At 43.4% G+C, this 144,179-nt stretch overlaps 2 protein-coding genes, 1 long non-coding RNA gene and 1 pseudogene across 4 annotated transcripts; 1 reads left to right on the forward strand and 3 right to left on the reverse strand.

Moving 5' to 3' along the window:
• Positions 1–3,441: 3,441 nt before the first annotated feature.
• On the reverse strand, positions 3,442–71,979 carry LOC149449346 (aldo-keto reductase family 1 member C1-like; annotated as a pseudogene). The gene is made up of 9 exons (XR_016315421.1): positions 71,843–71,979; positions 40,304–40,471; positions 31,990–32,106; positions 29,149–29,226; positions 28,581–28,703; positions 26,110–26,217; positions 25,286–25,451; positions 21,200–21,282; positions 3,442–3,982 (listed from the first exon to the last, which is right to left on the reverse strand). The product of XR_016315421.1 is annotated as an aldo-keto reductase family 1 member C1-like (transcript).
• A 3,937-nt stretch (positions 71,980–75,916) lies between these two features.
• On the reverse strand, positions 75,917–113,945 carry LOC149449347 (aldo-keto reductase family 1 member C1-like). Its single transcript, XM_089693377.1, has 9 exons — positions 113,789–113,945; positions 101,236–101,403; positions 90,540–90,656; positions 89,173–89,250; positions 88,639–88,761; positions 87,632–87,741; positions 84,863–85,028; positions 80,432–80,514; positions 75,917–76,193 (listed from the first exon to the last, which is right to left on the reverse strand). The coding sequence occupies exons 1-9, from the start codon at positions 113,873–113,875 to the stop codon at positions 76,151–76,153; spliced, it is 975 nt and encodes a 324-aa protein (XP_089549503.1). The 5' UTR covers positions 113,876–113,945; the 3' UTR covers positions 75,917–76,150.
• LOC149449348 (uncharacterized) lies at positions 88,453–89,135 on the forward strand. The gene is made up of 2 exons (XR_016315422.1): positions 88,453–88,536; positions 88,912–89,135. It is a non-coding gene; the product is annotated as an uncharacterized LOC149449348 (long non-coding RNA).
• Positions 113,946–122,564: 8,619 nt separating the features above from the next.
• LOC149449349 (estradiol 17 beta-dehydrogenase 5-like) lies at positions 122,565–144,050 on the reverse strand. Its single transcript, XM_089693380.1, has 8 exons — positions 143,889–144,050; positions 142,674–142,790; positions 140,499–140,576; positions 139,392–139,514; positions 133,983–134,095; positions 132,854–133,019; positions 127,769–127,851; positions 122,565–123,610 (listed from the first exon to the last, which is right to left on the reverse strand). The coding sequence occupies exons 1-8, from the start codon at positions 144,042–144,044 to the stop codon at positions 123,568–123,570; spliced, it is 879 nt and encodes a 292-aa protein (XP_089549506.1). The 5' UTR covers positions 144,045–144,050; the 3' UTR covers positions 122,565–123,567.
• Positions 144,051–144,179: the final 129 nt, after the last annotated feature.

Raw genomic sequence — 144,179 nt, forward strand, 5'->3', positions numbered from 1 at the left:
AGAGTCTAGCTGGACTGGTGGAATGGAACACAAGCTCAGTGGTGTTGCCTTCAAAATGTTGCACCCTGAGCAGGTACATGTATCATGGGACTGGGAGGTACCTGTACACAGCAAAGAGAGCAAAAGGTCCCATGGAGAGTTGACCCCTGGGAGTGAGGGCAAAGCTGCACAGTTAGGAGGGTGGACAAGGGGGTCAGTCTTCACCCACCACCCAAACATTGGGGAGAGTCGTGGGCAACTATATCTTACCTGGAAGGTCAGTTTAGATCAGGGGTTAGTTCAGCTGCTCACCATGGCCATACATGAGACAGCCTGCCACCTGCCAACATGCTCTCCAGCCTAGCTTTGATGTCACCTCACTCCCAGTGACACACTGGAGACTTTTCATTAGTATTGAGCACAAACTTCCTGCAATTCTGTACTTCTGAGGATTTTCACTCTTCCCCGTGACATACAGACTTGATACATAGGATTTCCATTCTGCAATTCCAGTCCCAGGTATGGGACCCCAGTCGCTAGGGAGGGACTGCGCTTAGAAACCCCCTTGCTACTAGAGCAATCTGTCATCCCTGCCAAGTCACCATGCACACCTGTTGGCTAACAGCTTTAGCACCAACACTCCCCTGGTTTTCCATGACAATGGCAATAAGATCTTTCACTTGCTGCATTTACTAACTGTTAACCCTTGTTAGTGCTCATCCCCTGTTGTATGCCCTGTTCTTTTATACACCTTACATGCACCCCTTTGTAGGAACTTCAGACCAGGCATCTTATAACTTTGAGAACATTTACTTGAACTTCTTACCATTACAGAATTATATAACCCATTCTCACACAAATTCTAGCTCAGGCTGCCCAGTTCATACCTTTCAGATTGAATGAAGGTCCATGCTCTGACACCCCGAACCCCAACTGGGTACACCAATAGAGAAGCCACATGCTCAGAACAGTGCTACAACCTGCAGCATTCCTTCCTCTCTGTTCCCATTGGAAGGCCCGCCTCTTTAATAGGCTGCCTCCACTTGTATTTATAGCCCACCACAAGGGGCAGAGCCATGAACATCTGGGAATTAGCAGACTTAACACTTTCCTAACCCCTGGGCAGCCTGCTACCTCACTAACACATACTGTACAGAGCATAGTGAAATAGGCATTCAAATAATAGCAGCAGGGTTACCAGTAACATATTACACATACACCTAAAATGGCAATATCAATATCACATACATCAACAAAAAAAAAACCTTTTTTACATAACAACTCCTGTAGGCAGGTGCAGTATGTTTTCTCCACTGCAGGTGGCACTCGACTAGGGTTGTCACCTCATCCCTTTAACCATTTCAAGTCCGGACACAGATAAAATTTTATTTTGGTGGTATTTATTCACCACTGGGATTTAAAAAAATTTTTTTGCTATATAAATGAAAAAGTCCAAAAATTAAAAAAAAAAAAAAAGGTTTTTCTTATACAATTTTGCAAATAAATAATCCTTCTTCATAAATCTTGGCCAAAATGTATTCAGTTATCTTTTTAGTAAAGAAAAATAACCCAAATTAGTTTATAACCAAAATTTCTTTTACATTTTTCTTTTATTTTTTTATATTATTAATTATGTTTTTTTAAAAAACATACCATCACCCTAGCAGTACAGTGTCACCATAGTGACACTGTACTATTTGTGGGGGGTGATGAAGATTTTTTTTTTTTTTTTTACACTGATTGCTTTTGCACCCATGAAGGTTGTAAAAGCAATCATTTCTCCTTCTATCTGGCTGCATTCTTGCAGCCATTGAGAAATATTGTGTGAGCTGTGATTGGTCACAGCTTGTCACATGGTATAAGGCTGTTGTGAATAGCCCTGTACCATGTGATCTCTGTGATCATTCACATATTTCACACGTAGTAAGCAATGATGTCAGAAGTGACATCTTGCTTACTACTCTTTGTGTGATCACTGATTGGCCAATCTGTGATCACATGATTGGGACCTCACACTCAAATGATCGGGACCTCACACAAGCAAACCTCCTTCCATCAGCAAGGGCATTGAAGAGGAAAGTGGCTGGGTCTTCCAACATGACAATAATCCCAAACATACCGCCCGGGCAACAAAGGAGTGGCTTCGTAAGAAGCATTTCAAGGTCCTGGAGTGGCCTAGCCAGTCTCCAGATCTCAACCCCATAGAAAACCTTTGGAGGGAGTTGAAAGTCCGTGTTGCCCAGCGACAACCCCAAAACATCACTGCTCTAGAGGAGATCTGCATGGAGGAATGGGCCAACATACCAGCAACAGTGTGTGCCAACCTTGTGAAGACTTACAGGAAACGTTTGACCTCTGTCATTGCCAACAAAGGATATATAACAAAGTATTGAGATGAACTTTTGATATTGACCAAATACTTATTTTCCACCATAATTTGCAAATAAATTCTTTCCAAATTAGCCAATGTGATTGTCTGGATTTTTTTTCTCATTTTGTCTCTCATAGTTGAGGTCTACCTATGATGCCAATTACAGGCCTCTCTCATCTTTTTAAGTGGGAGAACTTGCACAATTGGTGGCTGACTAAATACTTTTTTGCCCCACTGTATATATGTTATTTTGCATTTCCGGGTAGGGGGCGCGCGCCCTACCCACGCCGCTATTCGTGGCCTCGGCTGTCAATCAAAAGGTTCCGGCAGGTGATTACTCACCGGCACCCGGTGATCGCAGAGTAATACCGACGTGGGGGGGGACTGTATGCAGAGCCATACAAAGCAGTGTGCTTACAGTTCAAAGCACAGACACAGCTTACTGTAAAACAGCACACAGTTAACCATTTGATCACCCCACATGTTGACCCCTTCCTGCCCAGTGCCATTAGTACAGTGTCAGTGCTTTTTATTAGCACTGATCACTGTATTGGAGTCACTGGGGATGTCAGTGACACCAAGTCAGTTCCCCCCAGTGTCAGAATGCCCACCGCAGTCCCGCTATAAGCCACCGCCATTACTAGTGAAAAAAAAAATTCCAGTATCTATACTGCCATTTGTGAACACTATAACTTTCATGTAAACCAATTAATTTACATGTATTAGGATTTTTGTTTAGCAAAGACATATAACAGAATACATTTTGGCCTAAATTTATGCTGAAATTTGATTTTTGAAATTTTTATACTGAACATGTTTAATAGCAAAAAGTCAAAAATATTGCTTTTTTCCTAAAACCGTCGGCCTTATTTTTTATAGCGCAAAAAAATTAAAACGCACAGGTGACCAAATACCACAAAAAGAAAGCTCTATTCATAGGGAAAAAAGGACGGAAATTTAATTTGGGTGCAGTATTGCATGACCACGGAATTGTCAGTTAACGCAGTGCTGTAACACAAAAAATGGCCTGGTCAGGAAGGGGGGGGGGGGGTAAATCCTCTGGAAGGCAAATCACAGAAGACAGGCAGAAGTAAGTCTTGCAAAAGCTTTATTTCAATGCTAAAACTCCAATACCATTCACTTAAACAGTTCAAATTTATAAGACAATCAATTCAACTTTCTCATTAAAGCCTAACTCTAGGTTTCATTTCACTTTAAATACTTTGTTTGTGCCAAGCTGGTCCAAACTTTTTTTGCTAATATACTGTATACAGTAGCTGTCACTGCTGTTTAAACTGTATATAACATTAGTTGCATACAGTATACAATGCTGCATTTCTGCAGTAGTATGGTGGACTTCCCATCCCATTCCTGGGACAAAATCAAGCCTGCTTGAGCTTGGTCCAAACTGACCATTTAAAGTTCATTGAAACTTGGAGTTAGGAGTTATTTTTTGTAATGTAACCATCATTTTGAACAGTGTGACATAACAGCACTTTTGTGTCGTCATTTTACATGAGATGACACACCCGACCAACATCAAACAAGACCTCTGGGCATTGTGGTGTCAGGCTGGGAAACCCGATGATTTAAAACTCTTTTTCAAAGGGAAATTTAGGAGATTCCTTCCACCTAAAGGAAAAGTGAAAAATATATGTTAATCAATACTGCATCTGAGATCTCATCTGCAAAACATTATTAAATCTCTAATTAAAGTTACAAGCATGACTCCCAAAGGCAGAGGCATGATGGGACTTGTAGTTTTGCAACAGCTGGAGGGCTGCCAGGTTGACACCTCTGCTCTAAGCATTTAAGGGTCAGGCCACCTGCAACTAATATTCTGTGTTTGATAGATGCTGAAGAGTTGAGCATTCTTAAGTGGGGTACACACTATGAGAAAATCGAAAGAATGATTCTTTCGAAAGCATGATGGTTCGATTTTCGTATAGTGTGTACACAACATTCGACACCTGATTTAGGCTTTCCAAATGAACATTTCTAACAGGACAAACTCCAAAGCCTTTCTTGTACGAGAACAGAACTAACGATTTTTGTTTACTATTATTTTTTTGTAAGGTTTCCATACAAGAAACATCGGATACGAAAGACTGCGCATGATTAGAAAAAATAAAAAACAAAAAGCCTTTGTCATAAGAGAATTTCCATACAATTAGTACCCTCTTTAGTTTGGACCTGATGTGAAACATCGAGGAAAACCGGATGACCGGTCGTCCAATTTTCTTATAGTGTATACTGGGCTTTACAGTCTCATACCTTTTGGGGATTCTAGTCGAGCTGCATTTCTGGTTCTATGCACCTGCTGTGCCCATAAGGAGGCCCTGCACTGAGTTCCTAGATCTGTACACCTGCTGTACCCATTATGAATGCAACTGGTGGAGCTAGAACACAAATAGGTGGACAGGGACACCCAAAACTCCGAGGTGTACAGGAACAGAGTTGGGAATTATGGCAGGGTGATCTCACTGTTTCACAGCATTAAACAATGGATGTATCCATCAAGACAATGTATAGTTTACCCACTCAGCTATTCCCAACTTCCAAACCTTGCATGAAGAAATTTATGAGCTGCACACCACTTTACTATGCCACATAAAGATTTATTTATTGAGAATCAATGCACAACCAGTTTGTGCTTCTCCTTCTGATGAGCTTCACTCTCTAACAGAGCTATGACCAGTAAAAGGTTTGAATGAAATGAGACCAAATAGGTTGTGCATCAACTATTCATCAATTAAGTTTTATAGATGCTCACAATCTAGTGAGCATCTATGGCACTTCAAAAGCTACAGCTATCAACTGTCTTGACATCTTAATTAGAGATGAGCGAAGAAATGAAAAATTCGATTCGACTGATTCGGCGAATTCGTGGACAATATTCGATTCGAGTCGAATAAATTCGCTGTGAATTTAACTTAAAAAAGGGTGTTTCTAGGCTTCAGAGAGACTTAATATTAGTGCAGAACACTGTACCTTTAATTTAAATGCCCTTGGAGTCTGCTGGGGAAGAGAAATAATACTGTCAGTCAGTATGACATGCAGATGAGTGCCGTCGATCTTAGAATCACCGCACACTTCACTCATTTGGGCAGTCACGGGGCCAAAACCAGAGTGTGGAGCCACAGTGTGGCGGTGGAGGCAGCAGCAATGGGAGGCCATACAGCACCCTATGACAAAAATGGAAACCACCAGCAGTGTGAGGAGACCTGAAAGTGGCACATGGCAGAGTGTGGCGATAGAGACAGCAGCAATGGGAGGCCGTACAGGGACCCATGACACACTCTGGACCTGGCAGCAGCATGAGGAGGCGGTACAGGGGCCCATGACAGATTACGGGCCTGGCAGCAGCATGAGGAGTCGGTACAGGGGCCCATGGCAGATTACGGGCCTGGCAGCAGCAATGGGAGGCCGTACAGGGACCCATGACACACTCTGGACCTGGCAGCAGCATGGGGAGGCGGTACAGGGGCCCATGACAGATTACGGGCCTGGCAGCAGCATGAGGAGTCGGTACGGGGGCCCATGACACACTCTGGACCTGGCAGCAGCATGAGGAGGCGGTACAGGGGCGCATGACAGATTACGAGCCTGGCAGCAGCAACTTGGACAGGAGGACGTTCAGCTTCTGCACCGTCGGGTGCGTGCTCGCAAACTGTTGTCTCTTGGAAACGGATTCCAAGAAAGACTGCTGACGGAATCCGTGAAGAGGAGTAGCAGGAGAAGGAGCATCTGAACGAGCGGAATATGCCAACAAGCGACAACAGTGGCCCATGACAGATTACGGGCCTGGCAGCAGCATGAGGAGTCGGTACGGGGGCCCATGGCAGATTACGGGCCTGGCAGCAGCTATGGGAGGCCCGTAATCTGCCAGCACCCTATGACAAAAAATGGAACCCACCAGCAGTGTGAGGAGACCTGAAAGTGGCACATGGCAGAGTGTGGCGATGGAGACAGCAGCAATGGGAGGCCGTACAGGGACCCATGAGAGACTCTGGACCTGGCAGCAGCATGAGGAGGCGGTATAGGGGCCCATGGCAGATTAGGGGCCTGGCAGCAGCTATGGGAGGCCCGTAATCTGCCAGCACCCTATGACAAAAAATGGAACACACCAGCAGTGTGAGGAGACCTGAAAGTGGCACATGGCAGAGTGTGGCGATGGAGGCAGCAGCAATGGGAGGCCGTACAGGGACCCATGAGAGACTCTGGACTTGGCAGCAGCATGAGGAGGCGGTATAGGGGCCCATGGCAGATTAGGGGCCTGGCAGCAGCTATGGGAGGCCCGTAATCTGCCAGCACCCTATGACAAAAAATGGAACACACCAGCAGTGTGAGGAGACCTGAAAGTGGCACATGTTTGGGGCATGATTCATGGCGGATTTAGTCAGTTGTGTCAGGAACTGGTGGTTTGAAATCCAGACTAATCCACGCCTGATTCATTTTCACAAACGTGAGTCTCTCCACACTTTGGGTGGACAGTCGTGTCCTCCGCGGAGTTGCAATACCTCCTGCCGCACTAAACACGCGCTCCGATGCCACGCTACTGGCCGGGCATGACAGCCTTTCAAGGGCAAATTCAGCTAGTTGGGGCCAAAGGTCAAGTTTCGTTGCCCAGTAGTCAAGGGGATTGTCTACCTCGGTTGGCAGGGTGCTGTCCAAGTAGGCCTAAGCCTGTTGTTTGAGGTCCTGCTCCAGGTCCACCTGATGCTGCTGCTGCTGCTGCGGCTGGTTAGTAGTTTCCTCACTGCGCTGGTGAAGAAAGCTACTCATCATCGACTGCAGACTGAGGCAGCCGCTGCTGGTGGAGCTGCCACTGCTCCTACCACCCCACCCCTCCCCTGCTGCCATGGCAGCGGAACACGAGCGCACAGGGCCCACAGTGTCTGAGGATGGACGTTGGCGCAGACAGGCAGAGACCAGCTGACTACATAGGTGTTTTTTATAGTACGTTATTTTGGCCTCCCTCTCAGCAGGTGTGAAAAAGGCCACCATTTTTGAACGGTAGCGAGGGTCCAACAAGGTGGACAGCCAAAAGTCATCCCTCTGTCTGATGGTTATTATTCGGCTGTCGCTACGCAAGCAACCGAGCATGCTATGGGCCATTTGTGCCAAGGAATGCGAGGGACTCCCTGCCTCCATCTCCACAGCATACTGCCACGGTGCGTCTAGGTCCTCTGTCTCCTCTTCCTCCTCCTCTACCAGATGCTCCTGCTCCTCCACTCCTGTCCGCTGAGTGGAAAAACCACCCATTTCACTCAATAATTCCTGAGCACCAATGTCCTCCTCTACCTCCTCCTCTTCTTCCAGTCCTGCCCCCACAGGGGCCATGTGGCGTTGAGATCTGTGCGCCACGTCTACCGCACCCTGACCAGCCATTGTTAACAGCATTTGTTCCAGGACGTGCAACAGAGGAATGACGTCGTTCATCCCATAGTCCTGCCGACTCACGAATAGCGTGGCCTCCTCAAAGGGCCTGAGCAAGCGCAGGTGTCACGCATGAGCTGCCAATGGCTGACATCTAAGTTACACAGGGAGTACCTTTATCTGCTTTTAACATCAGGAAATCTGTGATGGCCTTTTGCTGTTCGTAAAGGCGGTCTAACATATGTAGGGTTGAATTCCACCTTGTTGCAACGTCACAGCATGAGGAGTCGGTATAGGGGCCCATGGCAGATTAGGGGCCTGGCAGCAGTTATGGGAGGCCCATAATCTGCCAGCACCCTATGACAAAAAATGGAACACACCAGCAGTGTGAGGAGACCTGAAAGTGGCACATGGCAGAGTGTGGCGATGGAGACAGCAGCAATGGGAGGCCGTACAGGGACCCATGAGAGACTCTGGACCTGGCAGCAGCATGAGGAGGCGGTATATAGGGGCCTACGGCAGATTAGGGGCCTGGCAGCAGCTATAGGAGGCCCGTAATCTGCCAGCACCCTATGTCAAAAAATTCAACACACCAGCAGTGTGTGAGGAGACCTGAAAGTGGCACATGGCAGAGTGTGGCGATGGAGACAGCAGCAATGGGAGGCCGTACAGGGACCCATGACAGACTCTGGACTTGGCAGCAGCATGAGGAGGCGGTATATAGGGGCTTATGGCAGATTAGGGGCCTGGCAGCAGCTATAGGAGGCCCGTAATCTGCCAGCACCCTATGTCAAAAAATTCAACACACCAGCAGTGTGAGGAGACCTGAAAGTGGCACATGGCAGAGTGTGGCGATGGAGACAGCAGCAATGGGAGGCCGTACAGGGACCCATGACAGACTCTGAACTTGGCAGCAGCATGAGGAGGCGGTATATAGGGGCCCATGGCAGATTAGGGGCCTGGCAGCAGCTATAGGAGGCCCGTAATCTGCCAGCACCCTATGTCAAAAAATTCAACACACCAGCAGTGTGAGGAGACCTGAAAGTGGCACATGGCAGAGTGTGGCGATGGAGACAGCAGCAATGGGAGGCCGTACAGGGACCCATGACAGACTCTGGACTTGGCAGCAGCATGAGGAGGCGGTATATAGGGGCCCATGGCAGATTAGGGGCCTGGCAGCAGCTATGGGAGGCCCGTAATCTGCCAGCACCCTATGTCAAAAAATTCTACACACCAGCAGTGTGTGAGGAGACCTGAAAGTGGCACATGGCAGAGTGTGGCGATGGAGACAGCAGCAATGGGAGGCCGTACAGGGACCCATGACAGACTCTGGACTTGGCAGCAGCATGAGGAGGCGGTATATAGGGGCCCATGGCAGATTAGGGGCCTGGCAGCAGCTATGGGAGGCCCGTAATCTGCCAGCACCCTATGTCAAAAAATTCAACACACCAGCAGTGTGTGAGGAGACCTGAAAGTGGCACATGGCAGAGTGTGGCGATGGAGAAAGCAGCAATGGGAGGCCGTACAGGGACCCATGAGAGACTCTGGACCTGGCAGCAGCATGAGGAGGCGGTATATAGGGGCCTATGGCAGATTAGGGGCCTGGCAGCAGCTATGTGAGGCCCGTAATCTGCCTGCACCCTATGTCAAAAAATTAAACACACCAGCAGTGTGAAGAGACCTGAAAGTGGCACATGGCAGCAGAGTGTGGCGATGGAGACAGCAGCAATGGGAGGCCGTACAGGGACCATGACAGACTCTGGACTTGGCAGCAGCATGAGGAGGCGGTATATAGGGGCCCATGGCAGATTAGGGGCCTGGCAGCAGCTATGTGAGGCCCGTAATCTGCCTGCACCCTATGTCAAAAAATTTAACACACCAGCAGTGTGAAGAGACCTGAAAGTGGCACATGGCAGCAGAGTGTGGCGATGGAGACAGCAGCAATGGGAGGCCGTACAGGGACCCATGAGAGACTCTAGACTTGGCAGCAGCATGAGGAGGCGGTATATAGGGGCCCATGGCAGATTAGGGGCCTGGCAGCAGCTATGTGAGGCCCGTAATCTGCCTGCACCCTATGTCAAAAAATTAAACACACCAGCAGTGTGAAGAGACCTGAAAGTGGCACATGGCAGCAGAGTGTGGCGATGGAGACAGCAGCAATGGGAGGCCGTACAGGGACCCATGAGAGACTCTAGACTTGGCAGCAGCATGAGGAGGCGGTATATAGGGGCCCATGGCAGATTAGGGGCCTGGCAGCAGCTATGTGAGGCCCGTAATCTGCCTGCACCCTATGTCAAAAAATTAAACACACCAGCAGTGTGAAGAGACCTGAAAGTGGCACATGGCAGCAGAGTGTGGCGATGGAGACAGCAGCAATGGGAGGCCGTACAGGGACCATGACAGACTCTGGACTTGGCAGCAGCATGAGGAGGCGGTATATAGGGGCCCATGGCAGATTAGGGGCCTGGCAGCAGCTATGTGAGGCCCGTAATCTGCCTGCACCCTATGTCAAAAAATTTAACACACCAGCAGTGTGAAGAGACCTGAAAGTGGCACATGGCAGCAGAGTGTGGCGATGGAGACAGCAGCAATGGGAGGCCGTACAGGGACCATGACAGACTCTGGACTTGGCAGCAGCATGAGGAGGCGGTATATAGGGGCCCATGGCAGATTAGGGGCCTGGCAGCAGCTATGTGAGGCCCGTAATCTGCCTGCAACCTATGTCAAAAAATTTAACACACCAGCAGTGTGAAGAGACCTGAAAGTGGCACATGGCAGCAGAGTGTGGCGATGGAGACAGCAGCAATGGGAGGCCGTACAGGGACCATGACAGACTCTGGACTTGGCAGCAGCATGAGGAGGCGGTATATAGGGGCCCATGGCAGATTAGGGGCCTGGCAGCAGCTATGTGAGGCCCGTAATCTGCCTGCACCCTATGTCAAAAAATTTAACACACCAGCAGTGTGAAGAGACCTGAAAGTGGCACATGGCAGCAGAGTGTGGCGATGGAGACAGCAGCAATGGGAGGCCGTACAGGGACCCATGAGAGACTCTAGACTTGGCAGCAGCATGAGGAGGCGGTATATAGGGGCCCATGGCAGATTAGGGGCCTGGCAGCAGCTATGTGAGGCCCGTAATCTGCCTGCACCCTATGTCAAAAAATTAAACACACCAGCAGTGTGAAGAGACCTGAAAGTGGCACATGGCAGCAGAGTGTGGCGATGGAGACAGCAGCAATGGGAGGCCGTACAGGGACCCATGAGAGACTCTAGACTTGGCAGCAGCATGAGGAGGCGGTATATAGGGGCCCATGGCAGATTAGGGGCCTGGCAGCAGCTATGTGAGGCCCGTAATCTGCCTGCACCCTATGTCAAAAAATTAAACACACCAGCAGTGTGAAGAGACCTGAAAGTGGCACATGGCAGCAGAGTGTGGCGATGGAGACAGCAGCAATGGGAGGCCGTACAGGGACCATGACAGACTCTGGACTTGGCAGCAGCATGAGGAGGCGGTATATAGGGGCCCATGGCAGATTAGGGGCCTGGCAGCAGCTATGTGAGGCCCGTAATCTGCCTGCACCCTATGTCAAAAAATTTAACACACCAGCAGTGTGAAGAGACCTGAAAGTGGCACATGGCAGCAGAGTGTGGCGATGGAGACAGCAGCAATGGGAGGCCGTACAGGGACCCATGAGAGACTCTAGACTTGGCAGCAGCATGAGGAGGCGGTATATAGGGGCCCATGGCAGATTAGGGGCCTGGCAGCAGCTATGTGAGGCCCGTAATCTGCCTGCACCCTATGTCAAAAAATTAAACACACCAGCAGTGTGAAGAGACCTGAAAGTGGCACATGGCAGCAGAGTGTGGCGATGGAGACAGCAGCAATGGGAGGCCGTACAGGGACCCATGAGAGACTCTAGACTTGGCAGCAGCATGAGGAGGCGGTATATAGGGGCCCATGGCAGATTAGGGGCCTGGCAGCAGCTATGTGAGGCCCGTAATCTGCCTGCACCCTATGTCAAAAAATTAAACACACCAGCAGTGTGAAGAGACCTGAAAGTGGCACATGGCAGCAGAGTGTGGCGATGGAGACAGCAGCAATGGGAGGCCGTACAGGGACCATGACAGACTCTGGACTTGGCAGCAGCATGAGGAGGCGGTATATAGGGGCCCATGGCAGATTAGGGGCCTGGCAGCAGCTATGTGAGGCCCGTAATCTGCCTGCACCCTATGTCAAAAAATTTAACACACCAGCAGTGTGAAGAGACCTGAAAGTGGCACATGGCAGCAGAGTGTGGCGATGGAGACAGCAGCAATGGGAGGCCGTACAGGGACCATGACAGACTCTGGACTTGGCAGCAGCATGAGGAGGCGGTATATAGGGGCCCATGGCAGATTAGGGGCCTGGCAGCAGCTATGTGAGGCCCGTAATCTGCCTGCAACCTATGTCAAAAAATTTAACACACCAGCAGTGTGAAGAGACCTGAAAGTGGCACATGGCAGCAGAGTGTGGCGATGGAGACAGCAGCAATGGGAGGCCGTACAGGGACCATGACAGACTCTGGACTTGGCAGCAGCATGAGGAGGCGGTATATAGGGGCCCATGGCAGATTAGGGGCCTGGCAGCAGCTATGTGAGGCCCGTAATCTGCCTGCACCCTATGTCAAAAAATTTAACACACCAGCAGTGTGAAGAGACCTGAAAGTGGCACATGGCAGCAGAGTGTGGCGATGGAGACAGCAGCAATGGGAGGCCGTACAGGGACCCATGAGAGACTCTAGACTTGGCAGCAGCATGAGGAGGCGGTATATAGGGGCCCATGGCAGATTAGGGGCCTGGCAGCAGCTATGTGAGGCCCGTAATCTGCCTGCACCCTATGTCAAAAAATTAAACACACCAGCAGTGTGAAGAGACCTGAAAGTGGCACATGGCAGCAGAGTGTGGCGATGGAGACAGCAGCAATGGGAGGCCGTACAGGGACCCATGAGAGACTCTAGACTTGGCAGCAGCATGAGGAGGCGGTATATAGGGGCCCATGGCAGATTAGGGGCCTGGCAGCAGCTATGTGAGGCCCGTAATCTGCCTGCACCCTATGTCAAAAAATTAAACACACCAGCAGTGTGAAGAGACCTGAAAGTGGCACATGGCAGCAGAGTGTGGCGATGGAGACAGCAGCAATGGGAGGCCGTACAGGGACCATGACAGACTCTGGACTTGGCAGCAGCATGAGGAGGCGGTATATAGGGGCCCATGGCAGATTAGGGGCCTGGCAGCAGCTATGTGAGGCCCGTAATCTGCCTGCACCCTATGTCAAAAAATTTAACACACCAGCAGTGTGAAGAGACCTGAAAGTGGCACATGGCAGCAGAGTGTGGCGATGGAGACAGCAGCAATGGGAGGCCGTACAGGGACCCATGAGAGACTCTAGACTTGGCAGCAGCATGAGGAGGCGGTATATAGGGGCCCATGGCAGATTAGGGGCCTGGCAGCAGCTATGTGAGGCCCGTAATCTGCCTGCACCCTATGTCAAAAAATTAAACACACCAGCAGTGTGAAGAGACCTGAAAGTGGCACATGGCAGCAGAGTGTGGCGATGGAGACAGCAGCAATGGGAGGCCGTACAGGGACCCATGAGAGACTCTAGACTTGGCAGCAGCATGAGGAGGCGGTATATAGGGGCCCATGGCAGATTAGGGGCCTGGCAGCAGCTATGTGAGGCCCGTAATCTGCCTGCACCCTATGTCAAAAAATTAAACACACCAGCAGTGTGAAGAGACCTGAAAGTGGCACATGGCAGCAGAGTGTGGCGATGGAGACAGCAGCAATGGGAGGCCGTACAGGGACCCATGAGAGACTCTGGACCTGGCAGCAGCAGGAGGAGGTGGTATATAGGGGCCCATGGCAGATTAGGGGCCTGGCAGCAGCTATGTGAGGCCCGTAATCTGCCTGCACCCTATGTCAAAAAATTTAACACACCAGCAGTGTGAAGAGACCTGAAAGTGGCACATGGCAGCAGAGTGTGGCGATGGAGACAGCAGCAATGGGAGGCCGTACAGGGACCCATGAGAGACTCTGGACCTGGCAGCAGCAGGAGGAGGTGGTATATAGGGGCCTATGGCAGATTAGGGGCCTGGCAGCAGCTATAGGAGGCCCGTAATCTGCCAGCACCCTATGTCAAAAAATTCAACACACCAGCAGTGTGAGGAGACCTGAAAGTGGCACATGTTTGAGGCATGATTCATGGCGGATTTAGTCAGTTGTGTCAGGAACTGGTGGTTTGAAATCCAGACTAATCCACGCCTGATTCATTTTCACAAACGTGAGTCTCTCCACACTTTGGGTGGACAGTCGTGTCCTCCGCGGAGTTACAATACCTCCTGCCGCACTAAACACGCGCTCCGATGCCACGCTACTGGCCGGGCATGACAGCCTTTCAAGGGCAAATTCAGCTAGTTGGGGCCAAAGGTCAAGTTTCGTTGCCCAGTAGTCAAGGGGATTGTCTACCTCGGTTGGCAGGGTGCTGTCCAAGTAGGCCCAAGCCTGTTGTTTGAGCTCCTGCTCCAGGTCCACCTGATGCTGCTGCTGCTGCTGCGGCTGGTTAGTAGTTTCCTCACTGCGCTGGTGAAGAAAGCTACTCATCATCGACTGCAGACTGAGGCAGCCGCTGCTGGTGGAGCTGCCACTGCTCCTACCACCCCACCCCTCCCCTGCTGCCATGCCAGCGGAACGCGAGCGCACAGGGCCCACAGTGTCTGAGGATGGACGATGGCGCACAAAGGCAGAGACCAACTGACTACATAGGTGGTTTTTATAGTACGTAATTTTGGCCTCCCTCTCAGCAGGTGTGAAAAAGGCCACCATTTTGGACCGGTAGCGAGGGTCCAACAAGGTGGACAGCCAAAAGTCATCCCTCTGTCTGATGGTTATTATTCGGCTGTCGCTACGCAAGCAACCGAGCATGCTATGGGCCATTTGTGCCAAGGAATGCGAGGGACTCCCTGCCTCCATCTCCACAGCATACTGCCACGGTGCGTCTGGGTCCTCTGTCTCCTCCTCCTCCTCCTCTACCAGATGCTCCTGCTCCTCCACTCCTGTCCGCTGAGTGGAAAAACCACCCATTTCACTCAATAATTCCTGAGCACAAATGTCCTCCTCTACCTCCTCCTCTTCTTCCTGTCCTGCCCCCACAGGGGTCATGTGGCGTTGAGATCTGTGCGCCACGTCTACCGCACCCTGACCAGCCATTGTTAACAGCATTTGTTCCAGGACGTGCAACAGAGGAATGACGTCGTTCATCCCATAGTCCTGCCGACTCACGAATAGCGTGGCCTCCTCAAAGGGCCTGAGCAAGCGGCAGGTGTCACGCATGAGCTGCCAATGGCTGACATCTAAGTTACACAGGGGAGTACCTTTATCCGCTTGTAACATCAGGAAATCGGTGATGGCCTTTCGCTGCTCGTAAAGGCGGTCTAACATGTGTAGGGTTGAATTCCACCTTGTTGCAACGTCGCAGATCAGGCGATGCTGTGGAATTCCGTTCTGCCGCTGCAGCTCAATGAGGGTGTTCTTTGCGGTGTAGGAATGGCTGAAATGCATGCACAGTTTACGTGACATTTTAAGGATGTCTTGCAGTGGGATGGTGGATTTTAGGAACCGCTTGACAACCAGATTGAACACGTGAGCCATGCATGGCGCATGGCACAACCTTCCTTGACGCAGAGCAGACACCATGTTCTTTCCGTTGTCAGTCAACATGGTTCCGATTTTTAGTTTGCGCGGAGACAGCCATCTGTCGATTTCTCTGTTCATTACACTCAGCAGTTCCTCCCCTGTGTGACTACGTTCGCCAAGGCATACCAGGTGCAGCACAGCGTGACACCGTTGCGCCCTGCACATGTGATATGCCGGTCGGGTAATGGGACTTGGCACGGGGGTGGCGGCTGAGGACACGGCGGAAAAAGAGGTGGTAGAGGCGGACATGCTTGCTGGACCAAGGACGTGCAAACGTGGAGGCAAAAGCGTCGTGACCTGTCCAAGTTGCTGGTGCGGCTGTGCCGGCACCACGTTCACCCAGTGGGCCGTAAATGACATGTACTGTCCCTGACCGTAGTTACAGCTCCACACGTCGGCGCTGCCGTGCACTTTGGCAGAGACCGACATGCTCAAAGACTGGCCCACCATCTCTTCTACATGTGAATGCAGGGCTGGCACTGCCTTTTGGGCAAAGAAATGACGGCTTGGCACTCTCCACCGCGGCGCGGCACAAGCCATCATTTCTCGGAAAGGTGCTGAGTCCACCAGTTGGAAAGGGAGGGACTGCAGCACCAGCAACTTGGACAGGAGGACGTTCAGCTTTTGCACCGTCGGGTGCGTGCTCGCAAACTGTTGTCTCTTGGATACGGATTCCAAGAAAGACTGTTGACGGAATCCGAGAAGAGGAGTAGCAGGAGAAGGAGCATCTGAACGAGCGGAAGATGCCAATGAGCGACAACTCCCCTCAGCAGAGGTGTTGGAGCCTTGACTGGCTGATAGAGGGCGATTGACGACGTCGGGTGACGGAGCAAGTAACGGAGCGGGTGATGGAGCGGGGGCTGGGGCAGGCAGAACCGCCGTATGTTTATCACGGTTTTCCCAGGCCACCGAATGGTGACGCTGCATATGCTGACGCAACGCTGTAGTCCCAACATGGGCCCCCTGGCCACGCTTGCATTTCTGGCCACATAGTCGACATACGGCTACGTTTACTTCCTCGGGCGGCTTGAGGAAAAATTGCCACACCACCGAGTAGGAAACTTTGCCCCCGCTACTCTTCACTGGCTGACTGCTACTTCCTCCGTGCGCACCGGCACCACTACTGGCCGTGGTGGTAGGCTGCAGTGGAGCTGGTGCTCTACTCCGTGGACGTTTGGCTCCACTGACACTGATGCGACCCTGCTGCTGTCTCCTGGGCAACCCACCGACTGTTTTGCTCGCTGCCAAGCTGCCACCCTCTTCTCCTGATGATGCGGAAGAAATTGCCTGATGACGACGAGGCTGCCAAGTGCGATCAACCTCCTCATCATCAAGTAGGGTCTCCGCCTCACTACTAGCCCCCTCGGCTGCGTCTGGGTCAGGAGACAGACCTGTCTCTAGACCGGCTACCGAGCCACTCTCCTCGCCAGTACTTGTTCGCTTGGCTGCTGAAAAGGCCGATGTCTCCCCCCGTTCCTGACCGCCCTCTGTTAGCTCTTCCTCACTGTACAGTGGGGCTGAGCCCACAGCATGCGATACTTCGCTTGGTGAGGGAACAGCAAAGGACAGGGGCAGGTAGAGGACACGTGATTTCAGTGGGCTTGGTCCCGGGCCATGCCAACTAACGGTTGTGTCTGACGTACCCACCGACCGTTGGCTGTAGGTGTCAGAGGTGACCTGGGAAGAGGAAGACGACCGAGCCAACCAATCAATGACGGCAGGGTTGTCGGTGGAGACACGACCGCTGGATGACACCGGGAGCACTGGCCTCTGGCTGCGAATACTGCTGCCTCGACCCCTTCCTCTGCTGCCACGTCTGCTCGCTCCTAAAACATTGCCTCCTCTGCCACTCCTCTGCATGTTGTCTGACATACTATTTAATTCAACGATTAGGTGTCCCTGAGTAACAATTCTCTGGCACTCAGTAACAATTCTGTCTGTCCCTGAGTATGAATTCTGTGGCCCTGAGTAACAATTCTGTGTCTGTGCGAGTAACAATTCTGTGTCTGTGCGAGTAACAATTCTGTGTCTGTGCAAGTAACAATTTTGTGTCTGTGCGAGTAACAATTCTCTGGCACTCAGTAACAATTCTGTCTGTCCCTGAGTAACAATTCTCTGGCACTCAGTAACAATTCTGTCTGTCCCTGAGTAACAATTCTCTGGCACTCAGTAACAATTCTGTCTGTCCCTGAGTAACAATTCTCTGGCACTCAGTAACAATTCTGTCTGTCCCTGAGTAACAATTCTCTGGCACTCAGTAACAATTCTGTCTGTCCCTGAGTAACAATTCTCTGGCACTCAGTAACAATTCTGTCTGTCCCTGAGTATGAATTCTGTGGCCCTGAGTAACAATTCTGTGTCTGCGCGAGTAACAATTCTGTGTCTGTGCAAGTAACAATTTTGTGTCTGTGCGAGTAACAATTCTCTGGCACTCAGTAACAATTCTGTCTGTCCCTGAGTATGAATTCTGTGGCCCTGAGTAACAATTCTGTCTCTGTGCGAGTAACAATTCTGTGTCTGTGCAAGTAACAATTTTGTGTCTGTGAGAGTAACAATTCTCTGGCACTCAGTAACAATTCTGTCTGTCCCTGAGTAACAATTCTCTGGCACTCAGTAACAATTCTGTCTGTCCCTGAGTATGAATTCTGTGGCCCTGAGTAACAATTGTGTGTCTGTGCAAGTAACAATTCTGTGTCTGTGCAAGTAACAATTTTGTGTCTGTGAGAGTAACAATTCTCTGGCACTCAGTAACAATTCTGTCTGTCCCTGAGTAACAATTCTCTGGCACTCAGTAACAATTCTGTCTGTCCCTGAGTATGAATTCTGTGGCCCTGAGTAACAATTGTGTGTCTGTGCAAGTAACAATTCTGTGTCTGTGCAAGTAACAATTTTGTGTCTGTGAGAGTAACAATTCTCTGGCACTCAGTAACAATTCTGTCTGTCCCTGAGTAACAATTCTCTGGCACTCAGTAACAATTCTGTCTGTCCCTGAGTAACAATTCTGTCTGTCCCTGAGTATGAATTCTGTGGCCCTGAGTAAGAATTCTCTGGCACTCAGTAACAATTCTGTCTGTCCCTGAGTATGAATTCTGTGGCCCTGAGTAACAATTGTGTGTCTGTGCAAGTAACAATTCTGTGTCTGTGCAAGTAACAATTTTGTGTCTGTGAGAGTAACAATTCTCTGGCACTCAGTAACAATTCTGTCTGTCCCTGAGTAACAATTCTCTGGCACTCAGTAACAATTCTGTCTGTCCCTGAGTATGAATTCTGTGGCCCTGAGTAACAATTCTGTCTCTGTGCGAGTAACAATTCTGTGTCTGTGCAAGTAACAATTTTGTGTCTGTGAGAGTAACAATTCTCTGGCACTCAGTAACAATTCTGTCTGTCCCTGAGTAAGAATTCTCTGGCACTCAGTAACAATTCTGTCTGTCCCTGAGTAACAATTCTCTGGCACTCAGTAACAATTCTGTCTGTCCCTGAGTAACAATTCTGTCTGTCCCTGAGTATGAATTCTGTGGCCCTGAGTAAGAATTCTCTGGCACTCAGTAACAATTCTGTCTGTCCCTGAGTATGAATTCTGTGGCCCTGAGTAACAATTGTGTGTCTGTGCAAGTAACAATTCTGTGTCTGTGCAAGTAACAATTTTGTGTCTGTGAGAGTAACAATTCTCTGGCACTCAGTAACAATTCTGTCTGTCCCTGAGTAACAATTCTCTGGCACTCAGTAACAATTCTGTCTGTCCCTGAGTATGAATTCTGTGGCCCTGAGTAACAATTCTGTCTCTGTGCGAGTAACAATTCTGTGTCTGTGCAAGTAACAATTTTGTGTCTGTGAGAGTAACAATTCTCTGGCACTCAGTAACAATTCTGTCTGTCCCTGAGTAAGAATTCTCTGGCACTCAGTAACAATTCTGTCTGTCCCTGAGTAACAATTCTCTGGCACTCAGTAACAATTCTGTCTGTCCCTGAGTAACAATTCTGTCTGTCCCTGAGTATGAATTCTGTGGCCCTGAGTAAGAATTCTCTGGCACTCAGTAACAATTCTGTCTGTCCCTGAGTATGAATTCTGTGGCCCTGAGTAACAATTGTGTGTCTGTGCAAGTAACAATTCTGTGTCTGTGCAAGTAACAATTTTGTGTCTGTGAGAGTAACAATTCTCTGGCACTCAGTAACAATTCTGTCTGTCCCTGAGTAACAATTCTCTGGCACTCAGTAACAATTCTGTCTGTCCCTGAGTATGAATTCTGTGGCCCTGAGTAACAATTCTGTCTCTGTGCGAGTAACAATTCTGTGTCTGTGCAAGTAACAATTTTGTGTCTGTGAGAGTAACAATTCTCTGGCACTCAGTAACAATTCTGTCTGTCCCTGAGTAAGAATTCTCTGGCACTCAGTAACAATTCTGTCTGTCCCTGAGTAACAATTCTCTGGCACTCAGTAACAATTCTGTCTGTCCCTGAGTAACAATTCTGTCTGTCCCTGAGTATGAATTCTGTGGCCCTGAGTAAGAATTCTCTGGCACTCAGTAACAATTCTGTCTGTCCCTGAGTATGAATTCTGTGGCCCTGAGTAACAATTGTGTGTCTGTGCAAGTAACAATTCTGTGTCTGTGCAAGTAACAATTTTGTGTCTGTGAGAGTAACAATTCTCTGGCACTCAGTAACAATTCTGTCTGTCCCTGAGTAACAATTCTCTGGCACTCAGTAACAATTCTGTCTGTCCCTGAGTAACAATTCTCTGGCACTCAGTAACAATTCTGTCTGTCCCTGAGTAACAATTCTCTGGCACTCAGTAACAATTCTGTCTGTCCCTGAGTAACAATTCTCTGGCACTCAGTAACAATTCTGTCTGTCCCTGAGTAACAATTCTGTCTGTCCCTGAGAATGAATTCTGTGGCCCTGAGTAAGAATTCTCTGGCACTCAGTAACAATTCTGTCTGTCCCTGAGTAACAATTCTCTGGCACTCAGTAACAATTCTGTCTGTCCCTGAGTAAAAATTCTGTGGCCCTAATAACGTTTCTGTGGCCCTAAGTAACAATTCTCTGGCACTGAGTAACAATTCTGTCTGTCCCTGAGTATGAATTCTGTGGCCCTAACTAGCGTTTCTTTGTCCCTAAATAACGATTCTGTGGCCCTCATTAACAAGTCTGTGTCCCTGAGTAATGGTTCTCTGTCCCTAAGTAACTTCTCTCTGTCCCCAATTCTCGTTTCTGTGGCCCTAACTCTGTCCCTGTCCCTAGTACAGAGCGGTCTGCCTCTGTTCAATGACTGCAGGCAAATGAAGATTTCCAAAATGGCCGCTATATATACCTCGACCATTACACAGTGCTGGCTGGCTGGCTGCTGATTGGCTGATGCGATCACATGTCGTTGAGGAATGCATTATGGGGCAGCGCGCCTTGTCTGCGCGCCTTCCCCGACATCCCCGCTCCGTCGCCGCACATGTCAGCCGCCATTTTCTGAAAAATTTCGATTCGCGCGTCCGAATTAGGCTGTTTTTCGGATTCGGCACGAATCGAAATTTTTCCGATATTCGACTCGAATTCCACTTCGGATACTTCGATTCGCTCATCTCTAATCTTAATCAATGAATTGGCTTTTCCATATAAAGCTATGAATTATCTGAATAACTCTGTGTAATTTGTGTTTTAAATTTAGTCATTCTTTTACACTGTAAAATAGAGACAGATAAATCCTAACCAAAAATTCTATAAAATTACATAAATTACAAAGTTCATACATACCCATCAAGGCTAAAGTATCGCACGTTTTTGCTAAGGCCATCCAGTTTTTTCATGTCTTCGCAACTCAGCTCAAAGTCAAAGACCTTCAAGAAAGCAACAAAACAAATATAACTGTAAAAGAAAACTTTGAGAGGAAACAAAAATCCTGGCTAGTTCTGAGATTTACTCTGTTACATCAACCTATCAGAATGCTCCTTGTCAGAGCATAAGCACTGCAGCACAATTGACTGGCTCCTTTTGCTGCTTTCTTCTTTCCCAACATGAATTCTAAATGGACTGCAAGAAACACGTACTTACACTGCTTGCAATAAAAATACATTTAAAAAGTATGGGTTTAAAAAAAGAAACATTTATACTCTTCTAGGTACATGCAGCATCGTCCCGATGCTGTATCTGTCCCCTGCTGGCTCTAAGACTGAGAACAGAGTGGTCAAAGACCACTGATCACTCAGTTCTCAGTCTTCAGTGAGCAGAGAGCAGGTAAAATTAAGTCACTGGCTTTCTGTTCTGCCCCTCCAGCACTTGCTGGACTTGGAGTGCTTGGAGTTACTTGGAGTGCTGGACTGTGGAGGGGACAGGAACAGCTGGTTCAGGCTCTCAGCGGCTCGCTAGGAGGCAGTGCCAGCCGGCGGTCCAGCCATCTGGGTGGATCCCAAAATTAAAAATCAGGATCTTTCCAGAGCCTAGAACAGCCGAGTTATGTAAACTGAGAGCAGGATTTAGCCCACTGTTGGCTCAAAAGGAGTCACAGGAGTGCAGAACGACCTGAATTCCTGTGATCCCCAGGAGAAGTAGAGTCAAATGAGCATTGACTATACTTCTCCTTTAAGGTCTGCGTTCCTGTGCAATTCTTGCGTGACTCAGTTTGAACTGGCCCTTCCAGGTTCCTTCCATTTTCTTTAAAGAAAAGGAAACATACCATACAGCACACAAACCAAGATGGCACTGCAGCTGTGTGGTTTGCATGCTTAGTGGTGCTACCGATCTGGGTTTGAACCAATAACACTGTCTGCATGGAGTTTTCTCTTTCCATAAGTAAGGATTTCCATCAACTGCCTGAAATTCTTCTTAACATTCCAAAGTTGATAAATAGGGACAATCAACATCGGAAGTCAATTTACCCAGGACTGTGGTGGGAGCTGCAAGCTGCTTTGGAGAGGGCCACCGCCTGATGCAGATGGTCTAATATGCCTTGAAATGTGTTAAACGCATTATTTTAATCCCAATTTATTTCATTATTTAATTTAGCTTTGGATAGGACAAGTTAACATTCAGGGCAGCACCATTATAAGATATTAGACACACAAAGGTAGGGTACCCCCTAAACAAATACCTACAGCACACAAATAAATAAAACAGAACAATTCTTTATTAGAATAACAAACACTGTACAAGTACAAGGCATCCCACATACTGTATGCAACTGACAACATAGAACACAACCCCATACAAACACAATACCATGTACAGTATAAGCCTTGATATGTGTAGAGCATTTAGGCACCAGTCCCCTTTTAACCTCCTGTTATTATTGAATGATCTGAGATACACTACACCTCCTGTACCAACAGCTTTAGTTTTATAGTATTAGTTTATTTCGATTAAGTTACATTTCATTTTCTCATTAGTAGGATTTAGCATGTTCACTTTTCTACCTACTTTGCATCTCATTTATTGTGTATTTCTTATTCATTTTGTTTCACACATGAAGTATATTATTTAAAGTGGATGTAAACCTCTGAAATGAAATATGAACAAAGCATATCCCTCTATAGTGTGTACTTATTTCAGTCCAGAGCACTACGTTTAATTTCTGTCTGCTGCCTTGTTCCTCTGCCATCTGTAATTTCTGACAGGTTTGCCTGACACCAATAGGTAAAAAAAGATGACAGGGCAGGGAGCTCCAACACACAAGCTGTGATTGACAGCATCAGCTCTGTTTCTGTTCCTGTGTGTTGAGTGAAGGGGTGTGTCTCTTTCCTCCAATCATCTCTAAGCTCTTCTCCCCGAGCTGTGCAGAGTGTAACTTCAGATCCTGCCCCCCCCCCTTCTGAAAGCTCAGACAAGCTGTGTTAATGCTACACTTTGAATGGATGTAGAGAAAAAATGGCTACAGATAAACAGGTACAACTTATGTAGGAGAATTTGTTTCATCTCTGTGTATCACCAGAGGTCAGTCACTTCACTGGGTATACAGTATGTAAGGCTTCACAACCACTTTAAATTGGTTACTGACCTGTGTCCGTTCGCCTCAAGGTTTAATCTGAGTTCCCTGCTATATACTACAGGTGAAACTCGAAAAATTTGAATATTGTGCAAAAGTTCATTTATTTCAATAATGCAACTTAAAAGGTGAAACTAATATATGAGATAGACTAATTACATGCAAAGCAAGATAGTTCAAGCCGTGATTTGTCATAATTGTGATGATTATGGCTTACAGCTCATGAAAACCCCAAATCCACAATCTCAGAAAATTAGAATATTACATGCAATCAATAAAACAAGGATTGTACATAGAACAATATCGGACCTCTGAAAAGTATAAGCATGCATATGTACTCAGTACTTGGTTTGGGCCCCTTTTGCAGCAATTACTGCCTCAATGCGGCGTGGCATGGAAGCTATCAGCCTGTGGCACTGCTGAGGTGTTATGGAAGACCAGGATGCTTCAATAGTGGCCTTCAGCTGTTCTGCATTGTTTGGCCTCATGTCTCTCATCTTTCTCTTGGCAATGCCCCATAGATTCTCTATGGGGTTCAGGTCAGACGAGTTTGCTGGCCAATCAAGCACAGTAATCCCACGGTCATTGAACCAGGTTTTGGTGCTTCTGGCAGTGTGGGCAGGTGCCACGTCCTGCTGGAAAATGAAGTCAGCATCTCCATAAAGCTCATCTGTGGAAGGAAGCATGAAGTGCTCCAAAATCTCCTGGTAGACGCCTGCGTTGACCCTGGACTTAATGAAGCACAGTGGATCAACACCAGCAGATGACATGGCTCCCCAAATCAACACAGACTGTGGAAACTTCACACTGGACTTCAAGCATCTTGCAGTGTGTGCCTCTCCATTTTTCCTCCATACTCTGGGTCCTTGGTTTCCAAATGAGATGCAAAAGTTGCTCTCATCAGAAAGAGGACTTTGGACCACTGAGCAACAGACCAAGTCTGTTTTTCTTTAGCCCAGGTAAGACGCTTCTGATGTTGTTTGTTGTTCAGGAGCGGCTTGAGAAGAGGAATACGACATTTGAAGCCCATGTCCAGGATCCGTCTGTGTGTGGTGGCTCTTGATGCACTGACTCCAGCCTCAGTCCACTCCTTGTGAAAGTCCCCAACACTTTTGAATGGCCTTTTCCTGACAATCCTCTCCAGGGTGCGGTCATCCCTGCTGCTTGTGCACCTTTTTCTTCCACACTTTTCCCTTCCACATAACTTTCTATTAATGTGCTTTGATACAGCACTTTGGGAACATCCAACTTCTTTTGCAATTACAGTTTGAGGCTTTCCCTCCTTATGGAGGGTGTCAATGATGGTTTTCTGCACAACTGTCAGGTCAGCAGTCTTTCCCATGATTGTGATTCCTACTGAACCAGACTGAGAGACCATTTAAAGGCTCAGGAACCCTTTGTAGGTGTTATGGCTTAATTAGCTGATTACAGTGGGACACTTTGAGCCTAGAATATTGCACCTTTTCACAATATTCTAATTTTCTGAGATTGTGGATTTGGGGTTTTCATGAGCTGTAAGCCATAATCATCACAGTTATGACAAATCACGGCTTGAACTATCTTGCTTTGCATGTAATGAGTCTATCTCATATATTAGTTTCACCTTTTAAGTTGCATTACTGAAAAAAATGAACTTTTGCACGATATTCTAATTTTTTGTTTCACCTGTATTTATGAAGGACTAGTAGATTTGGTATTTGTTTTGTTTTTGTTTTTGTTTTTTGTACAGTGCTTGATATTTATAATAAAGAATGTGTCTATTTTATTACATGTTTGTAGTGTGGGCATTTGTTAAAAGGGTACTCTACTTTTGTGTGTTTAGTGTCTTACATTTCTGGATAGTTAACCTCTGTTTGAGTCACCTGGAAGTTCTGTTTGATTCTCTCTGGGGTGAAGCTCTTTGCAATGATGACAATCCCTCTCTGCAACAGATAACGCATTGCCACTTGTGCTGCTGTCCGTCCATTCTGCTTTGCAATTTCATTGAGAACAGGATCTTCCAGCATTTGGGGAGTATTTTGGTTTACCCTTTCAGAGAAGAGACAGAAAGCTGATTTTTTTTCTTGGTCTTTTTATTATCAGTTTTGAAGTAAATCCAAACCCTAACTTTATGACATTGTTAAAAAAACAATTGACAGTATTTAATAAAAAAAAATGGCAATTGTCTATGATACAGTGCTTTAGCAAACTAAAATTCTGCTAGAGTTTAGGCCTAACTTAAAACGTATTTTAAAATAGAGTTAAGGACACCATGAAGCAGAATTTTTTCAGCTACGTCAGCCTCATAAAGTAAACCTAAATTAATCTTCAGAAAAATTACATCTCTTTCTGTGATGAAGAAAATCAACGTCTGGTATAGGGCTCCCAAACTTGCAAAAGAATAATACCTGATTTATGTGTGATATGTATGTGTGTAGAAGAATTTAAATTAAAAAAAAAAAAAAAAAGGAAATCGATATTGAGTGATAACTATGGATAAAAATGGTTAGTAAAAGGAACCAGGAAATATTTTTATTTTAGCAGTGTTCCTGGGTAAAATGTTTGTTTCTCCGACAACTGCCATGAAACATCAGTGTTTTGTTCACATTTTAGCAGCAGGTATCGGCAGCTATTGTATATGAGTGGGCATGGCAGGCAAGAACTCTGGGGCATATGAGGTATAACCTAGCTATACTTTTGCACTTACCAGCCCTCAGCTCTGCTGGATCCCAGGACACTGTACCCAACCATTAATGTCTTTGGATTTACAGAATTCCAACATTTTAGCCTGATTAAGGTATATATGGCACTCCACCTGCAGAGAGAAACATTGTGCTGGTTAGGGTGAGCTCCATGTTAAAACATATTTCAGTATGTGGGGAAGTGCAGCGTGGTACGACGGCAGTGAATACACAGAGTCCGGTTGCAATAAAACCTGAAACTTGTATTGAGCAGAATGCCAAAATTACAAACACCCTAGCGGGAGGGTACAGCTTAAGGAAACACCTCACAGTTCAGTGCAGGGGTGGACTGACAACTCATGGGGCCCCCGGGCAATAGTGGATCATGGGGCCCCTGTGTCCTTGCCCAAACTCAAAAAAGCCTATGAAAAAGGTACCAGGGGCATCTCATGGGGCCCCCTACTGACCCCAGGCCCTCGGGCAGTGCCCGAGTTTCCAAATGGTTAGTCCTCCCTGGTTCAGTGTAGTAAGAGATGTGGCTGAGGAGAGGGGCCAATATCATCTTTTTCAGAGTTTAGCCTGTCTGGTCCCAAACAAGTAGTGAATCCCTGGCTTGTCCCTACTTGTCTGGAACTTTTTCCTACTGCTAGTCACTTTCCCTAGCAAGCAGGGTCTCTCTCCCTACACTAGCCGCTTGCAAAATGTGCCCCAAATCCTGGGGGCAGGGACTTATATAGACCTTGACCCAAGATGACCACCAAGGGTCACATGGCCACAGTGCAGCCAACTAGAACACTGCTCCTTTGACCCAGGGAACCATAGAGACACCCTTGACCTCCATCCACTCCAAGCTGTGGTACCACTCGGGTCAAATGCCAACTACAGTGGAGAAAACAGACTGCACCTGGCTACACTTATACAAGAAAAAAAATGTGTACACCTGTTGACTCACCTGGAACTCCCTTAAAACTTCTCTGCAATTAGAAGGAGAGCATTCTCACAATATTTCGACCATCCAGTTTTGACAGAAGGCAGTAGTGAGGCGTTATGATTTCTTTCATGTATCCAAGAAGCAGTAACAAGGCAATTATCTTTTTTTGTCAATGCTTTATTTTCAAGGGTTTTTTAAGTTAATCTGTATGGAGAGTGGGGGAGTAAACTAGACCTTCTATTTTCATGATAGGTTTGCTTTAGCATCGAGGAAACCATTCAGATGATGAAACATCTTCAACAGGTTCAGTGCTATATTCTATTTCTACTTGCTATACTGTGACCTGGGTACATTAAAATCTTCACCAACATTTGTAAGAAGTACTTCTAGAGTTGATATAAAAACCTCTAGCTGTAATCCTCACTCTTGTACATGAGGTCAGAGAATATAGATGGTTAACGTAGCTTCACCTATAGCAGCCCCTGTTTCCTTAAAGACTAACTCCACTTTTTTGAGAAAAAAACATTCCCCTCTGGGCGATCTATGTACATTGCAAGGATTTTAACAAACTGTGTTGCAGATACCTACCTTTTACTATTCTGAAGAAATAGCAGTTTGATTGTCTGTGTCCATGCACTGAGTGAATCTGTATGGGAGTGGTTTCATAATTATCCATCAGCTGCTGCACCTGCAGGGCTCTAATGAGGAAATTGTCAACCCTTTAAACGTGATTTCCCTTTGGGAGTATCCCACCAAAAATTACATTTTTGTTGCAAGGGATTAAAAAAATCTTATTTGTATCTCAGTGCAAACTTCTGGAAAATTCAGTAAGCCAATCATTTAAGTAGGAAATTACATTTCTGGGGGGCGTTCTGTACACCATCTGCATGCAGACCACCTCCAGGTAGCCATATTGCATTGCATTTTACAGAAAATACAGTGCTGCATATTGAAAAGGAATGGTAATTTTTAATATTCAATTACAATATGACTTGAGTTGCAATTGTATACACTACAGTTTTTTGGGGTTTTTTTATTTGCTAATTTTTTTCCCCATGAAAGTGGAGTTACGCTTTAAGGCAAGCAGGCCTAGCTGAATTTGTTTGCCCCAGGACAATGCCATGTTCTCTGTGCAAGTAGCACAAGAGGTCAAGCAAAGGTAAAATGTGGTACTTGGGAGATTCATTTATCTGCGGAGTATGGAGGAGACTGGTGTTCTAGCAGGTTCATATTCATGTACAGGGGCATGTGGAAATACCACACAGAGCTTGCAAGGTTTAAATCAGGTGCAGACAGATACAAGACCAATGGAAGCCAAGAAGGGAGGAGAAGACTGTAGGCATTGCCAGGATACAGGGAGAGCCCAAGGTGGGGCTGTGTTGTATGGGATGCAGCAACAGAGGAGTGGAGGCAAGCCAGCTGAACAAGGCCATTTTCCTTTTTTCCATACAAAAGCTAGGTTTCCTAAAGCTTCTTCCCATGTAAAGCAGTAATAAATGTTCAAAAACAACAAAAAAAAAAATTCCTCCTGCAAGGTAATAGCATAATGTGCTATAATGTAGTTACCTGATTACAGACAGGTTTATACTTCAGTCCAGGTGCAGTTAGGATCAGCTCCAGTTGTTTTTGGTTAAAGTTGGACACGCCGATTGATCTGACCAACCCGGCATCTTTACAAGCCTCCATAGCCTGGAAATCACCAGTTACATAATTAGTTTGAAAAAATGACATTATCATTGTATTATAGAAAAAGAAAAACTCCTTAGATCTTCAAAACCCTAAACTTGTTGATGCAGAGGAAGTCAAAGAGCTAAACCCTAAACTTGTTGATGCAGAGGAAGTCAAAGAGAATTTTGTTCTGATGGAGGAATAAAATCCTTCCTGACCCCAAAGGCAATCAAATACTTGAATACCTGAATCAGCATAATATGACATCATTACTAATAACAGTTCAAAACTTATTTTTGTGCAATTAGAAAGAGAACCAGGTAATTTTTTTAAACAATCCATGGTGTCAGTACAACCATTTACACAGTAAAATTTATATAAGATTTTAGAGATTTAACATAATTTTTAACCCCTCCCCAACAAACATGGCCGAGCCCAGAATCAGTGACCAAATCTCTCAGCTTACCTTCCAGGTATCCCGGATATCAGTGTTGTGAAAAATGAATTTTCCATTTGCATCTTTGGGAAATGGATCATCTCCAGGCTAGGGGAAAAAGACAATGTTCACTTTCTGGTTTGTATTGGAGCATCAATAAAAAAAAACTGCAATGTGCAAATTCTGGTGAAGCTCTGCATAGAAACCAATCAATTTCCAGGTTTTATTGCCAGTTAGAAGCTGATTGGCTACCATACACAGCTGCATCAGATTCTGAGTGCTTCAGTTTTATTAATTCTTCCCCCCGTGAGTACTAAGGGGGGCATTTAAAAAAGCAGCTATAGAGCTGTACCACAAGCCAGTCTTGACCTTCTTGCCTTCGCTCCATCACAATCTTAATTTAAATGATAATGATGTCAAAAGTCTGGCTTTGGAAAAGAAATGGAAACAAAATGAAAAAAAAATTACCAAAGTTGAACTTAGAACACTGAAAGTTTAAAACAGATGGGGTTTTTTGGGACCTGTGTGATGCACAATGCTATTTGCATTGCTAACTAAACCTATCTATATCAACCATTACAAAATACACCCACTGACAAATCCACAAACCTGTCTATATTAACAATTAAAAAAAATACACCCACAACTGACAAATGCACAAACCTGTCTATATGAACAATTAAAAAATACACCCACAACTGACAAACCCACAAACCTATCTACATCAACCATTAAAAAAAATACACCGACATCTCTTGATTCTAAAAGTAAATGCACCACCAGTATACTCGGGACAGGGAGTATGGCAGGGAGATATTACTCCAACAGCTCTGCTCTTTTCCCTGCTGGGAGTTTTGGTTGTTCCCTTTTGTGTGTTCCATCTCCAACTGTTGCACTCTAAATGAAGCACCCTCTTACCCCTAGGCAGTGATGGAGGACACCCAGGTGGCCCAGTGGGCTACCATTTCAACTCAGGGCAGAATTCTTAACTTTTAGTGGGGTGGGCACCAGTTGCTTTAGGAAGTTTTAACAGACTTTACTAAACCCAGTAAACTCACGGAGAGTGGGGTTAAGGCAACAGGATACACAAAAACAACCATAATGCAGACTCCTGATTGTACTTGAAGCCAAAAAGAAAGAGCCTTTAAGCTGGAACCGGTACTGTGTACTCTTCAGGCTGCATAGCAGCTTTAAAACCTAACCCCAACAAAACTAAAAATTATCCCTTGCAATGGGACCGTGCCTGTACTGCAAGGTTTGTTTGTTTAGGTCTAGAGGACATAGAAAAAAAGATCTATTTACCTGCATCACTGTGCTGCTAGATCAGTCCCTGCAGCTTCTTTGCCCCCATGCTGCAGTGGTCTAAGGTCCTGACATCATCAAGATAAATGCAGGGTCCATAGTCTTGCATTGGACATTATTAAACAGAGGGACAGTCCACTGCAGCAGTGTGGCATAGCACCATCTGCCAGGGAAGTAGAGGATCAGGTAAGCTGAAAGACAAAAACTCTCTCCTAGACCAAACAAGCAATTAATCCTTGCAGCGATGCCCAGGCCCACTGTAAGGGATATGTTTTGAATGTCCCTGGGTCGTACTTTAAGGTATTACACGTGTTTCCTGGATGGGCCACCAGACTATTCTGTAGTGTCCACTGGGAAGGCCCTTCTATGTTCCAGCAGGACTGTGCTCCTGTGCACAAAGCCAGCTCTATAAATATATAGCTTGATGAGTTTGGTGTGAAGGACCATTAGGGTCTTCCACAGTGCTCCGACCTCAACCCTACTGAACACCTTTAAAATGAACTAAAATGCAGAATTTAAGTCAGGTCTTCTTCTAACATCAGTAATTGAGCTCACAAATGCTCTTGTAGCTGAATGGGCACAAACTCCCACAGACACACTGCAGCATCTTGGAAAGTCCTCTTATACCCACTATTTTGATGCTCATGGTTTTTTATGGGATGTCCAAAAGGTCATATAGGTGTGATGGTCATGTTCGTATGTGTGTGGGTGTGTGTATGTTTGATAGTGAGAGTGTAAACCACAGTCATTTTTTCTCAAGCGATCAGTAATCATCAGCCTGATGAACATATAATAATGAGCCTAGAGCTTCAGCAGCTGAGTGCATATTCAATAATTCACACTTTTCTGACTAACAAATTAAAAATATTTTTGAACATTACAGAAAATGTATGCTGAAAGCTATACACTGTCAGTTTAATAAGAACTATATTAAAGTAATTCTAAAGGCAAAAATGTTATTTGTTAAAAATAACAAACATGTCCTCCTACTCTTCTCGGGCCTCCTGCCAGCACTCAAGACCCCTACCAAGTGCCTCGTTAGCAAGCTGCTTGCTATGGGGGCACTCGTACGTGCTCACTCCTAACCTGGCTCTGTGTGTTCATTGACACACACAGTGCAGCTTGGCCCTGCCCCCCACTCTCTTCTCACTGGCTGTAATTAACAGCAGCAGGAGCCATTGGCTCCTGCTGCTGCCTCTCTGTCCACAGAGAAGAGAGAGCCAAGAGAGCTCATCTGCATTGCTAGATCAAGATCAGGCTCAGGGAGGTATGTTAAGAGTAAGGTAAGGGGGGGCTGGGGCCAGTGGAGGAAAGCTGCATGCAAAAGTTTTTTTACTGTAATGCATAAAATGCATTAAGGTAAAAAACCTTCTGCCTTTAGAACCACTTTAAATAATAAGAGAAAGAAGTGAAGATGTGCCATAACCCAAGGCAACAATTGAGATATAAGATTTCATAACTTTAGAGCTGTCAGAACAAAGAAAACTAAGTTCTAATTGGTCATTGTGGTTTACTAGATCATTTCAACATTTTTACACAAGCCTGCATAGGGATGATGGGTGAACATACCTTAAACTCCACAGGGGTGTGGATTAGGAACACATCCATGTATGCTAGTCCAAGATCCTTTAGGGATTTCTCAAGAGCTGGGCGCACCCTTTCCGGAGCATGATTATTTAACCAAAGCTTGAAATAAAAAAAAGGAAAAACTTGGTCAGAAAATGACCTAAAAGGACCTGTCACAAAGACTGGGGTAACCTCATCAGGCTGTAGGGCCTTATCCTTGGGTGGCAGGTCATCATGGCAGCAGATCATCGTGAACATCGCTGGATATACATCATTGGATGACACAATTGATGATGGATTCATATTGGGGTGAATATTATTTATATTTTTTTTACCGAGTCAAATGGACATTCTCATGTTTTGCAAGAGGAAGGAGGTTACCTTGGCAGGCATAGTTTCGCAATGTGCTCATCCAGTGTTGAAAGGCTAGTGGCTTAGTTAAGTTCAGGAAGGCTAGCTGCAGGCTCAGTGCCTTCCCCATTCCTGATTAGGCTGCATGCCTTGATAAGAGTCTGGTTTAACCTTTTCATGCAGACGGTACGAAAATATTCAGCCTCTCGGCGGCTGGGCCGTGGTGCTCGCATATTTGAGTACCATTTGTAAACAAACATGTGCTGAAAGCGCACACCCTGCACACTCCCAGCACAAGTGTCGGTGTCCCACAGACACCTCTCCTTGTGAACAGAATCTTTCTGATCATGTGACTGCCATGACAGCTAAAGGCATCAGAAACCCCTTAAAGGGCCGGGAGGCGCCGGTGTAAAGGGTTTAAATTACCCCTCTTAACCTCCTCCCCTTGTTTTTTGGGTTTTTTGTCCATTATAAAAGGGAAAATCGTATCTTTCTTTAACTTCACATGCAGCTCTAACGCATCCTCTAAGCATGGTATTTAAAGATTTGTGTATTCTTAATGTTGCCCTTTTTAACCTTAATAAAGACTGCAAATGACCATGCTGGCACACATTGCATACACATGGTCTACCATTGTCACTATCAGGAAGCCGATCCAGCACAATCGTGTGTAGCCAGCTGCTGGACTACAGTAAAATTTAGAAAGACATTGTCCTCTTTAAAGTCAGTTTTGCTTTCACTTTCTACTGCTGGATGTTGTGTTACACCATTTCCTAGTCAGCCGGGGGACAGCTATAGCCAGGACAGCCCATGGACTTCTATGAAGAACGCTGAAGATCATGGAAACTGAAATCCAGCAGTCATGGAATGGGACTCATGGGCCCTTTACTCTACAGTTCCAAAAGAAAACTGAGACAGAGAGGGAGTGGTGGAATAGCTTTTAATAGACTGCTCTTAAAACATCTTCCTCTTGGTGCTGAGGGAAGTGAGGAGAGCATAACTGCTGCATACTGATCAGACTGTTGAGAGCCAAGACCAACGGAGACACCAGAGCAGAACAGTGCAGACCACAGTGACCGCATGCCGTAGGGAGACCAGTATTTCAGAGGGGCTGAAGTTCTTACAGCAGTCAAGGCAAAGAACACATCTTTGGACACATCCTAACCAAAAAAATTTAACAGGATGAAAACACTTGTTTTATGAAGAAAATGACCTTTTTATGATATACAGTGCTTTAGCAAACTGTCATCCATTTAGGGTTTAGATCTAGTTTAAGCTTCTGGCTAACCATAGATTTCATGCGATCATGAAACCTAAAAGACAACCCGTTCAGTTTAAAATAGAAATGTAAGACAAAACATTTGCATAGATATTAAAAACATTATAAACACCTTTTCCCCCCTTTTTTTAAGTGATCACATACCCTCTGTTCTCAGGTGCATAAGGATCTTAGAGAGCTGGGGTAAGAGAAACAGCAGGACACTGATCTTCCCAGTAAATGTCTGTGTGGTGTAGGGGGGTCAGGACAAGTCTGATCATTGGAGGAAAGCAGATTGAGTTCACAGTAGAGCCAGAAAACAGACCACGCTGCGCTCTCATGCCTAGTGTGGTCAGTTTTTATTAGGAAAGCAGAGGGACTGACAGGAACACCAGGGATTTCACACAAAAGAAGCAATACAAAGAGAATAGTATACTTTTTCATACAAGCACATGGTATAGCAGGCTCATGTCTAGCATATAAAATGTTGGGTTTACATATTCTTTTAATGCAAAATTCAAAATAAAGACCTACAAGTCCAACTACGAAGGATTTATTCAGCATCATGAATTATTAGGTGTGCGCAATAACCATATTGCATAACTGTGTGTAATTAGCTTGGAGTCCCAAAGTTTAAATATACTGTGTAGTTCACTGTCTTCATCAGTCCAAAGCATGATTTCACTGTTACTTTGGATTCTTCATATTCTGGGTTTTTTTTTTTGTTATTTTTAATCATTCTCCCACTTTTTCCCAAATCTTCATTTTGCTATGTCCTTCTGGTCCGCTCAGTTTTCCAAATTTTGTGGCTTGTCCCAGTCTAGCAATGAAATCCCTGACTACCAAAACTGTTACTAGAATGACCTTTAAATGATTTTAAAGTGTAAGAAAACCTTTAATCTATATTTCAGTTTGTTTGGCATCTTGCCTCACCACATATATATTTTCTTAAATACAACCTTTGCAAATCTATTGCAAGGTTTTGCAGCTCCCTCCTAGTTAGGTTGGAGGATTCCAGCACTTCCAGGGTAGCTGTCCCTAGGAGAAGGGTCACTGAGATAACAGACCACTGTTTGGACCTCAGCAGTTGCTGGGATGAGGGCCTAAGGAGAGTTGCTGAAGAAGGATTCTTGCTGGAGGATACTGTTTCAGAGTCCTGGACTGGAAGATAATTTTGTTATTTACCTTGTTAAGACCTGAGGAGGCTGAGTGGCAGACAGCTCCTGGGACACTGCAAGTAAAGACCTTACTGGGCACTGATATTTGATTGAAATCAACAGGAATTTGAAGCCAGAAATTGACCTATGGTCTGCAGCTGTGGGGCCCTCTACCAACCATTTCCTGCTACCTCCAGAAAAGCTGTTACTGGGAGACTACGGAGAAATGTCTCCTGTATCCTGGGACCCTAAACCCCTCCCTTCTGGTAAAGTTCTTCTGCTATAAATCCTTAAAAGACATCCCCTGGATGGAGCTGTAATTGTTGGTGTGCACGAAACTGTGCTTGTGACTGGCAGCATCTGTACTATTGTGGAAGACCTGGGTACATGCTCAGCAGCCCCTTCAGGGGTAAGCACTGTGGTTTCTTACCAGAGACCCTCCAGTAAAAACACTTCCTGTTGCAAACTGACAACACTTAGCCGCTGCCTTGCAAACAGCAGCAGTGTTGTCAGCCTGCCACGTGAGCTCTTTCAGTAGGCCACTGGCCACCTACAGTATCAGGTGTAGCACTACCCTCTTGAAGGCCACAGAATTTGTTTTGGGTTCCCCTAAGCTCTGCATGGGCAGGCAACACGCATTTTCCACACCTGCACATTCAGAGTCAGAAAACAGTCCATGAGCTGGTTTTTTAGTTGTTTGTATTAAGCAGTTAACAACTTGGATGGGGTCTAGGGGTATATGGGATGCCCAAGAAACTGGAAGCTTGAGGACAAACTTCTTAGCAACAATACAGTACAAAAATGTGGATCAAAAATAGCAACTGTTTCTGTTAAGGAGCACTGAAATCCCCTTGATGTACCTCCTCAGACCCCAGATGTTTCCTCCTGAGCGTACCCCTAGGCAAGGGATTCTAAGATCTGCCAATTAAGTAAATAAGAACTAGTTGGGTCTTGCACCTGACCTCCCTCTCCCTTTATCTGGCTCATGGGGTGTAGGAGTACTCACAATGTCCTGTCAGCATAGTGGGTTATTAGCTGCTTTCAGGTCTTTCACTAGGCTGGCTCCTTCCCTGCTGCTCAGGATGTCCTCCCTAAGAGACCTTGGGCAGTGGATATCCTGCTTTACAGTATCCTGCTTTTAGGTAGGCTCTTCTCCCCGGGGCTTCCTCCCGGGCCCTGCACTCTGCTGCTGTTCAGGCTCTGCCAAATTTAAGGGTTGCCCCCAGTCACCATGCCTGGCCTCCTGCCTGGTGATTGGCCATGGTCCATCAAATGTGTAGATCTGGCCCTCCTCCGCCCCTTTTCCAGAAAGTTCTCTGAGTTTCTGGAAGGGCTCCAGAAGCCCTGGCCTGTAGAGCCTCCCAGCTGGTCCTGAGGTTACTCACTACCTCACTCCCAAACTGCTACCCATCCTTTAACTAACAAAAATCCTATTTAGCTTACCTAGAGGGTGTTACACAGGTCTATTAGTTGGCTGAACAGTCAAATTTAAAGATGAGCATGGCAGGAAGAGTGCTGCTACTATTTGCAAGATAGTGGCTTAGCAGCATCAACCTGAAACAGGTTCTGATACTGACTGAATCTTTAGGAAGGAAACTTTGTAATAGAGTCACAAAAAATATTTAAGTAAGAAAGCTGTATACAATGAAGCATGATTCCAAAATACTGGGAAAAAAATATTTAGGGCCAGTTCATCTGCACTCTAGATGTGTTTTTGCTTTTAGTTCGCAGCATGCTTCATTCCTGTGCGTTTTTGATACGTTTTGCTGTCTTCCAGTACAGTTCTGTGCAGAAAAAAGAATATGGTTCTACTTTTTTATGTACTGGAACGCACTGGAACTGGCTGCACTGGTGTAAACTAGGGTCATTGGAATAAATGGAAAACACTGTGCATACATTTTTGATGCAGAAAAAAAGCACTGGGCTGCATCTGGTGTGAACCAGCGCTTCGGGTTTACATGCACTTTAATGTACATTCTACAAAGTGCAGGTCACGTGAACACCAGGAGAGAAACAATGGGGTTGATTGAGAGTTCAAAATCTGGCGCAGCTCTGCATAGAAACCAATCAACTTCCATGTTTTTTTGTTGAAACTTAATTGAACAAGCTGAAGTTAGAATCTGGCTACCATGCACAGCTGTACCAGATTTTGCACTCTCTAGTTTTAGTAAATCAACCTCATTGCATGCATGGACATTTTAATTAATTATTAATTAAATATAATTATTTATATATTTGTATTTGCCAGTTTGAGTATATAAAGACTAAATACACAGAAGAAAAAAATAAAAAACAAAATCCAGGTCACAAATCCAAGAAGAGAAAATTTACATGGGAAGTTTAATTTATGTATTTTAAATTTAGCCCACCTATTTTTTTAACGACAAAGTTGAAATGTACAGTTAGGTCCATATATATTTGGACACAGGCACAATTTTAGTTTTTTTCAGGTATTTACCAAAACATATTCAAGATATAGTTATATAATGGATATGGGATGAAAGTAACCAATCTCAGGTTTAATTTGAGGGTATGTACATCCAAATTGGAGGAAGGGTTTAGGAATTACAGCTCTTAAGAGTAGCCATCCCCCCTTTTTCAAGGGACCAAAAGTAATTGGACAATAGAATCAAAAGCTGTTTCATGGCCAGGTGTGGGCTACTTTTTCATTATTTCTTCATCAATTAAGCAGGTAAAAAGTCTGGGGTTGATTCTAAGTGTGATATTTACATTTGGAATCTATTGCTGCGAACCTACATCATGCGTTCAAAGGAGCTGTCCATGCAAGTGAAACAGGCCATTGTAAGGCTTCAAAAACTAAGCATATCCATCAGAGAGATAGCAGCAACATTAGGAGTGGCCAAATCAACAGTTTGGCACATTCTGAGGAAAGAAAAACAAACTGGTGAGCTCAGCAACTTAAAAAGGCATGGACGTCCACAGAAGACAACAGTGGTGGATGATTGCAAGATCCTCTCTATGGTAAAGAAAAACCCATTCACAACATCCAGACAAGTAAAGGACACTCTCCAGGAGGTGGGCGTATCATTGTCAAAGTCTACAATCAACAGAAGACTTCCCGAGGGCAAATACAAGGGTTCATCACAAGGTGCAAACCATTCATAAGACTGAAGAATAGAAAAGCAAGATTAGACTTTGCCAAAAAAATCTAAAAAAGCCAGACAAGTTCTGGAAAAGCATTCTTTGGATGGATGAAACTAAGATTAATCTGTAGCAGAATGGTGGAAAAAAAAGTGTGGAGAAGGCTTGGAACAGCTCATGATCCAAAGTATACAAAGACATCTGTAAAACATGGTGGAGGCAGTGTGATGGTATGGGCATGCATGGCTTCCAGTGGCACTGGGTCATTGGTGTTTATTGATGATGTGACAGAATGCAGATGCAGCCGGATGAATTCTGCAGTGTTTAGAGATATATTGTCAGCCCAGATTCAGCCAAATGCAGCAAAGGTGACTGGATGGCGCTTCACAGTACAGATGGACAATGATCCAAAACACACTGCAAAAGCAACCCAGGAGCTTTAGAAGGAAAAGAAGTGGAATATTCTGCAATGCCCAAGTCAATCACCTGATCTCAACCCAATTGAGCATGCATTTCACTTGCTGAAGGCAAAACTAAAGGCAGAAAGACCCACAAATAAAGAACAACTGAAGAAAGCTGCATTTAGAGCCTGGCAAAGCATCAGAAAGGAGGAAACCCAGTCTTTGGTAATGTCCATGGGTTCCAGACTTCAGGCAGTCATTGCCAGTAAAGGATTCTCAACAAAATATTACAAATGAACATTTTATTTATGATTATTTTCAATTGTTCAATTACTTTTGGTCTCTTGAAAAAGGGGGGGTGGCTACTCTCAAGAGCTGTAATTCCTAAACCCTTCCTCCAATTTGGATGTACATACCCTCAAATTAAACCTGAGAGTGTGCCCATATCCATTATTTAACTATATCTTCAATATGTTTTGGTAAATACCTGAAAACAAATAAAATTGTGTCTGTGTCCAACTATATATGGACCTAACTGTACATTAATATCTTCTGTTTTTTTTTTTTTTTTGTGTAAGTTAAAGCAGTAATAAACCAAAAACCAAAAATGTAATAAATTGCAGCTTATCAATCTTTAAATGTGGCGGCTGCATTAGTTTTTTCTTTTCTAGTCTTTTTTGCTCTGTTTTCACCTAGTGATCTGGCCAGTAACACACCTCCTGTACTAGAGTGCCTCTACTCTGGATGAAGGGGCACACCTTTGAATAGCAGCACTGTCAGTTTGGGGGGAGGGGAGTGTTAGATTTATTAGCAGATTTAAATACATTAACAAATTGAAGCCAAAGTCCATCTCACACTTTATAAGAAAAGGCAGAATTTTTCTTTTACTTTTGAGATAATGGTTTTATATAAAAAAAAAAAATAAATGCTGACCATTTTAAGCACCTTGATCAGGAAATGGTTTATCTCATCCCTGTAATTGCTACATCTGCAAGAGAGTTTGTTCTTTTGAAAAACAAAAGATTTACTGGTTGGATCACCAAATGAAAATAAAGGAAAGAAAGCATTAAAAGGAAACTAATACAGCAAGCACATCTAAGAATTTTTAAGCTGTGATATAATAAATGTTTGCCTTTTGAGTTTAATATTACTTTAAGGACTAAAGCATACTGTTGCTCCTAAACTCACATTTTTGGGGCTTTTGGCATTCTTTTGCCTAAACCCCTAACAACACCTCAATTAAAGCCTATGTGTCCATGCACACATAGGGTTTTATGAGAGTTGAGGAGTAGCAGCGTTTAGAGGCAGTATAAGTCTTCATGCACAGTGGATGTTTTTATAACTGCTGTTTTTGGCTTTTGGCATTTTTTTCTACAGCCAGTAAACTCCCCAGCATGTTATCCTATGTGTCCATGCACACATAGGCTTTAATCAGTGTTTTTTGGCAGGAAAAAAAACAGAACTAGGGGATTACTAGAGGAGTTTTTTATCTGTAAATACGTTCTTAGGCTCCATGCACACTGGGCGTTTTAATAATGCTGGTAATGTTAGCTGTGAAAAGTCACATTAAAAACCTTATGCTCCTCTCCTGAACACAGAAGAATCACATTCAGGAGAAGTACGTTTTGGCAGAAAAAATGCATCTAAACGTGTAAATATGTCTAAACCCTCATTAATGCTAGGCGCTTGCGCATTAATTCATTTCAATGTCCACAATAATCATTTATTCTTTATTTATTAAATAAATTAATTAACTCCCAAGCGTTTTTCTGCTGCCAGGAGAAAGGCATCTAAAGAGTTGGTTAAGGGCATCCAGTATGCATTAACCCTTAAGGCTGCCATACATGATTCTATTCGCTCTTGTTCAGCCCTGTGGGCAGAAAAAGAGAAATCAGTTGATTCCCCTATCCATGCTAAATGGATAGAGAAATCCCAACTGCCAACTTTTTGTATTGAGGCAACCATTGCACCCACAGTGGCCTGAAAACAATTCTGTTGCCGAGCAGTTGCTGTATGTAATACAATTTAATCAAAAGTTACATAGTTACCTTTCCAGTATAGTGTATATCATCTCTCTTCACTTTTCCATCAGCAATCTTTGCATTGATAGCCCGGCCAACTTGTACTTCGTTGGCATAGATAAAAGCACTGTCAATAAGGCGATAGCCAACATCGATGGCCAACTTTACAGCTTCTTCAGCCTGCTCTTTAGTGTACTGTAAAAAAGGACAAAAAAGCAAAATCAATAAAAATTTGTAAAGAAATTGTGTTTTTAAAGCATACAATTTTGAAGCTAACCACTTCAGGACCAGCACGTTACACCTACTCCTCATCCAGGTTTTTTTTTTTAGCTTTCAGTGCAGTGATATTTTGAAGGACAATTACACAGTCATGAACACTGTACATAAAGACCCTTGGGCCTGAGGCTCCAGAGTTTGTACCTCAGGGTCACAAACCAAGGAGTCAGGAAGACCTCCAGACCTCACTGAGTGCTCCAGATCTAGATCCTTCCCCACCACCCCTAGAATCAGAGCCAAAAGAGGAAAGACCAAAGAAGGAAATCTGTCCACCCAAAAGACTGATTTATGACACACTGGTGTTGATTTACTAAAAATTAATCTGGTGCAGCTCTGCATGGTAGCCAATCAACTTCAGCTTATTCAATTGAGAGTTGACAAAAAAAACCCTGAAAGCTGACTGGCTTCTATGCAGAGCTACACTCTCCAGTTTTATTAATACCCCCAACTGGGTAAGAATTCAGAAGAAACTATTTTTACAACTTAAAGGTCTCAAGAAATACCAGTTCTTTCCACTCCAGTCTCGGTAGAAATCAAGTCTAGCTCACCTCCTGACACAACTGCACCTTCATGCCCATCAAATTAGGACCTGCAGCTGTGTCCGTACAGCCACTGCACTCCATAGAGTAACATAGGTTGCCTGCATACAACTGTAGCCAGGTGCCAACTACAGGATTATATTTGCACAATGTCACTATGCAATTCAGGGACAGGTATAGACTAGACTATGATTAAGCCTTCTTCCCCTAGTGCGCAGTACTGGGGCAGCTACATCACTTCCTGTTAGCAGAGTGGATTTGATTCTTCTGACAGCAGAAGATCTTGGGACCTGTAGTCCTATGGTCAATATATACTGTATCCCTGAGTGCTGATTGAACTACAACTTCCAGATAGCTGGTGAACAAGAGGAATGATGGGAAAGCAGATATATTAAGCAGCAAAGGACAGGCTCACTCTATTGGTGCTGTGGTAGCACCCAGATGTTGTAGAGTTCCCCTTTAAACTCTAACACTTCTAGCAGCCTGTGTTTGTAAAAGCAAGGTTTTTGGCTCATCTTCCCCCCTCCCTTATTTCCTGTGAGTATTATGTGTACCGGTTTGTAACTGGGATTCATATCTGTAGCTGCTGGCCAAGGTTAGTTTGTAGAGTTTAGGAAGACTTCTGAGTGTATAGAAAGTGAAAGAAGGAATGTATGCCTTGTAACGTAATCATTGGTATATACGTTTGTAAAAAGATCTCTATAACTCACTTAGCAGATGAGAGCACGAGCCATCTGTTGAGCCAAAACAGCGCTGTTTTTAATAAATCACTTGTATTCTTCAAGTCTGTGTCTGTAGTTATCTGGTTTGCCAAAATTGCTACTACAATGCGGGGATTTAGACCTGGACATAGGGGACTGCCATTAACCTACAGAGAAAGATTGCAAGCCTACTGCTGCAGGATTCTCCACAAAAGTTCAGCACAGCAGTGACACTGATTGCCACACTGGGATTGCATCAGTCTCCTCTGCCTTGGGACTGTCACTCTCCAGTCTTCACACAGACTCACCGCACTGACAGGCTGTCAGGTGGTAACTCTGCACATCTCTGCAAACAGTCACAATCCTGTGCAACTCTTGTTCCTAGGAGGCCGTGCTATCCATAAGGACTGGTGAGCGAGTGGTTGCCCAACCTCTTTCTGTCATCACTCTAGAGACACTGCATGCAGACACTTTTACACCTCAGTTGCCAGGAGACCTTTCCTTTCTAGCTGTACCACAGTCTGTTTCACTTCATTTAATTACCAGTGTTCATTAATGTTTATGGGCCCCACCATTGCTAGCAGAAGACAGCAGATACTACCATATCAGGAACTTTTAACATCACAGGATTCAAGCTGCAATCTCTAGTTAAAGGGGCTTCTTCCTTTCTAAGGCCATTATTATTCAAATTAGGGTACCTATATGTATTTATGCCAGAGTATACATTTACATAATTCTCTGAATACTCCTTGTAGCACCGGTGGCCCAGAGGGAGCTGAAAAGTAAACAAATCTTCTCTTCCCCCTCCAACTGCCAGGGTTGCTATTAAATTGCTGAAGCTTACTTTTCATGACTGTATAATCTGTTAAACATTACTAACTGGTTGTTTCTATTGTACTAGTTTTCTGCTTTTATGTGTTAACTGGGGTTGAGCACCCTAAACCCATTATTCCTTTGGTCTACTCTTTTGAACAAGTCTAATATAGAGGTGTTACTAAAGAATTGTGTCTCTTTCCTTTTTATTCTCTACTATTGAAATATGTCTGAACGCAGAGTGTCAGAGGTATTGGCAAGCTTGCAAGGTCAGGGCAACCACTGGCAACAAGCATAATTGAGCAGCCCCTTCGGGAGTAGTACTACATAATTTTATTTATTTACTTTTCTAACAGTCTTTTTGGGGGAATGGGGGGGGGGGTTAGGTTAAATATCAGGGGTCTAAACAGAGCCCTGATGTTTCACTTTTGAGAAAGAGATTGAGGACAGAGAGTCCTCAATACCCTTCTCTGCACTCACAGAGTAAATGAACAGGAAGTGCTCAGTTCAGAGGCTTCCTGTTCATTCAGAAGCTAAAGACACAATAAACACAGCTTACTATGCTTCAGTTATACTTCAATACCAATCACTCGCTTTGTTCATTCAGGAAAAGAAGGGATTGGAAAACACGACATGTTAACTGACTTTGCTCTCCATCCTGAAAACTATCCTCCTGTGAGCCTGAAGCTATGAGCAGTGGGAGGGAGAAAAGGAGAAGCTGGCAGTGTTTACATTTGTGATCATATGGCACAGAGCAGCGCACTGGGTGTGTGAACAAAGATAAACAAAATAGTAGACATAGTAAGAGCAAAATCTGGCCATTTATAAGTGGAGGAAGTTATAAAAGTCTTTGAAAGCTCAACAACATGTGAGGTCCCCTCATTTTACTATTCATTACTGCAACCCATGATAAGGCATGGCAGTGTAGGTGGTAACTGTTGGCACATGCTTTGCTTTGTGGTTTGCTGCATAAACAACAAAAAAAGCCATGTGGTCTCTCTACAGAGGTCTGAAACCTCCTTGCTAAATCATATAGATCTTTAGTCAGCAAAGATCAAGCTCTCTCCTGATTGGAGATCTCTAGCTCTGATTCACCAGAAGATACATCTGACCTTTACAGAGAGGCCATTGCTTCCACAGATAGAGCAAGGGTCCTTCTCTGCTTCATGCTGGCAGAGGACAGCCTTTTCTCCTCAGGCCATGGCTGATTTCTAAAGAGAGTGGACTATATAAGGGCTCATGTACAAGGGGTGTTTGGAAAACTCTGCTGATTGATGGAAACTGACTGCTGGAAAACGTAGTTTAAAAAACATCAGTTTAGCCGCCTTTGCCTACCGCGTTTATGCGCATTTGCGTTTAGAAGCATTTTTAAAAGATAACCTCAGGAGGCCTTCCCAAATGCCCAGAATGCACTGAAAAACAGTAAAAAATTTACTATTTCAGACATTTTAAGAGAAATTGAGAGAGCAGAAGCAAAGAGAGCAGTATGTGTTGAGATGACCTGTATTTTCTGGTTGTATGCACTATGGATCCCATCATGAGCATAATGTGGCACGTTCTACCATTTTTTCCTTCACGTGAAACCTGGAACTGACTGCGCTGGTGTACCGGGTCCATTTGAATACATGGAAAACGCTTTGCATGCATTTCTGATGATGAAAAAAGGCTCTGGACAGCATCTGGACATTGAACAGTTAAAAAACGCTTCTAAACACAAACGCTTATAACCATGGTTAACCACGTTTACACGCATTTACAAGCATTTGACGTTTGAAACTCCGGTAAAATCTACTCCTGAACGCCAGTTTGGTGAGTTAAAAAAAATGACTGTAAACTCAACTGCCTGTAAATGACTGTAAACGACATAGTGTACATGGACACATAGGAAAACATTAGGGAGAGTTCAGGGGCTGCTGATAAAAACACAGAAAAGCTCCTGCACGTCAGTTTATCAGCTGCAGTGTACATGAACCCTTAGACTGTACACATCTTTTATTTTGGTCTATCTGAAATGTATTAAACTGATTGAAACCAATATTCAGTTGGGCTTTGATGCAGTGCACATTAACAATCTAAATCCCATACACGGGCACTATGAAACAAATTGTACTTTGCACACTTATCCTGGTACAAGACACATTGACAATGTGTATACTGTAATGCTCTACAACATTGAGCAAACAACACAATGACTGGTTTTGGGGCATAGAACCCTGATTGGTTACGCCAGTCACCAGAGGTGTCCCTAGGGTTGGTGTCACCCGGTGCGGTAACACTTGGTGACACCCCCTCCAACGATCCCCGCAGAATGGATCGGATCTGCGGATTGAGCATAATGGATTGGACTCCGATCTATTATGCTTAGTCTGCAGATCCGATCCATCCTGCGGGGATCGTTGGCTTGCTTTACAATTTATCTTTTTGTGGAGCGGGTCTCGTGTCACCCCATGCGGTTGGTGTCACCCGGTGCGGACCGCACCCCCGCACCTGCCTTGGGACGCCACTGCCAGTCACAGATCCACCAATATTGGCTCAATTTTGTTTTATTTTGTCTTTCAGTTTGACTTCAAGTAATTGTAAAAGCAAGACATGTGTGGTACAATCACTGTGTACGTATGAATGCGGGACAGATGCATGCGCTTTATATAGTTTTTTTTGTAATTTTATTTATTTTTTACACTGTACCTTTAATTTTTTTACTCATTATTAACATAGCATGTATCTTGACAAATTCTCCTTATGGGGAGATATGGGATCTATGAGACCCCAGAGCTCTCCTCTGGCCTCAAAAGCAGCAGATTAACCACTTGCCCTCCTGAGGATTTACCCCCCTTCCTGACCAGGCCATCTTTTGCGTTACGGCACTACGTTACTTTAACTGACTATTGCGCGGTCATGCAACGCTGCACCCAGATTAAATTTACATCCTTTTTTCCCACGAATTTAACTTTCTTTTGGTGGTATTTGAACGCCTGTGCGTTTTTTATTTTCTTCTTAAAAAATGACCGACAAATTTGAGAAATAAACAATATTTTGGACTTTTTGCTATTAAACATGTCCAGTAAAACAATTTTAAAAATCAAATGGCGGTATAGATACTGGAATTTTTTTTTTTTTACTAGTAATGGCGGCGATCAGCGACTTACTGCGGGACTGCAGCGGGCATTCTGACACTGGGGGGAAAAAATAGGTATACGAGTGCTAGGTAAAATAAAGTAAGCAGCTGGCATTGAAGGTCAACCTCCAACCCTAATAAAACATACATATTCAGAAATGCAGCGCTATTAAATGACATATAAAATGATGACTTTTTAATATATAGATATAAATGTAAATAAAAATGCGCTGTGGAGCGCTATGATAAAGGTGCTAGTAGAGTCTAGATATGACGCATAAGGTGCGATAGTGACATCCAATATTGAAATAAACGTCCAATATATCAAAAAGTTGCAAAATGATATATAAAATGATGACTTGTAAAACAACCAATTAAAGTATAGATATAAATGTAAATAAAAATGTGCTGTGGAGCGGTACGATAAAGGTGCTAGTAGCGTCTAGATATGACGCATAAAGTGTGATAGTGACATCCAATATTGAAATAAATGTCCAATATATCAAAAAGGTGAACTTCCGTGCTTCAAGTGGATTTGAGAATGAGTATATATTGCACTAACCAGATAGAGCAATTAAAAGCGCATTTGAGTACATAGACCACTCCTGGTCATCAGCATCCTAGGGGTAACCTCGGGGATCATCTGGTATACGTCCGCACATCAGCTGATCATCCAACTGCTACTCTCTAGATCTCCAGGATAACTCCAATCCAGGTGTATATGGACCAAAACATGCACTAAAGAAATCCACCTTAAAATGCTCATGAACAAATGAGCTAGAAAAAGAGTGCTTTATCGTGCAGTATATTTTTATTAGTGTGGTTAAAAAACCGATAGCAAAGAACACTATGCACTCACATCTGGCAAGATAAATGTGGAATACAGATTCAAATATGGTGGCCGCCGGCCTTCCTCGTGGCCCATGCAGCGTGGCGTCACTGGCTTGGCTTGACGTCACTCCCCTCTAACGCGTTTCGCGCTCGTGCACGTTATCAAAGGGAGTGTGCCATAGCCAGGAGCTTGTTTAAATACGTAGCCGCACGCATGCGCAGTGCGGCGATAAGGTGCCATGTACTGGGGTGGGCTCCCCAAGATACAGTGAAGTCACGAACGAGGAAAGCAACCCCAACACCAGCTTTTGTCACAACAGAATTTTACTTAGATGTGGCAAATAAACAAAACCGCAAATGCTGGAATATTCAATAAATTTACATACACCCAGCCCAAAGGCTGAAACTCTTGTGCTGCACAGTACGGCGCCTCCTGATGGATGAAAGTAGAAAGTGAAGTAATTTACCTACTGGCAGGTACAACTAAGCTGCCACACCTTACCTTACATTACCCTAAAAGAACAAGAATCAGCGTATGGGTGTATGGTATGGGCTAGCCTGTGGTGCAGCACAACAGCTTACAATCTTACACAAATCTACAGTATTCCCTCTCCCATAACTGGTCCTGTAGCACGTGCCTGAGTATTCCTTCTGAGCAAACCGCCAGTCTGGCTTGAGTTTGTAGGATTTTATCAGCTCTCCAATGTGAAATATCACTTTAAGTTGTGGAGTCCTTCCAATGATCAGTAACAACACTTGTGGCCTGACACAAACAGAGACCCTAACTAACTAACTATAGGCCTGTCTCAGTCTCTGGAGGCGCCAACACTGAAATGAGGTGCGTGCACGATCTTACCGACCCGGGTCTGCCTTGCATCCGCTGGTGACTCAGAACAGAACAGATGTCTCTCCAACAAGCATGCTATCTCGTCAGCATTCCTGGCAGCGATCTTCCTTCCCCTGAACAGGATCAGCGTCTTCAACACCATCAGCTTCACTTAACTGAATTTCTGATTAGGGAGGGCTGTCCTCACATCTGGATGGCATTGGATTCTAAGATCACACAGACCCCCTTCTCTCTCTCAAGCATGGCTGCTCTCCTCTCCTTTTCCTGTTCACTCTCCAATTGTAAAAACCCTACCCCTTCATGAATATAGAAATCTCTATGCAGTCTGAGGCTGTGTTAGAAAAAACAGTGACATCTTGTGGCTAAACTGCAGAATGTCAGTCAGAACGTTTTTAATTTACTTCAGTGTTCAGTGAAAGCTGTTTCCCCATCTCACACTGGGACATTATAGCTGATAGAAAAAATTTAAATGTCATGGGAACATACCATATAAAATATAATTGGAAAATATCAAACATAAAACCAGTAAAAAATAGAAACCATAAAAAATAGAATAGTATACTATACACATGGATAAAGGAAAAAAAAATAAAATAAAGGATTATGAATAAAAATATATGTATATTTATTCTGTACAAAAAGGTAAAAACTCAAGAAAGTCAAAAATTAGCTTGTGTCAATAAAACAATTAATGTCAAGATCAACATTCAAGCCATGTGGTAAAAGTGAGTGTAATTCGAAAATCTATTTTGTTTCCATCATGGATACGGTTCTACATTTGTACATTCCTCTCCAATGTTTCTTAATAATGTCTATGCCCACAAACTTGAGACAAGACAGATCCCTATTATGGAAGTTACGAAAATGCTTGGAGAGGGAATGTTCTTTATATCCTCTTTTGATGTTATATAAATGTTCCCTTAATGTGTCTCTAAGTCTTATCGTAGTTTTCCCAATGTACTGTTTACCACAGGAACATTCTAGCAGGTACACCACGTGCGTGCTATTGCAGGTAATGAGTGACTTTATATCATACCTCTTTCTTGTCACACTAGAGCAAAAAGAGTGTGTAGGTTTCTTATGGATTACATTATGGAGACATAGCATGCATCTGTTACATGGGTGAAAACCTTTTAGGCCAAAACCAAAAGACACTTGCTTAGGGGGGTTGACCACATTAGGCGCTAGAGTGTAAGCATACATCAACGTGCCGCGCTCCACATTCAAAACTGTGCTGCTCATATATAGGTGATATTGCAAATGATACCGTGAAAACAAAGTGCTTCAAACAAGTGCAACATGTAGTGCATAAATAAATACATAAAATATAACGATTGATGTTCTGCCAATTCTATAAACAGTCCTCTTTATGCTTCTATTATTATTTCAGTGACAGGTGAGATATATAGTGCCACACTTCCCGTGCTCTGTGGATAGGTGTGCGCTCACCTCCTTGTTAGCCAGACAAGCTGGCTAAACACACTTTTTTGTCCTCACTGGACAAGGTGGGAATCTTTACTTTAACTGCGTGTCTCCATCCAATACTGGGTTGCCTTATTGCCACCAGAGGTCTCCCTCCTTCCACACTTACACCTCAATGGATTTCTTATGGGGATGGTGGGGATGATTTTTCCTCCTCTCAATTGCACCATGTAAAACAAGAAACCACAAATGGTGCCTTATCCTTTGTGAGGTCAGAGCCTATTTATTAATAGGAAAACGCCACTCACAGTTTCCATCAATTCAGTTGTCAGCTGGCATGTATGTCGATCCTGTTAGCTAGCGCCGCTCGTCCACCGCGGCGTCGTGACGTCAGAGCCCCTCCCCTACGCGTTACGCCACAGGGTCACGTGGCTTCATCAGGGGGAATGTAATAGGACGTCACTGCGCTCTGCTCTCTATATATAGAGACCGTCGGCGCCATTTTCTTGTGGTCCGCATGGGCGCGGCCATTTTCCTTTGGTCTAAATGTACCGATCTACTACTGATATGTGTAACACACATCAGAGGTTCTTATTAAAGTAACAGATGTGCTAGTTCCTTTTCTGACTACATTATCACGATTTACCAGCCTCCAGGATCATGAGACACATACAGCTTTACAAATAATGGGTATAATCCAATAAAAACGGGTTACATACATAATAATACAAATCTATCTATATTAATAATTTTATTTCAATGTATACTTATATAAAAACATATAATAATTTAATGAACACTTAAATAAAATATATATGTGTATGTGCCCATTAATTAACATACCCATATATAAATATACTCCAACATTAAAAATGCATAAAAATACAATATAAAAATACAATATAAAAAAACTATAAGAGTAAAAGTAAAATAATTAAAAAAATTTAGGATCCACCAACCCACTAAATCATATGAGGCCCTCATGTACGCCTAGTACCTCTTGCTACCCCATTCTATATCTAGTGTGTATTTATTATCCCTATTCATTAATATTCCTTATTATTAGTATCATATCACTTCAAAATCCACTACAACCTATTCCTATACACCATGGTAAGAGCTGTTTCCTATTATTACACACTTCTATATAGTTATATGATTGTGAGTGTATGCCGTCTACATCTCACAATGGTTACTCCTCTCCATGCAGCCCCTTATATTATAATTCTATAATCCCTATTGTAGGTGATAACAGATTTATTAAAATATTCTTTACAAATTACTAATAAAACACGTGAGGTCAAATTCCTTGTTCAAGCCATGCGGGGCCAGACATTTCATTTCATAAATCCACTTGGATTCTTTTTTACTCAACTCCCGTACCAGATTATCACCTCTCCAGTGTCTATTGTGCTTCTCTATTCCCCAGAACTGTAATTTGGATGCATCTTGATTATGACATTGTCGGAAGTGGTCTGAGACATAATGGTATTTATATCCTCTGTTGATGTTGTATACATGCTCCTTAATGCGTTCTTTTAATTCTCTTTTTGTTCTGCCAATGTATAAAAGGTTGCATGGACACTTCAACGCATACACCACTCCCTTCGTTTCGCAAGTCATAAACTGTTTGATTTTATATTCCTTATCATTATGTGTGTTGGTGAATAAAAATCTCCGTCTCGGGTTAGCTACAACTCTCTTACATCCATAGCATCTCCCACATGCATAGAACCCTTCACCTTGAAAAAAAGTGTAGTTGGTATTTTTCAAAGGTTCCAATACATTTTTTACCAACGTATCTCTTAAGTTAGGTGCCTTTTTATATACAAATTTCGGTTTTGGGGGCATAATCTGTTTAAGGTGTTTGTCTAATTTTAATATCTCCCAATGTTTGGAGATAATTCTCTGGACCGCTTTGTACTGTTTATGGTAATCCAACACTATGGGCATATTATACTCTTCCCCATCTCTCTTTGGTTTATCCATCAATAGATTATCTCTGTTCATTTGTCCTACTTCATATCTTTCTTTTTCTATTGCGACTGGGTCATATCCTTTCGCTACAAATCTATTTTTTAACACTTCACTTTGTGATTTATAGTCCTCTTTTCTACAGCAATTCCTTTTCACCCTTATAAATTGGCCCTTCGGGATATTCTTAATCCACGGTTGGTAGTGACAGCTCGTAGTGGGTATGTATGCATTCCGATCCGTGTTTTTAAAATAATTTTTTGTATATAGTAAGTGTCCTTCTTTCTTAATTGTAATATCCAAAAAATTTATTGCATCATCATTAATAGTCCAGCTCAGACTGATGTTGTCTCTATGATTATTCAATTCTTTATAGAATAATTCTAAGCCCTCTTTATTCCCATCCCATATGAGGATGATATCATCAATAAATCTGCGGTATAGTCTAATTTCCTTCCTAGGGTGCTGGTAGACAATCTCCTCCTCCCATTTAGACATGTACAGATTTGCCACACTTGGGGCGAATTTAGCGCCCATCGCTACTCCCCTAATTTGTAAATAATACTCTTTCTTGTACCAGAAGTAATTGTGGAGTAGACAAAATTTCAGACTTTTAATGATGAATTTTTTGTGTTTATTAGGAATGCTCGAATACTTATTAAGAGCCCACTTGACTGCCTCTATTGCTCCTCCATGATCAATATTTGTATATAGAGAGGAGATATCAGCTGTACTCATCGTCGTGTTGCTGTGTGCCTGTACTTCCTGTGTTAACTTGATGGCATGCTTCCTGTCTTTTAAATATGCTAATGTATTCTCTACTAAGGGTTGTAGGAAGCTGTCGATATACTCTCCTAGTCTGGCTGTCATGGAGTCTATGCCATTAATAATTGGCCGTCCTGGTGGTTTGATGATATCCTTGTGGATTTTGGGTACTGAATATATGATCGGTAATTTACATACAGTGGGTATTAGATACTTTTCTTCTTTACTATTTAATACACCTTTTTTGGTCCCGTACTTAACTAGTTTGATCAGCTCTTTTTTATATTCTTTAGTAGGGTTTCTAGTTAATTTCTGATAAGTATTAGTATCCCCCATCATTTCTTCCATAGTGTCTTCATATTGTTCTTTAGACATAACCACTATGCCTCCCCCCTTATCCGCTGGCCTGATCACTACATTTGTTCTTTCCTTCAGACTCTTTATACCTTTCTTCAAGTATGTATCTTCTTTATACTTTTTAATTCTTAATTTTTCTAGATCATTACTCACTAAATTCTTAAATACATTAATATATTTACCATCTATATTCGTAGGGTTGAAAGTGGATTTATTTTTCAGACTAGTGTGATATTCATATGTAGATTTATTGGGGTCAATCAATACACCAATAGTTGTATATGGTTTTAGATCATTATTTATCACGTTAAGGGGAGTATCTTATTGTTGGCTCACGAGTATAATTTACCACATTCTGTTCATTTTTTACGCTCACACACTTGTTAGAGACAATAATGGAGATATTCTCGTATTTGGAAAATAGGGATGTTAATATAGAAGATATCTTCAAAGGAGAAGAAAACACAGATATTAACATCAATGTTATGTTCAGGAAAATTGGACATATTATGGAAAAGAAAATTAATGTATGGTGGGATTTAATAACCATGCAGAAATATATTAAAGAGAAAATGATACCTAGGAAACTGCGGTGGGACCTGCCAATAGCGGATGGATTAGTAGGGGAAGAGGACACCCAAGAGTGGTTTAATTTTTTCAATGAGAAGGGCATGGAAACCCTGCAGTTTCTCATTAAAAGAAAACAGAAAAAAATGAGGATGATAGAGTCTAACCTGCAGGAAAACAAAGCAAAAATAGAGACATACAAAGGACATCCAGAGTTCGCCAAGTATATGGATGAACTCAATAAATATGTCCAAAAGAAAGATTTGGAGAATAAAAATAAAAAAAAAAAGAAAAAATACCAAAAAGTAATTCAGGACTACCAAACGAAAAAAGTGTTTAAATGGCAAACTAAACTCACACAAGGGGAAATCAGATCCACAGAATCAACACCAGTAAAAATGGGGGAAATAACGCCAAATAACAAAAAAACATTGGAGTTTAAAACACCCCCTAACACTAGGAATAAAGGAGAACAAAACGCACCTACACAACATCGTCCAGATCAAAGTACACAAGGGTATAGGAAGCCCAATAATAAAAATTGGAAACCCAATTATAGAGGCCCACCCCAACAACCGTACTGGGGAGGTAGACCATACTATAATAAAAATCAGGGTGGTTACCCACCAAGAGGACCACAGAATTACTATCCACAGCCTAATTTTTATACACAATACCCACCTAGACCCCAAAGACCTCAATTTTACAACAAACCCATGGATGACAGATATGAGGTACCGCAATATAATAGATTCTCACCATTAGCATCACAAACACCAGATACACCAATATATGACCCTTTTTTAGGATGGAACCAGTACCCTCAAGTAGAAAGGGGGGAAACAAAAGGAAAACCAAAAAGAGGGGGTGTAGAGGAGGAAGAAGGCAACAACAAAAAAAGAAGGAGAGACTAAAAGGAGAGGGGATCTTTAATATCAGTGGAATCCCTCTCAAAAAAGAAGAGATTTATGCGTTAGATAAGGGACTCAAGTTTGCACCCACTAAAGGCATGAATAAATTTGATACTTACGTAAATTTACAAAAATTAATTAGAAATCTAAACCTTAAGAAATACTTTGCACAGTACCCAACCAATGTGATTGACCCCAAGTGTGTGAGCGTAAAAAATGAACAGAATGTGGTAAATTATACTCGTGAGCCAACAATAAGATACTCCCCTTAACGTGATAAATAATGATCTAAAACCATATACAACTATTGGTGTATTGATTGACCCCAATAAATCTACATATGAATATCACACTAGTCTGAAAAATAAATCCACTTTCAACCCTACGAATATAGATGGTAAATATATTAATGTATTTAAGAATTTAGTGAGTAATGATCTAGAAAAATTAAGAATTAAAAAGTATAAAGAAGATACATACTTGAAGAAAGGTATAAAGAGTCTGAAGGAAAGAACAAATGTAGTGATCAGGCCAGCGGATAAGGGGGGAGGCATAGTGGTTATGTCTAAAGAACAATATGAAGACACTATGGAAGAAATGATGGGGGATACTAATACTTATCAGAAATTAACTAGAAACCCTACTAAAGAATATAAAAAAGAGCTGATCAAACTAGTTAAGTACGGGACCAAAAAAGGTGTATTAAATAGTAAAGAAGAAAAGTATCTAATACCCACTGTATGTAAATTACCGATCATATATTCAGTACCCAAAATCCACAAGGATATCATCAAACCACCAGGACGGCCAATTATTAATGGCATAGACTCCATGACAGCCAGACTAGGAGAGTATATCGACAGCTTCCTACAACCCTTAGTAGAGAATACATTAGCATATTTAAAAGACAGGAAGCATGCCATCAAGTTAACACAGGAAGTACAGGCACACAGCAACACGACGATGAGTACAGCTGATATCTCCTCTCTATATACAAATATTGATCATGGAGGAGCAATAGAGGCAGTCAAGTGGGCTCTTAATAAGTATTCGAGCATTCCTAATAAACACAAAAAATTCATCATTAAAAGTCTGAAATTTTGTCTACTCCACAATTACTTCTGGTACAAGAAAGAGTATTATTTACAAATTAGGGGAGTAGCGATGGGCGCTAAATTCGCCCCAAGTGTGGCAAATCTGTACATGTCTAAATGGGAGGAGGAGATTGTCTACCAGCACCCTAGGAAGGAAATTAGACTATACCGCAGATTTATTGATGATATCATCCTCATATGGGATGGGAATAAAGAGGGCTTAGAATTATTCTATAAAGAATTGAATAATCATAGAGACAACATCAGTCTGAGCTGGACTATTAATGATGATGCAATAAATTTTTTGGATATTACAATTAAGAAAGAAGGACACTTACTATATACAAAAAATTATTTTAAAAACACGGATCGGAATGCATACATACCCACTACGAGCTGTCACTACCAACCGTGGATTAAGAATATCCCGAAGGGCCAATTTATAAGGGTGAAAAGGAATTGCTGTAGAAAAGAGGACTATAAATCACAAAGTGAAGTGTTAAAAAATAGATTTGTAGCGAAAGGATATGACCCAGTCGCAATAGAAAAAGAAAGATATGAAGTAGGACAAATGAACAGAGATAATCTATTGATGGATAAACCAAAGAGAGATGGGGAAGAGTATAATATGCCCATAGTGTTGGATTACCATAAACAGTACAAAGCGGTCCAGAGAATTATCTCCAAACATTGGGAGATATTAAAATTAGACAAACACCTTAAACAGATTATGCCCCCAAAACCGAAATTTGTATATAAAAAGGCACCTAACTTAAGAGATACGTTGGTAAAAAATGTATTGGAACCTTTGAAAAATACCAACTACACTTTTTTTCAAGGTGAAGGGTTCTATGCATGTGGGAGATGCTATGGATGTAAGAGAGTTGTAGCTAACCCGAGACGGAGATTTTTATTCACCAACACACATAATGATAAGGAATATAAAATCAAACAGTTTATGACTTGCGAAACGAAGGGAGTGGTGTATGCGTTGAAGTGTCCATGCAACCTTTTATACATTGGCAGAACAAAAAGAGAATTAAAAGAACGCATTAAGGAGCATGTATACAACATCAACAGAGGATATAAATACCATTATGTCTCAGACCACTTCCGACAATGTCATAATCAAGATGCATCCAAATTACAGTTCTGGGGAATAGAGAAGCACAATAGACACTGGAGAGGTGATAATCTGGTACGGGAGTTGAGTAAAAAAGAATCCAAGTGGATTTATGAAATGAAATGTCTGGCCCCGCATGGCTTGAACAAGGAATTTGACCTCACGTGTTTTATTAGTAATTTGTAAAGAATATTTTAATAAATCTGTTATCACCTACAATAGGGATTATAGAATTATAATATAAGGGGCTGCATGGAGAGGAGTAACCATTGTGAGATGTAGACGGCATACACTCACAATCATATAACTATATAGAAGTGTGTAATAATAGGAAACAGCTCTTACCATGGTGTATAGGAATAGGTTGTAGTGGATTTTGAAGTGATATGATACTAATAATAAGGAATATTAATGAATAAGGATAATAAATACACACTAGATATAGAATGGGGTAGCAAGAGGTACTAGGCGTACATGAGGGCCTCATATGATTTAGTGGGTTGGTGGATCCTAAATTTTTTTAATTATTTTACTTTTACTCTTATAGTTTTTTTATATTGTATTTTTATATTGTATTTTTATGCATTTTTAATGTTGGAGTATATTTATATATGGGTATGTTAATTAATGGGCACATACACATATATATTTTATTTAAGTGTTCATTAAATTATTATATGTTTTTATATAAGTATACATTGAAATAAAATTATTAATATAGATAGATTTTTATTATTATGTATGTAACCCGTTTTTATTGGATTATACCCATTATTTGTAAAGCTGTATGTGTCTCATGATCCTGGAGGCTGGTAAATCGTGATAATGTAGTCAGAAAAGGAACTAGCACATCTGTTACTTTAATAAGAACCTCTGATGTGTGTTACACATATCAGTAGTAGATCGGTACATTTAGACCAAAGGAAAATGGCCGCGCCCATGCGGACCACAAGAAAATGGCGCCGACGGTCTCTATATATAGAGAGCAGAGCGCAGTGACGTCCTATTACATTCCCCCTGATGAAGCCACGTGACCCTGTGGCGTAACGCGTAGGGGAGGGGCTCTGACGTCACGACGCCGCGGTGGACGAGCGGCGCTAGCTAACAGGATCGACATACATGCCAGCTGACAACTGAATTGATGGAAACTGTGAGTGGCGTTTTCCTATTAATAAATAGGCTCTGACCTCACAAAGGATAAGGCACCATTTGTGGTTTCTTGTTTTACATGGTGCAATTGAGAGGAGGAAAAATCATCCCCACCATCCCCATAAGAAATCCATTGAGGTGTAAGTGTGGAAGGAGGGAGACCTCTGGTGGCAATAAGGCAACCCAGTATTGGATGGAGACACGCAGTTAAAGTAAAGATTCCCACCTTGTCCAGTGAGGACAAAAAAGTGTGTTTAGCCAGCTTGTCTGGCTAACAAGGAGGTGAGCGCACACCTATCCACAGAGCACGGGAAGTGTGGCACTATATATCTCACCTGTCACTGAAATAATAATAGAAGCATAAAGAGGACTGTTTATAGAATTGGCAGAACATCAATCGTTATATTTTATGTATTTATTTATGCACTACATGTTGCACTTGTTTGAAGCACTTTGTTTTCACGGTATCATTTGCAATATCACCTATATATGAGCAGCACAGTTTTGAATGTGGAGCGCGGCACGTTGATGTATGCTTAGACATATATCACTATTTATGTTTTAGGTCTTAACACAGTTTATGAGCAGTGTGTAAAGTGCTGCAGCACCAATAGTTGTATATGGTTTTAGATCATTATTTATCACGTTAAGGGGAGTATCTTATTGTTGGCTCACGAGTATAATTTACCACAGGCGCTAGAGTGTGCCTTAATGAAGGTGCTTTGCGATAAGTGATCTCAGGGTGGTCAGGTAAAACATTACCTAGCACTGGGACATTTTTCAAAATAGTCCAGTTCTTTTTAATAATTTTAGCGACCTCTTTGTACTGTACGGAGAGGTTTGTGATGAAAGGACAGAATTTATTTGAATTGGAAGTCGGTTTAAAGACAAAAAGATCCTCTCTGTTCAAATCACCAACTTCTTCAATTTCTTTATCCAAGGTAGCCAGGGCATATCCCTTTTCCAAAAATCTATTTCTAAGAACATTAGCAAGCACAACAAAATCATCTTTCATATCACAATTTCTGTGTAGGCGGAGAAATTGTTCCTTTGGAATATTGCTTAACCAACTTGGATGGTGGCAGCTGTCCATAGGGATGTAGCTATTTTTGTCTGTAGCTTTAAAAAAAGGTTTTTGTAAAAATCCCAGTGCCTTGGTTAAAAAGGATGAGATCTAAAAAATGTATTTCACCTATAATTGTATTGGTAGGTGAGCTTAATATTTAAGTAATTAAAATTAAGTGTGGTAAAAAAAATTTATAAGTGAGGATTCAGCTCCCTGCCAAAGTAATAATATATCACCTATATAATGCCTATAGAAGATAAGATCTGGCCAATCTCTAGCATAGATTAAGTCCTCTTCCCATCTGGACATGAAGAGGTTGGCCAGACTAGGGGCAAATTTGGCACCCATTGCGACCCTGTCGTCTGCAGATAGTATTTATCACAAAACCAAAAGTAATTATGGCTCATAATTGAGAAGTTCAAGGATAAAACTTTTCTGAGCCATTGTGATATCTGTGGCTGTGTTGAGATAAAATTCAGCAGTGGCCATTCCATCTTCATGTTTAATGTTGCTATATAAAGCAGCCACATCTGTAGTAACCAAATAAGTCAGGGTATGGAGTGTTATTATCTCTTTAAGATCTAGCAACACTTGCTTGGTATCCTTAAGGAAAGCGGGGGTATTACAAACCAAGGGTTGGAGAAAGTAGTCAATGTACTCTCCAACGCGTGAGCAAAGGGAACCTATGCCGCTTACTATGGGCCTTCCAGGAGGATTGACAGGGTCTTTGTGGACTTTTGGAAAACAATAGAGTATAGGTAATCTTGGGGCAGCTGGGCATAGATAGTCTTTCTCTTTTTTGTTTAAGATGCCATTATCATACCCTCATTTGATGATGTTCTTCAGAGCCTTTTTATAAGGTACCAAGGGGTTCTTATCTAGTAGAGTATAGGTATATTTATCCTCTAGGATATCGTACACTTGTTTAAAGTAATCTGCCTTGTCAAGGACTACAACACCCCTTCCCTCATTCGCTGGGCGAATTACCAAATCTTTCTTTTCTAAAAGGTCCTTCATCCCGTTATTGATTTGTCTCTGATTATTAAAATTTTTAACTTTAAAATTTTCCAGATCCTTCAGCACTAGATTTTTGAAAATATTGATGTGTGAGTGGGCTGGGAGGTTAAAAAGTGATGCGTTTCTGAGGTTGAATGATTTGGCAATCCCATTCCTAAGAATATTCACGTCTCTAGTAGGGCGGTCATTCAATAAATACCTCTTTAAAGATAATCTCCTGCTGAATTTATGTACAGTCAGGTCCATAAATATTGGGACATCGACTCAATTCTAACATTTTTGGCTCTATATACCACCACAATGGATTTGAAATGAAATGAACAAGATGTGCTTTAACTGCAGACTGTCAGCTTTAATTTGAGGGTATTTACATCCAAATCAGGTGAACGGTGTAGGAATTACAACAGTTTGCATATGTGCCTCCCACTTGTTAAGGGACCAATAGTAATGGGACAATTGGCTTCTCAGCTGTTCCATGGCCAGGTGTGTGTTATTCCCTCATTATCCCAATTACAATGAGCAGATAAAAGGTCCAGAGTTCATTTCAAGTGTGCTATTTGCATTTGGAATCTGTTGCTGTCAACTCTCAAGATGAGATCCAAAGAGCTGTCACTATCAGTGAAGCAAGCCATCATTAGGCTGAAAAAACAAAACAAACCCATCAGAGAGATCGCAAAAACATTAGACGTGGCCAAAACAACTGTTTGGAACATTCTTAAAAAGAAGGAATGCACCGGTGAGCTCAGCAACACCAAAAGATCCGGAAGACCACGGAAAACAGCTGTGGTGGATGACCGAAAAATTCTTTCCCTGGTGAAGAAAACACCATTCACAACAGTTGGCCAGATCAAGAACACTCTCCAGGAGGTAGGTGTATGTGTGTCAAAGTCAACAATCAAGAGAAGACTTCACCAGAGTGAATACAGAGGGTTCACCACAAGATGTAAAACATTGGTGAGCCTCAAAAACAGAAAGGCCAGATTAGAGTTTGCCAAACGACACCTAAAAAAGCCTTCACAGTTCTGGAACAACATCCTATGGACAGATGAGACCAAGATCAACTTGTACCAGAGTGATGGGAAGAGAAGAGTATGGAGAAGGAAAGGAACTGCTCATGATCCTAAGCATACCACCTCATCAGTGAAGCCTGGTGGTGGTAGTGTCATGGCGTGGGCATGTATGGCTGCCAATGGAACTGGTTCTCTTGTATTTATTGATGATGTGACTGCTGACAAAAGCAGCAGGATGAATTCTGAAGTGTTTCGGGCAATATTATCTGCTCATATTCAGCCAAATGGTTCAGAACTCATTGGACGCCGCTTCACAGTGCAGGTGGACAATGACCCAAAGCATACTGCAAAAGCAACCAAAGAGTTTTTTAAGGGAAAGAAGTGGAATGTTATGCAATGGCCAATCAATCACCTGACCTGAATCCGACTGAGCATGCATTTCACTTGCTGAAGACAAAACTGAAGGGAAAATGCCCCAAGAACAAGCAGGAACTGAAGACAGTTGAAGTAGAGGCCTGGCAGAGCATCACCAGGGATGAAACCCAGCGTGTGGTGATGTCTATGCATTGCAGACTTCAGGCTGTAATTGACTGCAAAGGATTTGCAACCAAGTATTAAAAGTGAAAGTTTGATTTATGATTATTATTCTGTCCCATTACTTTTGGTCCCTTAACAAGTGGGAGGCACATATGCAAACTGTTGTAATTCCTACACCGTTCACTTGATTTGGATGTAAATACCCTCAAATTAAAGCTGACAGTCTGCAGTTAAAGCACATCTTGAATGTTTCATTTCAAATCCATTGTGGTGGTGTATAGAGCCAAAAATGTTAGAATTGTGTCGATGTCCCAATATTTATGGACCTGACTGTATATCAATAAAATTGCCAAATTTGTTCAATGTCATCTTGGGTGCAAATTTAAGACCCTTATTTAAAAGGTTGACATCCCCAGTGACACTAATACAGTGATCAGTACTAAAAAAAAGCACTGACACTGTACTAATTGCACTGGGCAGGAAGGGGTTAACATTAGGGGCAATCAAAGGGTTGACTGTGCGCTGGGTGTGCTTTACTATGGGGCCATGTGTTTGTGCTTCACTGTAATGCACAGCCATCCAAAGCAGTGTGCACAAGCTGACAGGGGAGAGAACTGTTTTGTTTACAAACAGTTCTCCTCCCTGTCGGAGATGGTCGGCAATCACCGGACGCCGGCGAGCAATCGCAAACGGTGGCGTGACTGTGGGGGCGCATGCGCCCCCTACCCAGAATTGCAAAATCATGTATATATACGGGATTTTGCACACCTGTGTCGCCCTATAGCAGTATATCTGCTATAGGGCAGATGGGAAGCTCTTAAACCAAGATCAGTTTGCTCTGCTGTTACACAAGCTGGCAACAGCTTGCAAACAAAGGAACCAAAACCAGAAGTGACAAAATCCTCTTCCCTTCCAGTTTCTGACATCACAGAGTGGGAGGAACAAGATTAATTCCTCTCACTGTGTTTAGAGAAGCTGACACCACCGGTGGCATCCTTACCAAGCTTCCTGATTGCTTGGGAGAGCCTGATAAAGGAGGTGGCGTAAGAGGGGACCCCCTTCCACCGTCTGTAAAATTAATCCAGCAGCTGTTTTGCCACTAGAATTACTTTTACATTGTAGAGAATAACCTGTATTAAAGACAATACCAGGATCATGTCTGCCTAAACAGGCCCTAGTATATGTATGTACTGTATGTATGAAGTTAGGACCCTTGGAGAGCAAGCTCCTTGAGGGCAGGGAGTGATGTGAATGAGAGCTGCTTGACCCCCATAGGGAAAGGGAGCCTCAACTGATGTGGGCATGGCTTGAAACCGGGCAAACTGTGTAAATTGGCCAAAGTCTATTGGTCAAATGACTTGAGGTGACTGGGTGAAGCCTGAACTCATTTATAATGTTGTTCTGGGGTAAAATCTTTACATTTGAAGAACTGTGTTATGGAGGAGTTGCCCCCCCCCCCTCCCGGACGATTTATTGTTGGTGTGTCACAGCTTATTCAGCAGATTTAGGACCTTGTCAGCAAAAAAGTTGCCATAATGGGCTATGCCCTTGATTGGAATGTTGGAATTAGTCTAATGCAGGGGTGTCAAACTGGCGGCCCTCCAGCTGTTGCAAAACTACAAGTCCCATCATACCTCTGCCTTTGGGAGTCATGCTTGTAACTGTCAATCTTGCAGTGCTTCATGGGACTTGTAGCTTGGCAACAGCTGGAGGAACGCCAGTTTGACACCTGTGGTCTAATGTCTGTCCAGCACTTATGGTAAGGTCGGGCCCCTTTAGACTTGTTTAACTTAATGTTAAAATGCGCTCACAGTACAACTGGCATTGGTTAAAATGGTTATTTTGCATTCATCCATGTCTGAATTTAAATAAAGCTGTGGCCTTGCCCTTTTTTCCAACTAAATTGTTCTACATGTGTTTTTCTTAGATGGGGGCAAGGTTAAAGTAATATCACTTGGGATTCAGGCATATGCTCATCAACAGTCATGAATAATAAATATGTAAAGCGCTGCGTAATTTGACAACGCTATGTAAGTACCTGTAATAAATAAATCATGGCTGTAACTGCAGCCATGATCCTAGCATAACCACCTCAATACCAGGCCATATATGTATATACGGCAGTATTGAGGTGGTTAAAAAATTTTATTTTAGCCGTTACAATCGTCTTCAGATTATATAAACTTGAAATGTAAAGCTCAAAGCATAGCACACAAAATGCCCATCCCAAAGTCAATGTGCTTGTTGGCTGACTTCCTAGCACTAGTCTTTTGGATGTAGGCAGATTTTGCTGGATCCATCAGTACTTCAACCAGCCCCACCCACTACAGTTCACCCAAGTTGAATGACTAGTATGAACACATTCCCCGTGTCTCCACGTGGGTAATATGTGTTGACAGAAAACATCTAACATCTCTGTTAGCCCAGATTCACACTATTGTGTTGCATTACTACCCACAGGATACTTGAATAGGATACCAAATGAACCAAAATGCACCAAAAATGTTGAATGCACTATTTTTTTCTTGTAACACAGAACACCACAATGCCATGTAGTATGTTACCTTGTGTTGTGAGGTGCTGCAGTGTAGCTGCACTGATAAGGTATGAGTATAAATATTGGAGGTCTAACAATGAAAGTTCTTGTAAACATATATACTTTCCTTTTTCTAAGCGCTTTTAATGCACTTTGCCCTATCGGCCTTCTTAGGAAATGTGCTTTGAAGTTTGTGCCTGTCACATAAGCATCTACGAGATGAATTAGCCGCCTATTTTCCTGATTCAAGTTTAAGAAAAGCATCTTGTTGTCAAACCATTTTGAACCAGCAACTGTCATGGCGGATGACCACAAGTCTCTATTTTGGACTTGCCACATGATGTTAACACCCATTTAACTCTGAGCTTGTTGTTAAGCATATAAGGATCAAATTGGACTAAAACTATACGATTACGCCTGAACTTTATATGACACACCTGGACCTTATACAATCACGCCAGCACTTTATACGATCATGCCTGGACTTTATACGACACACCTGGACTTTATATGATACGCCTGGACTTTATACGATCATGCCAGGACTTTATACGATCACGCCAGGACTTTATACGATTACGCTTGGACTTTAAACGACACCCCTGGACTTTATATGACATACCTGGAATTTATACGACAAGCCTGGACTTTATACGACATGACTGGACTTTATACAATTACACCTGAACTTTATACAATCACGCCTGGACTTCATACGACATGCCTGGACTTTATATGACACACCTGGACTTTATACGATCATGCCAGGACTTTATACGATCACGCCAGGACTTTATACGATTACGCTTGGACTTTAAACGACACCCCTGGACTTTATATGACATACCTGGAATTTATACGACAAGCCTGGACTTTATACGACACGCCTGGACTTTATACAATTACACCTGGACCTTATACGATCACGCCTAGACTTTATACGACACGCCTGGACTTTATATGACACGCCTGGACTTTATACGATTATGCCTGGACTTTATACGATCATGCCTGGATTTTATACAACACGACTCGACTTTTTACGACACGCCAGGACTTTATACGATCATGCCTGGAAATTATACGACACTCCTGGACTTTATACGATCATGCCTGGACTTCAAACGACATGCCTGGACTTTATATGACACACCTGGACTTTATACGATCATGCCAGGACTTTATACGATCACGCCAGGACTTTATACGATTACGCTTGGACTTTAAACGACACCCCTGGACTTTATATGACATGCCTGGAATTTATACGACAAGCCTGGACTTCATACGACACGCCTGGACTTTATACAATTACACCTGGACCTTATACGATCACGCCTAGACTTTATACGACACGCCTGGACTTTATACGACACGCCTGGACTTTATATGACACGCCTGGACTTTATACGATTATGCCTGGACTTTATACGAGCATGCCTGGACTTTATACGATCATGCCTGGATTTTATACAACACGCCTCGACTTTATACGACACGCCAGGACTTTATACGATCATGCCTGGAAATTATACGACACTCCTGGACTTTATACGATCACGCCTGGACTTTATACGACATGCCTGGACTTTATACGACACGCCTGGACTTTATACGATCACGCCTGGACTTTATTCGATCATACCTGGAAATTATACGACACTCCTGGACTTTATACGATCACGCCTGGACTTTATACGACATGCCTGGACTTTATACGACACGCCTGGACTTTATACGATCACGCCTGGACTTTATACGATCATGCCTGGAAATTATACGACACTCCTGGACTTTATACGATCACGCCTGGACTTTATACGACATGCCTGGACTTTATATGACACGCCTGGACTTTATACGATTATGCCTGGACTTTATACGATCATGCCTGGATTTTATACAACACGCCTCGACTTTTTACGACACGCCAGGACTTTATACGATCATGCCTGGAAATTATACGACACTCCTGGACTTTATACGATCATGCCTGGACTTCAAACGACATGCCTGGACTTTATATGACACACCTGGACTTTATACGATCATGCCAGGACTTTATATGATCACGCCAGGACTTTATACGATTACGCTTGGACTTTAAACGACACCCCTGGACTTAATATGACCTGCCTGGAATTTATACGACAAGCCTGGACTTTATACGACACGCCTGGACTTTATACAATTACATCTGGACCTTATACGATCACGCCTAGACTTTATACGACACGCCTGGACTTTATACGACACGCCTGGACTTTATATGACACGCCTGGACTTTATACGATTACGCCTGGACTTTATACGAGCATGCCTGGACTTTATACGATCATGCCTGGATTTTATACAACACGCCTCGACTTTATACGACACGCCAGGACTTTATACGATCATGCCTGGAAATTATACGACACTCCTGGACTTTATACGATCACGCCTGGACTTTATACGACATGCCTGGACTTTATACGATCACGCCTGGACTTTATACGATCACGCCTGGACTTTATACGATCACGCCTGGACTTTATATGACACGACTGGACTTTATAAGAACACGCCTGGACTTTATATGATACGCATGGACTTTATACAACACACCTGGACTTTATGATTATATATAGAGATGAGCGAATCGAACATGACGAAGTGGAATTCGTTCCGAAGATTTGGAAAAATTCTATTCGCGACGAATCCGAAGATTAGCAAACTTCGGATGCACGAATCGAATTTTCCCAAAAATGGCGGCGACATGTGTGGCGACGGAGAAAATGGACAGAGAAGATGGGGCGGGGATCTCTGGGAAGGCGCGCAGACAAGGCGCGCTGACCCATAATGCATTCATGACATGTGATCGCATTAGCCAATTCCATTGCTGCTGCCTCCACCGCCACCCTGCGCCATGTGCCTCTGTCGTCTGCTCACGCTGCTGACGGCTTCCGCTTTTTAACCGAGGCCTGTGTTTGGCTTCCGAATACTGCTGCATCCACCGCCACCCTGCGCCATGTGTCTCTGTCGTCTGCTCACGCTGCTGACGGCTTCCGCTTTTTAACCTAGGCCTGTGTATGGCTTCAGAATAATGCTGCATCCACCGCCACCCTGCGTCATGTGCCTCTGTCGTCTGCTCACGCTGCTGACGGCTTCCGCTTTTTAACCTAGGCCTGTGTATGGCTTCAGAATAATGCTGCCTACACCGCCACCCTGCGCCATGTGCCTCTGTTGTCTGCTCACGCTGCTGCCAGGTCCATACTGATTCATGGCCCCCTGTACCGGCTCCTCATGAACGTGGTTCAGCGGGTTTGCATCACTTAACGGCAAATCGTTGACAAACGCTGGGACGTTCAGTGTTGTGCGCATTAAGCCAGACACCAAAGGGCAGCACAGACCTGTTATTACTCGCTCAAGCATGGCTGAACAAAACCAGTCTCTACCACAAATTGGACCCAGACCTGCCCAGGGTCTCGTAAGTAGATTGCACGGAGGAGTAGAGTTCGTTATTGGAATTAACTGTGAGGGACTTTTAAACCTAGGCCTGTGTATGGCCTTCAATTGAAGCTGCTTCTGCTCCGCCACTCTGCCATTGGACTCTTGATAGTCGTCTCCCCACGCTGCTGCTGGGGGGACTTTTTAACATAGGCCTCTGTATGGCCTTCAATTTTAGCTGCTTACACTCCGCCACTCTGCCATGGGCCCCTGTACCGCCTCCTCATGCTGCTGCCAGGCCCGTAATCTGCCATGGGCCCCCGTACCGACTCCTCATGCTGCTGCCAGGCCCGTAATCTGTCATGGGCCCCTGTACCGCCTCCTCATGCTGCTGCCAGGTCCAGAGTGTGTCATGGGTCCCTGTACGGCCTCCCATTGCTGCTGTCTCCATCGCCACACTCTGCCATGTGCCACTTTCAGGTCTCCTCACACTGCTGGTGGGTTCCATTTTGTCATAGGGTGCTGTATGGCCTCCCATTGCTGCTGCCTCCACCGCCACACTGTGGCTCCACACTCTGGTTTTGGCCCCATGACTGCCCAAATGAGTGAAGTGTGCGGTGATTCTAAGATCGACGGCACTCATCTGCATGTCATACTGACTGACAGTATTATTTCTCTTCCCCAGCAGACTCCAAGGGCATTTAAATTAAAGGTACAGTGTTCTGCACTAATATAAAGGCTCTCTGAAGCCTAGAAACACCCTTTTTATAAGTTAAATTCGCAGCGAATATATTCGGCTCGAAGCGAATTTATTCGGCGAATTCGGCGAATCAGCCGAACCGAATTTTTTAATAATTCGCTCATCTCTAATTATATATACAGTTGTGTTAAAAATAATAGCAGTGTGTTGAAAAAAGTGAATAAAGCTCAAAATCCTTCTAATAGCTTTTATTTCCATTGGGAACACTACACATTCTATTCCAAATCAAAACATGAAGAAAAATAGATCAAATTTGTGTTGTTCCTCTAAAAAAATTGATGAAAAGTGAATATTAGACTGTTCAAAAAAATAGCAGTGTTTGTATTCTTCTTTACAAACTCAAACATTCACTATATAAACTGAAAAATGTTTGAAGATTTTGCTTTCCTTCGAATCACTTAATGAATATTTCGTTGTATAAGCACTGTTTCTGAGAACTGCTGTACATCTGTGTTGCATGGAGTCAACCAACTTCTGGCACCTGTGAACAGGTATTCCAGCCCAGGATGATTGGACTACATTCCACAGTTCTTCTCCATTTCTTGGTTTTGCCTCAGAAACGGCATTTTTGATGTCACCCCAAAAGTTTTCTATTGGATTAAGATCCGAGGATTGGGCTGGCCAATCCATAACGTCAATCTTGTTGGTCTGGAACCAAGATATTGCACTTTTACTGGTGTATTTGGGATCATTGTCTTGTTGGAACACCCATTTCAAGGGCATTTCCTCTTCAGCATAAGGCAGCATGACCTCTTCAAGTATTCAAACTGATCCATGATCCCTGCTATGCGATAAATAGGCCCAACACCATAGTATGAGAAACATCCCCATATCATGATGCTTGCACAACCATGCTTCACTGTCTTCACAGTGTACTGTGACTTGAATTCAGTGTTTGGGGGTCGTCTGACAAACTGTCTCCGGCCACTAGACCCAAAAAGAACAATCATACTTTCATCAGTCCACAAAATGTTGGCCATTTCTCTTTAGGCCAGTCAATGTGCTCTTTGGCAAATTGTAACCTCTTCAGCACATGTCTTTTTTTCAACAGTGGGACTTTGCGGGGGCTTCTTGCAGATAGCTTGGCTTCACATAGGCGTCTTCTAATTGTAACAGTACTCACAGGTAACTTTACACCTTCTTTGATCTTCCTGGAGCTGATTGTTGGCTGAGTCCTTGCCATTTTGGCTATTCTTCTATCCATTCGAATGGTAGTTTTTCGCTTTCTTCCACGTCTTTCAGGTTTTGGATGCCATTTTAAAGCATTTGCGATCATTTTACCTGAGCAGCCTATCATTTTCTGCACTTCTTTATATGTTTTCCCCTCTCCAATCAACTTTTTAATCAAGGTACGCTGTTCTTCTGAACAATGTCTGGAACAACCCATTTTCCTCAGAATTTCAGAGAGAAATACACTGTAATCAGCATGTACAACATTTGCTGCCTTCCTTCCTTAAATAAGGGCAATAATTTCCACCTGTTTTTCAAAGAATGAATGACCTCACTAATAGAACTCCACACTGCTATTATTTTGAACATGCCCCTTTCAATTAGTGATTCAATTACACAGAATCAGCAGCATGCATGTCATGACTGTTGGGTCTGTTGGATTTCTATTACTCTACTACACCTGCTAGTAAATTATTTGCCATGTAGAAATATCATTTCTACAAAAAACAGTTATTGATCAGGTTTTGTGTTGTCTGACTGCTATTATATTGAACACAACTGTATATGGGGCCATGTGTGCCGCGTTTTGCGCGGGCACGAGAGCCCATTCATTTGAATGGACTCCCATGCCCCATGACACGCAGGGAAGAAATCCCTGCACTTCTGCTGAAAACGCAGCCTGCACGGAAACCTCGGTTCCCAGTACGGTTGCACTTTCCAGTGCGGGTGGCGTGCCATTAGAACTAATGTCACCCGCCTATGGGTCCGTATTCCTCTGTACGGGTGGTGCAGCTGCACAGATTTTCGCACCACCCGCCCATATGTGAATCTAGCCTAAAGTTCTATATAGGAGAATCAGGACTTCCTTCCTCTTGCTGGTGACCACGTCTAGCCAGTGGTGTATTTAAGTGTTGTGCTACTCTAGACAACGCGAAAATTGCCCCCCCCCTTCCGCCAAAAGAGCCTGGCACCGACCAACTCCACCCCACCTCCATCTACAACCCAACCTCCCCCCAGCCGAGAGATCCTTTCGCCAACACATATCAAAAGCCACACACACCCCCCAGCCAAGAGAGCCTTCCGCTGACATCACCCCCCATATACTTGCCACCACCCCCTCTACCCCGGCAAGAAAGAGAAAGACACTCACCTTCAGAGCTCCGGACATCCCTGGGAATGCATGTCAGTCTCTGCATACACTGTCAAGCAGCCTGTAGCCTCTCTCTGATCCCACCTGGCTGATCCCCATGCAGCATGTGTCCCTTCTTCCAGGGGCTGGCACTGCCCCCCTGAAAAATGCCGCCCTAGGCAAATGCCTTGTTTTCCTCATGGTAAATACTCCCCTGCCTCTAGTGATGCATCCTAGAATTCTATTCACTTTCCCCGCTGTCTGGTCACACTGTTTGCTCATTTTTCCAGTGTGTCTGTACTGTAAATAAAAATGTGTTTAACTGCATCTGGTGTAAACGACTGTGACCTTCCAAGTCTTCGTACACTTGGCTGCCCTGTATTTCCAGTAGAACACCAGTAATACTGTACCAGATTGCTCCTGTGTTCCCAGTGCTGCCAGCGACTTTTCCTGCTGCTTCTGTGTTCCCAGTGCTACAGCAAACTTTCCTCAATGCACCTGTCATTCCAACATCCCAGTGCTGCAAGAGACTCATAGTGCTGATGAAACCAAAATAGATCCGGATGCCTGCACTCCTGATATCCAATGACAAGCCATCTTTATTTCATGTAATCATATGTAAAAGCAAACCATAGTGGGAGGAAGAGAGACATGGCTGATGCGTTTCACGCTGTGCTTAGCTCATACTCATATGCAGGGCTTTTTTTTCAGCCAGAACGTGGAGGAACACAGTTCCAGCACCTCCAGCATTGAATGTATATAATGGCAAGGGGTGCTGTGGTGTGCTGGAAAGTCTATTAATGCTGGCTTCTGGAGGATCTATTGTCATTGGAGAGGATCTATTGTTTCTGGGGAGGTCTCCTGTTGCTGGTGGGGGACCTATTGTTGCAGGAAGGGATCTACTGTTGAGGAAGGGGTCTTGAGGTGACTGCTGGAGAGCCTATTGATGTGGGCTGTTGGGATATATGTTGTTGCTGCTGGGGATCTATTATTGCTGGGGGGAATCTGTTGTTTCTGGGATGGTGTTTTGTTGCCGGAGTCCATTGTTGCTGGGGGATCTATTGCTGCTAGCTGTGGGGAATTTATTTTATTGCTTTTCTTGTTATCATTAACTAATTACATACAAATTACTTAGCACCACTAAATGATACTTGGCCGTGTATTCGCTATAAGGTGCGGTACTGGGAGATGGGTAGGGGGTGGAACCAGGGGACTGTGCTCAGAGATGGGTAGGGGGGTGGAGACAAAAAGTGATTCAGAAAAGGGGAGTTCCTGCACCTATTTTCTGAGAAAAAAAAGCCCTGCTCGTATGAACCATGCAGCAGTCTGGATCTTTTTTGCTTTCATCTGAAACAGGTACGTGCTGGGCTAGCACCTTCCTAAAGCCAAGTGATTGAGTCCTCTGGTGTGGGCCGACCTGAAGCAGCAGGTTGTTTAGAAACATACTGCTCTTGTGTTTTCATTGTTCCTGGGTGCAAATCATCTGTATCCTGCACGGGTGTGCCCAAGCGCTGCAACCTGGCAACCATTTTGCAACAAAATCCAGGTTCTCCTTAAGCTGTCCATACATTATACAATTTCCTTTAGGTTTACCTTCAACTATATAGTGCAAGGGCATGCCTGCTTGCATACAAATTTAAAATGTTTAGGTTTGACATCATATTATATGGTTTTGGTAAATCTAAAAGAAAATTGGACAATGTATGGCCAGCCTTAGTCTACAAGAGTGTTTCTCAACTTATTTTTTTTGTTTAGTCACTGCACATTTTAAAAGTATGTAAAATCTCAAGGCACTCCAGTCTAAAATGGGTTTCCTCCATCACATTAGAAGCTCACCTTCACATCAGAGTACCCCCATTTTAAGTAATCATACCCCCCTTCACATTAAAGATCTCAGCCCCCTTATAAATCAGAGTCCTCATCCCCACCCTTCAAGTGAGACTCCCCAGCCACCTATTTTCACATCAGAGCCCTTGGTCGCCCATCTGCTCCATCGGAACACATGCCACTGTGCAACACAACTCTGAACCCCGGATGAGCCCAGAAGGCATCATGATTGAAAAACGCTGGGCTACACCTTGTTGTTTATAGGACCCTAGAGCTTCCACTTCCAGTGAACAGGGACTCCAGTACATGACAGAAATGCAGACAGTATTCCAACACACTACTGCTTCTTTACAACATTTTTGCAGATTGTAACTAGCGCATACATACGGTACATGCTGCACACCCCCCACATGATAAAAAAACTCCTACTACTCCAAGCCCTGCTCAAATTGTACGGCTCCACTGTGAAATTAAGTTTCTGGATTCGGTCAGAAGTCTCTTACTGTTTTTAATAAATTAGCTTTGATTAAAAAAAAAAAATGTCAGCAACAAAGACATTTAACTAGCCATGCAACCCAAGCCTAAGAATCACTGCACGCACCTGTGGTGGGGCAAAGGTACCGAACCCGATCATCGGTATCTTGTGCCCATCATTCAGGGCCACACAGGAGTCTGATTTCAGGGGCATTGTCTGCTCTCTATCTTCAACAATGACTTCTTTGCTAAGTATGCAACTGACTTTATTCCGTTTCTAACCAATCCTATGGGCGTACCTGTGATCCTGTAATTTGGGACTGTACCAACTCACTTTCTAATTCATTAACCACTTCAAGTCCGGACACTTTCATCCCCTTCCACTCGAGGCCATTTTTCAGTTTTCTGAGCTATCACATTTTGAATGATAGTTATGCGACACTGTACACTAATGAATTTTATATATATATATATATTTTTTTTTTTTTTTTTTTTAACAGAGCTTTCTTTTGGTGGTATTTGATAATCACTGGGCTTTTTATTTTTTGCTACATTAAGGAAAAAAGACCAGAAGTTTTGGAAAAAAATGTTCTTAGTTTTTGTTATAAACGTTTGCAAATAAATATTCTTTCTTCAGAAATTTAGGCCAAATGTATTTTGCTACCTTTCTTGGTAAACAATAACCCAAATCAGTGTATATTATTTAGTTTGTGTGAAAGTTATAGAGTCTACAAACTATGGTACATACAGGGCTTTTTTTCTGGCGGAATATGATGGAATGGCATTCCGGCACCCCTCGTTAAAGACAGTGAGTGTGAAGAACTTTCTTTTTTAGAGCTTAGTTTAGTAGGGCGCCAGCCGCATATGCCGGCACAGCACCTGTAGTTCCCGTTGCAGCCCTTACACAGTGGGAGGTGGAGTGATATTATCTGCACTGCTGTGAGGATGAGCTGTGCTGCAATGTACTAGCCTGCTCTGCTTTCTCGCTGTCCTGTGGAGACATGGCTTTTTTGGTAATTTAATTAATGTCACTGTTGCTAGGGAGCTGTATGTTAATGCTGCTTAGATATGGTGGCTGCCCGGCTGCTTCATTGCTGAATATAGAGCTGTCTCATGCAGGATATGGGATGTCTCTTTGCAGAATATTGGGCTGTCTCTTGCTGGATATGGGGATATTTCTTGCTGGATATGGATATGTCCCCATTTACATACTGTATGTGTGCGGGACTGGCGCACCTATTCGCATTTGTGCGCATTTTATTTTTTTCATTTTTATTATTTAAAAAAAAAAAACATTTTTACACTGTCTTTTTCTAAATTTTTTGTAACTTTATTGCTATCAGAAGTGATAAACAACATCCCTTGTAAAAGCATGGGCAGTGATAGGTCCCCTTTATGTAGAGATCTGGGGTCTCCCAATCCTCTCTTTTGACTTCCAATGCAGTCAGTCAGGCACAGATCAGTCTGATCAGTTACTTTGACCAGGGAAACAGAGAACTGAAACCGAAAGTGACGAAATCCTTGTTCCCAGTTTCTCATACCACACAGTGGGAGGAACAACATCAGTTCCTCTCATTGTGTGCCTGGAGCCAGATGTCGCTGGTCACATAATTACCAGGCTCCTTGATCAATCACGAGAGCCCAGTAAAGCCGGTGGCGGAAGTGGGGGGGCCTTCCGCTGCTTGAACAAGTAATTAAAGTGGCTCTATAGCAACCTGGATTACTTTTACCAGCGGAATCTCCAGTACTGGTACGTCGCTGGACAGGAAGCAGTTAAGGTGTTCTAGGGCATAAATTATGCATCTAATTTCCTAACTATCTATCACATTTTTGGAGACCCTGGAAAACCAGGACAATGGAAACAATTGGAGACATTGGTATGGCAATAATCAGGACACTGGTATAGGATATGGCGCTGGTATGAAGTATGGCAGTGATCAGGAAGCTGGAATGATGGTGATCAGGATGCTGTTATGGGTTAGGCGGTGATCTGGCATCTGATATGGGGTATGGTGATGATCAGAATGGTAGTATGGAGTATGACAGTGATCAGGACACTTGTATAGCATTTGGTGGTGATCAGAAAGCTGGTATGGGGTATGGCAATGAGGAAGGACACTGGTGCGGTGTATGGCAGTGGTCAGGATGTTTGTATGACATAGTGGTGATTCTGTGGTGTATGAAGGTGATCAGGGTGCTTGTATGGTGGTGACCAGGGCACTGGTATGGCAGTGATCAGGATGTTGGTATGGTGTATGGCAGTGTTACTTTGATCACTGGAGATACTGAGACAGGGAGGGGCTGCACTTTGTATTGTATTTTACTAGGTGCTATACTAGCCGCTAGTGATAATTGTATGCAGCACTACTCTCTTAGGAGTCGCAGAAGTTTGGGTCCCCCTATAGTTTTGCACAGGCAGGCAACACACATTTTCACAATAACTTGCATCAAGGAGACAGTAACCAGTCCTTGAGCTTGTTTTTTGAAGTTTTATTAGCGGAACTGAACTTGGATAGGGTAAGGGGTGTACGGGATGCCCAATGGAACTGTGAAGCCGTGGGCAACTTCCTGGGACTATATACAAGTTTTTACAGCAGTCTCTTTTTGGAGGGCTAGCCAACATCTCCGGTTATACCACCCCAGACCCCAGATGAATCCTCCTCTCATCCAGCTATCTGAGGGTAATCCCTGAGCAGGATATTCAGTGCCTGCCACGCTAAAGTAAGACAGTCCCGGGTAGTTGCTAACCTGGTTCCCTTTATTTGGCCTAGGGGGTGCAGGTCTACTCACTTAGTCCTTCTCCTGTGTTGCCGGTGGGTTGGTCGCTGCTACCAGGCCTCCTAGGTGGTCCTCTCTCAGGGGGCCAGGGAAGTTCCAAGATTTCCTCCAAAGGTCCTCCTGCCTGAAGGTTAACCCCTCTCCCAATAGGGCTGCCTCCCAGGATCCTGCTCTCCAGCTTCACATCCTCATCTTCCATCAGAACTCTCCTCCAACTTTCCTGCTGCTAAGCAGGATCATTTACTGTTAAAGGCTGCCTGGCCCCTTGCCAAGCCTCCTGTTGGGGATTGGCCAGAATCCTCTAACAGTACAGACTAACCACTCCTCACCTCTGCCCACTGCTTCTAGATCTTTATCCAAAGTTCTAGAGCAGGGGGAAATCCCAGAGAGCTGGTCTGCAGAGCCTCTCAGCTCTGACCAAAATTTGACCTTCTGTCTATTGCACCCAGGCTGCTACTCAGCCTCCAACTAACAATTGAAATAAGAGCTACCCCTAGCTACCTAAGAGGGTACAACATGTATATAAAAATTGGGCAGATCGATCAACTGGGATACATTTAGCCTGCCCATATGTACATGGTTTGAATCTCGGCCAGTTCCTGCTACACAGGTCGTGAGTCGAAACAATCTTTGGCCAACTCAAGACTCTGACTGTCTCCTGCAGCAGGTCCTCTTTCTCTAATCAATCCTGTAGCATTTCCCCAGGCTCTGACCATCTCTTGTAATACAGTATTTATGTCTGCTGTCTCTGACAGCCTTAAGTATGAATGCATATTCTGAATAACATGTGCATCCCCTTAGCAATATCAGGCATTGCAATTTAGGTCCACTATTTCTCTTGAATTGACCAGCACTTGCTTAGATGGTTTCCCCTAGAAAGATGTCTGTCCATTCAGTGTGCCTGAAGACACAACTGTTTTCACTCTTTTAGGTTTTGAGTGGGGAACCCTGGCGACTCTCTTTCTGTTGCTGCTAATGTCTATTTTGGGAGGTTTCCCTTTACTTTCTGTCCAAGAGACACAACAGTCAATCAAAGGAAACCTCTTAAAAGTGAGAGGGTCAACAGGTCTCCCCATTGGAGATTTCATCTCTATTCCTTATCTGCTGGTACCTTATTTGGATTTCCTATCATGTTTATGTCAATGGTCATTAGGACAAAGGGTCACTGAATCACTGTCTACTGTATATTGCAGACCACAATAAAAACTTGACAGATTCTAGCCACCGTATATTCAAAAGTTTAAAAAAATGTTTTGGCACTAAAATCTTTGACCAATGTTGATAGCAGTGTACAGACATTGTAACCTATGTTCTTCTCCATAAGCTGATAGCTTTTTGATGCAAATGACCACATAATATGAGAATATTATAAGACACTTTAGTGATAAAACTGACACAGAACATAGGGACTCAGACCTATTAATCTCTGGCATGCAAAAGCTTTATTTTAATGATAAAACTCCAACTCTTGAAAAGCCCAAATGTATGACACAATCAATTCTCTCTCATGAATCTTCTCACTATAACCATCAGTCTGCACAGCGTGACATCACAGCACTTTGTGTTATTGTTTTCTCGCACTGGAAAGACCAACACACTAAACCAATGTCAGATGTGGGCTCTGTGATTGTGGGGTCAGGCTGGAAAACCCAATGCCTTAATACTCCTCATCATAGGGGTATTTAGGAGATTCCTTCCAACTAAATGAAAAGAGAGGAAGAGACAGATTAATCAATGGTGTCCTCGTCTGCAAAACATGATCAAATTCCCCCCCCCCAAAAAAAAAATAGGATGAACTGCTTTACATTAATATTCAGGTATATGGCATGGCAGCACCACCACCTGAAACTGAAATTTTATTTTGGTGGATGAATTACCTATAGGCTTCTTATAATTCATTATTTAAACTGAGCTCCAGGAATTTTTTTTTATACTTACAATGGGCCAGCTTGGTTACATGTAATCCATGTCAAGACAAAGTCATTCAGAGTCCAAAATGTCAAACGTGTGCCAATCCCTTCCCCACCCCATCCAATTTATTAGGCATGAGTCAGTGCCAGTGCATGCCCAATTGTCGTTAGCAGCTAGGATGCCACTCCCAGCTGCCACCACGCTTGCCTAAGCATCACTGCACAGCTCTGAGTCTGCCATTTGGTTTTCATATGGAACCAGAGCTGTACAGTAATGTTGTGGGAAAGGGGCATTGTGAAATATTTTGCACACCTGGGCACTCCAAGGGTGGGGGGCATATTAAACAGACTTAAAGAGGCATAGTTAAACAGAACCTTCCATATGTTTTATTACACATAAATTATAGACAAAGAGCTAAACCCACATTAAAGAAGTTTTTCATTAAAACTGTTTGAGACTACATAGCAACCAGCAACTGTTGAGGCAATAAACACTTTGGTTATACGTGTATAATCATAATATAACATATAGAGTGCAGGAGTCAGGAGTTTACAATGTACAGAGTGCAATGGTCAGGCATATGTAATGTGCAGTCCAGTGTACAGAGTGCAGGGCTCAGGAATATGGAATGTACACTCCATTGTATAGTGCTCAGTTGATCAGTCTAGCAGCCATTAGTATGTAATATAGAGCAGTAAGGGACATGTGACATGCACTATATTGCCAAGAGCATTGGGACACCTGCCCTACACGCACATGAACTTTATTGGCATCTCATTCTTAGTCCGCAGGGTTCAGTATTAAGTTGGCCCGCCCTTTGCAGCTATAACAGCTTCAACTCTTCTGGGAAGGCTGTCCACAAGGTTTAGGAGTGTGTCTATGGGAAGGTTTGACCATTCTTCCAGAAGCGCATTTGTGAGGTCAGGCACTGATGGCCTGGCTGGCAGACTGCACTCTCATTCATCCCAAAGGTGTTCTATCATGTCTTTATGGACCTTGCTTTGTGCATTGGTGCGCAGTCATGTTGGAACAGGAAGGGGCCATCTCCAAACTGTTCCCACAAAGTTGGGAGCATGAAATTGTTCAAACTCTCTTGGTATGCTGACACCTTAAGAGTTCCCTTCACTGGAAGTAAGGAGCCAAGCACAACCCCTGAAAAACAACCCGACACCAATACTTTTGGCAACATAGTGTATAATACAGCATAAAAAGTATGGCAGCCAGGAGTATATAATGCATACAGTACGCTACAAAATCCTAAATACTGCATTGCATATTCTTGACCACTGATCTCTGTATGTTGTGCTGTCCCTCCCCACCAACTATAAATCTTCTCCAGTAAAAACCTTACCCTCTAAAAAAAAAAGCAACACCCATCATTCACCTCTGCACCCTCTGTCCACAGCTTACCTTTGAACCTCCCATCTGTAGGCCACCTTTGCACCTCCCATTTGTAAGCCATCTCTGCACCTCTCTTTCACAGCTCACATGTGCACCAGTGCACCCCACCATCCAAAGCTCATCTCTGAACCTCCCATCCACAGCTCACCTCTGCACCCCACCATCCACAACTTATCTCTGTACTCCCAATCAAGCTCACCTCTGCACCCCTATCTAAAGCTCACCTCTGCACCCCTGTCCAAAACTCACCTCTAAACCTGTATCCAAAGCTAAGCTGTGCATGCCATCATCCTTAGTTCACCTCTGCATCCCTATCTACAACTAACCTCCACTCCACAGTTGTTCACAATTCACCTCTGCACACCTGTCCACATTTTGCCTCTGCACCTTATCTGCAGCTTACCTCTGCAACAACCCTTCCACAGCTCACCTCTGTACCCCTGGTCATAGCTGACCCACATCCAGAGGCAGGTGACTTCTGCACCCCCTGGGCCACAGCTCACCTCTGCACCCCTCTTCCACAGCTTATCTCTGCAAACTCCCACCCCCACTTTGTGAACAACTAAGCTCTGCAGCCTTCTTCCACAGTTCCTCTGTATCTCTCATCCACATTTCATTTCTGCACCCTCATTTCTGGCCTCTGCAACCCCCCCCCCCCCCCAACCCTCACTTCTGCACAAACCCAATCTCCCCCCCCCCCCCTTCATTGCACTCAGCTTCGCACACAAGCACCTCTCAATAGCTGGATCAGCTCTTGTTTCTCCCTTGGCTGTGGGTTTTTTCCCCACACAGTGTAGCTCTGCCTCTCCCACCTGGTCAGCAGTGACACTGAGATCCAGCATGGCATGGATGTCAGCATCCAGACACCAGGAAAAATATGGGGATGGCGGAGGGTGCAGCTCACCATGAAGCACCAACTTCCTGCCCATGAACAAACTGAGCCTGGGGCAACTTCCCCTCCCGTACCCTCCCTTCCTTGCCCTGGCCTTGCAACTAAAACATGTGTCACATCCGGAGGACTGTTGAGAATTCTGAAATTAACTACAGTAGTCTGTGCTTCATACAGTCAGATTTGTCCTGTCCTGGGTGCGGCAGGAGCGACTTGCTGTTTGTACACTGAACACAGGGAGTCACTGGCTCCCATACCATTTAAAAAACATCTTGTATTTTTTTTCAATGAATACAAGGCATTCTCTTGCTTTTGCATAAAAAAATACAAGATCCTTGCTGAATGGCAGAGGTATGTAGCAAGCATCGGAAACAGGACAGTGCTAACTGTTTTACCATGGATGTGAACCATGTATAATATTATAAAACCAAGCTGGACTAATGTAAGTTTAAAAAATAGATGATTCCTAATAAATGCTGTAGAGTTAGGTCCCCTAACAATCAATTCTATCTTTCAGAGATGATTGATGTGATCTTTGTGCTGGATTCCTGGGTCTACACACCTGCTGTGTCCATCATAAGGAGCTCCAACCATACCTGCACTGACTTCCTAGGACTGCACACCTGCTGTGCCCATTATGGCGGACTCCAACCATCCCTGTTGATTTATATTCATTTTATAATATGTAGAATGTGAACAGTTAAAGTATGGGTGGGTGGGGCCATTCAAAGCTTTCCAATGGACAAGAACAGGGTTGGAAATAATGGCAGGGAAATCTCACTCTTGGACAACATTAAACACTTGATATGTTCATCAAGGCAAAGGTATAGTACACTCTGACCCAACTTTAAGTATTCAGCCTGATCCTGGGGGCCAGATTGCAACTGACTAAGATTCCATGCACTAATGGCTCAGGCTCCTCCCTCTGATGCAATAGAGTTTATTTACGTAAAACATGTCAGAGGGAAGAACCCAAGAGAACTATGCATTGACTCGTAGTCAATAAACATTTATTTAGGATAGTAATCAGGTGCATGGCTTCCAAGTTTCATCAGTAAACAACAGTAGGCACATAAAAACGTACATAAAAGAGCAATTGTTTTGACATCTGAATCAATACATTGGCTTTTACATACAGTATTGGCTATGAATGTTAAAGTTTTACTAAACCCACAACAGTAAAATCAGGCTGTATATGCAGTAAAGCATGCTTGTTATGATAACTGTGGAATCTTCTGCATTGTGTAAAATGCAGTTTGATCCTGTCTTCTCAGATCCTCCCCTTCTTCCAGTGTCCCCCTCTTATCTCCTGATAAGACATATTTTGTGGAGACACTCTGCACATGCTCGGTCTGGTGTATTGCTAGAGAGGGTTTTCTTTTCTTAGGAGAGTGCATGTGATCAGCACAGGGCCAATCAGCACTGTCCAGACAGAGGTCAGGGGTTCTCCATCCTCCTAGAGCAGAAATAAAACTCCTTCTGATAAAAGTTACAAGACTGCTCTAACTGCTGGTGAGAAAAGGTATTTAGCAGTTTATATTTACTAAAATAATTGCACTTCCATGCTGTGTGTACTGTGGGAGACCAGACAGAGTGAATGCAGGGTCCTTTAAGAACAACGCTTTTGCATAATTAATGTTTTAGATTTAGAGATCATTTCAAGTTAAATAGAAGAAAGGTAAATCCTATCCAATAATTCTACAAATTTCACCACATGCAGACAAGGCTCCTACATACCTATCAATGCTTAAGTATCGCATGTTTTTGTTAACGCCATCCACCCTTTGCATGTCCTCATTACTCAGCTGAAAGTCAAAGAGCTGCAAGAAAGCAACAAAACAAGTATAACTACAAAGAAGATATGTTAAGAAGAAACAGTGGACAGATTTACACAGCCCTGTCTGGCAGGACAGGAGACATGATTTTTAAGATTTATAGGTCTTGTCTTTCCCTCTGTCTGTGATTGGACAGTGGAAGGAGAAGACTGATGAGCTCATCTTTCTGTCACTTTGCTCTCTCTCCCTATCATCATGTTCCTTATTAGCACATGAGCACCACAGCACAACTGATTGGCTCTTTGTGCAGCTGTAAAAAGTGTGAGACAATAGCTGGCAGAATTGTGGGGAGTGTGTACATGTCTTCAAGGCAGTTTTGCCAACCATCAGTATTTTTACAGGCAGCTAGTAAAAAAACAGCACTTTTCTCCTGCCAGTAAATGCATGTGACAGAAAAGGTTGCCAGTTAAAAATATGGCTGTGACATTGCGCTCAGAACTGTGCTGAACAGAGGTCTGGCAGAGGCGATGCCTGAGCATGTTATGTGATGCCATGGTGCAAGGGAGCTGAGCTGAGCGGCTGGAGCCTTGTGCGCGGGTCCGCAGGATGGGAGCAAGGCAAGCAGAGAGGGGAACGGTCAGAGGTGTTTGGACTGAAGGGACCACCTGGGGTGGAGAAAGACTGTCACTGTGACTCAGGAGGAGATGTGTCATGTCAATGAGGTCTCATCATCATCTGTGCTGCTGCACACTTCTTTCAGTGTTATTGTGAGAGTCCTGTCCCTGAGCTACTTACTATATTATTATTATTATTATACAGTATTTATAAAGCGCCAATAGTTCGCTCAGCGCTGGATTATATTGAAAATAAAATAAGTAATATGTTTTTTCCCTTAATATCTACCTTACATCACATTGTTAATTGTATATTGTACTTGTTTGCAGCCTGATATTTGCACTTAAAACTGAAATTCTTTAACTTTTGGAAATGCCGGTAAAAACTTGGCTGTGCAAGTAAAATTTGTATGTCGTGTCACTAAAATTTCAATCTGGTAGGTTGGCAACACCGCTCCTAGGTTTTTTATCTATTCTATTCTATGTGAGGGGCTTTGGGTAGTGGTGCACCGAAATTAAAATTCTGGTGCTGAAACCGAAAATTCAAAATGCACTTGGCTGAAAACCGAAACGCTCAGTTCTTAAAAATGAATATATTTTTTTTTTAAAAAAATACACTGATTAAAAAAAAAATACAATGTATACCCCAATTTTTTTTTTTAAATATGAAAGAGGATGTTACAGCGAGTAAATTGATACGCAGCATGTCATGCTTTAAAATTGTGTACACTCGTGGAATGGCCTAAAACTGCAGTACTTTAAAATCTCCATGGCTGATGCTTTAAAAATTTCTACAGGTTAGCAGTGTAAAGCTACAGAGGAGGTCTAGTGTGAGAAATATTGCTGTTGCTCTGACGTTCGTGGCGATACTTCATGTGTGTGGTTTGAACACCATTTACATATGTGGGCATGGCCTATGTATGCGTTCACCACTATGTACGAGCACGGGGGGGACTGGGGCACTTTAAACTTTTATTTAATTAATTTATTTAATGTTCTTGGGATTTTTTGCACTGTCCCCTTAAAAAATTTTTTAATCACTTTTATTCTTATGACAAGAAATGCATGCATCCCTTGTGATAGAAATACTTAGTGACAGGTCCTCTTTATGGAGAGATGTGGGGTTAATAAGACCCCACATCTCTCCTCTACAATGTAAAACGTTGGATAAAAAAAGCATCGATCTAGTGCTTTAAAAATAAATTAAAAATGGCCAGAACGGGAAGTGACATCGTTTCGGTCCTCCAAGGGCATAGAGATGAGTGGCGGCCATTTTTCCTTCACTCATCTCTATGCCCAGTGCTGGGATCGATGGTTTCTCAGGTAAGGCTGAGAATTACCGAGCAGCGGTCAGTGCCGGCAGCGGCAAGGGGCACGGTTTTTTCGGCATCTGTATTGGTGCTTTTTTTTTTCATTTCGGCCAAAATGTTTCAGCCACCAAAATTTCAGTGCATCCCTAGCTTTGGGGTTTACGGCTGATATGGAGAAAACAGATTTTGTTCTCTCAGATTTTAATAGCTTAATAAGACCCTGATAAAACATACTGTACATTCTGGGCTAGGTCCTGGAGCGCAGAGGTTTTGTAGAGCTGTGGACTTCATGTTAAGGTCCACATGACACCAGACCTCATTACCAGTCTTAGCTGCTGCTGGTTGAAAAGGTTGATTGCTAACAGAATACTTAAAAAGGATCAAGCACTGCCAGTTTGTTTCAAGGAAGCCATTAGAAGACATCCTGTTAGTCAGGAAAAGACCTGAGTTTAGTTAGTGGCTCAGGTGAGAAGGTGTTTTGTTTGTTTTATGCTATGGACTCGGTGTACAAAGTCCTCCTGCATTGAATTGTGTTAGTTTTCTTCATTTCTGAAGAAAACCCATGAAAATCCATGAGACAGAGACACCTATGAATAATCCAAGTAGGTTTGCCCTGCATGTTTATGCAAGGCAAACCTACTTGGATTATTCATAGGTGTCTCTGTCTCATGCATGGTTTACTGCTCTCAATACTAGTTGACCCTATCACCCTGACAAAAAGAAGGTCCTATTATTGGCCATAAAGTTGCACAAATATCTCAGACAAGTTCAGGCTTAGTCCCCCTTCTTTGGAGAAAAGAGAATAGATACATCTGCCTAAGCCTTACGGGATCTGGGATCCCACCAATAACATTGCATAGATATTGCATGCACATTGTGAATTTCCAACACCTGCTCCAATTCCTTGTCAAATTTCAAAATATACTGATAGGTTGCTTCTTACAAAATTGGCTTTAGATTGTATATCTTTGGTGGGGACTGCAAGCTACTTTGCAGAGATACCGTAGTTGATGCTGAACTTATGGTTCAGTATGCTCTAAAAAGGGCTGAAAACTTTATATAAAGCCCCTTTTGTATTACTGAACAGGCAAGTTGTTACCTCATGGAGGAGATTCATTACTTACTGTTCCCGTGGCAGCCATATAATCACTACATCTCTTGTACCTGTATACCCCTTACTGACCAAAACAGTTGTTACAGTTCCATTATAGGCCTGCTTATTTACCAATAACATTGTCATTATTTAAAGTGGTTGTAAACTTCAGACATGAAATATGAACAAAGCATTTCCCTCTATAGTATGTACGTATCTCAATTAAGAGGACTAAGTGTCATTTCTGTCTGCTGCTTTGTTCCTCTGTTATCAGTATGAATTATTTCTGACAAGCTTTCCTGATACCAAGAGAAAAATGGTGACAGGGGAGAGACCTCTTGCAGATTGACAACCTCAGCTCTGTTTCTGTGTGCTGTGTAGAGGGGGTGTGTCTCTTCCCTCCAATCAGCTCTCAGAGCTCTCATCAGTGAGCTCTGCAGTGTGTAATTTCAGCTCTTTGCCTCTTTTTTTCTGGACTGTCAGTCAATTTTTTTTTAAATGCAGCACTTTAAAAAGATATAGAGAGGAGAAGACTGCAGATAGACAGGCACAACTTATGTAGGAGTTGTCTAATCTCTGTGTATCACCTGAGGCCAGTCACTTCACTGGGTATATATAAGGGTTTACAACCAGTTTAAGATAACACAGTAATTCATACATTATTTTTTGAGGAGGACAGGCCTAGGCTTTTTTTGCAATGGTTTGCATTTTTTTTAATTTTCTATGTAATCTTTAGGCATAAAAATGTAAAAAATGAAAAAAAATCTATTCTTTAGTTTTCACCATTGTTTTTGCAGACTATATGTTAGCATCATATTACACAGGGACAGCTGCATTTTGATGGCCCCTCTTACTATGTAATAGAAAGCTATTACCAGCTGTCACTTTGACAGCCAGTAATTGCCAGTGCTTTTGGCGGGGGAGTGTTATCAGGGGGAGATGAACTGGATGCATCCCATAAACTTTGTTGATGTGTTTTAGGATGTATCTCTTACTTTGAAAATCCTCAAGTGCTTATTGAGGGTACAGTAATTGGGACGGGAAGACATAGGCAGCAATAACATTATAAGATGTTCACTTCCTCAGCCCACTAAACGTGATTTTGTTTATTTTCCTATATATATATATATATATATATACATTTTTGGGGTTATTTTGTTTTTTGTTTTTGTTTTTTGTTCTTTGCTTCCCTATTGCAAAGTACCCAACTGTGTATCTGTTGGGGAAATATAACCAACTGACACAGAGAATACTACAAACATGACAGAGATTCTAACCCTTCTATGCTTTATCTAAACCAGAACAACCCCTTTTTGCTGGAGCTGAGCTTCCAACTGTCAACACATCTGGACGGTCAATATTTCTGTTTTAATCACCTGGAAGTTTTGTTTGATTCTCTCTGCGGTGAAGCTCTTTGCAAGGACAACAATCCCTCTCTGCAGTAGATAACGCATTGCCACCTGCGCTGCTGACCGTCCAACTTTCTTTGCCACTTCTATGACAACAGGATTTTCCAGCACATAAGGTAAGTTTTTGTCTATCCTTTTACAGAAAAGAAAAGAAGCTTATTTTTTTTTCTATTTTCAATATTAAAAGTAGATTCCAAACCCTAAAGCTGGCCATACACAGCAAGTTATTTTTTGCTTAGCCAAACAAGGTGGATGGAGGGATACTCCTTCCAGAACACTGATTTCTGACATGGAATGGTTTGAGATACCTGATGCTTTAACAAATTCAGTTAGGGTTTACACCTACAACATAAAAAAAAATAATAATATTTTAAAGTAAGTTAAAGAAGGGTCCCATAAAGCACTATGTTCACTTAAGCTATCTTCATAAAAATAACCTAAATGTAAATTCAGAAAAATTACATCTGTGACAGAAAAACATTTCCCATTCCTCCAACAGTTACACAATATGCATGTGAAAAAAAATGTGAAGTAAGTAGTTATTGAGGGCTAAATAATACGGTTATATTAAGGGTTAATTGGGAAACACTTTCATTAACCCATTGGCCTCCAGAGGATTTACCCCCCTTCCTGACCAGGCCATTTTTTGCGATACGGCGCTGCGTTACTTTAACTGACAAATGCACGGTCATGCAACGCTGTACATAAATGAAATATATGTCCTTTTTTTCCCCACAAACAGAGCTTTCTTTCCGTGGTATTTGATCGCCACTGTTTTTTTATTTTTGCGCTATAAACAAAAAAAAAGACCGGAAAATTCTAATTTCCTCATAAATTTAGGCCAAAATGTATTCTACTACATGTCTTTTCTACAAAAAAATCCCAATATGTGTAAATTAATTGGTTTACATGAAAGTTATAGCATCTACAGATGGCAGTATATATACTGGAATTTTTATTTTTTATTTTTTTTATACTAGTAATGGAGGTGATCAGTGACTTATAGTGGGACTGCATTGGGCATTCTGACACTGGGTGGGAACTGACTTACTGCCACTGACATCCCCAGTGACACTAATACAGTGATCAGTGCTAATAAAAAGCACTGACATTGTACTAATGACACTGGGCAGGAAGGGATTAACTTTTGGGATATCAAAGGGTTACATGGTTAGTCTGGCTGAAAAAAGACAAACGTCCATTCAGTTCAACCATTAAACAAAAAAAAAAAAGTTATAATCCTATACCCACAGTTGATCCAGAGGAAGGCAAATAACCAGCAAAGCATGATCCAATTTGCTCCTGATCCCCGAGAGGCAATCTGATATTCCTTGGATCAACTTTACCTATAAATTTTAGTATCCAGTTATATTCTGTGTATCCAAGAAAGAATCCAGGCCTTTTTTAAAGCAATCCACTGAGCTGGTCAGAACCAACTCTTGAGGGAGTCTATTCCACATGTTCACAGCTCTCACAGAGAAGAAACCTTTCCGTGTTTGGAGCTTACATTTCTTTTCCTCCAGATGTAAAGAGTGCCTCGTTGTCCTCTGTGATGACCTCAGGGTGAATAGCTCTACACTGAGTTCACTATATGAACCACTGATGTATTTATACATGTTGATCATATCCCCCCTTAATCTCCTCTTCTCAAGAGAGAATACATTCAGTTCCTCTAATCTTTCCTCATAGCTGAGCTCCTCCATGCCTCTTATCAGTTTGGTTGCCCTTCTCTGTACTTTCTCCAGTTCCCCAATGTTCTTTTTGTGAATTGGTGCCGAAAACTGAAATTACATATTCCAGATGATTGGTTACCTGTGTGCTGTGTGTGTTTTTACTATGTGTACTGTATTTTCTTTTACTAGGGGGGCATGCTGTTTTGTATCTCTCTGATATGCAGAAAGATACAAAACAGTATGTCCATGCTGACAGGGTAGAGACCTGTGTTGTTTATACAAAGGGCTCTCCCCTGTCAGCTTTACCTGGCGATCTTCGAGTTCCGGCTAGGACCTGGTGATTTTATATTTATGTGTGATTTTGCGCAGCCCTGCCGCCCGGTAGCAGTACTTCTACTATAGGGTGGCGGGCAAGTGGGTAAAAACAAAATTAAACTTTTTTTTTCCTTTCAGTGTTCCTGAACTTTGGTTTTTCTGTAAAATTGAAACATAAGTGTTCAGATTTTAGTGGATACTTTTAAGAAAAAGCTATTTTAATCAATCAAAGCTGAATTAGTTGCTTAGATCAGCTATGACTCAAGGAACAGAACCTTTGCTGTCATGCTAGTATAGGTAGCTGCATGAGTGGACTTGGACAGAGGATGAAAGAACTCTGGGGCATATGAGATATTGCTCTAGGTCATTGGTCTCCAAACTGCAGGCCAGGGGCTGGATGCAGCCTTTTGCTTGCTTTTATCTGGCCCTTAGGGCATTCTACATCCTTCTGTCAGCAACAGGGGTGCATAGTTCCTGCCGCTGACACCAACAATAGGGCACTGTTCCTCTCAATGACACCAATGGTGAGTCACTATTCCTCCCGCTCACATCAATGATGGGACACTATTCCTCCTCCTAATACCAAAGAGGGGACACTGTTTACTGCCATCGACATCAAGACATTTTTCTACTCCTGCTGGCCATAGTCTGGCCCCCCTAAAGTTTGCAGGACAGTAAGCTGGTCATATGTTTAAAAAGTTTGGAGACCCCTCGATCTAGGTCCTTAACTAGTTACATTTGCACTTACCAGCCCTCAACTCTGCTGGATCCCAAGACGCTGTACCCAACCAGTACAATGTCTTTAGATTTGCAGAATTCCAGCAGTTTACTCTGATTTAAAAATATGTGGCACTCCACCTGCAGAGAAAAACATTGTACTGGGTTAGGGAGAACTCCATGTTAAAACCATAGAATTGTTTTATTTATTTATTTCAGGTACTTGTATAGCACTGTCAATTCACGCAACATTTTACATATATATTGTACATTCACATCAGTCCCTAACTCTCAAGGGCCTTACAATCTAAAGTCCCTAACTTACATTCATACATATACTAGGGACAATTTAGACGGGATACAATTAACCTACCAGCATGTCTCTGGAGTGTGGGAGGAAACTGGAGTACCTGGAGGAAACCCATGCAGGCACAGGGAGAACATGCAAACTCCAGGCAGGTGGTGCCGTGGCTGGGATTCGAATCAACTGCCAGGCGGAAGTGCTAACCATTTAGCCACTGTGCTGCCCAGTTTTATTATATATCCATTGACACATAACTAGAACTCTACTTAAATTTCACTAAAATGAGATGAAGGCCATTCTCATGGGTAGTCAAGCACCAAGCCTTGCAAGAAGGCAGCAGTAAGCCACTATGACATCTCTTGTACAACTGGAAGCATCAAAAACTGTGGCCAAGGTAACTTTTCGTTAATGCTTTATTTTGAGAATTTTTTTAACTAATTTGTTTGCGGGATGGGGGACTGGAAGTAAAATGTACCTTCCAATTTCATGGAAGGCCTACTTTAGAACTGATGAAGCCACCTAAATGACAAAACATCTTCTGCATTACCGAACAGGTCCAGCTGAATGGAACCAATTACTGCTCGCTATACCCTGACCTAGATAAATGAGATCCTTAACCGACAATGGCATTGGTAAGAACACTGGTACTTCTAGAGCTGATATAAAAACACCTAGTGCATGTTTCCCTTTTTTTCTATACAATAGCTTTGTTCCCATTTAATCACTGTAGTTACCTGGTTACAGACAGGTTTATACTTCAGTCCCGGCGCATTTAGGATCAGCTCCAGTTGTTTGCTGTTAAAGTTAGACACTCCGATTGATCTGACTAGTCCGGCATCTTTACAAGCCTCCATAGCCTGGAAATCACCAGTTACATAATTAGTTTGAAAAAAATAAACACGTTTTCAGATATATATAAAATGTGTACAACCAGTACCTGTAGAACAATACTTCATGTTTTTACATCTCTTGCAGTGGTTTAAAGAGAACCATTTCTATCTGTTTAGGTTAAAGCCTAACTCAGCCAATTGTATCCATCATGCAACAGGGAGACAACACCGATCACAATTGGGAATCAGGGGTAGAGCTGAGTCACCTCACAAAGTAAATGCCTAATTAGAGACCTTCATTGTAGCATCTTCATGTATTATCTTAATGAAAGATGAAGACTTAAAAATATTGAAAATGACTTTTGAATTGACAACAACAATAAAGGATATTTGAGATTTTACTGAGCCCAGAATCAATTACTAAATTTCCCAGCTTACCTTCCAGGTATCCCGGATATCGGTGTTGTGAAAAATTACTTTTCCATTTTCATCTTTGGGAAATAGATTGTCTCCAGGCTGGGAAGAAACAGGGAGAAGTAGAGACAATGTTCACATTCTGGTTTATATTGGAGTATCAGTCATAAGAGATACACCAACTGTTCTAAGTGGGGCATTTAAAAAGCAGTGTTGTGACCATACCATATGCAGCAGCAATCTTATCTTAGCTTAATCACAATACTGAATTTAAAATATGATTAAGGAAAAATTCTGTCTTTTTCAGCCAAGAAATACAAAAATGAAATTACAAACAAAGTTCAACTTTAGAACACTGAAAGTTTAGCATTGCTGGACTTCTCTGGATCCTGTGCAATGCACATCGGTCTTTCCATTACTGAATAAACCTGTCTATTTCAATCAATACAAAAACTCTAGACAAGTAACAAAGTGATTTGAATCATTAAGCTCGGTGTGTAATTAAAGCTGGCCATAGATGGTTCAGATCTCAACAGTCTCCCCAGTCAACACTTTCTGTGTTGATGGGAGAATCGAGCAAATTTCTTTCGGTTGCAGGAAAGAAATTTGCACCATCTATGGCCTGCCTAAAGCTTGAGCTATTAAGCTGTGTAAACAAGAATCAATTTGATTAGCCTAGTGAACATACAGTACAAAAATGAGGCTAAAACCCCAACAGCTGAGAGGTGTTAGTAAATATGAAATGATCATATTCAATATTTCATAATTATCTAACGGCATGAAAAATAATTAGATTTGTTGTTTTATTCTTTTTAATTCTGTAGCCTTGACCAAAGGCAATATTAAGGAATATTAAAGTAAACGATAGGCAAAAATTAGAGTAAGGGAGGGTTATAACACGTCACATTTGTTTGTTTGTTTTAACATTTGTGTCCCATTGTGGAGATGTCCCTTCACCTCCTGTCCCATAGCCAAACAGGAAGTGAGAGGAAATCCCTGCACACAAAGGGAATTTCTTGGGCACTCCAGGTCACCAGAACTAGTGTTCCCATTGGAACATTTCCCCTCTATTACTTTTCTGGGGACAACCCAAAATTTAGGATTTGCTTTTACTTTCACTTTCAATGATAATGGTAAACAGGACAAATAGAGACGGTGAATCTCCCTAATTGGGGCACAGACAGCAAGAAAAACTAACAAAAATTCCAATCCCTCTGCACTCTATCCAAAACTAAGAAAAAGTCTTGACTTTAATTATACTTTAAGAAATACATGTTAAATATTACAGAAAATAAAGTCAGAACAAAGAAAAATGAATTTCTAATTGGTCACTGTGTTTTAAATTGTATCACTGTTATACAAGCCTCTATAGGGATAATGTGTGAATATACCTTAAACTCCACAGGGGTGTGGATTAGGAAAAGATCCATGTAATCTAGTCCCAGATCCTTTAGAGAGCTCTCCAGAGCTGGACGGACCCTTTCTGGAGCCTGATTATTACTCCAAAGCTTGAAATAAACAGTGAAAAAGAAAAAAGAATTTGGTCAGCAAAAGTGATTTGACGTAGTATAAAAGACCTGTAACATATATTGTCCCCAGCAGAATGTCTGTGTAGAAGCAGCAGTCTCTCTGCAGAGGTCTGACACATTCCTGCGAAATCAGAGCTTGAGTTCTCCAGTCAGTGGAAGCATGAGTTCTGTTAAGTGCAGAGTGACAGTATAACATACCTCCCAACTTTTTGAGATGGGAACAAGGGACACCTATTAGCAAAAGTATGTAAGCGTAGGACACCCTCCTTGCCACACACCCCTTAAAGGAGAATTATACAAAAAAAAAGATTGGTTAAACCCGCAAGTGCTTTTTTTTACTACTACTATTCCTTTATATTGGCTTTTGAAGTTTACAAATGCAGCAAAGTAGAAATTGAATGAAAGTATAGCACTGTGAAACACTTAAATAGTGCATTTTATATACAACTATACAAAATCAGACCAAAATGAGTGACAAATGAGGAGGAAGGAGGGACAGAGGGACTTTGTTCCAAATGAGGGACAATCCCTGATTGGGACAGTTGGGAGCTACGATATAGGTCATACACAGCAGGGTTTCTGCTGGACCTCTAAGAAGAAATTACTGCTTTCACACAGAGCAGGAGTCATCCTCTTCATCTTTACTCAGGATGTGGGTGATTTCTAAAGAAAACCAACAGTAAGACTTTACACATAATTTTTTTTTATATACTAAAAATGCATGCAGCTGATTTAACCGCTTGCCTGCCGCCCTATGGTAGAAGTACTGCTACAGGGCGGCAGATCTGTGTGAAATCACCTATATATACATGATTTGCATCTCCGGGTAGGGGACGCATGTGTGCACGCCGCCATTGGTGGCTAGGGATGTCAGTCACCGGGTCCCAACCAGAGATTCCCCGCACCCGGCAATCACGGTGTAAAATTGAGAAGGGAGTGTTTACGCACAGGTCTCTCTCCTGCCAGCAAGGACATGATGCTTTGTATTTCTCTGTAGAGCAGGGAAATACAAAGTAGCATGTCTCTGTAGTAAAACAGCACTCACATTACAAAGTTAACACTTTGAGTGCCCAAAAGTTAACCCCTTCCTGCCCAGTCTCATTAGTACAGTGTCAGTGCTCTTTATTAGCACTGATTAGTGTCACTGGGGATGTCAGTGGCAGTTAGTCAGTTCCCCCCCAGTGTCGGAATGCCCACCGCAGTCCCGCTTTAAGTTGCTGATCGCCGCCATTACTAGTATAAAAAAAACCATTCTGGTATATATACCACCATTTGTAGACACAATAACTTTCACATAAACCAATTAATTTACATGTATTGGGTTTTTTTGTAGCAAAGACATGTAGCAGAATACATTTTGACCCAAATTTATGACGAAATTTGATTTTTTGACTTTTTTTAATTTTTTTTTATTGGATATGCCTTATAGCAAAAAGTCAAACATATATTTTTTTTTTTCAAATGTGTCTTTTTTTTGGTTTAGGCGATCAAATACCACTGAAAGAAAGCTCCATTTGTGGGGAAAAAAAGGACTTAAATTTCATTTATGTACAGCGTTGCATGACCACGCAATTGTCAGTTAAACTAATGCAGCGCTGTATCGCAAAAAATGTCCTGGTCAGGAAGGGGGGTAAATCCTCTGGAGGGCAAGTGCTTAAAGTGAAAGTTCAATTTAGCTTTAAAAATCCAGTTGTGGGTTCCTATGGAAAGATCCATGCAGTCACGCTGTTGTAGTCATATACAGTCAGCCCTGGTTCACATATATGAGAATTGGCCGCATTTTGAACCATATCTGATTCACATGTCATGTGAACAGAACCAGCTTTCTATGGAACCAGTTCTCATGTATGGGCTGGCCATAGTGCAATTTTAAAAAGAGTCAGCTACGATTTTCAGTTCAGTTCAGGTGCGATTTCCAGTATCATACACTTTAAAAATTCACACCTGAACCACTAAACGAAATCACACTGGACCCCTTTTACAAATAGCACTGAAACCACCACCACACATATTTGAACCAAACCTAAAGGCTAGCTGTGGTTCTGCAGTCCCTTTCTTGTTTATTATGTATTCTCTATCCAGCCTGCATCCACTGGTTCTAAGTACTTAGTTTTACTGCAGGCCTATGATGTTTTACATGTATTCGTAATATGGTTTTCAAAATTTAAACTAGAAGATGGAGGACCCTGCAGTTGCTATCAAAAGGTTTCCAAGATTATTTCCATCATAGTGATGCTAGAAGGAGAAAATCGAATAGGTATGTTTTGCTGGATATGCAAAGAACCAGGCAGGAAACCCACCTCAAACATAACACCTAACCAGGGGCGGACTGACCATTTTGGAACTCGTGCACTGCCCGAGGGCCCGGGGTCAGTAGGGGGCCCCGTGAGATGTCCCTGGTAGCTTTCATAGGCTTTTTTGGGTGTGGTTTGAGTGTGGGCAAGGACACAGGGGCCTCATGATCCCCTATTGCCCAGGGGTTGTCAGTCCACCCCTGCACCTAACCCTATTGAAATCTATGGGAGCTGAACCTTGTTATTTTTTTGCTGGCCTTTTACAAGGACACTTTGCAAGCATTTATGAAAAATGGGTATGGGTAGCCAAGCACAGCCATAAAGGACATATACCAATTCATAAAAATACTGTTCAGCAGGAAGAAAGTCTTTTAATTTGGCTTAAAGGGAAACAGAAAAAAATATGCTAATTAGTTAAACAGAGTACTTGGGGGATGTCTTAAAGCTACATGTAAAGTTTTGGAAAAGTGAAATGTAACCCTTTAATGACTGGTTTGTATACAAACAGCAGGTGGATGTCTGTCCTTTACCACATCTAACTGGAGATCCTTGCCAGCTTCTGCTTATAAACAAATCCGCAATAAATCTGTCATTTACTGGTGGTGTTACCACTGGGGCTAAATGATAGATCCCTGGCCAGGAATCCTGGGTGACATCTTCAACCAAGTATAGCCAGGCCGGGATTCTTATTTGTGAAATGAGTTGCATTTATGATGTGAGTAACATCACCAGGTGTCAGGTCATCCGGATTGATGAAGATATGATGACGTGATTAAAATTGGATTTTTTTTTTCAGGAAACTTTTTTTTAATAAAGGAACTTTCCAAGATGTGGGTGTCTTTATATACTCTTTACTGTTTTATAGGTATGAGTAAAATGGGGTACCAATATACACCATTCTCAATTCCCTATGGGGGGGCCAGATATCTGGGGACCAATCAACAGCAATGATATACAGTCAACACTGGAGGGAGTGCATGTGACCAGGAAATGGCTAAAATAATCTAAAGGAGATGTAGTGACCTCCTAGTTAGGCTACTAGGTAGATTTCTTTTTTTTTACTCTTTCAGCAGTGATTGTTTGATCTGGTCTGATCAGGGTTTCATAGACTGGGTGTTTGATTGCTTCCCCCTGTCTCTAGAAGTTTTTAGAGCTTAGAAAGGGAGAGTTCTAATACCTAGCCTAAATATTGATCAAGGCCCAGCCTATCTCTGGTTAGGCGAGCCAAGATGGTGTATGTAAAACAGGGAAAGGACCTGAAAAAAGAGGTAGTTTAGTACAATAGATGCAAGCAGTTTGACTTTATAAAATATTTTATTGAGACAGTATACAATAAAAAATAATTAAACAAAGAATGCCAGATAGCACATGCCAATTTTGCAAAAACCTCCACCCAACACTTAAAATGGCTATAACAACATTGTCAGTGATAATAAAAGACTGGACTTACGGTACCTGTTTTATCACTGACAATGTTATCATTGCCATTTTTGGTGTTGGTTGGAGGTTTTTGCAAAATTGACACGTGCTATCTGGCATTCATTGTTCGATTACTTTTTACTGCATAGTGTTTCAATAAAATATTTTTTAAAGTCAAACTACTTGGATCTACTAGAGTACCTCATTTTTCAGGTCCTTTTCCCTGTTTAGAATATAGTTCTACAGTACTTCTGGTACTAGAGCCACACTGCTTATTAGTGAGTTAGTGGACTGTACAAATAGCCCTTTATTGCTGACGCTTTCTACAGTTATACCATTTTACTTAATTTTGTTATTTGAGTCCAGATAATGGCTGGGAAGCTAATAAATAGTCTGGAGCCCTGGAGAGATTCTTTCCCCAGAAAGGAGACTTCCTAGCCTAATGGAGGGCTGTAGACCCTTAGGCAGCTTAAGGATTTGGTTACTGTTCTGCATGGTTCTAGGAGCTGCAGTGCTGGGATCTAGAAGCAGCCTGGATCTGACTACAAACTTTCTTCAAGGGATCTTGTCTGAAAAAGGATTGTCCCCTCACTGAGTGGTGTCCAAAGGAAGCTGGAAAGAGGCCGCTGCCCTTGGGACTTGTGAGTAAAGACCCTAGAAGTGACCCCTGTGACTGGATAGTGTTTTGAGGATTGAACTGGGTACCAGCAGTTGGAGCATGGTAAACCGATTCCGGAATCATTTACACCATGGTCTTCAGCTGTGAAGGAATAGACTTTTCAGTACATTTACTTTGGGAGAAGATTGTCCTCTAACTACTGTTTGCTAATCATTTTTCAAGGCCCCAATCCATTTCCTGTTAACCACTTGCCTACCGGGCACTTATACCCCCTTCCTGTCCAGGCCAATTTTCAGCTTTCAGCACTGTCGCACTTTGAATAACAATTGCGCGGTCATGCAGCACTATACCCACAGTACATTTTTATTAATTTTTTCACACAAATAGAGGTTTTTTTTATGGTATTTAATCGCCACTGGGTGTTTTATTTTTTGGGCTATACACAAAAAATGAGCAAGAAAAAAAAAGTTTTTCTTTGTTTCTATTATAAAATTTTGCAAACAGGTAATTTTTCTACTTCACTGATGTGTTTTGATGAGGCTGCACTGATGGGCACTGATAGGCAGCAGTGATGACGTGGCATGGAAAGGCAGCACTGATGGGCACTGATAGGTGACACTGATGAGGCGGCACTGATATGCAACAATGATGGGAACTGAAAGGTGGCATTAATGGGCGGCACTGATGGGTGGCATTGACTGGCGGCAATGCTGGGCACTGACTGGTGGCACTGCTGGGCACTGATGGGTGGCACTGCTGGGCAGCACTGATGGGGGGCACTGATGGGCACAGCTGGATGGCACTATTAGGCACTGATGGGCACAGGTGTGTGGCACTGATGGAAACTAATGGGCACTTGTGGGTGGCACTGCTGGGCACTTGTGGGTGGCACTGCTGGGCACAGGTGGGTGTGACTAGTGGGCACAGGTGGGCGGCACTCGTGGCTGGCACTGCTGGGCACTAATCATCAGGGCACTGATGATCAGTGCCCTGATGGTTGGTGCTGATCTATCCTCTGACAATTGCCGGCAGTACTTTCCTCATGCTGTGACAGCGTGAGGAAAGTGCAGCCGATTCCCGGCAACTGCATTTACCAGTGATCTGCTGTGTAATTGGACATGGCTGATCATGTGGTAAAAGGCCGCTGTGATTGGCCTTTTACAAAATCACGTGATCAGCTGTGTCCGCAGGACACAGTGATCGTGGAGATCACTGGGGGCGCACAGGGGGGGCGCGTTCTGGGAGGACGTCATATGACACCTTCTCAGGACTGGACAACCACGCTGTAGCTGTCGTCCGGCTATAGTGCGATTGGCAAGTGGTTAAATGTTCTTCAAGCAATAAAACTTAAAAAGACAACCCCTAGACTGATTACTGGAGCCAGAGTGATTGGATTGTTGCTTGAGTGACTGGTGGCCTCTGCATGGTTTTAGAGAAGAACCAGTTAAATTCAGCAGTCCTTGCGGGGGGTATTGCTACAGAGAACAGCAAGACCAAGATGGGGAAAAAAGGGAGGAAGAAGGGCAAAAACACTGTTTATCACACCTCCCAACTTTTTGAGATGGGAACGAGGGACACTTATTAGCAAAAATATGTGGGCATAGGACAAACCCCCCCCCCCCCCCGGCTCGTCCCCTTAAAGGAGAATTATAAAAAAAAGATGATTAGTTAAATCCACAGGTGCCTTTTTTACCATTACTATTCCTTTACACTGGCTTTTGACAAATTTTCAAGTGCAGCAATTGAGAAATTGGATGAAAGGTTTAGCACTGGGAAAAACCTTTTGAACGATAAATAGTGCATTTTATATATTTTATATAAAACTCTATAGATCAGATCAAAATAAGGGACAATGAGGAGGAAAGAGGAACAAAGGGACTTTTGTTCCAAATCAGGAACAGTCCCTCGAAATCAGGGACAGTTGGGAGCCATGCTGTTTGTGAAAAACAAAATGACAATTTAATGATACACACTGCTTTAGCAAACTTTAGTAATGTCATCCAGTTAGGGTTTAGATCTTAAATAAGCTGATAGCCAGCCTTGTATTCCTAGGGTTAAAATAAAGCCTACAGGCCCAACTAGGCAGTAGCATTTATTTAATCATTATCCGCAATAATCAGGTATGTACAATAGTTGTATTGTATAACTGTGTGTGATTAAAAAGGTGTCCCAAAGTTTAAATATTTTATGTAGTTTACGGATTTCAAATGCTCAAAGGTCGAGTTCACCTTCATAACACTTCCTCCTGTAATCTTACAGTTACATTAGATTCTTCAAATTCTCAGGTTTTTATATTTAATCATTCCCTCTACCTCACAAGTTTACAAATCCTCATTTAAGTATGTATTTGGTCCCACTCAGTTTTCCAAATTCTGTATCTTGTTCTAGCCTAGCAATGAAATGCCTGGCTGCTAGAATCACCCTAAGATTATTTAAATTTGTATGAAAAAAGCCTTAATTTTTTTCAGTATGGTTGGCATCATGCCTCACTGTATACAGTTTTCTCTAAACATTTTTTTTGTGAATATATTGCAGAGTTTCTTACCTGAAGATCCTCCTGTAACAGCACTACCTGTTGAACACTGACAACACTTAGCCAATGCGAAGCAATTAGCAGCATTGTTGTCAGCCTGCCATGTGATGTCTTTCAGTTAGTCTTTTGGCACCAAAAAGGTCTTTTAGGCAGCTCAAAAGCCAATGAAAAGATGACCATGCCAGGATGAAAGCACTGTTGCTGTCTGCAAGGCAGTGGTTTAACAGTGTAAACCTGAAACAGGAATTGTAGTTCCTGCAGGATCTTCAGGTAAAAAACTATGCAATAGTTTTACAAAAAATGTTTTTGCTTTTTAAAGAAAACTGCATACAGTGATGCATGTTGTATGAGTATTTAGGCCCTGTTCACATTAAACCTGGGATAGGCAATCTTTTGAGAGGTGGAGATCTACCTGGACAACATGGAATAGGCCTCAATGCTAGCCTGGCTGTCTGCTCTGAGTTCTGTCCAGTGTAAGTAGTATGTAGGGCATTGTTCAGGAGTCAGTAAAGGTCAGTAGAAGGTAGATCAGTGTACAGAGGTCAGTAATAGGTAGGGCAGTGTACAGAGGTCAGTAGTATGTAGGGCAGTGTACAGAGGTCAGTTGGATGTAGAGCAGTGTACAGAGGTCGGTAGTGTGTAGGGCAGTGTACAGAAGTCAGTAGTATGTAGTGCAGTTTACAGAGGTCAGTAGTATGTAGGGCAGTGTACAGAGGTCAGTAGTGTGTAGGGCAGTGTACAGAGGTCAGTAGTTGGTAGGGTAGTATACAGAGGTCAGTAGTATGTAGGGCAGTGTACAGAGGTCAGTATTGTGTAGGGCAGTGTGCAGAGATCAGTTGGATGTAGAGCAGTGTACAGAGGTCAGTAGTGTGTAGGGCAGTGTACAGAGGTCAGTAGTGTGTAGGGCAGTGTACAGAGGTCAGTAGTATGTAGAGCAGTGTACAGAGGTCAGTTGGATGTAGAGCAGTGTACAGAGGTCGGTAGTGTGTAGGGCAGTGTACAGAGGTCAGTAGTATGTAGGGCAGTGTACAGAGGTCAGTATTTTGTAGGGCAGTGTACAGAGGTCAGTAGTATGTAGGGCAGTGTACAGAGGTCAGTAGTATGTAGGGCAGTGTACAGAGGTCAGTAGTATGTAGGGCAGTGTACAGAGGTCAGTAGTATGTAGGGCAGTGTACAGAGGTCAGTTGGATGTAGAGCAGTGTACAGAGGTCGGTAGTGTGTAGGGCAGTGTACAGATGTCAGTAGTATGTAGTGCAGTTTACAGAGGTCAGTAGTATGTAGGGCAGTGTACAGAGGTCAGTAGTGTGTAGGGCAGTGTACAGAGGTCAGTAGTATGTAGGGCAGTGTACAGAGGTCAGTAGTATGTAGGGCAGTGTACAGAGGTCAGTTGGATGTAGAGCAGTGTACAGAGGTCGGTAGTGTGTAGGGCAGTGTACAGACGTCAGTAGTATGTAGTGCAGTTTACAGAGGTCAGTAGTATGTAGGGCAGTGTACTGAGGTCAGTAGTGTGTAGGGCAGTGTACAGAGGTCAGTAGTTGGTAGGGCAGTGTACAGAGGTCAGTAGTGTGTAGGGCAGTGTACAGAGGTCAGTAGTGTGTAGGGCAGTTTACAGAGGTCAGTAGTATGTAGGGCAGTGTACAGAGGTCGGTAGTGTGTAGGGCAGTGTACAGAGGTCAGTAGTATGTAGGGCAGTGTACAGAGGTTGGTAGTGTGTAGGGCAGTGTACAGAGGTCAGTAGTGTGTAGGGCAGTGTACAGAGGTAAGTAGTATGTAGGGCAGTGTACAGAGGTCGGTAGTATGTAGGGCAGTGTACAGAGGTCGGTAGTGTGTAGGGCAGTGTACAGAGGTCGGTAGTGTGTAGGGCAGTGTACAGATGTCGGTAGCATGTAGGGCAGGGTACAGACGTTGGTAGTGTATAGGGCAGTGTACAGAGGTCAGTAGGATGTAGGGCAGTGTACAGAGGTCGGTAGTGTGTAGGTCAGGGTACAGAGGTCAGCAGTAGGTAGGGCAATGTACAGAGCTCAGTAGTATGCAAGGCAGTGTACAGAGGTCCGTAGTAGGTAGGGCAATGTACAGAGGTCCATAGTAGGTAGGGAAATGTACAGAGGTCAGTAGTAGGTAAGGCAGTGTACAGAGGTCCATAGACGGTAAGGCACTGTACAGAGTTCAGCAGTAGGCAGGGCAATGTACAGAGCTCAGTAGTAGGTAAGGCAGTGTACAGAGGTCCGTAGTAGATAAGGCAGTGTACAGAGGTCAGTAGTATGTAGGGCAGTGTACAGAGGTCAGTAGGATGTAGAGCAGTGTACAGAGGTCCATAGAAGGTAAAGCAGTGTACAGAGGTCAGCAGTAGGCAGGGCAGTGTACAGAGGTCAGTAGTATGTAGGGCAGTGTACAGAGGTCAGTAGGATGTAGAGCAGTGTACAGAGGTCCATAGAAGGTAAAGCAGTGTACAGAGGTCAGCAGTAGGCAGGGCAGTGTACAGAGGTCAGTAGTAGGTAAGGCAGTGTACAGAGGTCAGCAGTAGGCAGGGCAGTGTACAGAGGTCAGTAGTAGGTAAGGCAGTGTACAGAGGTCAGTAGTTGGTAGGGCAATGTACAGAGGTCAGTAGTAGGTAGGATGCAGAACAGTACAGTTAAGCTGCTATGGCAGATCTACGTGTTCTAGTGTGTTGATCCCAATTGGCCCTCCTCTCTCCTCCATCCCACATGATGTCATCCACAGGTGCCTAGGATGCACATAGGCACCTGTGCATCCTAGGAGTGCCGGTGAGGATCAGCACAGTACACTCCAAGGATGAGCTCTGTGCATTCAGACAAAAGCCTGAACCTGCCCGAGCTATCCCGCCTGAAAGCTGCCATAGGCGACAGAGGCATTTCCTTCTCCTCAGCCACACATAAGCAAAGGACATGTTATGGGGCAGGGAATGCTATTGGCTTTGACAGCTTCCCAGGAGCTCACTGCGTTCCTGCACAGCTCTGCCAATTGAGGGTCGGCAAGAACAAGATCACTTCCTACCCATCACCTGACAGCGATCAACCAATAGACCCTGATCAACAGGTTGCCAACCTCTGCATTAAGTGATTTGGAGTCTTAATTGCACCCCAAACGCTGCAAAATTTTTCCCCGATTGTCACTCAACAGAATCACAAGGCAATCTCAGCAAAATGCATGTTTAAAAATCACACCAAGTTTGTTGCCCAAACAGGAGCAGGAGCTTCTTTTTGGTTGCAAACACACATAGGGCAGCCCATTGAAGTGAATGAACTGCCCTATGTGCAACATGTGAAAAAATGCGTAAATTGCACTTTTAGGATCTCAAGCAGGAATACTCAATCCTGCAACACAATATCAGAACAGGACCCTACGGTTTACATACATTCTTGTTTACATACACACAAGCGCCAAAGAGTATACAAATACACACAAACAAAAATAAACAGTGCATTTCACATAAACCCCAGAAAGGGAAAACTACACGTGAGGTTTGATTTATGCAGGACTTTAATTTTAGCACACCTGTGTTTTTTATGTAGGAAAATTAACATATTCTAATCATTTATTTCTGGAAAGTTTTTTCTATTGTTGTTTCTTTACATTTAATTGTAGAATACAAGTTTAGGCTGTTCAAAATGGTGCCTGAAAGTGAAGCTTTGGGTTTAAAAAAATACAATTTTTTTAGAAAAGTCTAGTTACCTTTCCAGTGTAGAAAATGTCCTCTCTCTTCACTGTTCCATCAGCAATCTTTGCATTGATAGCCCGGCCAACTTCCACTTCATTGCCGTACAAGAAAGCGCAGTCAATATGACGATAGCCAACATCGATGGCCACCTTTGTAGCTTCCCCTGCCTGCTCTTTCGTGTACTGGAAAAAGAAAACCAGACAAAAAAGCAAAAAGGATGGTAAATTGTGAAGAGATTGTTTTTCTTTTAAAGCAGAATATGTCATAATGCCCCCAGAAGCTCTTAGGCCCCATTCACATTTCACAAATAAGGTTTTTTGCACGTTTTTCATGCGACAGCATAGGACAACCTATTCATTTGAATGGGCTGCCCTATGCACAGAAGATCCAGAAAAGAAGCTCCTGCACCTTTTTCAAAGCAGAGCTTGGCACATGTTTTACTATGCATTTCAGCTTGTTTGTCATGCATTTAGCCACTTGCAAAAATGCTCATTTTCTGGCCACATAATTAATTGGCACAATAAATGGCACTGCCAACACGAATGCAGCAAAGCTAGAGTCTTTGCAGGCACAAATATCACATGTGAGGCCTCCCATTTTCAATGCACATTACCGCAGACTATGTTAAGGCATGTCAGTTTGGGTGGTGCATTGTTACACAAGCCATGCTTTGTGGTGCGCTGCATGAAAAATAAGGGGTCACATATGTGTTTTTGACCACTGAGGTGTGTTGGCACCCCATCCCAAAAGTTTTCAGTTTAAATCAACTAAATAATGGCAGGGCATAGACTTTTATACTTAGGATGTGGCTGCTTTTTAAATAAGATGAACTGTGAGACTTCATAAATCTTTTGTTTTGTGTACCTGAAATGTATTAAAACAGATTTCCACCCTTCCCCAATGAGATTTCTTTACCAACCCCTGCGTACCTGGTTTTGTGTTTAGCTAATTTCAGATACTTACCCAAGTAGTGAATTCAGCACTGTCCAACTGAGATCCTCTACTCTACTGGCAGCGCTCAGTTCTACACCACCATGTTTTGCTGTGACGTCATCGAGAGGCTGACAGCTGTTCCAGGTTCAGCTGGGACACCTCTTGATGACACCCCTTCCATCTTTACTGAAAGGAAGGCTTTGCCTCCTAGGATATTTGATATGCATATCCCAGGAGGCAAAGGGAGGATCCTGTACATCATATGCCTAGGCAAATGATGTGCAAGGGGGGCAGAGCTGGACAATTTCTTTAAATAGAAGGGTAGATTAAAAAAAAAAAGACTTTTTCCATGCACAAAACTGGAGGAGGGGTGGAGAGGAGGGATCATGCTGCCGAGGGCGAAGATCCATTTTAGGCTCATGCACATAGGACATTTATGTAACTCTCCTAGAAGCCAGCATTGTTTTTGCAGTAAAAATGCCCACGTTTGTAAAAGTATCTAAAACTTTTACAGACATCAAGCTATTGGGCATTAAGTAATTGCATTGACCAGAATAAACAATTTATTCTGATCATTGAAATGAATTAATGCTCAAGCACTAGCGTTTAGGCGAGTTTAGCAGCTTTTAGTAGTTTCAAGTGTTTTTTTTCCACCCAAATTCTGTTACTCCTGGGCACACTGGCAGTGGGGGGGGTTTTCCTGTCTCTAAAAGCCTCTAAAAGCTCCTGCCACTAAACGCTGCTAAAAGTCTGTGTGTATAGACACATAGGCTAACATTGAGGGGCATTTAGAGGCAGGAAAAAAAACATGAGACACCCTTAGGCATCATGCACACAGGATGTTTATTTAACTCTCCTAGAAGCCAACAGCATTTTTGCAGTAAAAACGCCTGACGCTTGTAAAAGTGTTTAAAGTTTTTAGGAGCTTTTACAGGTGTCAAGCTCCTGGACGGTAATTAATTTCATTGGCCAGAATAAATAATTTTTCATGGTCATTGAAATTAATACATGTTCAAACACTAACATTTAGGCATGTTTAGCAGGTTTTAGAAGCATCTAGCAGCTTTCAGTAGCTTCAGGCGTTTTTTTCTGCCCAAACTCTGCTGCTACTGGACACACTGGCAGTGTTTTTTTTTTTCCTGCCTCTAAAAGCCTCTAAATGCTCCTGCCACTAAACGCTGCTAAAAGCCTATGTGTGCATGGACAGATAGGCTAACATGGAGGGGCGTTTAGAGGAAGGAAAGAAAAATGGCAGATGCCCCTAGAAGCAGCTGTAAACATGTCCTGCGTGCATGAGGCACTAAGCTGGTTGAAGCCAGTTGAGCTTTAATGTAAAATACATTAGTGTTCAAAATAAAAGAAGTGCACTTAGCAATAAATTGTACTTTGCACACTTATCCAGGTACAAAGACACACTGACAATGTATATGATGCTCTACATCAGCCTTTCTCAACAAGGGTGCCCAGGCACCCTGGGGTGCCTTCAGGCTTCTTCAGGGGTGCCTTGGCAAAATGCCCAAAAATTGTATACAAGCCAACGGGTGGATCAATCCTGCCTTTTAGTACACAAAGACACAAGTTTTCATTGTACACTTTTATGACCTTCTACCTGCCAGCATCCTAACAACCAATGACATCATAAGTTGATAAGGAGGACATTGGGTGCATGCACATCATCCTTGTTTGGCCCTCCCCTGCCCCTCTCTGTCAGCATTGGGGTCACATTAGCAAACTGAAGGAGAGAAAATGGGAGAGACACACTGGAATACCAGTCGGTACCCATGTGCAAAGGTGTAGTTTGCTTTGGAAGAATAAATCACCTCTAACGTTGTACATACTCTATGTGTGTAGAATAGTTTTTTACATTTTAGATTGGGGTGCCTTGAGATTATCTATAATTGACTGAAAAAAGGTTGAGAAACACTGCTCTACATCACCAAGCAAACAATATAAATAATGGTTTTGGAACACTGATTGGTCAGAGATTCACCAGTTTAACATCAGAAAACTCACTGGAGCGCTACAAAAATACCTAAGAAGATTCCCTATATGTACATCATAAGTACCATCTGAACCTAAAATCATCAATACCATAAAGTGATAAAAAATATATAATAAGTCTATTGGTGAGAAACTAAAATACATAAATATCTCATATATAAACTAACCATTGATACCTCATAATTAATCTGTGATGGAAAATAACAAATTATAAATTCATAATAAATCCTCAAATATCAGTGATATAAAATCAATAATCATAATAATTAGAGATGAGCGAATCGAACATGACGAAGTGGAATTCGTTTCGAAGATTAGGAAAAATTTGATTCGCGCCTAATCCGAAAATTAGCAAACTTCGGATGCACGAATCGAATTTTCCCAAAAATGGCGGCGACATGTGTGGCGATGGAGCGGGGATCTCTGGGAAGGCGCGCAGACAAGGCGCGCTGACCCATAATGCATTCATTCATGACATGTGATCGCATTAGCCAATCAGCAGCCAGCCAGCCAGCACTGTGTAATGGTGGAGCTATAAATCGCGGCCATCTTAGAATTCTCCATTAGCCTCCGGTCATTCAAGAGAGACAGACCTGTCTGTATTAGGGACAGAGTTAGGGCCACAGAGACTTTAGGGCCACAGAATCGTTACTCAGGGACACAGAATCGTTACTCAGGGACACAGAATTGTTACTCAGGGAAACAGAATTGTTACTCAGGGACACAGAATCGTTACTCAGGGACAGACACAGAATCGTTACTCAGGGACACAGAATCGTTACTGAGGGACACAGAATTGTTACTGAGGGACACAGAATCGTTACTGAGGGACACAGAATCGTTACTCAGAGACACAGAATTGTTACTGAGGGACACAGAATCGTTACTGAGGGACACAGAATTGTTACTGAGGGACACAGAATTGTTACTCAGGGACACAGAATCGTTACTGAGGGACACAGAATTGTTACTGAGGGACACAGAATCGTTACTGAGGGACACAGAATCGTTACTCAGGGACACAGAATCGTTACTGAGGGACACAGAATCGTTACTCAGGGACACAGAATCGTTACTGAGGGACACAGAATCGTTACTCAGGGACACAGAATCGTTACTCAGGGACACAGAATCGTTACTCAGGGACACAGAATCGTTACTCAGGGACACAGAATCGTTACTCAGGGACACAGAATTGTTACTCAGGGACACAGAATCGTTACTCAGGGACACAGAATCGTTACTCAGGGACACAGAATCGTTACTCAGGGACACAGAATTGTTACTCAGGGACACAGAATCGTTACTCAGGGACACAGAATCGTTACTCAGGGACACAGAATTGTTACTGAGGGACACAGAATCGTTACTCAGGGACACAGAATTGTTACTCAGGGACACAGAATTGTTACTCAGGGACACAGAATCGTTACTGAGGGACACAGAATTGTTACTCAGGGACACAGAATTGTTACTCAGGGACACAGAATTATTACTCAGGGACACAGAATCGTTAGTGAGGGACACAGAATCGTTACTGAGGGACACAGAATCGTTACTGAGGGACACAGAATTGTTACTCAGGGACACAGAATCGTTACTCAGGGACACAGAATCGTTACTCAGGGACACAGAATCGTTACTTTCTGATTCACAACCACTATTGTACGTTCAAAGAGTTAAATCCTGTTTTATGTTTGGGGTGCTTATTGAATTAAAGAGTATGTCAGACAACACGCAGAGGAGTGGCAGAGGAGGCAATGTTTCAGGAGCGAGCAGACGTGGCAGCAGAGGAAGGGGTCGAGGCAGCACTAGTCGCAGCCAGAGGCCAGTGCTCCCGGTGTCATCCAGCGGTCGTGTCTCCACCGACAACCCTGCCGTCATCGATTGGTTGACTCGGTCGTCTTCCTCTTCCCAGGTCACCTCTGACACCTACAGCCAATGGTCGGTGGGTACGTCAGACACAACTGATAGTTGGCATGGCCCGGGAGCAAGCCCACTGAAATCACGTGTCCTCTACCTGCCCCTGTCCTTTGGTGTTCCCTCACCAAGCGAAGTATCGCATGCTGTGGGCTCAGCCCCACTGTACAGTGAGGAAGAGCTAACAGAGGGCGGTCAGGAACGGGGGGAGACATCCGCCTCTTCAGCAGCCAGGCGAAGAAGTACTGGCGAGGAGAGTGGCTCGGTAGCCGGTCTAGAGACAGGTCTGTCTCCTGACCCAAACGCAGCCGAGGGGGCTAGTAGTGACGCGGAGACCCTAATTGATGATGATGAGGCTGATCGCACTTGGCAGCCTCGTCGTTATCAGGCTATTGCTTCCGCATCATCAGGAGAAGAGGGTGCCAGCTTGCCAGCGAGCAAAACAGTCGGTGGGTTGCCCAGGAGGCAGCAGGGTCGCAGCAGTGTCAGTGGAGCCAAACGGCCACGGAGTAGAGCACCAGCTCCACTGCAGCCTACCACCACGGCCAGTAGTGGTGCCGGTGTGCACGGAGGAAGTAGCAGTCAGCCAGTGAGGAGTAGCGGGGGCAAAGTTTCCTACTCGGCGGTGTGGCAATTTTTCGCCAAGCCGCCCGAGGAAGTAAACGTAGCCGTATGTCGACTATGTGGCCAGAAAGTCAAGCGTGGCCAGGGGGCCATGTTGGGACTACAGCGTTGTGTCAGCATATGCAGCGTCGCCATTCGGTGGCCTGGGAAAACCGTGATAAAGATACGGCGGTTCTGCCTGCCCCAGCCCCCGCTCCGTTACTTGCTCCGTCACCCGACGTCAGTCGCCCTCTATCAGCCAGTCAAGGCTCCAACACCTCTGCTGAGGGGAGTTGTCGCTCGTTGGCATCTTCCGCTCGTTCAGATACTCTTTCTCCTGCTACTCCTCTTCACGGATTCCGTCAGCAGTCTTTCTTGGAATCCGTTTCCAAGAGACAACAGTTTGCGAGCACGCACCCGACGGTGCAGAAGCTGAACGTCCTCCTGTCCAAGTTGCTGGTGCTGCAGTCCCTCCCTTTCCAAGTGGTGGACTCAGCACCTTTCCGAGAAATGATGGCTTGTGCCGAGCCGCGGTGGAGAGTGCCAAGCCGGCATTTCTTCGCCAAAAAGGCAGTGCCAGCCCTGCATTCACATGTAGAAGAGATGGTGGGCCAGTCTTTGAGCATGTCGGTCTCTGCCAAAGTGCACGGCAGCGCCGACGTGTGGAGCTGTAACTACGGTCAGGGACAGTACATGTCATTTACGGCCCACTGGGTGAACGTGGTGCCAGCACAGCCACACCAGCAACTTGGACAGGTCACGCCGCTTTTGCCTCCACGTTTGCACGTCCTTGGTCCAGCAAAGATGTCCGCCTCTACCACCTCTTCTTCCGCCGTGTCCTCAGCCGCCACCCCCGTGCCAAGTCCCATTACCCGACCGGCATATCACATGTGCAGGGCACAACGGTGTCACGCTGTGCTGCACCTGGCATGCCTTGGCGAACGTAGTCACACAGGGGAGGAACTTCTGAGTGTAATGAACAGAGAAATCGACAGATGGCTGTCTCCGCGCAAACTGAAAATCGGAACCATGTTGACCGACAACGGAAAGAACATGGTGTCTGCTCTGCGTCAAGGAAGGTTGTGCCATGCGCCATGCATGGCTCACGTGTTCAATCTGGTTGTCAAGCGGTTCCTAAAATCCACCATCCCACTGCAAGACATCCTTAAAATGTCACGTAAACTTTGCATGCATTTCAGCCATTCCTACACTGCAAAGCACACCCTCCTTGAGCTGCAGCGGCAGAACGGAATTCCACAGCATCGCCTGATCTGCGACGTTGCAACAAGGTGGAATTCAACCCTACATATGTTAGACCACCTTTACGAACAGCGAAAGGCCATCACCGATTTCCTGATGTTACAAGCGGATAAAGGTACTCCCCTGTGTAACTTAGATGTCAGCCATTGGCAGCTCATGCGTGACACCTGCCGCTTGCTCAGGCCCTTTGAGGAGGCCACGCTATTCGTGAGTCGGCAGGACTATGGGATGAACGACGTCATTCCTCTGTTGCACGTCCTGGAACAAACGCTGTTAACAATGGCTGGTCAGGGTGCGGTAGACGTGGCGCACAGATCTCAACGCCACATGACCCCTGTGGGGGCAGGGCAGGAAGAAGAGGAGGAGGTAGAGGAGGACATTGGTGCTCAGGAATTATTGAGTGAAATGGGTGGTTTTTCCACTCAGCGGACAGGAGTGGAGGAGCAGGAGCATCTGGTAGAGGAGGAGGAGGAGACAGAGGACCCAGACGCACCGTGGCAGTATGCTGTGGAGATGGAGGCAGGGAGTCCCTCGCATTCCTTGGCACAAATGGCCCATAGCATGCTCGATTGCTTGCGTAGCGACAGCCGAATAATAACCATCAGACAGAGGGATGACTTTTGGCTGTCCACCTTGTTGGACCCTCGCTACCTTTCAAAAATGGTGGCCTTTTTCACACCTGCTGAGAGGGAGGCCAAAATAAAGTACTATAAAAACCACCTATGTAGTCAGTTGGTCTCTGCCTTTCTGCGCCAACGTCCATCCTCAGACACTGTGGGCCCTGTGCGCTCGCGTTCCGCTGCCATGGCAGCAGGGGAGGGGTGGGGTGGTAGGAGCAGTGGCAGCTCCACCAGCAGCGGCTGCCTCAGTCTGCAGTCGATGATGAGTAGCTTTCTTCACCAGCGCAGTGAGGAAACTACTAACCAGCCGCAGCAGCAGCAGCATCAGGTGGACCTGGAGCAGGACCTCAAACAACAGGCTTGGGCCTACTTGGACAGCACCCTGCCAACCGAGGTAGACAATCCCCTTGACTACTGGGCAACGAAACTTGACCTTTGGCCCCAACTAGCTGAATTTGCCCTTGAAAGGCTGTCATGCCCGGCCAGTAGCGTGGCATCGGAGCGCGTGTTTAGTGCGGCAGGAGGTATTGTAACTCCGCGGAGGACACGACTGTCCACCCAAAGTGTGGAGAGACTCACGTTTGTGAAAATGAATCAGGCGTGGATTAGTCTGGATTTCAAACCACCAGTTCCTGACACAACTGACTAAATCCGCCATGAATCATGCCCCAAACATGTTATTATTTTTAACATAGGCCTCTGTATGGCCTTCAATTTAAGCTGCTTACGCTTCGCCACTCTGCCATGGGCCCCTGTACCGCCTCCTCTTGCTGCTGCCAGGTCCAGAGTGTGTCATGGGTCCCTGTACGGCCTCCCATTGCTACTGCCAGGTCCAGAGTGTGTCATGGGTCCCTGTACGGCCTCCCATTGCTGCTGACTTCATCGCCAGACTCTGCCATGTGCCACTTTCAGGTCTCCTTACACTGTTGGTGGGTTCCATTTTGTGATAGGGTGCTGTATGGCCTTCCATTGCTGCTGCCTCCACCGCCACCCTGCGCCATGTGCCTCTGTCGTCTGCTCACGCTGCTGACGGCTTCCGCTTTTTAACCGAGGCCTGTGTTTGGCTTCCGAATACTGCTGCATCCACCGCGACCCTGCGCCATGTGTCTCTGTTGTCTGCTCACGCTGCTGACGGCTTCCGCTTTTTAACCTAGGCCTGTGTATGGCTTCAGAATAATGCTGCCTACACCGCCACCCTGTGCCATGTGCCTCTGTTGTCTGCTCACGCTGCTGCCAGGTCCATACTGATTCATGGCCCCCTGTACCGGCTCCTCATGAACGTGGTTCAGCGGGTTTGCATCACTTAACAGCAAATCGTTGACAAACGCTGGGACGTTCAGTGTTGTGCGCATTAAGCCAGACACCAAAGGGCAGCACAGACCTATTATTACTCGCTCAAGCATGGCTGAACAAAACCAGTCTCTACCACAAATTGGACCCAGACCTGCCCAGGGTCTCGTAAGTAGATTGCACGGAGGAGTAGAGTTCGTTATTGGAATTAACTGTGAGGGACTTTTAAACCTAGGCCTGTGTATGGCCTTCAATTGAAGCTGCTTCTGCTCCGCCACTCTGCCATTGGACTCTTGATAGTCGACGACAATTCTGTGTCCCTGAGTAACAATTCTGTGTCCCTGAGTAACAATTCTGTGTCCCTCAGTAACGATTCTGTGTCCCTCAGTAACGATTCTGTGTCCCTGAGTAACAATTCTGTGTCCCTGAGTAACAATTCTGTGTCCCTGAGTAACGATTCTGTGTCCCTGAGTAACAATTCTGTGTCCCTGAGTAACGATTCTGTGTCCCTGAGTAACGATTCTGTGTCCCTGATTAACAATTCTGTGTCTGTCCCTGAGTAACAATTCTGTGTCCCTGAGTAACGATTCTGTGTCCCTGAGTAACGATTCTGTGTCCCTGAGTAACGATTCTGTGGCCCTAAAGTCTCTGTGGCCCTAACTCTGTCCCTAATACAGACAGGTCTGTCTCTCTTGAATGACCGGAGGCTAATGGAGAATTCTAAGATGGCCGCGATTTATAGCTCCACCATTACACAGTGCTGGCTGGCTGGCTGCTGATTGGCTAATGCGATCACATGTCATGAATGAATGCATTATGGGTCAGCGCACCTTGTCTGCGCGCCTTCCCAGAGATCCCCGCTCCGTCGCCACACATGTCGCCGCCATTTTTGGGAAAATTCGATTCGTGTATCCGAAGTTTGCTAATTTTCGGATTCGGCGCGAATCGAATTTTTCCTAATCTTCGAAACGAATTCCACTTCGTCATGTTCGATTCGCTCATCTCTAATGTTTATAATAGGTCTATATATGGCTTTTCATTAATGGCAATGGACATCGTTATAGTCCCTTGCCGATTCATTGTATCCTCTCCCCTTAGATGAATATACAGACAATCAGTCTGTTTCTGTATGGGATGGCGCCCGTAATCCCCGCGCATGCGCAGTTCGTTCTGCGCTATTCCAAAATGGCCGTGGTCTACTGCGCATGTGCCGTTTCGTCTAGAAATACGAACGGCGCACGGCGCGGCATGTTTGGCGACCCCCCTCTGAGGACGTGCAGGAGCACGATACGCGTCAGGAGGAGCCACACCACGCCGTGACGTCACGCCGCCGGAGCATCGTGGAGCTCCGGCGGCCATTATAACATACCAGCTGGTCAGTCCTCCTACAGACAACTGTCTGCAACGTTTTTTTATACTTTTAATGTGAAGTACCTCTTTATTTAATAAAAAGTTAACCTACTACACTATGGGAGTATCCTTGTTGTCCCCTGGGGGAGTACTTTAGCCCACAGGTCCAACGCTGATACGGATCACCACATACCACCTAGCCCATCGGGAGTGACAGCACCCACTAGGACCACACAAGCATTTCTAAGGGAGAAGGACAACTCATCTGGGTTCCAACAAAAGGAAGACCCCCTACTACTTAAGATCAGGATTTATACATACAAGGCGCATTTAATATGCGCGTCCGGAGAGTGCGCATTTCATTTCCACCTTTACCCGGACAACGAAGTCACCTTTGAATATTTTATTTCCTTCATCCTGAATTATTTATATTTATGGGACTGCTCCTTATAATTATTCTATTTGGTTTATGATACTGGATTTTTATCTATTTAATTTATTGGCTACGAGCGCTGCACTTGCTATATACATAGTATTTATAAAGCGCCAATAGTTCGCTCAGCGCTGTACATTACAGAGGGGGACAGAACATGTGACAGAACAATACCAATACAATGCAAAGCATGAGGGGATCGAGGGCCCTGCTCTTTCGAGCTTACAATCTAGGAGGACTATTATGGGATGTACTGTTTGTGTATTGGTGTGGGGGTTGGTCAATGTCCTTTGCCACATGGTTGCATCCCATTGTTCTGTGTCTGGTTGGATGGGGAGGGGTGATGAGGTGTTTCCTGCCTATACTGTAGCCCTTCCCACTGAGAGGGTGGGCTGATGATGTATTTCCTGTTCCTGGTTGTGTTTCCCCGCCCTCTGTATAAAACATGTTGTTTGTGTAAAATAAAAGTTGTTGGCTTCCTGTTTTAGTAAGAGCTGGGTATTGTCTATTTTCCTGAGGGATTTGAAGGGTGTGCTCGTGGATGGTGTTCGGGCAGGGGAAGTTGTGCTATAACGGAAAAACTCAGTGCGGTCTGGGTTCCGGTTCCGTTACATTGGTACTAAAAACTAAGTGCACTCCTGTGACTGATAAGAGAAGTATGGCCAAAATAGCTTTGTCATACTTGTCATTTAGTGGTGCCTTTGTGCATTTTTAAAAGAGCAGTATATTTTTGTGCATTGCAATAAAATGTGCAATTTAGTACCCATTGCCACAACAAAACTAGTGTGAACAACACCTTGTTTCCTGTAATGTTTCATACATTCCTTAGCAACTGCCCTGCAGATGTATGTTCACTAATGATTAACCTCTGAAACTACACCACTGTGCTGATATGTATTTGAATTCTGTCAAAGGTCTTGGTCTCTGAAAAACACTTTTCAGACAGCGATTAAACTGGAGCTGTCAGACATTTAGAACATGATACTGCCACTTTTGGAATTCGTTTTTTTTTTTCTGCTGAATGGGTATTTAGAATGGGAATACCAAGCCAAATGCTTGTCTGGCAGTTGCAGGGGGGTCCCACACTCTTGAATGGGTTGTATTTGGTGCAACACAAGGTATAATTTTCACCACACTGCAGCAGTGGGTACTAGCATGGCTGGTAGCCTTGTCAACTTGCAGCTGGGAGGTCAGGGGTGGTAAAACTACAGTTAGACATGTGTACACTGAAAATTATCATTTTGTTTTGGATGTATTCGTTCATTGAAGAACATTCGTTATGTTGAACCAATTCGTTTTCGGAATTCGTTTTGTATCATTCATTTCATATATTTGTTGGTATGGGTGGATTTGAAAAATGTGCTTTTTCAGGAAAATTGCATATATTCAATATATATATTATCCAACCCACCAAGAGAAATGGCATGAGCTGATTGGACAATATCGACTGGCGTCATGTGGATCCATATCAACTAAAGATCCATTTGTTATCTGACCCTAGGTTCACATCTGTGCGAGTGGTGTCGCTGCGGATTCGCATGAAAATCCATGCAGCCGCACAACCCGCACAAAGAAATGCGGACCCGCGGGCAGGTGCCATTAATTCTAATGGCACGCCGCCCGCACTGGAAAACGTAACTGTACTGGGAATCGAGGTTCCCATGCGGGCTGCGTTTTCCAAAGAAGTGCAGGGACTTCTTCCCTGCATGTCACGGACACGGGAGTCCATTCAAATGAATGGGCTCTCATGCCCGCGCAAAACGCGGCCCACACGGCCGCATATATGTGAACCGGAGATGAATCCAAATTATCAAACACATTTGTAAATTGAATTTATTTCCCTGTGGGCCCAAACTGCTATCACATCATGTGACAACACCCCAATTAAACAAATGCATTTGTTAATTTCCTTATAATTTTTTTCTTTCGGATTCATGGGCATTCATTACTGTGCCCATTTGGAGATTCATATACCTCTGAATCTCTAAAAAAGACATTTTCGCCCAAAATCAAATCATAATAAAATGAAACACATGTCTAACTCCGGTTCAAATGCCTCTTTTTCCAACCCACTAAGTGTAAACTTAGCCTTACTGTTATGTTTTATTTTTAATAACTTTGGTTTAATAAAAAAAGAAATCTAAGTATGCATCTTACCTGTTCTGGGGCATAGGTACCGAACCCGATCACCGGCATCTTGTGGCCATCGTTCAGGACCACATAGGAGTCTGGTTTGAGGGCCATTGTCTGTGTCCACTTCTTATTTTGCAGGTTGCACACTGACTGCCTTGCTACTTATGTTAGTGACTTTATTCTATCTCTAACCACTCCTCCTGGTCAGTCTGTAACCTGCACATGCTACAGAGTGTTTAACCACTTGTTGGCAAACGCCTCATTTGCAGCACATCAATTTCAGCTTGTTCATAATAAGATGACTGCCAGCACAGGGTTAAGCATTCACATTTTCTTTGTGGTCTAGCCTTAACATAGTGCAGATAAAGAGAACGTGGTAGCAGCCAATCACAAACAATGTAGCAATAGCACCTGTGACATCCAGAGGGGACATTTTTTTCTGCAGTGTCACAATGACTCTAGCTATATCAAATTTACAGTGGAATTACAATGCAACCTGTAAAGTTACATCATGCTTTGTTTCTGACCTTTTCATCTGTTTTTCTTTGCCTAGTAAGGGGGTTCCGTATGTGCGTTTTTCAACTGTCCATTTACGGATGAAAAAAGGGACACCCATGTGTTTCTACATCCGTTAATGTCCGCATCCATTAACATCCATTTTTTTAATTGAGGAAAACCCTATTTTTCTTCCGTAAAAGAAGAACGGATGTAAACAGACATACGGTCCATTTTTGCATTGGTAAAGGATGTAAAAAACGGATGTAAACTGATGAAAAACAGATGAAAGACGGATGTGAACTGATGAAAAACAGATGAAAGACGGATGTGAACTGATGAAAAACAGATGAAAGACGGATGTGAACTGATGAAAAACAGATGAAAGACAGATGTGAACTGATGAAAAACAGATGAAAGACGGATGTGAACTGATGAAAAACATGAAAGACGGATGTGAACTGATGAAAAACAGATGAAAGACGGATGTAAACTGATGAAAAACAGATGAAAGACAGATGTGAACTGATGAAAAAAGATGAAAGACGGATAAGAACTGATGAAAAACAGATGAAAGACGGATGTGAACTGATGAAAAACAAATGAAAGACGGATGTAAACTGATGAAAAACAGATAAAAAATGGATGTAAACTGATGAAAAACAGATTAAAAACGGATGTGAACTGATCTGCTTTTTCCTTGAAAAAACATTACTGAACTGATTACTGAAAAACAGAATGCCCGTGTGAAAGGACCCTTAGGTCCAAACATTTTCAAATTTTAAATTAAAGTTTATCTAAACCCAAGAAAAAAATATATTGTAACATACCAAAGGTCCTATTAGAAATGATTTTCAGATAAACACTGCAATAATATTCAAATTACCCACTCATTGAAAAAACATAATAGATTCCCATTATGGCCTCATGCACACTAGTTTGAGAATTTGGCAGAAAAAAATGCCTCTAATGTTAAAATATGAATAAATGTTTATACGCGTGTGGCATTTAAGCGTAAATGCATTCTACTGACCAGAATTCTAATTTGTTCTGTCCATTGGAATGCATTTACATGCACATGCCAGCGTTTATGCACATTTAGGGCTCGTTCATACTTGGCTGTTTTACCAACGCTTGGCAAACGCCCCTATAGCGTTTGGCAAGCGTTGGTCCGGCGTTTGCGGAGCGTTTTTTAACACTCGGCAAACACTCCGCAAACGCCGCATGCGCGGTTTAGCGACGGTTGCTAGGCATTTGCCAAGCGTTAAAAACACCCCACAAACGCCTATAATGCAGTTTGAATGGTGTTACCGCTCCACAAACGCCCCGCAACCGCGTTGCAACCGCACCGCAAGCGCCAGCCGGGCGTTTGCAGGGCGGCACCATGGACTAGAATAGGGGGCTTCAACACCTCCTGACTCGACCAGAGGTGTCCGTTTTGCCGCGATGCAACGCGATGCAAACGCTCCCGTTAGAACAGCACCATGTGCTGCAATGTGCAGAATTGGCAGAGGCGTTTGGGAAGTGGTAAAAACGCTTCCCAAATGCCTCTCTGCCGCCAGCACACAACGCTAGTGTGAACGTAGCCTAAGGGTTCATGTACACTGCAGCTGATAAACTCACTTTTAGGAGCTTTTCTGCATTCTTTTCAGCAGCCCCTGAACTCTCCCTAATGTTGTCCTATGTGTCCATGTACACATCGTTGTTTACAGTCATTTACAGGCAGTTGAGCTTACAGTCATTTTTTTGAATGCAGAAAACTTGCGTTCAGCAGTAGATTTTATCAGCGTTTCAAACGCCAATGAATACATTACCCCTATGCTTACCCCCTATGAATACGTGTGGTTACCCCCTATGCTTACCCCCTATGAATACGTGCGGTTGCACAAAACGCATCAGTGAGGAGCTACAGTGCAGTGACGTCACGCCGCCGCCGCCACCACGTGGGTCCCAGCGGCCATCTTGGATTATCTGGTCAGTAACTGTTTTTTACTCTCATGCTTGAATAAATCAGTATTTTCAAGCAGTATTACGCTATTGGGCCTCCTTTTCTTTCTGGGGCTCTTTGTGAGCATCCCATCACCCACAGAGTCACATTTAAGAGCCATGCCTAATTACTGAATGAGCTGAGCATGGGGACAGACCAGACCACACTACAGAGGGAATCCTGGATTTAAACCTTAAGAGGGGTTATCTCTTACATGCGCATCTGGTGAGTGCGCAGTCTTTTATCAGCTTGGATATCACCATTTTCTGAATTCAAAATAGAGATCTTTATGATCTTCTCAGCACTCAACCCACTGGGATTTTGTGGACTGGGCACTCACAATTGTTACTAATTAGTCACGACTCAGTGACAGGATTACATATGTGTGAACTTTACCTTTTGCACTTTATTGTGTTTTGCACCTTAAGTGTGTGATTTACAGTTTTATAATAATATATACACACTGAGACACTTGTTTCTAAGTAATTTAAGCACTTTATTTATTTATTTATGTTTTATACATTATTTATGATCTCCCAGCGCTGCACCCTTTGCTTATGTATATAGTGTAGTATTTATCAAAAGTAACCAGGGTGATGCCTGGCTGTGCAAAGGGGGACCCAAAATCCAGCAGCGCCTTAGGGGTAGTGCTACAAATGGAACCCCATTCATAACAGGTTGTTTACATTGTTATCCTGTGATTGCTATGACCAATCATAGCGATCACATGATAACGTGTTACCGATTACTGGTTAAAGTGATCAGCACGAAGCCCTCCAGCAGCGTACTGTCACTGCTGACAGAGCATTCATTTTCACCTGGTCTTCCTTCCAGATTTGCAGACTTCGACTATATGTACATTACCACATCTTTTCTTGATGGTCTTCTTTGGGGGAAAATTGGGAGCTGAGGGAGCAGAGGACTTCCACCTTCTCAGTGTTAGATCTGCAGAGGTTACATATCAGAGCAAAGAGCACTTTGATGAATGTACACACAATTTATGGAGTATTTTCACACAGTTTATTTTAAAGTTTTTTTCATCCCCTTTTTAAATTTTTTTTTCATGTATAATTGTTAGGATACTGCTGTACAATGGTGTAACCTTTACTCCAGTACTGGAATATATATTGTAAGTGCCTAAGGTAATACATTAAAAAAAATGTGTTTAGGGATAGTGTTTCCTTTAATGTGTACACATCCTCTATTTCTCATTAAAACAACAAAATTAATATCACAAAATAACCAGATGATGTAATGTGTGTCAAATCCACAATGATACACAGAAAATTCACAATAATGGTGGAGACCGTTGTATGTACCATATCTTGAAAAGAGATGTGTCACCATTATGTGGCTAAAGCCTATCTTACACAAATACAAATGTCTAGGACTTTTGACATGAATAGGAATGGGTGTTTAATATTTAACATTCCAATATTCTACAGACCTGAACATCATGCTCAAAGGTCAAACTTTACATACTAATGGCCTCATGGTCATTAATAGGCCTGACCCATCCAAAACCAATCTGATATTTATAGGTCTGAACATGCAGCAATTAGAAAGGGTCCTAGTGTTCTGATTTTTTTTAATTTGTGAATTATTTATCAAAATTATGGAGGATGAAAATGGAGTGGGACACTTCAAATTGTCAAGGTAAAGGGTATAGAACCTGAAACTATCACATGTAATCCTAATGCTGATGTTTCCAAGTATCAGGCTAACTGAACCCCTCAGCACGGGGATCCTGGATTCAAGGTTCATTGGGTATTGGGTTTAAGGAACACTGAGTGTGGATTCTGCCTCTGTGACAGTATGGATTTTCTCTAGATGTCATAGTTTTCACAAATAATTAAGATTAAAGTGTATGTAACGCCTAACCATGAATTTTCCATGTTTTCTCCCTCTTGGACTGGTAAATATACTATTGACGGTGTTTTGTTAATGGTGGATTTGATTCAGTCAAAAGGTAAGGGAAGTTAATAGTTTAGTGTATGAAGCTTGTGCATCACACCATTAACTAGTTTGGTACTTGCATAAACTTTCATGCGCATGTGTCTTAAAAAGTTGCTCTTAAGGGGGTACGCAGTTCTATATTAGAATTTCTATGCAACACCCACCTAGATAGCTAGGGGGAGCTAGATGAATATTGTTTAGTTAGAGACTGATTAGCAGCATGGAGAAATAGTCAGAAGGTGTTAAATTTCAGTCAGGGTTGAGAGGCTCTGCAGATCAACTCTCTGGAACTTCCCCCTGATCTGGAGACTTTCAGAAGTCTAGAATTGTCAGGGCAGGAGCTGTGGAACGGACAGGCAGGCCTAACGGCAGGGTCACGCACCGACTGACGACAACCACCACCCGCAGACCGGAGTCCCTCAGGGCGTGGAGTCTAAGTCCCAGGCTGCCCTTCACCAGGGCCCCTGATGGTGGGGATGGACTTGACACAGCCAGGGACCAGGTCACAGCCCCCGAGACACCCTAGCTGCGGTAATGGCCGCCGCCAATGGCGTGTAGCTGGTAGGAACCAGATAAGACAATAGCGTAGTCGGGCAGGCCGGGCCGATAACAACAGGACAGACAGTACAGAACGGTAGACAAGAATAACAGGTCACAAGCCGGGTTCAGCAACGGGAGGTCAGATAAATGGATAACGCAGAGAATAGTCTAGTCAAAAGCCGAGTCAGTTTCCAGGAGAGCCACGAGAGTAGAAACAGAGCTTGTTGCAACACGAACATACAAGACATGAATGCAAAGAGCACGTGCGGACAACAGGCTTATATCTGATCAACCACACCCCTCTGGGGGATGGACCCCAGAGGCCTGAAGGCATAAAAGACTCCCACCATGCTCTGCAGAAACCCAAGATGGATGCCAGCACATGGAGCAGCATAACCTCTGGGAAAAGGTAGGACCTTGACAAGAATTCAGTGGGTGGACGTGAGGAGTGGTTGGTCTGCACTTTCAAGGGATCCTGACCAATCCCCAGGCAGGAGGCTTGGCATGGGGTCAGGACAGTCCTTAAGAATGACTGAGCCTGTTCAGCAGCAGGAGAGTTCGGGTCAAAATGGACTGAGCAGGATGGAGTATGGAGCCTGGGAGGCTGTCCAGGAGAGGGGCCTACCTACAGGCAGAGGAGCTGAAAGGGAGGATCTCTCAACCTCACCGTCCACTGGGAGAGGACAGCCTGGGAAACAGGGAAGGAGCCAACCTAGTGTAGCACCCAGCCCATTGTAGCACCCAGCCCGGTGTTGCGCCCTCTAGTGTGCTACTAGAATAGTGCAGTTAATTATAGGTAAAATCATTGTGGTAATCATCACTCATGGAAAAAGTGTGAGTCTGTGATTGAGGTCATGTTATTGCAGGTCAGCTGGATGATGGGTTGTGGCTCTATCACCTCTTCCTGACTTTGGAGGACCATGGAACCTTCCAGAAGTCGGTAAGCAGGAAGGGGTGGAGACCTAATCCCCATGTTCATGGGAGTCCGGCCAATCCCAGGTTTGGAGGCCCTGGTGAAGTGGTGGACTGGCCCAGGCACAAAATGGAGTTGGGTTTAAGATGGAGTGCTGAGGAGACTGTTGGTGCCTGGGAGGTGTCCCCCAGGTCTGTGAGGGGCCAGTCTCCAGGCTGGGCTTGGGCTGGACAAAGAACTGGAAAAACTTAAATACTCCTGTGCTTGGAGAGTAGGCTTAAAAAACTATAAGTGGACTGCAGTCAGATCTTGGCCTTCATGGGATGCACTCACCTTGCTGCCCTCACAAGACTGGGGGAGTCTAGAGGCACTGCAATAATAAACAAACAGAGGGCGCACTGACCTAGTGTATTATCCTTTAAAATGGCTTTAATGAATAAAAAGGTAAGTATTATACTCACAAAATGGATAAAAGTATATGTTTATCTCATGAAAACAGCACAAAACAATCCGCACTAGGCCAGTGCGCCCTCTGTTTGTTTATTATTGCAGTGGGCTCGGGCTGGCTCAGGAGGATACATTCAGCAGTGAGACATGAGTGGGGTCAAGACCTGGAGCAGCAGGGAGAAAGAGGATAGAATCACTCTCTGGGATCTGCAAGGGGAAAGACTGCCACACGTAGCAGGCTTTCTAAGTTCAGCACTGGGCTCAGTCCTTTATCCTTGTTTCAGAAGATCTTCCGAGAAGCCAGGAGGGCTGGTAGTGTTTGTAGGCTGTGGCGCTGGGAGCAGCTCTATAGGGTCATGTGGCCACTGTGATTGGCTGTTAGAGAGGTCACATGATCGGAAAGCTTCCAATTGCAAGCAGCGATCGGGAGCTTTCCATTACCCACTGTAAACTATGCTTGATTTCGCAAGGTGCATGCTCTCGGGCACCTTTGTTGACATTTTAGTACGCATATATGTAGTCTCTCACTGTTAAGGCCCACCCACCGAGAGGCTGCCTATATGCGTATTGTCAGCCTGAAGGTGTTGGTATATTCTCCACCTAAAAAGGCTGACAAAACACATAGCTAAAAAAAAGGTGTCCCTGATATTTTTGGGAAAGGTTGGCAACTATGCAGGAAGGGATCCTGCTGTAGAACACGTGAAAGGGCCCCCCAATGGGTGTAAAGGGTCCTGGATCAGTGGGAAGGGCCGCAAAATGGGGTCAGTGGGGCCTTTCATGGTTTTTTGCACTGGGGCCCTGAAGGTTCCAGGACCACTGAAGGGGTCCTGCTGCAGAATATGTGAAAGGCCCTGCAATGGGTGTAAAGGGTCCTGGAATCAGTGGGAAGAGCCCCAGGACGGGGTCAGTAGGGCCTTTCATGGTTTTTTGCACCAGGACCCTGAAGGTTCTAGTTAGACCTCTGCATCCAAAGACACACACAGTGCAGATCGACCTCGCCTGCTGCTCACTCCTTACTGTATTTGACTGAAAGCAGCAGGGGACAAGGTCTTCCACTTTCATCAGAGCCTCCAGTGAATACAAGATGAGGAGTTGCAGCAGAAGGGCACAAAGCTTTGTCAAGAATGGATGCAGGTAAGTGTTTTGGGGGGCTGGGGGCGAGCTGTAAAAATACACACCAAAGGTGCTTTCAGAGAGAAGCTTATGAGCATAATTTACACACTTTTATGTGCAAATGTATGTAAATGCACATAAACACGCGCGTATGAGCATAAATGTATTTCAGTGGCTGGAGTAAATTACTATCCTGGCCAGTAGAATGCATGTACACTCAAAATTATATACGCATAAATGTATGTACAAATTATGGCAGAAAAAAATCCAGCATATTTGGAGCATAAATTTGTATGTCCTTGTACATGAGGCCTCATACAGAAGCCATTAGTTGTAATTTAAATTTTGGTGAGAGAAACACTATGCACTATAATTTGTGATGACTGGCTGTTGTATATAGGAAAAGGAGTAATGCAGGCCATAGATGGGTCAAAAATCGGCCAATTTTTCAGCCGAAAAAAAAATAGGCCAATTTTCACACCGTTAATGGGTTAATTAGTTGGCCATTTTTTGGGGTTTTGGCACATTTTTTTTATCGGTGAAGTTGGAAAAAAATGCCAATCGGCCAATTTTCCCGGCAATGATGGCCAAATTGGCTGATCTTTTTACCAATAAAAAATCTGTGCATGAGCCGTGGCCTGCAAGAAGCAGAAAAAGAAGCAGAAAAAGAAGAAGAAAAAGAAGAAGAAAAAGAAGAAAACAAAGAAGAAAAAGAAGAATTCCAGTCCGCTATTATATTTGACATGAAAAAGTATTACAGTTGCAACAATGTATCTATTTGTATCCAAATAAAAACATCTGTATCCGAAATGGATATAAATAGATACAATGTTGCAACTGCAATACTTTTTCATGTCAAATATAATAGCAGAGCTCTCTGCAGGGACAGAAGTAATTAAATGCTGGCCGTAGACAGGACGGAAATCGGACGATTTTTTGTTACCGTTGGTGGTAACGTCGGCCTATTGAACAACCGATTTTTCCTTTTTTTAAAAAAAAAAACTGCCGGTTTTCGACCTGTCTATGGCCTGCATAAGAGAAGGATGAAGGGGTAAATAAAGTTAGAAATTAAATAGGAAAGAAATAATATTTTTTAGTACAATTTTTATAAGTATAATATAAGGCAAGAAAGAGGGGTATAGAAACAGATCTTATTCTGGACTGGATTCATAATGGTGACAACAGAGGACCATGTCTGCACAATGTGTGTCAGCGTAGTTGCTCGTAGTCACTGCATCAGGGGAGTATGGGACAAAGTAATAACGCAGGAGCATAATTAGGACACATATTTCACCCCATAACCGGAAGTGCCTAAACAAGGACCTTAAGGCTGCATTCACACCTGAGTGTAGAGATTTACTGCTGTTTTTATTTGACAGTTTTTGATCATTTTTAGAAGTGTATTACAAGCGTTTTATAAGCACTTTACAACTTGTGTTTTTTGAGGGGGGATTTTGAGGGGGTGTTAGGAGGGAGAATTTTGCAAAGGGAGGGATTTGTGCTAGAAGCAGGGATGTGGAGGGGGGGGGGGGGATTGTGCAATGAGCAAGGATTTGGGGAGATGGGGGTGATAGGAGGGGGAATTTTGGAGGGGGGGTTGTGGTAGAAGCAGAGATTTGGGGGGGGGGGGTTGCTAGAAGCAGGGATTTGGGGGGGGGGGAATGTGTGCTAGGAGGAAGTATTTGGAGGATGGGAATTTGTGATAGGGGGTTTTTGCAGAGTGGGGGTTTGTGCTAGCAGGGGGGATTTGAGGGGGAGACGATTTACAGACCACTGAATTCAGCCTCACAAACTACATCTTAACGCTTGTTCACACTGGGCACAGTGTAGAAATGCATGCAAATTCACGCATTTTCTTGCACCACACACATCTAAAAAATGCTCGTGTGTTAGCACCCACTAAAACTCATAGTGCTGCAGTGCAATGCATTTTGGTGCGGTACAATTTTAAAAATCATGCCAGCACCTTTTCTCTTTGTTTCACATACAAATAACAGTCCACTAAAAACGTGACGCAAAAAATCTGCATGCTCCGACGCACCTCTTAATGTGAATGAGCCCTCAGACTGGTGTGCCCCAAGATTGTGCACTATTCTAAAGGGTGCCTTGACTGAAAAAGGTTGAGAAACATTATGACAGAGAAATGTTTCCATGCAAATAACTATCCAATGTACTAATTTACAAATGTTTCTGTCAGATCACTACCATTAGCTTTACTAAGGTTTGGTGCTAGTTATTCTTAATTTCTAAAACTGGTCATAGAAAACAGGAAAAGGCTACAAATACTGGTTCATTCTCTATATGGTTACATCAAAGCATACAGTCTGATTAGCAGTCCATCCAGGATTTATTTTAATAATCATCATGAAAAGGGTATTTTCGATGGTCCTCCCACCTAAAAGAACAAAACAAAATTATACTATTAGCAAGTTTTTTCTTCTATTCTTGTTTTCATATATTTATTTAATAAGTATATAATGTACAGTATGTAAAACCCTAACTGGGATTTTTTTTGGTCTTTTAAATATGCCATGAATGCTTTTTGATATATCTGTTTGCTAAGGGCAAAAAACACCTACCGGGAATCGTATGACCGATAACTTCTCTGCCACTGCTTACTATTATCAGTTACATTTTCTTCAGTTCTCCTTGTGTAAAACAAACCTCCCCCACCCACCCCTTTGTTTTAGAGGGGAAGGTGATCTGCAGTCCTGTCCTAGGGTGACAATGCTGATCATCCATATAAAAAGTATGAGTGAGAGTTGTCACTTTGGAAGGAGAGGTGTTACTGTCAAGATCACAAGATGAAAATAAAAGGGAAAAAGGCCTTGAAAAAAGAAAACACATCTAAGGACTTGTAGGCTGTAATATTTTCCAGTTTTGTATTTATGTTTAGATACAATTAAAAAAAAACACCTATACTTTCAATTTTGTTGGCTGTCATTGCTTACTTCCTCTTGGAAACACTAATTGCCTGGCTATCATTGCTTACTTCCTCTTGGAAACACTAATTGCCTGGCTATCATTGCTTACTTCCTCTTGGAAACACTATTTGCCTGGCTATCTTGGGCATTAGAAATTTTGAGTCATTCATCCAGGACAAGCAAATCAGAATGCCTACAGTTCAAATTTCAAGTCAATGATATAAAAAGTATTAAAGTCAGAGGACTGACATGTCAGCCAAGCAGCTAGCATTTTCAGGAAAAGGTTAGACATGGCAGCCTAAAGTACAGGTTTCCTTTAACCCCTAAGGGTAAAACAAATCTTAAAGCCTAAGTAAACTTTTACAACTTTGACATGTGTTAGTAAAACCGTACATATCATCACAACTACTTTGTGCATCCAGGTGAATTATACCTTGTTTTTTTCAGGACAGATTGGGCTTTCATTTGGTGGTAAACAATAATGTATATCCCTTGTTTTTTCTTTTTTATTATCCAAGGGAAACTGGCCCAAATAGTAAAAAAAAATGTTTTTTTTTTAAATTTAGCTATGTTTTTCTTGTTACTACCATAACCTACCACCAAAGAACAACCCAAAATAAATTTTCCAGCAGCGATACCATATATGTGTATGTTATTTGTTGTTTGTACTCGTAGTACAGCCCAGAAATAATAGTGCACATTTTCTTTTACTAACTGACATGACGCTGACCTTGACACAAACACTAACCCTGGCACTGAACTAGATCAAACCTTGATCTAGGTGTTTCTTTGTTTTTTATATCTATTTTTTTTTCTTTTTTTTTTCTTTTTTTTTTTACAGTTGTTTTTTTTCTCACTCTCTGCAAGGAGTGAGAGATACAATGTATCTGTTTCCTCCATTCAGAGAGAAAAAAAAACAAGGAGGGGAGGCGGGCTTCACAGTAACTGATCACTGTGATAGCCAATAAGAGGCTATAACAGAGATCATATGACCCAGAATCGGGAGTCCCAAGTCCCGATCATTTGAACGGGACCCGGGGCTCTCAGTGACACCCCAGTCTTTGTGCTGGGAGTGCGCTGTGTGGCACAAAGACAGGTATGCAGATATGTGGCCCCATGGAAAAAAGCCCAGTTCTGTAAGGCTGCATATTTGTGTTACGTCAGTGTCAAGGGGTTAAAAAACTTTATATAACCTTAGGTCTATGAACTGACTATATATCAAACACATGTAGCACTAGCACCTTAGAAGTCGTTGAGTTTTGGGTTCCCCTATAGTCCTACACAGCCAGGCAACACACCTTTTCTTCAACTCTTGCACACTGAAGACAGTGAACAGTCCTTGAGCTTGTTTTTTTTGTGATTTTATTAAGCGGTATTGAACTTGGATGGGGTTGAGGAGTATATGGGATGGCCAAGGATTTGTGAACGTAAGGACATATTTCTTTAGCAACTCTGTACAAGTCCATAGACAAATAGTCTTTCCTTGAAGAGCTCTCTAGCCCTTCTGGTGTACCTCCTCAGATCCCAGATGAGTCCTCCTGTTCACCCAGCTGTCTGAGGGAATCCCAGAGGAAGGGGACCCAGAAACTGCCACTGTAGTAGAGCAGCCCTAGACGACGAGCTAGTTGGGTTTGCCACCTGACTGCCCTCTCCCTTTATCTGGCCCAGGGGGTTTAGGAAAACTCGCTCAGTCCTTTCCGGTCAGCATGTGGGTTGGTGGCTGCCTTCAGGCCTTATGGTAGGTTGGCTCTTTCCCTGCTTCCCAGGTCCTCTTTCAGCGGATGGTTGAGGCTGGGAGATCCTTTTTCCCAAATCCTGTCTGCAGATGGCCTGGGCCCCCTCCCAGGCTCCACACTCCAGCCTTCTCACATCATCTTCCACCGGTCACTGACCACTTTCTGGTCAGGCTCTTCCATTCCTAAAGCCCATTCCAAGCCTCCAGATTGGGGATTGGTCAGAGTCCCCTGAGTATGCAGATCAGCCCCTCCTCACCCCACCCACTGCCTTCTAGAAACTTCTCAAGCTTATAGACCTGGGGGAGGTATCAGGGAACTGACCTACAGAGCCCTCAGCCCTAAACTAAAGTTGCCTGGCTGACTCATCCCAGGCTGACTCATACCAGGCTGCTATCCAGCCTCTAACTAAAACAACTAGCTAGCTCCCCCTGGCTAGGTTTTGAAAACCTGCATTAACACATTGACTTAGTGGTAGCACATCTGCCTTGAAGTACTGGGCTCATTATGTCTAAGATTACAAGCCACCAAATTACTCATGTCTAAGATTGGGATTGCTAAATTACTAATTACAATTCTACCCATAGACAAAGCATGACTATTACTAAATATGGGAGTTTTGGATGGTTCAGCAATGATCTCATTACTATGGGAAACCAATCATGATGCTTAGGAAGGAAAATCAACTAGACAGAATAGAAGACCTTCCCTAATTAGTATGACTCCTCCCACTAATAATCTGACACCAGTTCTCGCGTCTTGCTTCACCCACAATGACAGTGTTACACCTACCAAGCATGTAGTTGTTTCCCCATGCTTTTTCATGCTGGAGGTGACTGGATTATGCCTGCATGACTGAGTGTCCTCTTAGGACTATAGCCAGCCTAAAGCTGGCCATAGATGGATGGAAATTCAGCTAATTCAGCAGGGACCAGCCTAATTTCAATCCACCTATGGTTATTCTTGCTATAGAAGTTGATGCACTGATCTGCTTAGACATTCACAACAAGCATCTCAGATGCAAAGAAAAGTCCAGGTACAAGAGCCCTAAGGGTGACTGCAGAAAGACTTATTTTAGAGCAAGCATTTATCCAGCACCAACCATTTAAGAAGTGCTTTACATACTGTACATTGGCACCTGTCTCTGCGCATTCAAGTTCCCTATCACATGTATACACACACACCTACTTGGGCCAATTTAGACAGGAGCCAATTAACCTATCAGCATGTCTTTATACTGTTGGAGAAAACCATAGTAGCCAGAGGAAACCCCCACAAGCACAAGGGGAACCTGCAAACTCCATGCAGATAGCATGCTGCCTGGGATTCAAACAGAGGAGCCCCGATGTTGCTATGCAGAAGAACTAACAACTAAGGCCAGGAGTTGTCCAAATGCCTTTCCCTAAGAACATGATGTAGGAAGACATCTTAGACGATGTAGGACCTCTCTATGTGTCATACAACTCAGTAAGCAGACAGAAGTGAAAGGTTCCAGTTGAAAAACTCTTTGTGTGCTTTGGCCAAATAGAGGCTTTCATTATCAGCACCTATGGTAGCTCTAAGGCTGCATTCGCACTTGAGCATTTTGTAGCTTGAATCTCCAAACTCCAAAAACGCTCAAACTTAAAAACTCAGTTGTTCCCTATGGTGCCTGTTCATGTTATCAGGTGTGAACAGGCACCATAAAGAACAATTGATTTTTTCATTCTGAGCTTTTATGGAGCTTCAAGCTATAAAACACTCAAGTGTGAATGCAGCCTAAACAGATGAACCCTCTCCCCAACATCATATTTGGCCGTCAAATCCAGAGTAGGCCTTATGAACCTCTAAAATATAAAGGTTGACTGGTTCTCACCAAATAAAAAATGACAGTGATATCAGTGGAGTTATACTCACATAGACATTTTATCATAACGCACATTTTTATTCAGGGCTTTAAGGGAATTCATTTCCTCCTCCCCCAGTTCAAAGTCAAATACCTGCAGATGAAAGAAATTGTTATACATGTGTGGTCGTTTATGTTGCTCTTTCTACTGAATAAGGGTGGTTCAACCAGTTCTTGTGAACACAAAGTTTGTTCTTGAAAGTATGTAAACCCTGACAATGAACTTCGGCTATTTATCCCCTCCCGGGTCTGTTACAGAGCTGATGTGTGTGTGTGTTCTATAGTCCTGCCTTAGGGTGACAACACTTCTTCGCTATAGATACAGTGCAATGATCACCAGGTGAAAAATGAAAAGATAAAACTATTGCAGCCATCATATCTAAGGACTTGTAAGTTGCAATATATCGGAAGCTGTTTTGTTTTTCAGCGAGTGAATATTTTTAATATTATTTTAATGTTTCATTGAAAATCATTTTCACATCCTATCTTGTCCTCATTTTTGTTACTGTATTGAATGTAGAGATTTGTAGATTTGACTCTATTGCGTCTCCTGTCAGTTTGTTGGAGGTTTTTTTTTGCCATCTGTGTCTCATTGGAGAGATTTCCCTTAAAGCGGAACTAAGCTCTCTCGATCAACATTAACTATTTTAAACTTTATGCTGCTAGTATTGGTATATAAATAGGAAGACATATTATATTTTCATGTTGTAACTTTATTTTATTTGTCTTCAGTTGTTTCCTGGTTTCTGGCCTAGGCCAAAACGATGTCATGCATCCCAAGAGTCTTCATGGACATTTTTTTTTCATATGGAGGAAGGGCTTTCTCACCTGAGCACACCCTCCTGCCTACATGCCTGAGCTAAGGGCAGATGGATTCCTGGACGTAAATGCTACATAAATCATCTGCCCTTACTCAAGATGGCCACAGCTAGAAAACCCATCCTCCCCTCCTGAAGACTCCTAGGATGTATGACATAATTTGCCTAGGCATGGAAACCAGGAAGTAACTAAGGAAATGTAAAAAAAAAAGTTTAAAACAAGTAAATAAAATATACTTTCCTATCTATTTACTAACACTAGCAGCACTGTTAATTCAGCAAAAATTTTGCAATTGCATTAGATAACAAAGTAATACATACAGCATACAGTATTGTTTTCTAGGGGCAAACAATGCTTACTTTTGGTGATATTGGGGTGAATTTACTAAAGGAATATAGAGCGGGGTAAAGCCCTGCTGATTTCCACCATCCAATCATGTGCAAGCAAAAATGCTTTTTCACATTTTCTTTCCACATGATTGGATATACTTTACAAAGTGAAGCTTCACAACATTTACTAACGAAAACCAAATGTACTTGCAAAGTATACAGCCTAATCCACCATATTGTCTTATTATTTTATATTTTCCAATCCAAAGACAAAACAAAAAAAAAACCCAACATACTGTTCACTTTTTTCTAATTTTTTCTGAAAGTTGCGCCGACTTACAGTGCGACTTTGCCAGGCAACTTGAGTACTACTTTGAAGCGACATTGAAGCAACTTTCAGGGAATGCCTGGGTAATCTTCCTGTAATGTCGGATCCAAATCACATCAATATAGATGAGGATCGGACTTGGAGGTGACTTCCATTAAAGTCTATGGGCACAAGTCAGGTAGAAGTCGCCTTGAAGTAGTACAGGAACCTTTCTAAAGTCGGAGCGACTTCAGTAGTGCTAATTAGGACCGCTCTCCTTGACTAACATGGGATTTCCCATGTCATCATAGTGGCATGTCTCACAAGTCAGAACCCAAGTTGTGGAAGTGTGAACCGAGCCTTACCCCCCAGTCACATCAAGCCCGACTTTGAAGTCGTGGGACTTACAGTGAAGTCGCACAATTTCAAAGTTGGGGGCAGGGGCGGACTGATCATTTGGAAACTCGGGCACTGCCCAAGGGCCTGGGGTCAGTAGGGGGCCCCATGAGATGCCCTTGGTACCTTTTTCATAGACTTTTTTGAGTTTGGGCAAGGACACAGGGGCCCCATGATCCCCTGTTGCCCAGAGGCACCATGAGTTGTCAGTCCGCCCCTGGTTGGGGAACATACCGATTTCAGGTGTGATTTGCAAGACATCTGACACAGATGTCTATGCAAATCACACCAAAAGTAGAGATCGGCGTGGCTCCGACCAAGTTCGAACCACACCGATACGACCGCTGTAATTGCGGACAATAGGGTGCAACTTGGCATGCGATTTGCAAGTCATATGGCATGCAAATCGCATCCCAAGTCGCACCCAGTGCGAGCAGGGTCTTAGGTCTGCAAATGAATAAGAAAGAGTAGATACAAAAGTAAAAATGTTTTGAGTAATGTAACATGAGTAATGTTTATAAACAATGTGTCAGATGGTCTTCTATTTCAACAGCAGCAGCAGCTCCTTCAGCCATTGTGCTTACACAGCTGTCATTTTGACAAATGAAGGAGCAGCAGAGGAGCAGGACAGGGAGTACTACACATAATCTGTATACTTTGTTTAATTTTTTTTTTTTGGGGGGGGGCGCTTAAGTAGCATGCATAACCTAGATTGTAAGCTCGAAAGAGCAGGGCCCTCGATCCCCTCATGTTTTGCATTGTATTGTTATTGTTCTGTCACATGTTCTGTCCCCCTCTGTAATGTACAGCGCTGAGCGAACTATTGGCGCTTTATAAATACTGTATAATAATAATAACAACTGGTTACAAAGCCAGTGACAGCCTATCAATTTCTTTCATGATAGGTGAACTTTAAAGGTCACCTCTGAAAACTGTTTCCTTTCACAGCTCCTGCTCAGTGCTGCAGACAATCACTACCCAGCAGCTTGAAGCATTGGCAGTCCTGGAGAAGAGCACAGTTCTGCAGCATTATGCACAGTGACGAGACTGACCAAAAAAACGGCAGCGCTTCTAGGAGCCATGTAATGGCAGATTCCAATGCTGGAAGAGACACTTACATAGGGCAGGCATCTGCAAACCTCGCAGGTCCCTTTTAAATAATAAAATTTGAGTCTTAGATTTGGTTCCTTAACCACTTGCCCTCCAGAGGATTTACCCCCATTCCTGCCCAGGCCATTTTTTGCGATACGGCGCTGCGTTACTTTTACTGACAATTGCGCGGTCATGCAACACTGCACCCACATGAAATTTACGTCCTTTTTTCGGTGGTATTTGATCACCTGTGCATTTTTTATTTTTGCGCTATAAACAAAAAAATACCAACAATTTTGAAAAAAAAAACAATATTTTTGACTTTTTGCTATTGAACATATCCAATAAAAATATTTAAAAAAAAACAATTTCATCATAAATTTAGACCAAAATGTATTCTGCTATATGTCTTTGCTAAAAAAAAAATCCCAATATGTGTAAATTAATTGGTTTACCTGAAAGTTATAGCATTTACAAATTTTATATACTGGAATTTAAAAAAAATAGTTTTACTAGTAATGGGACTGTGGGACTGCGGTGGGCATTCTGACACTGGGAGAAACTGACTTGGTGTCACTGACATCCCCAGTGACACCAATACAGTGATCAGTGCAAATAAAAAGCACTGACACTGTACTAATGGCACTGGGCAGGAAGGGATTAACATGTGGGGAGATCAATGGGTTAACTGTGTGGACTGTGTGTTTCACTGTAAGCACACTGCTTTGCATGGCTCTGCAGAGCCATACAAATCAGTGTGCAGGAGGTGGCAGGGGAGAGAGATCTGTGTTGTTTATACACAGGTCTCTCCCCTGTCGGTGATACTTGGTGATTGCCGGGTGCAGGCGGGAAATCACTGGCCGGGACCTGGTGATTGACAGCCGAGGTCGCGAATGGCAGAGTGAGTAGGGCGTGCGCTCGCTACTCAGAACTGCAGAGTCCCGTATATATACTGTGCATGATGTTGCACAATATTTTTGCTATAGGGCAGCGCGGAAGCGGTTAAAGTGTATGTAAAGCCTAAACTTAAGACTGTAGAAGGGTTAGAATCTGTCAGTTTTTTCTTTGGTATCTGTGTCCTCACTGGAAAGGACCCCCACTGGCTTGGAGAGCATTGTCTGTGGCAAGGACGGACTGACAACTCATGGGGGGTAAATCCTCTGGAGGGCAAGTGGTTAATGTTTATACGGCTGGGTGCACCATCCAGCCCAGGGGCAGACTGACAACTCATGGGGCCACTGGGCAATAGGGGATCAAGAGGCCCCTGTGTCCTTGCCCAAACTCAAAAAAGCCTATGAAAAAGGTACCAGGGGCATCTCATGAGGCCCCCTACTGACCCCGGGCCCTCAGACAGTGCCCGAGTTTCCAAATGGTCGGTCCGCCCCTGGTCTGTGGTACAGAAAGTGATATAAAATCCAAAACGTTTGCTTTTTCACAGGAATAGATAAGGAGAAATCTTCAAATGGGGAAACAAAGAGATCTTCTTTTACTTCTTGCTATGTCTTGCTATGTTCCCTCTGCGGGGAATGCTTTCTGGACAGAGAAGGGACCCTTCCTTTTTTGAATGGACAGAGTCAGTGAACGGTACCAATCGCTCACTGTGTTCATTCGTAACTGAAGCATAGTAAACTATGCATGAAAGTAAAAAACCTTCTGTGTGCTGTTCCCCCCAAAGCTCCCCTAAAACTCACCTGAGCCCCCTTCCATCCAGTGATGTGCATGGGAGCCTCAGCTGTCCTGTGTTTCTCTCTCTCCTCATTGGCTGAGATACAGCAGCTGGAGCCATTGGCTCCAACTGCTGTCAATCACAGTTAGTGAGCCAATGAGGAGAGAGCGGGGGGTGGGGCCGAGCTGCAGCTCTATGTCTTATAAACACATAGAGCGGGGCTCAGGAATGAGTGCACACCAGTGCCCCCATAGCAAGTGGCTTGCTATTAGGGGCACTGGTCAAAGGGGAGGAGCGAGGAGAGTCAGTGGGTGACCCAAGAAGAAGAGGTTTGGGGCTGCACTGTGCAAAACCATTGCACAGAGCAGGTAAGTATAACATGTTTGTTATTTGAAAAAAAATAAACCATTAATATCACTTTAAACTTCAGCTCTAACCATTCCCTATATTATCCAAAACTTATAAAAAGGTTTGGCACAGTTTGTACCTGCAGGTTCTCTTTGATTCTATGTTCAGTGAAACTTTTTGCAAGAACGACAATCCCTCTCTGCAGCAGATATCGAAGCGCCACCTGAGCCGGAGTCCGGCCAAGCTTCTTTGCTATGCCATTCAGGACTGGGTCCTCAAGGAGTACAGGGCAATCTACACCAATCCTACAGAAAAGCAAACAGACAAAGCTCATTCCAAATATCTAAACAACCTCGCCACCAAAAACATCAGGCAGGGATAGAATTAGAATGTTACACCATTGCAACACATATCATTGTAATTCTCCAATTGGTCTGACAGACAGCTGTATCGGACATGCAGGAACAACTTCAACTACTTCTTCATGGAGATAAAGGGAAGGAAGCCCAGAGTGTTTTGTTTTTATTTTAACAGACTTTACAGAATAATTGGAAGATGAGTATGGCATGCCCTGTGTTATGCTGTGCTCTAGAAACCATGGCTTCACCCATTTCATTACTGCGGCATGGCGAAAATGCCAAACTGACAAGACAACTAATAATAAATAATAATGAAGCAAAAAATGGTCATATGATCTGTCAGTATGCTAGTTGTTTGAAGTCTCACAAGATTTCAGAGGCAGCAAGAGCAGCCTGGGCTTTAAGCAGAACTCTGGGCTCACAAGCCTTTAATTAAATATAATACTTAATAGCCACTGAGGACATGATTACAGTTTGTGCTCACCAAATTCCTTTACAAAGCCAGATATTATCTTGTAAAAGTAGCAGTGATGACATCATCATAGTGCTGTACATAGCCTGTGAAGAGAGCAGAGCTGTGGGAGGGACCCAGCAGACCCCACCCACTATAGGCTACTTGCAGGAAGGGGCAGTGACAAGACCAGTCACCCTGCCTGCACAAGGAGAAGGAGTGGCAGTGACCGGTCTTTATTACAGGAAGCTCCTGCACAGGGGCAAAGTTTTAAACTGGATTACCCCACAGATTTGGAAGAAATTCACAAAGCACACCAATATTCAAGTAAGAATAAACATGCCTCTTGTGTTGGATTTCAGCTTAAAGAAGCAAGCTCTTTCTATTCAGACTGTGCATGTAAATACAGTTGAGATCAAAATAGTTTTTCAACTTCCTATAGAAACTTTTCTATTTACCCCAATGCCTGGTCCCGGCTGGAGCCCAAGACACTGTAGGCAACTAGCACAATGCTCTTGTCCTTGCAGAACTTCAGCAGTTTCTCTTGCTTCAGGTACACATGGCATTCTACCTGTACAGACAAGAAACACATTAAATAGAATTTTATGATCAATCTCAGTTTATTAAAGCTTTTCAGAAACTGTAGAAAAAAGTCAAACTGGCACATAAACAATACAATGGTAGGGAATAGAACAAAAAGGGACTAAGGGTGGGTGTGGGAAGAGGGGGGAGAAGAAGGGTAGACAATAACACATGAGGCAATAATAAACAATAACAGACTGCACTCAGTATCTCCAATTACAGACTGTGACGGGTTACTTTGGGTGGGGGGCCCATGGAACACAGCTCACTTTGGAGAGGTGGAAGACCCCTGTCTCAGCTCCCCATATCCCTATTATGTGTAAGTAACCCTGTGCCTGTTAGGGGTACAGGGTGATCTGTCCTAATATTGGGTTTGGGGTTTGTTGATTGTTTAATGCCATGTGGTTGCATCCCATTGTTCTATTGTTTGTCTTGCTAGGGAGCAAACTATTATTGAATGTATGTGTTTATGTGTATTAGCTTAGTGGGGGGTTGTCTCCCAAAGCCCTTCCTCCTGTAGGGACTGTCTGTTGGTGTGAAGTTTGAATACCTGTGTGTCTCTTGTTGCTAAGTGTAGATTGCCCCACCCTGTGTCATTATGCAGGGAGGGGGGATTTGTCCCCTGAGTGTATAAAAAGCCAGTTCGAGTTTCAAATAAAGAGTTCCATGTTCAGACAGACTGGTGTCATCTAGTCTTGGTTAGTCGGCTGTGGGGTCTGTGGTCGGTGTACGGACAGGGTAGCGGTATTATAACGGAAGTACCAAACGCAGACTGGGTCGGTTCCGTTACACAGACCCAAGAGTAAAGTGCAAATAGTTTTGTTGTACAAACAATATCAAGCCCCCGAAGGGCACAGATTATAAAGACTAAAAGAACCACAATAAAAAAGCACAAACCCTAAGGGACAATGCACCATACAGAACAATTGAGATCAGCCTGAAAAAAAGGAAAGGAGCCATGGAACCCACCACAGCAATCCACACACCTCCCCTTCCAGAAAACAATCGCCCAGAAAAACAAAAATAGGAGGGGGAAAAAGGAAAAAAAAAGAGGGGGGGGAGAGAGAAGGGGAGAGAAGAATAGCGGAGAAGGGAAAAAAAAGGGGGAAAAAGGAAAGAAGGAAGAAAAGGAAAAAAAAGATAAATAGATCCGCCTGAGAAAAAGCACCCAGTGAGACAACAAACCAACATGAACCAGAAAGAGAGAAAAAGGACAATTCCTGCTCAAGTAGTCATGAGGGTGCGGAGTACGGAGGACTCCCTATACATATGCCAGGAGTGCCAAGTCCGACGACAGCGTTCCACAGTGCCCAATTCCTGAGCCAATAGCGACTCCATAGGGTTTATTTACTAAAGCTGGAGAGTCCAAAATCAGACTCCCTTCTGCATAGAAACCAATCAGCTTCCAGGTTTCAGTGCCAAAGCTTCATTGAACAAGCTGAGGTTAGAAGCTGATTGGTTTCTATGCAGAAGGGAGTCTGATTTTGGACTCTCCAGCTTTAGTAAATAAACCCCCATATGTCTAATGTGATCCATCTCCTCAACCCACTCCAAAAGAGTCGGAATACAGCTAGTTCTCCAATGGCGAGGTATAGCCAGCCTGGCAGCTGTCAAGCAATGGCGAAGAAGGCCCGTTTGATAGATTTGAAGGAGCCAGGCAAGATAGAAAGCAGAACAATTTGGGGCGTATTGGAGACCGTCTGGTCTGTAACCTCCAAGTAGACTCGCAAAATACAATCCCAAAACGCATAAATAGGGGGACATTAGTACCAGACATGAAAAAGGGAGCCAGGGGCAGCCCGACAGCGCCAACAGAGATCAGAGGTGGAGGGGTAAATCCTATGAAGGAAGGTGGGGCATCAGTACCACCAAGTGAGCAATTTGAAATTGGTTTCCTGAGCCCTACTGGTCAGAGACAAACAGTAGGTAAGGGTAAAGGATTTCAACCAGTCCTCATCCGATATCTGAATGGCAAGGGCCCCAGCCCACCTGGAGGTGTACAGCGGAAGATCCGGATGAACCGTGGCCAGCTTAAATACAATTTTATATATAATCAGGGATACCAAGCCTGGGCTTGCTGGTTCACATATCTGTAGTTGCAAAGACTACCATTAAGTCATATCATTTGTAACATTTTTTAATATTCTAGCAGCTTAACTTAGATGGTGTTAATAGGATCAATCCACCCACAAGTGATATAGAATATAATTATAACCCTGTGCTGCTCTGATCCCCTCAAATGAAATATAAGTTTGGGAAAAGCTGCTCTCCCCAACACCTACACATTTCTGTTGTAGGTGGATGGATGAGTCAGTTCCTGGCTTTTTACAGGTTTTTTTATACTGCTAGAGTGAGATCTCCCTGACCTGTGTTTGTCCTGGGAATCTTAGGTAGACATGTGCAAAACAAAAATATTTGGTTAGTTTCAAAATCTAACAAATTTTGTGTAGTTGGATTCTGTAAATTTGTTCAATTAATTTTCGAGATTCGTTTCGGTAATTTGTATTCGAATTCAATTCAAAAACAATTCGACCAAATTCGAAAAGGCGATCGTGTTTCGAAGTTGGTTCAACCAAATTCGAAATTGATTCAACAAAATTCGGAAAAAGGTCAGTCAAAATCGAAAAGATTTCAACCGAATTAGAAAAATAAAGGAGAGCGGAGGACCAGTCCCCTTTTGGGTGGAGCTCCGCTTTAAATTTGTTTTTGAATGTTTGTTAGATTTTGTTTTCGTATTTGTTTTTGATTTTGTTTTCGAATATAGGTGGATGGATGAGTAAGTTCCTGGCTCTTTACAGGTTTTTTTATACTGCTAGAGTGAGATCTCCCTGACCTGTGTTTGTCCTGGGAATCTTAGGTAGACATGTGCAAAACAAAAAAATTTGTTTAGTTTCAAAATCTAACAAATTTTGTGTAGTTGAATTCTGTAAATTTGTTCAGTTAATTTTTGAGATTCGTTTCGGTAATTCGTATTCAAATTAAATTCAAAAACATTTCAACCAAATTCGAAAAGGCGATCGTGTTTCGAAATTGGTTCAACCAAATTCAAAATTGATTCAACAAAATTCGAAAAAAGGTCAGTTGAAATCAAAAAGATTTCAACCGAATTAGAAAAATAACGGAGAGCAGAGGACCAGTCCCCTTTTGGGTGGGGCTCCGCTTTAAATTTGTTTTTGAATGTTTGTTCGATTTTGTTTTCGTATTTGTTTTCGATTTTGTTTTCCAATTTGAATTTGTTTTCTAATCAAATTTCGGCCGAATTTCGTTTTGTTATTCATTCACGGATTCATTCAAATTCGTTATTTTTGTAATTCATTATTCGGATACATCTGAATCTCTGAATAATGAAAAAATTGGTCCGAAATGCGATTTGGAATGAAACGAACAGCACATGTCTAGTCTTGGGTGTTCCTGTCCAACTGCAGGGATGGCGAGAACCATTATTAATGGGCACAGCAGATGTGCAGACCTAGGAACACAGCACAGGGATGGTGAGAGAGCCCCATAATCAGCACAGCAGACATACAGACTCCAGAACACAATGCTGGGATTTCATTGACCCCTGGCTCACATCTGTGCGGATCCACACAAAAATCCATGCTGCTGCACCACCCGCAGAGAGGAATGCAGACCTGCGGGCTGGTGCCATTAATTCTAATGGCACGCCTCCCACACTGGAAATTGCAACCGTACTGGGAACCGAGGTTCCCCTGCAGACTGCGTTTTCCCGAAGAAGTGCAGGGACTTCTTCCCTGCGTGTCCCGGGGCATGGGAGTCCATTCAAATAGCTCTGGTGCCCATGCAAAACGCGGCCTGCAGGAACGCGGAGATGTGGACCTAGCCTTATAGAGTCCCTTATAGAGTCCCTGAGGAATAGGAGAGACTCTCAGATGGTTTAACTCTCCAGCATCTATTAAGGTATATCAGTATTAGAACCATTTAAGAGAAAATAAAAAATGTATAATATGAAAATGTAAATGATATACTGATATATAACTTTCTAAAATTTTGTGCACAGAAGTCCCTATATACTGTTTATCTGGAGGCCAACGAGAACACATGTGAACAGAATGGTGGCAGAAAGATCTCACTATCAGAGTTCCCATGAAAATCAGTAAATAAAGAAATAGATGTAAACTCAGTCACACAAATCTCATATAAACTTTAACATGTTGTAATTTTAAAATGTTTTTCTTTTTTTAATTTGCAGTTTTTAAAAAAAAATAATCACTAGTGATACTGCTACGATGATTCCTACATTTCCTGTTATAGGGTGACAACTGATTCAGAGTTGTGCTCCTGCACTATCACCCTTGCACATGCACACATGGTGAAGACTATATGCAGCTGTGCCAATATACATTGTGCAGGAATGGACAACCATTATCAGCATCAGGGAATCAATCCAGAATAGAGATGAGCTTGGGCATCCTCTTAACTTATCTCTATCCGAACTCCAAATTCACGCTCTTTTTTACTCCATTGAGCTGAAAGCCGGGTCATTCCCACCCTACAGTTCACCTCTTTGTTTATAGTAGGGCAGGGCAGGCAGCTCATTGGAGTAAGACTTGGTTCACATATATGCATTTTGCATTTGATGCTTTCTCCAGTGCTTTTTAGCAGTTTGTTTTGCGTTTTTCTACACGCGTTTTTGACGCTTTTTGACCGTATTTTGTGTTTTGTTCAGCTTTTTTTTTGTTAAAGTGGATTTATTTTGTTGTCGGGCAGAATAAAAATGCAAAAGGCAGCAAAAATGCATTTCAGCAGCTTTTCTATTGAACACTATTGTAGAAAAAATGCTGATTTTTGCTTTTAAAAAAGTTCCAAAAACGCAGCAGCTCAAAAAAGCATAGATGTGGACATGTCCCATAGGGAACCATATTAAATGGACTGTAGTGCATTTCTGAAAAAAGCACTAAAATGCATTGACGTGACCAGAGCCTAAAAAAAGAGTGCAGATTCAGATTTTGTGTAGAGATGAGTTCAGAGGATGCCCTGGCTCATCTGTAGTCCAGAACAATGATGTGCAGCTGATGCTTGAGCAAGTGCATGTAGAAAGGAAGTGATTGAAAAGGGCCACAGGAGATCAGCAGCATTGATCTCCAGTATTTTATGTAAAAGAAATGATGATTGCTCATGATACACAGTGTTTAATCAATCTAAACAGCTCCAGTTTGGGTTCTACACCCACATTAATTCTGATGTTAAAAATACCTTGAGAATGCATTACCTGATTTACATCCACTTTAATAATAATCTTAATACAGCTTTGAAAATTGCATTACCTGATTGCAGACGGGCTTATATTTCAATCCTGATTTATTCAAAATCTGTTCCAGCTGCTGGCGATTGAAGTTGGACACTCCAATAGATTTGACCAGACCTGCATCTATACAACGCTCCATAGCCTGAAAATGATTTGTAGGAAATTAAAATACCTGCTTGTACGGTGATCCCCAGCAGCCCTTACCCCCATATTCTCTTCCTATTTTAACTACAAATTTCCAGATATAGACAGAAGGCAGAAAAATAATTAAGAAACGTTTACAGCTGTTTATATATTTTGAGGCTTGATGCTGTCCCATTTACTCTAGGCACGGCTCACAGGTGCCTTAGGGCTCATGTGCACTGCAGCTGATAAACTCACGTTCAGGAGCTTTTCTGCATTATTTTCAGCAGCCCCTGAACTCTCCCTAATGTTTTCCTATGTATCCATGTACACATCGTCTTTCACAGTCGTTTACAGGCACTTTAGTTTACAGTTGTCTTTTTGAACACACCAAACTTGCATTCAGGAGTAGATTTTATCAGCGTTTCAAACGCCAAAAACTTGCAAACGCGTGTAACTGCATTTATAAGCGTTTTTAACTGTTCCATATCCAAATGCTGTCCAGAGCCTTTTTTCATCATCAGAAATGCATACAAAGCGTTTTCCATGTATTCAAATGGACCCGGTACACCAGCGCAGTCAGTTCCAAGTTTTGTGAAGGACAAAATGGTAGAACGTGCCGCATTATGATCATGATGGGATCCATAGTGAATACAACCAGAAAAGACGGGTCATCTCAACACATACTGCTCTCTCTGCTTCTGCTCTCTCTATTCCATTCAAAATGTCTAAAATAGTTAATTTTTTACTATTTTTCAGTGCATTCTGGGCATTTGGGAAGGTCTCCTGAGGTTATCTTAAAAAGCGATTCTAAGCGCAAACGCGCATAAACACGGTATGCAAATGCAGCTAAACAGACTTTTTTTGACCTACGTTTTCCAGCAGTCAGTTTCCATCCTTCAGAAGAGTTCCCGTGTACATGAGCCCTTATGATAAATACAGTGCTGTTATTTTATTACATTCTAATTGAGCCACATGTTTACTTTAGGCATATCATTATCACCTCCCAAGTGTCTTGGATGTCTGTGTCGTCATAGAGGTATTTCCCATCTTTATCCACTGGAATCAAATCATCACTGGGCTTGGAAAAAAAACATTATAGTAAATCAGTGAGCAAAAGAATAAAATAAAAAGATTCTCTAACACTGTATGTTTTGGGAGCAAACTAGATGCCTGTCATCTTTTAAACATCAACAGATAGGCATTATTTAATATTGAAGTCTGATCTGCTTATATTTTGCCTTTTCTGTACCCCCACCCCACCACATCAACATGCTAATGACATTTTTAAAAGAGATGTATGGCTTAAAAGAAAAACAAAAAAAACAATCATATTAACCTAGATGACTGCAGCACCAATCCCAGCTGCAGCTGTCCTTCACTGCTTCTAAGATTGAGAACTGAGTGGTCAAACACTGCTGATCACACAGTTCTCAGTCTTCAGCCTGCAGAGAGCCCATGACTGTCAGTTACTGGAGTGCCAGGCTGTGGAGGGAGTGAGAATGGCTGGCTCAGGCTCTCAGCGGCTCATTGAGAGGCTAAGCCAGCTACTGGTCCAGGCATCTGGGTGGATCCCGACTTTAAAGTCAGGATTTTTCCTGAGCCTGGAGTGGCTGAGTGACGTCAGCCAACAGCGGGCTTTAGCTCTCTGTCTGCTGTTTGTTCTGCATGAACTGGCAATACTTCTCCTTTAACCTCCCTGGCGGTGTTCCCGAGTGTAGCTCGGGGTTAACTATCAGTACCAAAAGCGGTAACCCCGAGCTACACTCAGGATTACCCTGCAGCGTTGCTCTGGGATTCCCTCTTGCACTTACCTTGTCCTGCGTTCCCGCGATGTCCCCCCTGCAACGTCCCCGGCCATCTCCTCCGGCCGATGCCGGCATCCGTCTTCCGGGTTCCGATACCCTGCGAGCGCCTGGACATGCGGGGGACAGAACCGGCGGGAAATTTTACAATTTTAAAAGTGACATTCACTAAAGTCACTAAAATCACATAGTAAAACATTACTGTATCAAACCATTTCACATACATTTTGTCCCTACTGCTTTGTCCTGTGCCCTGCCTGCATTTTTACCGTCCTTTCTGCCTGGAAACTGAGAAACGTCCATGGCGTCCAAAAAGCATCCCTTTAGGTCAAAAGCGGTTTTAGACCAGCTAGAGAACAGCGATAGTAAATCAGAACTACTTGCAGAATTGAGTGATAATGATTCATGGGGGAAATTCGTCATCAGACACTGAAAACGATTTTGCAACTTTGCTCAGTGATGTGCTCAGTGATATATTTCAAATTTCAGTGTTTTTTGTTTGATTATATTATTGAATTACATTTATTATTATATTATTATTTTTTATGATTATTTATAAATTATATATTTATGATTTCATGTTTCAAATTTTATCATACCTGGGATGTTTACTAGACTCTTGTTTCGGACAGATTTCAGTGAGTTATTCCTAAAAATTCCAGCCCTACAATAAAAAAACTGCATATTTCCATGCAAAAAATGTACCGCTTTGAGCACAGAAATATTGACATAATCAGACGGCTAGGGACGTTAAATAACACCTTTGCATTTTCATTATATATCTGTTTTCAGAATCAGGGAGTAAGTAATGTCATTACTGGGTCTCTGTGCTTTTCAATGCAATGCAGGCAAATCATGGCTAGCAGGAAGGGTTGAATGTACATAGCTTCCTGAAAACATCACAGCACCCTGCCTTGGTACTGCTCTTGAAAGCCCTCAGCTATGATGTAAGGTTTGGCTCTTAGGAGGCAAATTCCCAAAATGTCCTGATGGGAGGATGTCAGTCATGAGGAGTGAGTGTTCCTAGGCAGGCTGTATCTGCATGCAGACCACCCTAGGTAATGCCCAAGCGTGATGCTGAGCCTCCATGTTTGAAAGAACTGAAATGCAAGGAATAAAAGTGACAGGCCAGGAACAGTAAGGCTAGGGAGGAAGGAGCTAGGTGATGCTGAAGGTCCTTCAGCCAGAAAATGAGGCAGGTTTTGTGTGACTGGCTGCAGCTTCTAATACACATTGTGAGAAGCCCGCAGTGTACAGTGAAATGAGAATAAGCAATTTCATTACAGAAGAACCTGTACAACTGTTCAAGATTAAAGGGAAGACTGGAGATCAGCTTTAAACTAACACTGTCCCATCCCTGGAAATCTGCTTACCTGAAATTCTATAGGCATGTGAATGAGGAAGAGATCCAGGTAATCTATTTGAAGAGCTCTTAGGGATTTCTGCAGACCATTCCGAACCAAATCAGGTCTGTGGAAAGTGCTCCAGAGCTGAAAACAACAAAAAAAACATTTTTTTCAGATACTTCCACCAAGCTAGAGAGTTCAGAATAGGCCTGATCATCACAAATTATGTTTAAAGTAGGAGCAATGCTTGTGAATAACCCCTTGTGATTCATTCTGGGGAACCAAATAAGGGTTCTTTCACATGGGGCGGACCCAATTAGCGGATCCGCTTGCTCAGTGGGGGGATCTCTCCGCTGATCCCCACTGAGAAAGCAGACAACAGCTCTGTGTCTGCTTTGCTGCTGCATAGCAAACACAGAGCTGCTCGCTCTCCTCAATGGGTGGTCAGATGAAAACGGACCGCCTGTCCATTTTTAACTGACCCAATCCCATGGATGGAAGGGGAATTGGATCACCATCCGTCCCTTTTTGGTGATTCGGATTGGATCAGATGTCGGCCGGTGTAATCGGACACATGTCCATTTACACCTGCCGCTCCATACAGGAGAATGGAGGTTCCAATTGGGAAAACAGGCAGGCAGATCCGATCTGAACGTTCATGTGAAAGAGCCCTAAAAAAAAGCTTTGACATTTAGCAGCAGCAAGATTTGGCCAATGAAATATACTGATTTTTTTTCACCCAGTGCTGAAATGACATGTAAAGGCACTATCCTCTATTGTGATCATAATTGTGCTTTTAACGTGACTTTACACAGCTAACCTTACCAGCGTTATCAAAACGCCTGTGTGCATGGAGCCTAAAAGAATTAGTGTGACACCTTTTGCTGCAATATGTTCTGGTTAACCCTATGGATGCAGTTAAATTGGTGACTACACCACACGGAACTTTACTGAGACAACAAAATGCTTTAATGGTTTATTCAACAGACCAGCAGGGAGAAAATGAGGGATATTCGTTGTTAGGGTTTACATACACTTTAAGTGATGTGTATTTTTTGGTGATGATAACTGTATCAATATAAATGTATGCAAATATTTATATTTTTTATTAATTCCTTACAGTTCATACAATGTGTGACAGACCTACCTTTAGACTAAATATTTTTGCAATAAAAGGTGTCCCTCTTTCTTACTTCAGAAAGAAACTACTGCATAATTCTGCTACAACCAAAAAGTACCAACCTTCCCAGTTAAGAACAAGTCTTCTCTCCTTATGGTTCCATCTGTGATCTTATTATGGATGGCCCGGCCAACTTCAACCTCATTGCCGTACAGGTATGCCCCATCAATATGGCGGTACCCGGCTGTGATGGCCAGCTTTGTGGCCTCTTCCGCCATGCTCCTGGGGTACTGAGAAAAGCCAATTTGATTTTTAGATAAAAAATACCTTTACTTATTCTTAGAAAATTATGTTTAATACATTAATTCGTTAACACAGTAAGCTCTATTCACAAACCATTAATTAATCAATAA

This window comes from Staurois parvus, unplaced genomic scaffold (assembly GCF_062004578.1).
Source record: "Staurois parvus isolate SC_StPar_1 unplaced genomic scaffold, SC_StPar_1.0 ptg000629l, whole genome shotgun sequence".
NCBI classification, from domain to species: domain Eukaryota; kingdom Metazoa; phylum Chordata; class Amphibia; order Anura; family Ranidae; genus Staurois; species Staurois parvus.

What these genes read in the sequence shown, in the direction of transcription:
- LOC149449347 (XM_089693377.1), bottom strand. Translation starts at nt 113,875, where the DNA reads ATGGCCCTCAAACCAGACTCCTATGTGGTCCTGAACGATGGCCACAAG. An exon ending in ACATTTTCTACACTGGAAAG is followed by an intron (nt 90,657 to 101,235) that starts GTAACTAGACTT and finishes GTTTATTTCAAG; the next exon opens with CTTTGGAGTAATAATCAGGC. An exon ending in ACACCCCTGTGGAGTTTAAG is followed by an intron (nt 89,251 to 90,539) that starts GTATATTCACAC and finishes GTTTCTTCCCAG; the next exon opens with CCTGGAGACAATCTATTTCC.
- LOC149449349 (XM_089693380.1), bottom strand. Translation starts at nt 144,044, where the DNA reads ATGGCGGAAGAGGCCACAAAGCTGGCCATCACAGCCGGGTACCGCCAT. An exon ending in ACATCCAAGACACTTGGGAG is followed by an intron (nt 139,515 to 140,498) that starts GTGATAATGATA and finishes AATCATTTTCAG; the next exon opens with GCTATGGAGCGTTGTATAGA. An exon ending in GAATCAAAGAGAACCTGCAG is followed by an intron (nt 127,852 to 132,853) that starts GTACAAACTGTG and finishes TTTCATCTGCAG; the next exon opens with GTATTTGACTTTGAACTGGG.